Here is a 101,818-nt window from a genome sequence, read left to right as displayed (position 1 = left end):
TTACAAAATGCTTCAATTTGCTTGATCTATTTAAGTAAATTAATTTTAGAATTATAATAAATGATTGGAAAAAGTAATAAATAATAACAACATAATGGTGATAATAACAATAATAATAATAATAATAATAATTTAATATTATTATTATTGTTATTACCTTATGTAACCATAGGTTTATTTCTGAGGGTTTGTGAGGTGTGAAGTTGAGCAGCACTCCTGCAGCTCTAGGCCACTGTGACAGTAAGAAAAGGACCAACAAAAGACAAGCCTTTATATTTATTTATATATCATTATATTATATTATATTAGAATATTTAATATTATTATTTATATACATTTATACCATATTTCCCAGATGGTGGTGAAAGAGTGTTTCATTCTGCTACTCACCTCATGTCTGAAGCACGTTCACACACGTTTTTGTGTTCCAGCTTTTTCTGAGATGCACTAATTCATGTGGGTCTAAACTACTAACATTGGTGTTCATGCTCAGCTGAGTCCCACTGAAGGATGAGGGGGATGGAAAATTGATTGGCGACGAGAAAATTCAATTCTGTACTGTTTTAATTGCAAGGTTCAGGCTGGGTAGTTTTGTGACGGCGAGTTTCACAGAAGTTCCTACTAATACCACTATGAAGTCTTTCCAGACTGAAACTCCACATCAGCTTCACACAGGTGAAGGTGACTGAGGCCATGTCCACACGTATTTACAAAAACATGACTATGTTGTACTGTCAGGCCTATCATACACATGATAATGTGGTGGTTTTTAAAACGCTGGCTGGCCAAAGTTTTGAAAATCCGGTTATGCGTATGTGTGAGTTTTAGTGACATGTCTTGTCTGTGTGATGTCGTGTGTGTGACCTGTGTTTACATGTAGAAGCAGCACGTATGTCTTCTAACTATGTTGGCGGTAACAGTTATCCAGGCATTATTTTACTATCTTGTTTCTGCCAGCCCAAATGCCACTGCTTCACATTGAGCACAGACGAAGGTCGGCTATTTTCTGACAGATAAACGGTCCACATTTCAAACAAGTTTGAAACTTGAATATTTGATTGTTTTTTTCTTTATTAGCATCCTCAGGTTTATATATTGTATATTTTTCGTAATCGCCCCATCTGTTTTGTTGTTACTGTTGTTTTTCTTTTGCTACAAATGCACCTGGGGGAATAGTCCTCACCTTGTTGTTCATGGAACCCAGTTTTTATGTAGAATGACAATAAAAATCATTCATTCATTCATTCATTCATTCATGTTCCTCGCCAAAGGTACCGATGCCAGTTTTTGAGTCAAGTCGTGAGCCTCCTCATGTAAGGGTTAGGGTTGGTTTAGGTTTAGGGTTAGGGTTGGTTTAGGGTTAGGGTTGGGTTAGGGTTAGGGTTGGTTTAGGGTTGGGTTTGGGTTAGGGTTGGGTTAGGGTTGGGTTTGGGTTAGGGTTGGGTTAGGGTTAGGTTAGGGTTAGGGTTAGGGTTACGGTTGGGTTAGGGATAGGGTTGGGTTAGGGTTGGGTTAGGGTTGGGTTAGGGTTAGGGTTGGGTTAGGGTTAAGGTTAGGTTAGGGTTGGGTTAGGGTTACGGTTGGGTTAGGGATAGGGTTGGGTTAGGGTTGGGTTAGGGTTGGGTTTGGGTTAGGGTTGGGTTAGGGTTGGGTTTGGGTTACGGTTGGGTTAGGGTTAGGTTAGGGTTAGGGTTAGGGTTACGGTTGGGTTAGGGTTAGGGTTACGGTTGGGTTAGGGATAGGGTTGGGTTACGGTTGGGTTAGGGTTAGGGTTGGGTTAGGGATAGGGTTGGGTTAGGGTTGGGTTAGGGTTAGGGTTAGGGTTGGTTTAGGGTTAGGGTTGGGTTAGGGTTAAGGTTGGGTTAGGGTTGGGTTAGGGTTACGGTTGGGTTAGGGATAGGGTTGGGTTAGGGTTGGGTTAGGGTTTGCTCGATTGAGGACACTCGTGTCCAGGTTTTAGTCAGTTTTATCCAACTGGACAAATAACCTCTGAACAGGACACCATCTACCAACCACCTAAAATCCAGCATTAACCTCCACAGAAACCACAACCACCATTCATATCTGGGTGCAGATCACCATCACAGGTCCAGAGGGTGGAGAAAAGACTGGGCCCCTTATGAATGGTACCGTCTCCTAACAAGCCCTCTCAAAGGTCCAGTCAGGATATCCACAGGTTCTCAGTGCCCCTTTCAGGTGTTGCTGTTCTTTTAGCTGCTCTTGGATACTGACTGGCAGTTTGTTGGCCCTGTTCTGCAGAGTCCTGATGACGCCAAGGGCTCCAGTGGATGGTGCTCCAGGTACTGGCCCATGTGTGTTGGTTTCCTGTAAACCCCAACACTCAGACTTCTGTCATGTTTTGCGTAGACCAAAGGGTTTGTGAACACTTTGGACTGAACCAGAGCACTGTGATTGTACAATAACACATTAAATCCTCATAAATATAACTTCCCTAAAAATTGTGGACACAGTATATTTCAACCTTTTCTCACTGAAATTATGTTTATTGAGCTACACTGCTATAAAGGCACTTATTTGAGTTGAGGGTAACAATGTGCACAGCAGTCAACAGATCACACTTTTGAGGACACCAGAACTGGTGAATGTCACAGTATTCAGGGACTGGCACCCCTTTTTTTATATCCCAGACCTTCAAAATCAATATCAGTGTTATCTGTCGTTGTCAGGTACGGCATTTGTGCTGCTCTATAATTCTCACACATCAGATTAATCTGGCAGCACAGACGACGTGAGCAATGACATCAACAGCCTTCATGAGAAGAAACTGGAGAGATAAGAAATGCTTTCAGTTTGTTTGAAGCACTCTTCATAATTGTTTCTCCACACGTTTCTCCAAGGTAAAAATGTGCTTCAAGACACCATAACTAAACCCAATTTGTACTTGTCAGGGAAGCACTCAAATATCTGAAGGGCGGTTTTCATTTGCAGATCAGTCTCAACACTTTCATGCATTCACAAAGAGTCCTCAGTCTCCACAGGTCACCGGCAAACCTGACAGTATTGGACCTTCAGAGAAAAAATATTTTAAAAAATCCTTCACGATATGTATTTATCTTCTTGAAGACAAGACAGGTCGTGGGTCATGCAGGAGACTATTCACACTTACGATGCATGTTTTTGAGAAGCTGTAGAGAACTCAAGCAGACACGGGGGGAATTGAACCCAAGACCTTCTGTGGGGCAACAGTGCTACCCAAAGCACTAAAGCAATTCATTTATTAGAGGTAGAGACAGAAAAACCAAAGGGGGGGATTATACCCCATTCTTCCTCCACCCCCCCAACAAATCACACCTTGGCTATACCTACAGGTCCATTGGAGCAGTGGCTCATGCCCAGCAGCTTTGGGGCGGCAGTGGCTCAGCGGTCGAGCAGATGTCTTGAAGACGGATCTCCCAGCCATCGGTGGATCGATTCCCGCTCCCGCCATGACATCCCTTGGAGTGTGAGCTGACAGTGGGAGGTGTCAGCTCACCTCCCAGCCACTGCCAAGGCGCCCTTGAGCAGGGCGCCGTCCCCACCACAAGCTGCTCATTGGGGCGCGACCTCCGAGCGCGACCCGTCACTCTTCCTCCCCTGGACTGGACTAACTGCATGATTACAGGCCCCCAGTGTGCTGTGTTTCAGGGGCCTTGTTCACAACACTGTGTGTGATGAGCTGAAAAACTAACAGAAATGCATGCATGAGAGTGTAAAGAGAATTTACCCTCTGGGGATCAATAAAGGTTTGAATTATGATTATTATTTATTGTTCTTATTACCTGTGTGCCTAATGAATGCACTGCTCCTTAGTGCATTCATTAGGCACACAAGTATAACAACAACATAAAATGTAATATTTAATAAACGAAGGAAGACTGCAGGGCTGTAGAACGCCACCAGCAGAGAACTTCTCATTGCAGATCCAAACGGGGTATCGGGGTTTGAAAGTTGTTGTATTTGTGAAAACTAAAGAAACATAGTAATTAAAATTTTAAAGTTGTGACTTGCGTGTCGAGGCGTGTCCATGATGCACATGATCTTTGCTTGCATCCGTGTATCACTGCCACCTCCCTCTCATTGACCCCCTCATCATCCTGTGGTGTCAGGTCAGAGGATCTCATTCCCTCCTCGTATGTTGGGATCAGGAACCCAGGAAAAGCAGCTCATTAGGGACGGAGTCGTTAGAAAGAAAAGAGGACAAGGGCATGGAGCAGATGAGGATGACGACGTGGGATGGGCATGATAATGAGATTAATGCCATGAGATGTGGATGCAGTGGGTTTAATAGGATAATCAATGATCTAAAGGAAAAGGTCAATAATCGAATAAACAAACTGAGCAAATGCAATCTGACAGGAACAAAACCCTGCTGTTTCATTATGTTTTATTTCAAAAACACAGACGCACACACACACACACACACACACACACACACACACACACACACACACACACACACACACACACACACACACAGACACACACACACACACACACACACACACACACACACACACACACACACACACACACACACACACAGTTTAGAGTCCTTTACAGTGAGTCGGTGTAGTAAAGCACACTGCTGCTGACGACCCACTGGTTTCATGGCTGTAATGATCTTATTATTCAATTAGTCCTTCTGGGAACACAGTTCTGGGAAAGACCCACTCACAGTTAAATTATCAAGCTGTTAATTGGTGTTATCCTCACTACTCCACCAGTCTCATTTCCTAAAACAATTCAGGTTGTAAAAGCCAGACATAAAAATGAAATGGAAGAAGAGAACACATGAGAACAAGAGAGGAAATGAGGAAACATAAGACTGACTTCAGAAAACTTTTTTCAGAAAACAAAAATCCTGGCGGTATGGATCAGTGAGTCGGTTTTTTTTCATTCCTGCTGTACAGCTTCCATGTGGAACAGATCAGGCTTTAGCTCCACCTGAATCCGGCTAGGTGTAATTCCACTTTGAAGTTCTGTGTCATCCCATCACCCCGTGTTGACTCCCTGCTGAAGATGGCCGCGTCATTAAAACCTCACAGACTTCCGTGCTGTACAGCCTGGATGTGACGTGTTCAAGCTGCTATGATGTGACAATGATTGCTCCAGAGCACATGTGTCAAACGGTAGGCCCGGGGGCCTGATGTGGCCCGCCACATCATTTTATGTGGCCCTCAGAGCAAGTCAGAATGTTTGAAAAATATATAAGTTAAAAGTGTGCTTTGACCAAAACTACATTTCCCACAATGCAGTAGTTCAGCCCATTTTAACTCTGACTAAACGTGAACAAAGTTAATGTCCTAACTTGTGTCTGATGTTATTTTTCTTTATTGATTGATAGTTTGATCCTTGATTGATGGAGTTCTGTGGGTTTAATAACCTGACAAATGAAAAGGATTTATGTTAGAACAGAGAAACAAACAAACATGTTTTTTCTGTCTAACTGTAATGTTTGGAACTAGAATCAGTCAGAAATTCAGTTATTTAACATTAAGGAGTAGTTACATTTAGTTACATTACACTGAGTTACATTTAGTTACATTTATTAGTTACATTAAGGAGTAGTTACATTTAGTTACATTACACTGAGTTACATTTAGTTACATTTATTAGTTACATTAAGGAGTAGTTACATTTAGTTACATTACACTGAGTTACATTTAGTTACATTTATTAGTTACATTAAGGAGTAGTTACATTTAGTTACATTTATTAGTTACATTTGGCCTTTTGAGGGCAGCCGTGATGCAGATGTGACCCTCAGAGAAAATGACTTCGACCCCCCCGATAGAGGATGCATGTTCTGTGAAAAGGCTAAAACTGACACATAAGCTACTTTATAATTAGACACAAGCTTTTGAAATTAAGCTGTTGGGTCTTTGCCTACAGCTAACGTTGAAAAGTCGTAAGCTACTCATGAAGGTAATCCCCACCTATATATTTGAATAAGCTCACCTCAAAAAGTCTGTCATCAACTCCACCCACTATCTGTCGATCAAGCGCCCAACCAATCACGGCACATCTGCCAAAAGGAATCATGTAAACGAAATGGAGTAAGGCGTCTGCTGTGTCAGGAGCAGAAATACCTCTGATGGATCATCATCATCATCATCATCATCTAGAGTCAGAACTGTTAACAATGTTCATGTTCAGAGCAGAGAGTCCAAACAGAACCACACACAAAACAACCATTAGTGAGTGAAACTAGCTGCTAGCACCAACAGTCTGTCCAGCTATGGTTTCTGTTTGGAATGGGACAATCCATGTAGTACCCACAATGCTCCTGGGGGGCTGACAGAACGCTCTTTAGTAACTCCATACAGTTGTGTTCATGTAGTCACTAACAGAACTTCTCTAACATTTCTTTAACACCTGCTCTTTGGACAGGAGCCTTTTCCTTTAGCGTTAGCTCCTCTCCCAGTCTCACCAGTAGTTAGCTTTCTTTCTCCAGTTAGCCTGCTAGCATTCATCTACGGCTTCACAACGCCCACCCAGCGCCATCCATGATTGGCCGACACAAAGTCGTTACGTCACCTCGTTGATTTTTGCCTGCGTTGGTGCGTTTGGTTTATAAACCAAAACATTTGTTTTCACATGTTTGGTATAAAGTCTGATATTTTTGTTTTATCGTGGAATTTCCACGGGTTCCCGCTGGTTTAGTATAGTGTTCTAAACAAGTTCTTTCTCATTGGGTAATGTTTATGATTGTACTCGTCTGCTCTTCACATCCGTTGTGTGTTTCAGCACCAGGTCTACCTTAGCTTGTCCTCTCTGGCTCTGTTCTGCTTCTGTTTCATCTGGTGGCAGCCTCCTCACGGTTCTAGAGAGATTAGTCACCATAGCCTCTTTCAGTGCATTAAACCATATGCTTTCTCCTGAGGAGGGGTGTACCCCCTCCCTGTCTGCTTGTGTTGTCAGTGCTCCCAACAGATGGCCGGTGTCCTGATCCTGTTCTGACATTCTTCTCGCCCCTGAAGGACATCCAGCTGTCCTGTTACTGCTGCATCCTCCAGAGGCTCAGCAGGGGTCAAAGTGTCGAGACGCTGCCTGTTGGAAGCTTTGAACTGCAGAGGGGAGCCAGAAAAGTACGATAATGGACTAACGAAGCTGCTCTCACACCCACAAACGTGAATCTCCAACCGGACAAGAGTGCCAGCGACCACCAGACCGGCTCCTAACCACAGGAAGATGACTCAAAGGGGAACACGTCAGCAGCTCCACAGCAGGAAGAGCCTCACAGTCCTAACGCAGATGGAGGAAGAAGATGCTGAAGAAGAATACTCATGCAGTACCCATGATTCCTTGTACACACAGAGGGAGCAGAGATCGCAATGATGACACCTCCCATTGGACTGCCGATGGATGGATGGATGGATGAATGGATGGATGGATGGATGGATGGATGGATGGCTGGCTGGCTGGCTGTGTAGCTAATCCTCCCTGCTTACGCTCCAATGCTCTAACAATCAGTTAATGGAACGTGTCTACATGTGGACATGATGGCTTCACTGCCACCTACTGCAGCAGAGGTGTGATTACACTTTATAGTAGTACTGCAAAGATCAAGCAAAATTCGCTGGGGTCATACAATATTTGAGAATCAATGGGCTGAAATTTTCATTCATTTAGCCGCTAAATAAATAGAAATAAAAAACTCACCCAACTCCCAAAATCTGAATTTGATCCATGACAGAAGCATAGGAAACAGTCTCATCTCATTGAGGCAGCTCTAAGTGTATTACTCCTTCTATTAAGAAGATCCGCAACAAAACAGCCAAACCCTGAAGAAACCCACAGAGGTGTTCCACTGGACCTTCAGGTGTCACAATGAAGTACAATAGTGACATTTCATCTCAGTGAGGGAGTATCATTGAAAACAAATCAGTCTCTCTTCTATTTAGCTTTGTGTTGCCGTCCTCTGTACAGACTGATTGCTAAGCAACTACAAAATTACAGGGATCAAAACCCCCAGTCTATTCCACTGCTGTAATTATGATAGCATTTTAGTGTAGCTGTCTCCTGATGGCAGCTTAATGCCTCCATTATAATTAAAATGAGTGTGAGATCTGTCCCAACGCCACAAGGTCACCAGCTTGATGCCAGAAAGAGCCAACGTGTCTGTCACCACCGTGGTGTCATGACGCTAAACGCTGTCACACATTTACTGATTTGTAGATCACCTTCCAGCCTTCTGTCTCATGTTTGTTCCAGCTTGATGTATTTATTTTATGAAGACATGTTTTTTGTTTGCTAGAGTCTCACATTCTTTATTCCAGAAACGAGACAATTGTTGCATTGCTGATGACTAACGTCACATCAATACTCATGAAACACAGAAGAGAACCCAGAGCAGCCTTCAAACGTTGAAGCCACTTCAACAAAAAGCTTTCAGAAACTCACAGCGATCATGAATTCAACATTAGCCTCACTCTGGAGGCTGGATTTTATAGCTGCGGTGAAGCCGACTGTCTCCTCGTGTTAGTCCCTCACAAAGATATCCAACTTACACTCAGAGCAACGTAACGGGGGTATAGAAACCTTTCCTGGAGTATCTACACCTGATCTTCCCTTCTGCCCCTCGTGTGTGTGCTTGGCAGCTAGCGAGGCCATGTAGGTAAAGGGTTGAACATTGGCTGGGATAACGTAAAAAATTTATGCAAACTCATTGCCTTGAAAGAACTAAGGTAAGTCAACTAAAAATAAGTGAGTTACCTGAATTAGATTATTTAAATCAACAGGGCTTAAAATTTCTTAAATTGCATGAGCTTAAAGGTTTTAAGTATTGCTCACTCAGAATGATCAAGTTAAGGTTGCTCAACTATATTTAGTTGACTTATCTTAATTCATTTGAGGCAATGAGTTTGCATACATTTTTTAAGTTAAGTCAGCATATTTTACAGTGCAGGGGTTTAGTGCATTCAGACTCACCCCACCGCCTCTCAGACTGAGTCTGATGTGGGATTAGCTCTCATTCTGATGACATTTTAAACAAAGGCCTCCCTCCTGTACAGAGATGAATGGCGGGTCAGCGTTCCGAACCTCTTCAGACGGAGCTGTAAACCCAACATCGTGGCTGGAATCAGGGTTGTGGTGTTACAAAATATGTTGCATCTAAATTGAAGTTTGTGTGGGGTTAGAGTATCAGTGGTCATGGTTCGGTTTGAGGTTCACGCCTCACGTTTACCCTCTTGCTGCCCTGCCTGAGTTTTAGACGTACAGAACTTTGTCTCCTGTTAGCTTCTTCTGGTGTCCTCCTTCTCCCTGCCTGTATAAACCTGACCAGCTGCTCATCTCCTCTCTTCTCTTTCCTTTGTTTTTCAGCCTGGTTTTCTATTAAAGTTATTTGTTGGTTTTGCTCTCTCACATGCAAAGATGGGAACACGCGTGTTGTTGTTTTGACACAGTCAGAGCGTGAATTTAGACAAACCTGTAATATTACAAGCTTATCTTTGAAATCAGAGGTAAGACAAGGCAAAACATAACGTTGGCAACAAATATTTCCTGTGCTCTGAGTGTTTCTGTGTGTGTGTGTGTGTGTGTGTGTGTGCGTGTGTGTGTGTGTGTGTGTGTGTGTGTGTGTGTGTGTGTCTAAGTGTGTGCCGTTGTGCATACGACTAGTCAGAAACAGATAGAGCGATGATGAGAGTGAGGGAATATGAGTTGAAATGAGAGCTTGCTTCCATCACCAGGTGGAAACACGTTTCATGGACAATAAAACTTCTTTATTTATTTATCTGAGTCTGCCTTTTCATTCCATGTGTTTACCAGAGCATAACCTAACATTGTTAACGCATTGCAGCCTCAAATGTTGGCACACTCACCATCATTTATCTCTTCTTTAATAACTCTCCTCTCTTCCAGGGTGCTTCTATAAAGACAACTGATAACCTTCACTGGTCCAACGTGATGACACGTGATGACACGTGATGACACGTGATGACACGTGATGACACGTGATGACACGTGATGACACGTGATGACACTGTTCACAGTCAGAAACAGAATTCTATGTTGTCCCCCGCCATAGCCAGCTCTAGTTTAACAAATGTATTGGAGGAAGGAAGGAATTGTGTGTGTGCTCAAAGCGGGTCATGATGATGGAGGTGAGTACTACTGGGGGGTCGTCATTCAGGTGTTTTTGAAGCATGCGGGGACTACGAGTCGGAATACTAAATTTACTAAAACGTCTGTGAAGATGTCTGCCAGCTGATGGTACATTCCCTGGAAGCTTCGGTCCAGCTGTCTTTTGTGCCTTCCTCCTTTCTTTACATGACTGACTCTCTTCTACTGTCACAGAGAGCAGCGCCTCTCCCGGCCCATGTGAGCCGCCGTGCCAGAGGGTTTCTATCAGAGCGTGGACAGGGGTTGAGATCACTGGAGAGATGCAGACGTCCCCTCAGCACTGCTGCTCTCCCTTTTCTAGTCGGTGATGGTTTTTAACATTTTGAGTATTGTTTTTAATGAGCAACTGACACGCATCAGAAGAAATTTAAAAATTTGTTTTTTTTAAATTTTTTAATACTACTACTACTACTACTACTACTACTACTACTACTACTAATAATAATAATAATAATAATAATAATAATAATAATAATAATAACAATAATAATAATAACAATAATAATAATACTTATTATTAAAAAAATGTTTTTGGAGAATGACGATCTTAACAGCTCCGTCTCCTCTCCTCAGCCAGAGATGGGATTCTATCTGCAGGATTTACGATCGTTTCCTCTGTAAAGGAGACCAGTAGAACCCCCCTGCACTGATCAAACTGAAACGTAGAATGAAGTGGAGGTTTTCAGTCCCAGTCATATAACCAGTGGTCATTTATGGGGGTGGTTAGTGGCCCCTATCTTTAAATGAGAATGCCCTTCCTACAGACATCCAGTGACTCCTGTTCAGTGGTCTGGAACTGCTCCTGGTCTGGTGGCCTCAGATAACTGGTTCTGTTTGTTCCTGCCACAATAAAAGGGGACCACCGGCTGCAGCAGCGCCTCATGCTTCTCTTCTGATTGCAGAAACTTTTCAGTGAGCGTTGTGCAAATAACACACGGGGAAAACATTGCTGTGCTAAAGGCATATTCGACTTTCACCAATTTTCAGAGGGGAAGTTCATCTTACTCACTCATACTATAAGAATTGTGGGATCAAACTATTGACCCTCTGATGGGCAGATGTCTGTTCTTACCACCTGAGCTACCCTCTCTGGACTTCAACACCATCATTTTCATGAACTATCTTCAGATTACCCACATCATCCCCAACATCATCCTGAACATTCTCAGCATATCGTCCTCACACCCACTGGATTAAGACATGTGACCATTCAATTCCCAGAATTAAATCTTCCACCATAGAGGTCAGCATCAGTGGGCAGCCGTGTCATCAATCACCATTAGTGAAAGATCTATGTAAGGCTGAACTGCATCCAACCAAACATTTGTCCTGAACCCCAGACCTCTCTGTGACGGACTATGTGTGAAGTCATTTATAGCACCTCAGCTCAGCAGCACGGTCAGACACTTCTACCCATTCTTCTGTCGCCTACAACCTGAAACGTCACGAGACACCCTGACCCACCTCAAGCATCCTGGAATAAAGATGCTCAGTGTTTGCTTCCATCTCTTTGAGTCAAGGCAGACGAGTCCTAATCGCATCGGGAGAATATCAATCACATCTTCATGTTTTCTGTAAGGCAATATTTTCTTGACTTCATTAAGTCAGTGCATTGTTATGTATTAAGATTAAATGAGAGCCATAAACAGCTCAGCTCAAATGTTTGTCTTTTTGCAGCTAGTGAGATCATTGTGTCTGAATCGACCATAATGCTGTTTTAACAGTCTTATGTTCTTTGTAGCACAACTGTTACACATGTTCATAAGGAGAGAGAGACTAAACAGTGAATAGAGATAAAACATCAAGAATTAATGCCTGAAAGAAGGGATGATCACTGAAGCGATAAAACAAACAATATGTAACTAAAATAGAGAGAACAGAATAAATAAGCTGCTGGGAAAGAAAAAGAAGCCAGAAAGAAAGCAGCTCATGAAGGAAACACAATGAAAAGACAGGAAGAGCAACAGCAGAGAGATGGATGAAAGGGAGATTAGAAAAGAAATGGGAAGCTGAAGTGAAGTAGGTCAAACACCATTAGTAAAAGTTCTACATGGATGAGACAGAAGAACGAGGACCGGGCAAACACGAGAGAGACGATGATGAGAGGTGAAGTATTGAAGAGGAGAAGTTTCTGTCAAGGCGCATGGAGACGGAAAAATCATTCTGACACTACAGGGAGCCACAGGAACTTTTTTTACCTCAATTCTGATCATTTTTTTAAACATTCAGCCTGTATCACTATCTTCAGCCAGACCTTTGACTGAATGAAGGATGGCCACACTCATCCAGCTGAAGCCACCAGAATTTTCCTTCTTCGTTATCACCATTATCACCCCACCCCAGTAAAAACAAGGCAGTCAGAGACTGTAACATCCCACAGCACCCCTGAATTCAAATTTTTACCCTGACCTACTTTCATAATGTTCGCAGCCATGAACTCTATATTAAACTATCAAGTACTTGGCTTTTCATTTCATATTTGTAAGTTGATCACTGCTAGAGGAATACTGTAGCAGACAGACTCAGGACAAGGTCATCGTCACAGTTTTGTGCCTCTGGCTTCAGGAAAATGTTGCTTTTTGTTTTGTGATTATATCTCATTAGGTTTTAGAGATGTGTCCCTAAAAATGTATAAAAGTGAAAATTTGACCTTTATCTAGTTTTTCAAGGTCAATTTTGTGATCTAATTTTCATCCCCTCACCTCCCTGAATATAACGCCTTTTGTTTCGTCTTTCTATCTTATCCGTTTCCTGAGATATGTGCAAAAAAATGTACAAAAGTTGAAATTTGACCTTGACCTAGTTTTCTCAAGGTCAAGGTCATCATCCGTCGGTCCACCAAATGTCTTCACAAACGTTGCGGATAGAAAGATGAAACAAAAAGCACATGACTCAGGCAGCAAAGGGGATGAAGATGAGATGATGACCTTGACCTTTAGAAAACTAGGTCAAGGTCAAATTTCAACCCAGGAACCGGATGAGATAGAAAGATGAGGGAGAAGACCAGTGTAAGACCATAGATCAAAGTTAGTGCTTTGATCAATGACAGTTGGTCAGAGCACTAGCTTTGATCTTTGACCTATGCAAGTAGGTAAAGGTAAAATTTTTGGATTCAGGGGTGTGGCGGGATGTTGCAGTCTGTGACTGCATTGGTTCTAGTTCTATCTCCTGAAAAAGACTCAACTTATCTTAGTCTTGAAAAGTGTGTGTGTGTGTGTGTGTGTGTGTGTGTGTGTGTGTGTGCGTGCGTGCGTGCGTGTGTGTGTGTGTGTGTGTGTGTGTGTGTGTGTGTGTGTGTGTGTGAAGTTCATCCTGTTACATGAAGGTCGTTCTGGTGTGTGTCAGACTCTCATGAGACGTTACAGACTGACCACAGGTACGGTGGAGTGCTTCAGCTGAGACCAGCTCATCTTCTGGTGGCTGATAGATGAAAGATTAATCATCTGCTCCTTCTCTTTACTGAGGGATTAAATCAGTGTGATGGCCGTCCAGATCCAGTCACAGCTGGTTTTCTGCTACCTCCTCACACACTGACCTATCAAAATGAACGTGTCGATGACTCATCAGATAACCGTGGACATCATAGTGATAACACCAAGACAATGAATCAGCGCTGAGTTTCACAGCCCGTCCACCAAACACCACATTTCTCTCCTCCGTCATGATCTTCTCTCTCTTTTCACAAATCATACGTATTATCGCTTCTCCCTCGTCATCATTCTTCCTCCTTTCTCATCTTCACACTCTTCTTTGTGTCTTTCTCTTACCATCCCACTCTCTCTCACGCCTACTCTCCTCTCCTCCAGCACACTTTATTCACACCTGTGGTGTGTGAGGGGCTCCTCACCTCACTCAAAGAAAACTTTCTCTTTTCTTTTGTCTGTTCACAACTGAACGTTTCTCCCCTGCTGTTCACTGTAAATTTGGCAGTGTAGCGGCATTGGAGTCTGCTGGTGTGTGTGTGTGTGTGTGTGTGTGTGTGTGTGTGTGTGTGTGTGTGTGTGTGTGTGTGTGTGTGTGTGTGTGTGTGTGTGTGTGTGTGTGTGTGTGTGTGTGTGTGTGTGTGTGTGTGTGTGTACAAGACAGTCTTGTTGTATTTAATCTGTCTTCACACAGATAAAAACTGCTCTCTAAGCTCGAGGCACCGTTTCTCTTCTCTCCCGCCGTAAGTCTATCAGTTCCATCAGCATCATCATCATCATCACCATCATCATCATCACCATCACCATCACCATCACCATCATCATCATCATCACCATCACCATCATCATCATCATCATCATCATCATCATCATCATCACCATCATCATCATCATCATCATCATCATCATCACCATCATCATCATCATCATCATCATCATCATCATCATCATCATCATCATCATCATCATCATCATCAGTTCCAGTGATGGGAGCTGAAGATGTGGTTTGATAACTAAGTTAGCAGGCAAAGTTCCAAAGTTATGCTTAAATGCGATCCATCCTCTCGAAGGTTCTAGTGACAGGTGATCAAATTTATTTTCCGCACCTAAAAGCCTTTAATTTTCTGAAGAAACCGACAGTGCGCCTTATATATGAGAAAATCTTTAAAGACAGATTCCTCTTACAACATTGTTTCTTTATGATAAATAACACGATTAATTATTGACTTAATATACCGTACCATGTTTCTCAGTATATATTATGTTCCTGAATGTATGGATGCAGTAATGTGTGGTGTAAGAGTGAATTTACATTTTCCAATTTATTACCAGCTCTTAAGATGAACGGACCCTCATCCCTGACACATTATAGTTTTCATCTGAAGCAGTCTTCTGGAGGTCTGGATACATTTAGATGTTCAAGTTTTAGGAAATAATGTTTCATCATGTTCCAGTTAATTATATTATGGGATGTATAATGACTTGAATGCAAAACGCCGAAACGCTATCCTTTCTATTTCTCTTCCATTTATCTCCATTATCCTAAATTACAAGGACACATTTTGAATGTTATTGACCTCATTTGATTCAGTGATAACACAGATTTAATAATTTCCGTGCTTTGATACATCACACAGGAAACTCATCTATCCTCTGGGATTCATGTTATCAGTGACAAAACTATCTTTGACGTAATCAAATCACTGCTGTGAGTCTTTTTTCCTGCTGCAGACTTCACATAATCTCGTGTTTGTCTCAGTCTCAGTGAGTTTGGTGTGTTCAAACTTTAATTCATTCAAAGCCAGGATGCTTGACTGCTATCAGCTCATATAACTGCAAAACATGACCTTGTTACCTGGTCTTGTTACCTAGGTCAGGTGGTTGCCCTGGCAACCCACCAAGAACCCAATGATGATATGGACCATCAGGTCTATGATATTACCCAGTCTGACCTGTAGTGTTTTTAGCTGTGTGTACAGTATGTTTACAGTATTCAAGGGGTCCCCTGACCACAAGTTGTATATATGTTTTGTTTTACTAAATATTAGTATTTAATTTTTTTAAATCTTAAAAATATGAATATATAATATAATAATAATAAAATATAATAATAATAATAATAAAATTATAGAATATATAATAATATGATATATAATAATTATATAATATATAATTATATAATATTATCATTTGATGATATTAAAAAAAAATTACTATTTTTAGTTGTTTTTTTCTAGACAAAAAAGAAATGTGTAGCAAACAATTAAGGCTGTCTGATTTCATCTCAAGTGTTGTTTCTAATATTTATTTAAACATCAAATACATTTACAACATCAAATAGAAACTACATAGTCAGACTGGATTCTCTACCATACTGATAATAAAAAAATGTTTTCTGTTAGTAGATTATCAGGTATTTAAAATCTAAAAATCAGTAATTTCACGCCTTGAAAAGTGAATTCATTTCATATATAGTATTTTCCGCACTATAAGGCGCACTGGACTATAGGGCGCACCCTCAATAATTTGTTTGTTCTATAATTTATTTCATATATAAGGCGCCCCAGATTATAAGGCGCACACAATAAAAAAATAAATAACATGTATTTGATAAACTGCAGCGGCTGTAGTTGTGCGTCCGTCCACTAGATGGAGCCGCGCTGCTCAGACAGTCATGACTGCATTCATGACTTCCTGATTACCTTTGAATGGCCCCTGTTGTTATGTCAATAAGACATTCTGAGCCTCATCAAGAAAACCTGATCACTTGATCACTTTGCCATCTTAGAAAGAAGTCAACACGCATATTAAAAACCTGACATTAAAACTGTTAACTCATTACGAGTGCAGTCAGTGCGAACAGAGCGGATTATTTCCTGATCTGAAGGTCGAAGCAGATATTTAAGCTCCGACGTTCGTCTTCGTTTGTTTCGATCGATCGGTAGTCCAGTCGGAGGTGAGGTGCAGCTATTTGCTGCTGTGTGTCCTCAACAATTTTTAACTAGTTTTAATGTCAGGCTTATAATTTACTGTCAAACGTGACGCTGTTTTACTCCTAGAACTGACTTTAACGTCGGTGTCTCACCGCCGTGAATCTCACAGCACCTCGCTGCAGACAGAATACACAAGCCTGAATGCGCCCCCCCGCCCCCCCAGAGCTATCAACTACCTTTGTAAATCAATGCAGCACACCTGACACCTTTGTCTAGCAGTGACTGCTCTTTATATTTCAGAAAGGCTGTAAGTTCAGCTTTGAGGGTCTTTATTCACCTTTAGTCCAGTTTCTCCATGTGTTTCCACAGACTAACAGAATGGACCGTCACTAGATTCCAGATGACAGCACAATGGGGTTTTTAGACCAGTTCAGTTTAAAGTGGGTTATTTCTGACGCCAGATAGTTAGAAATACTGAGATCAGTCAGTCAGTCAGACTTTATTCATAGAATTGTTGAAAGTTCCTTATGTTTTTTTACGTAACCACCGGTGCTCCTACAGTCTGCTCTACCGTCTGAGAGCAGCTCAGTCAGGACTTCGGTGAAGCCCCTTGACTACCGTTGTTAGGGGGCGTGGGCCCGAGTGCCTTGTGAGGGGGCCCCCTGGTGGCGGAGTGCGGCATGACTGGCGGCCAGACTGCCGGCTTTTTTTCAGCGATCATGTTTTTAACCAATATTAATATGAATATTAATCCATATATAAAACACACCGGATTATAAGGCGCACTACGGGATTATGAGAACATTTTAGGCTTCTAGGTGCGCCTTATAGTGCGGAAAATACGGTACATACAAATTTATTAAAACATTTTTTGACAATTTTGGGAGATGGTTCCATTAAGACCTTATGTTTCAAAAATGTGTTTTTCCAGGAATTACTTAATAGTTCAGGCTTTAAAGCATTAATCAGCTTTGAGAGCACATCCTTAGCTTCTCAGTAACAACCTCCTGTTTGATGGTGGCTATCAGCCATCGCTGAACAGCCGTGGGACAGAAAATCAAAGTCTTCACAGGGATGCTTTATCAAGATCACAGTGGTGTAGAGTTTGATAGTAGCATTGGAAATTCCCATGTTTACCACATCTTGTCCCAACCAGTCTTTGCTATTAAGAAATGTTCAGGAAGAAAAGACATGAAATGTGAACTTTGGTGCAGATTGGACCACAGGATGGACAGCAGGGTTTCTGCTTCAAGGGGAAACAACAACAACATTTGTAGAACCGTCACACCCATTTCTTTGCATGACAATTCCCAAGCTGCAAAAAGGAAAAATATGAAAGCCAAACTTTATAAATCTTTATGATGATTTTAGTGCAGGACTCTCAAGAAACATGTGAAATTTGGTACATATTGCAGTAAATCAACTGGATGTACAATGACTTCCTGTTTAATGGCAAAACATTAATGTTTGACACGCAGGCACACACACACACACACACACACACACACACACACACACACACACACACACACACACACAGGGTTACAATATTGACCAAATTTCAGGTGAGTTGAGTGAAATCACAAAGATCAATTTGTTCAAATACAAATTGTGCATTCTTCAAAATTGGCCTATGGGCTGCATTTGGCCACTAAAGACCCAGATTTCCACGCCCATTTCTGTTTGTGATGTTGTATTTAATTTTCCTCTCCTATCATGATTTTTTGAGTATTTCCAAAAACAGAAGCCATTGCAGGAAAAAATGTCCTTGCAACAAAATGGTCTGCACTGCTTAGTGTCCGGGCCCCAATAGACCAATGGGAAAGCTGATATCAAAGGAGGATTGACCAATGAATTGTTTCCTACAAAGAAAAGGTCACAACTTCAGTTAAATGCACATTTTGGAACATTCAGAGCATATTGATAATGACCAGAAAAGATTTTCCTTATTTCTTCCTAGGTAGAAACAACATGAAAAATGTTCACAAGAAACTATTCTGATGTTTGAAGTGAAGTTTCTCCCAGTGATTATTACTGTCTGTTGAGTTTTTATAAAAATGTGCTGAGACATTTGTGTTTGTATTACTGTCCACTGCAGGAAAATCAGCTTTGAAGAAGTGAAAAACAGTGTGATAGCAATAGTGATGGTCACTCGGTGTTTTCACTACAGCGGACAAATGAACTCCTTGAACTTCATTTTTGCCTGTAAGGAGAAGTCGGATCAAACGGAAAATAAGACAATTGAAGCCAAGAACTTCCATCCTTTGGAAGAAGATGCATGCATCTCTTCCAGCCTTTGTGTTGGTTTTCTGTACAGTAGATGGTTCATCAGGCTAGCAGCTTCTTTCCACTTCATTAAGAACAAACTATAACTGCTACTATTGGTGGACTTCACCATGGAGGCAAAGAACATTCAGCAGGAAGCAGTCAGTGTTCAGACAGTACGTATTCATCATCAGCGTCTTAAACTTTACCTCCAACATCTTCTGTCCTCTCTTCTGTTTATCAGCTTTTCCCAACTCAGAAACCTTCGTAGAAACAGAGAAATAACCAGACCCCTTACCGCAGCCTGTTCGTAGGTCATTTCAGCCTACACTTTCACACATCAGTATCTGGCTTCTCCACCAGTTTCAGAGCCTCGTGCATGCCGGCCGCCGACAGCTTCCGATTGATGTTCCTGTAGCGGCACCGCAGAAGGTTACTGTAAGTCGTCCTCAGATCGCGGTTAAAAAAGGCATAAATGAAGGGGTTGATGAGGGAGTTGGCGTACCCGAGCCACAGGAGAGTCCTCTCCAGCCAGAGGGGCACGCAGCTGCACTCCACCCCGCAGATGAACGGCCTGGCGGTGGACACCAGGAAGAAGGGCAGCCAGCAGAAGGTGAAGGCGCCGACCACGATGCCCAGAGTGGCCGCGGCCTTCTGCTCCCGCTTGAAGATGGACTGGTTTTTCCTCTTCCGGCGTTGGTAGTGCTCACCGGTCTTCAGGAGGTGGGAGACGCGGGTGCTGCACTCCTCCTCCACCTCACGCTGCAGCTTCAGCGCCGCCGCCACGCAATCCAAGCTCTCCTCTTCTTCAGCTTCCTCCTCCAGATCGGCTTCTGTCCCCTGTGCACTTCCTGTTTCCTCCGATACAGCTGGCTTTCCAGACTTATTCCCCCCTCGTCTACCTCGGGGGGCCATCCCTGCACTGTGCTCCCCTTCCCTGGGGAAGCCTGTGATGGTGTGCTTGGCAGCGCTGAGTTTGGCGGCCCGGTAAATCCGGTAGTACATGATCAACATGACAGACATGGGTATGTAGAACGCCACGGCCGTGGAGTAGACGGTGTAGCCAAAGTCCTGGCTGATGAGGCAGACTCTGCCGTCGTTGACGTTCTGCGCCCAGCCAAACAGAGGGGGGAGCGTGATGGAGGCGGAGAGGAGCCACACCGACAGGATCATCTTGGCCATGCAGCAGCCGTTCTGGCGGACTGGATACGTTAGCGGTTTGGTGATACCCAAGTATCTACAGAGGAAAACAAGATGGGTTGTGTCATTAAGAGACGACAATTACTGCTGAAAATCAATCAATCAATCAATCAATCAGTCAGTCAATCAATCAATCAATCAATCAATCAATCAATCAATCAATCAATCAGTCAGTCAGTCAGTCAATCAATCAATCAATCAATCAATCAATCAAGTTTTATTCACATAGCGTTTAATCACGTCATCAGACATTTCAAAGTGCTTAAACAGACAGAGAAACCCAACAGAACCCTCCAGACCATAAACGACAGTGGAGGGGAAAAACTCCCTCAATGAGGAAGAAACTCCGTGCAGGACCAAGGCTCTGGAGGGGGGTCATCCACTTTGACCGGTTGGGTGGAAAATAAATAATTGAAGATCAGGACAGGGTCAGAGACAGAGTCAGATAGTCCAGATAGAGTCAGGGTCTTCATGGTTACAGTCAGACGATTGGGGTTGTTGTCTTCACACATGTTCACCATCAGGGAGTTGGTGAATTCAAGGCACAATTAGCTGCATGGACGACTGTATGGAGGAAGGAGGAAGAAAGGAAGCAGGTCCTGCCCGGAGTTTCTTCCTCAATGAGGGAGTTTTTCCCGCCACTGTCTCTGATGCTCTGGAGGGTTCAGTTGGGTTTCTGTCTGTTAAAGCGCTTTGAAATGTCTGCTGCCATGATTAAGAGATACATAAATAAAACTTGATTGATTGATTGACCCCAGCTGATGGATAGATGAGGGGTGGTACTGGTGGGATGGGGGAGCAGGTCCACAAAATGATTGTCTTACCATACCCTGAGTAAAAAGGGGCTTAAAAAAGAATGTGTGTTTAAAGCGTCTCGTGTTTGTCTTGTCCTGTCCTCATGTGGGGAACTGGGTAATTTAACATGAGATAAAGTTCAATAACTCCAGAGGAACCACAGAACTCACTCCGCAATTTATATTCACACTCTAAATCACATTAGTGCAGGAGTTAAATGATATAAATGTGTAAAAGGATTGAAATCAGTTGCTACTACAGTTCTAATTTCTGTTTAGATTCATTTGAGAGAAACTTCCACACTTTTCACTCCGCACTACTTCCCTAATCCTGTTATTTGTCTTAAACCGGATCTTTACTTGGATGTGAATTTGATGCCCTGTGAACAAACACCGGGTCTGATCCCTGCGCCAGACGGAGTCCGCGTTCTAATCCCGCGTCTCAGTGCCAAAGGAGACTGAGCCACATCCACACCAAACCGAGATGGAAACTGGTGTCCTGAGGGAGAGGTGGGATCGAAGGTAAAACACGGATAAAATGTTTCTGACGCGTCTTTTTCCACTGATGCGATGCGTAAAACCAGACGGGGTGATGTCCTCGGGTGACTCTTCCTGCTTATCTAAAGAATGATGTCAATACTTCACATGATGTAATCATTCAACATGCTTTTGTTGAGTGTAAGATGCAAAAGAAGTCTTCAATTAGTGCGTAAAATAAATGACTCTCACCTGTCGATACTAATTACGCACAGACTCATGATGGACGCGGTGCAACACATCACATCCATGGCGATAAAAACGTTACAGAAGAATTGTCCGAAAATCCACTGACCACCAATCAGGTCGGTGATGCTGACGAACGGCATGACGGCCAGAGCCACCGACAGGTCGGCCATGGCCAGACAAACGATCAGATAGTTGGAGGGCCGACGCAGCTTCTTCACGAAGCAGACGGAGATGACCACCAGCAAGTTCCCGCAGATGGTGGACAGGGTGAGCATGGTGAGGACGCCCCCGATCAGGACCTTCTCCACCCGCCCGTAGCTCAGGATCTGCTCCCCGCATCGCGTCCCGTTCGTCTCCATGACCTGCGGATGACTGGAGGCGGACGGGGAGGTCGTCGCTACCGTGGCTGCTGCCTCCGCGGCGCCCTGCGCAATCAGCAGCACCCGGGACGCAAGAGCCTCCGAGATCATGATGTTGGTGGAGCCCCCGGGATCCTCACCGCCGACACCGGGTCTCATGCTACTACCGCCGGCGGTGCCGTTAGTTTCTCCCACAACAACCATTTTGCTGTCTGAAGGTCCCTTTCATCCATGGACACCGCTCCGGTGGCGACATTACGTGCGCACAGATGTGGCGACGAGTTGAACGTTTCCTCAGCCCCCCCTCCGGATCAACTTCTCACATAGTCGTTTTCCTTTCATAGAGATCGACACCTAAACCTTCACATTTAGAGGGACACTCGTCATTACGCACACTCCGTTGCGCGCTGCGGGCATAATCCGAAAATACCTGACCTATAAAAACCCGGCATCGCTTCATGTCGTCTGTGGGGGTCCTGGCGGCTGTCCCACCCCCCAGTTTGATGCGCACAAGGCAGAACATGAGAGTCATGTGGTGTGAAAACACGTTTGAACCGATGACCAACTGAACACCCCATGAAAACATACGGACTGGAACACACCAGTCACCCACGGGGGGGGGGGGGGTACATGAAGTTAAAGAGAAAATGTTGGTGTTGCCCCCACCAGGACCACTCGTTCATTCAGGGGGACGACAGGATGGAGGTCATTTCTATTCACTGCTCATTTTACCGCCACTGAGGAAGTTATGTAAACAGGCCTGTCTGTTTGTTCAATGAGCAGCATCGTGTTACAGTCATCTGTAGCGCAGGGGGGGGGGGGGGGGGGTGGAGGGTGGAGGGTGGAGGGGGGGGGGTGGAGGGTGGAGGGGGGGTGGAGGGTGGAGGGTGGAGGGGGGGTAATGTAATGTAATGTAACTAAATGTAACTACTCCTTAATGTAACTAATAAATGTAACTAAATGTAACTCAGTGTAATGTAACTAAATGTAACTACTCCTTAATGTAACTAATAAATGTAACTAAATGTAAGTCAGTGTAATGTAACTAAATGTAACTACTCCTTAATGTAACTAATAAATGTAACTAAATGTAACTCAGTGTAATGTAACTAAATATAACTACTCCTTAATGTAACTAATAAATGTAACTAACTGTAACTCAGTGTAATGTAACTAAATGTAACTACTCCTTAATGTAACTAATAAATGTAACTAAATGTAACTTAGTGTAATGTAACTAAATGTAACTACTCCTTAATGTAACTAATAAATGTAACTAACTGTAACTCAGTGTAATATAACTAAATGTAACTACTCCTTAATGTAACTAATAAATGTAACTAAATGTAACTCAGTGTAATGTAACTAAATGTAACTACTCCTTAATGTAACTAATAAATGTAACTAAATGTAACTCAGTGTAATGTAACTAAATGTAACTACTCCTTAATGTAACTAATAAATGTAACTAAATGTAACTACTCCTTAATGTAACTAATAAATGTAACTAAATGTAACTCAGTGTAATGTAACTAAATGTAACTACTCCTTAATGTAACTAATAAATGTAACTAAATGTAACTCAGTGTAATGTAACTAAATGTAACTACTCCTTAATGTAACTAATAAATGTAACTAAATGTAACTCAGTGTAATGTAACTAAATGTAACTACTCCTTAATGTAACTAATAAATGTAACTAAATGTAACTCAGTGTAATGTAACTAAATGTAACTACTCCTTAATGTAACTAATAAATGTAACTAAATGTAACTCAGTGTAATGTAACTAAATGTAACTACTCCTTAATGTAACTAATAAATGTAACTAAATGTAACTCAGTGTAATGTAACTAAATGTAACTACTCCTTAATGTAACTAATAAATGTAACTAAATGTAACTCAGTGTAATGTAACTAAATGTAACTACTCCTTAATGTAACTAATAAATGTAACTAAATGTAACTCAGTGTAATGTAACTAAATGTAACTACTCCTTAATGTAACTAATAAATGTAACTAAATGTAACTCAGTGTAATGTAACTAAATGTAACTACTCCTTAATGTTAAATAACTGAATTTCTGACTGATTCTAGTTCCAAACATTACAGTTAGACAGAAAAAACATGTTTGTTTGTTTCTCTGTTCTAACATAAATCCTTTTCATTTGTCAGGTTGTTACTCAGACACAAGTGAGGACATTAACTGTTTAAAAAACATTTATTTATTAACACTCTGACCTTTTTTGCTCTCGTGGGCTACATAAAATGATGTAGGGGCCACATTTGGGCCCCGGGCCATGAGTTTGACTCAGACTATAACTTTTATCTGTAACTCATCACACGGCAGACGTTATATATTTTATGATCGATGTACCATTTATATTAACAGTCTGCTCCTCCATTCTTTTATATCTTTATTCTAACACCCAGACAGACATGGGGGGCACTGATCGCTCTTCAGAGAGCCATTCTCATTTTCAGGCCATTTAAAAGGAGCTGGAGCCCCAGGGGGCCCCCATCCATCATCTTAAGGCATTGATGAGTGTGTGGACCAGACATCCGGTCAGCTCCTCTCTAATGTGAGGCTGTAGCTGGAGGCGAGAGCATCCTGCCCCCCCAGCAGCAGGAACCAGACGGGTTCTGCTGTACAGGTAAACATCTCTGATGACACCTGTGTGGAACACAGCCTTGTGTTTTAGACTAGCGCCCCCATGTGGCCACAGGTCCACACTGTATGATTTATACTGGTGTCTCAGAAGTGATTATTGGTGTTCTTTGTGTATATTTATGGATAATTTTAGCTTTATTTTGGGAAATAAACTCATAAGAGATAATAAAATAAAGAGACAGTCGTTGGAAAAGAAATCAAACCGGACACTGAGGACATTGTTTCTTGATACTTTATGTATCCTGGGGGGAACCTTCTCTGTATTTGACTCATCCCGGGGAATTCATTATCATATTACTCCATTCAATGACCGCCGTTTTTTAATTTGGGGCTTAATTTTATCTTTTGAGAAATTATTTTATTACATTTGTAGCAAAAATGTAAACTTCCCGAAGTTCCATTATCTTCCGTTCATCTCCACCTCTGTTGCATCTGCTCAGAAACCTGTAACTAAGTGAACTTTAGGCCTCAATCACATATGAATGCTGTGAAACTCACATTGTTAAGCAGATACAAAAAGAACAATTGAGCATTCAGTATGCCAACTGCTGTAGTTACTCCCTGACTGCTTCATCCGTATCCGGGGGGACAAACATGTCAGTCAATCAATACGGCTCAGGTTACGTCAATCACTCTGTCAATCACTCTCGTTGTTACGTCAAGATGGGAGCTGTGATGAAACGGATCGTCATCAGGGTGTCCAGCAAAAATATCCATTTATTTATTGATACAGGAAGTGTTTGTTTTCCAGTTTGTGGGAGTTGGTCGGGTTAGGAAGGAGCACTATGTTTATGTAGAGACCTGACAAAATGTGTTTTTTATAATAGGGCACTTTAAAACAAGTCAAAGCTTCACGATTTCCCATCAGGGTTCGGGCTAACCCCGTAACCCATTATAGACAAACCAGCCAGCAAAATGAAAAAAGAAAAAATCTCGTCTTTCTTCCAGTGAGACCATGTTGAGGTGTGTAAAAAAAATTATATTAAATTTTGTGATGATGTTTTATTAATTAGATAGTTTAGCTCATATTATCAAACATGTTAACTTCGTGCTACTTTTAGACACTCTAATTTCTGCTCTCAATCTCACTATTTTGTTCTCTTTCATGTTTTTTATCATCTCTATTTAAATATCAGGGACACAAATCTGTGAGGGATCAGAGTTGTGTCTCTGGCCAATGAAATATTGATAGAATAAGAAGGAATTAGAAAATAATTTGGAATGTTTTGTAATCATCCTCTTAATTTCTATTCTAAATGTCATATTTCTTTGAGTGTATTTGTTTGCTTCATTTTCAAAGCCCTCCAAATTTTCCTGAATAGTCAGTCCATATACCTCCTTTGATTGGTCTTGATTCCTCATTATGATGGATGGATAGATGGATGGATGGATGGATGGATGGGTGTTTTTTGTTTTTCTCCTGAATTTTGAATGTTATCATTAAAATTAAAAATATTAATGTCAATAATAAAATACAGTCATTTAAGAAGACCCTGTCCCAGTTTCCCCTTCTTGGCATACAGTAATGTTGTGATCTTATATTAGTGTGGATGTCCAGACCTTCGTGAGAATCTATTAGATCACGTGTCAAACTCAAGGCGCGGGAGCCAGATGTGGTCCGCCACGACGTTTCATTTGGCCCACGGGAGCATAAAAGGTCAGTGTCTAAAAAAAAATAGGTCAAAAGTGTGCTTTGACCAAAAACTACATTTCCCACAATGCAGTCATTTAACCCATTTTAACTCTGACAAAACGTAGTGAACAAAGTTAATGTCCTAACTTGTGTCTGATGTTATTTTTCTTTATTGATTGATAGTTTGATCCTTGATTGATGGAGTTCTGTGGGTTTAATAACCTGACAAATGAAAAGGATTTATGTTAGAAAAGAGAAACAAACAAACATGTTTTTTCTGTCTAACTGTAATGTTTGGAACTAGAATCAGTCAGAAATTCAGTTATTTAACATTAAGGAGTAGTTACATTTAGTTACATTACACTGAGTTACATTTAGTTACATTTATTAGTTACATTAGGAGTAGTTACATTTAGTTACATTACACTGAGTTACATTTAGTTACATTTATTAGTTACATTAAGGAGTAGTTACATTTAGTTACATTACACTGAGTTACATTTAGTTACATTTATTAGTTACATTAAGGAGTAGTTACATTTAGTTACATTACACTGAGTTACATTTAGTTACATTTATTAGTTACATTAAGGAGTAGTTACATTTAGTTACATTACACTGAGTTACATTTAGTTACATTTATTAGTTACATTAAGGAGTAGTTACATTTAGTTACATTACACTGAGTTACATTTAGTTACATTTATTAGTTACATTAAGGAGTAGTTACATTTAGTTACATTACACTGAGTTACATTTAGTTACATTTATTAGTTACATTAAGGAGTAGTTACATTTAGTTACATTACACTGAGTTACATTTAGTTACATTTATTAGTTACATTAAGGAGTAGTTACATTTAGTTACATTACACTGAGTTACATTTAGTTACATTATTAGTTACATTAAGGAGTAGTTACATTTAGTTACATTACACTGAGTTACATTTAGTTACATTTATTAGTTACATTAGGAGTAGTTACATTTAGTTACATTTATTAGTTACATTAAGGAGTAGTTACATTTAGTTACATTACACTGGGTTACATTTAGTTACATTTATCAGTTACATTAAGGAGTAGTTACATTTAGTTACATTACACTGAGTTACATTTAGTTACATTTATCAGTTACATTAAGGAGTAGTTACATTTAGTTACATTACCCTGAGTTACATTTAGTTACATTTATTAGTTACATTAAGGAGTAGTTACATTTAGTTACATTTATTAGTTACATTAAGCAGTAGTTACATTTAGTTACATTACACTGAGTTACATTTAGTTACATTTATTAGTTACATTAAGGAGTAGTTACATTTAGTTACATTTATTAGTTACATTAAGCAGTAGTTACATTTAGTTACATTACACTGAGTTACATTTAGTTACATTTATTAGTTAACATTAAGGAGTAGTTACATTTAGTTACATTTATTAGTTACATTAAGGAGTAGTTACATTTAGTTACATTACACTGAGTTACATTTAGTTACATTTATTAGTTACATTAAGGAGTAGTTACATTTAGTTACATTACACTGAGTTACATTTAGTTACATTTATTAGTTACATTAAGGAGTAGTTACATTTAGTTACATTACACTGAGTTACATTTAGTTACATTTATTAGTTACATTAAGGAGTAGTTACATTTAGTTACATTACACTGAGTTACATTTAGTTACATTTATTAGTTACATTAAGGAGTAGTTACATTTAGTTACATTACACTGAGTTACATTTAGTTACATTTATTAGTTACATTAAGGAGTAGTTACATTTAGTTACATTACACTGAGTTACATTTAGTTACATTTATTAGTTACATTAAGGAGTAGTTACATTTAGTTACATTACACTGAGTTACATTTAGTTACATTTATTAGTTACATTAAGGAGTAGTTACATTTAGTTACATTACACTGAGTTACATTTAGTTACATTATTAGTTACATTAAGGAGTAGTTACATTTAGTTACATTACACTGAGTTACATTTAGTTACATTTATTAGTTACATTAGGAGTAGTTACATTTAGTTACATTACACTGGGTTACATTTAGTTACATTTATCAGTTACATTAAGGAGTAGTTACATTTAGTTACATTACACTGAGTTACATTTAGTTACATTTATCAGTTACATTAAGGAGTAGTTACATTTAGTTACATTACCCTGAGTTACATTTAGTTACATTTATTAGTTACATTAAGGAGTAGTTACATTTAGTTACATTTATTAGTTACATTAAGGAGTAGTTACATTTAGTTACATTACACTGAGTTACATTTAGTTACATTTATTAGTTACATTAAGGAGTAGTTACATTTAGTTACATTACACTGGGTTACATTTAGTTACATTTATCAGTTACATTAAGGAGTAGTTACATTTAGTTACATTACCCTGAGTTACATTTAGTTACATTTATTAGTTACATTAAGGAGTAGTTACATTTAGTTACATTACCCTGAGTTACATTTAGTTACATTTATTAGTTACATTAAGGAGTAGTTACATTTAGTTACATTACACTGAGTTACATTTAGTTACATTTATTAGTTACATTAAGGAGTAGTTACATTTAGTTACATTACACTGAGTTACATTTAGTTACATTTATTAGTTACATTAAGGAGTAGTTACATTTAGTTACATTACACTGAGTTACATTTAGTTACATTTATTAGTTACATTAAGGAGTAGTTACATTTAGTTACATTACACTGAGTTACATTTAGTTACATTATTAGTTACATTAAGGAGTAGTTACATTTAGTTACATTACACTGAGTTACATTTAGTTACATTTATTAGTTACATTAAGGAGTAGTTACATTTAGTTACATTACACTGGGTTACATTTAGTTACATTTATCAGTTACATTAAGGAGTAGTTACATTTAGTTACATTACACTGAGTTACATTTAGTTACATTTATCAGTTACATTAAGGAGTAGTTACATTTAGTTACATTACACTGAGTTACATTTAGTTACATTTATTAGTTACATTAAGGAGTAGTTACATTTAGTTACATTACACTGAGTTACATTTAGTTACATTATTAGTTACATTAAGGAGTAGTTACATTTAGTTACATTACACTGAGTTACATTTAGTTACATTTATTAGTTACATTAGGAGTAGTTACATTTAGTTACATTACACTGGGTTACATTTAGTTACATTTATCAGTTACATTAAGGAGTAGTTACATTTAGTTACATTACACTGAGTTACATTTAGTTACATTTATCAGTTACATTAAGGAGTAGTTACATTTAGTTACATTACCCTGAGTTACATTTAGTTACATTTATTAGTTACATTAAGGAGTAGTTACATTTAGTTACATTTATTAGTTACATTAAGGAGTAGTTACATTTAGTTACATTACACTGAGTTACATTTAGTTACATTTATTAGTTACATTAAGGAGTAGTTACATTTAGTTACATTACACTGGGTTACATTTAGTTACATTTATCAGTTACATTAAGGAGTAGTTACATTTAGTTACATTACCCTGAGTTACATTTAGTTACATTTATTAGTTACATTAAGGAGTAGTTACATTTAGTTACATTACCCTGAGTTACATTTAGTTACATTTATTAGTTACATTAAGGAGTAGTTACATTTAGTTACATTACACTGAGTTACATTTAGTTACATTTATTAGTTACATTAAGGAGTAGTTACATTTAGTTACATTACACTGAGTTACATTTAGTTACATTTATTAGTTACATTAAGGAGTAGTTACATTTAGTTACATTACACTGAGTTACATTTAGTTACATTTATTAGTTACATTAAGGAGTAGTTACATTTAGTTACATTACACTGAGTTACATTTAGTTACATTATTAGTTACATTAAGGAGTAGTTACATTTAGTTACATTACACTGAGTTACATTTAGTTACATTTATTAGTTACATTAAGGAGTAGTTACATTTAGTTACATTACACTGGGTTACATTTAGTTACATTTATCAGTTACATTAAGGAGTAGTTACATTTAGTTACATTACACTGAGTTACATTTAGTTACATTTATTAGTTACATTAAGGAGTAGTTACATTTAGTTACATTACCCTGAGTTACATTTAGTTACATTTATTAGTTACATTAAGGAGTAGTTACATTTAGTTACATCACATGTAGTTACATTTATTATGTACATCCGGCCCTGTGAGGACAGGTGTGGCCCTCAGTGAGGATGACTTTGACCCCCCCTGTATTATATTGATGATAAACTCCTGAGCAGACAGCAGGTCCTTTATTTTGAAGGTAAAATCACGTGACTGCAGGAAATCCCATTCTCACTCCTTCACTGCTTCCGTTTGTTCCAGCCCCCCCCCCCGCAGGTCCACGGGTCTGCTCTGTGTTTACACTGCGTTCCTGTGTAAATACCGCGTAAGAGCAGTGTAAACACCGCGGTACCGGAGGGCTGGGCGGAGGGCTCTGATTGGAGGGTTGGGAGGAACCGGATCTGGAGCCAACAATCAGCTGGAACGCGTTCGGATCCCTGGGAATGAAGACTGACGGGCCGGCGGAGCGGCGGGGACTCCGGTATTAACGGGTGTCTGTCCGGTGACCCCCCCGGTGGAGCCGCTGGAGCCCGACGCGCAGCCGCTTCCTCCTCCACCGGACCGGGCTGACATCATCCGCTGGATGAATCATCGTCCTCACTGGGGGGGCTCAGGGATGCTGGCAGACCGCTCCCAGCGGTGAACGGCTGCACGTCTGACCGGAGGAACCGGAGGAACCGGAGGAACCGGAGGAACCGGGATGGAGGCCCTCCTCCGCCAGCTGCAGCGGGACGCGTCCGGACACCGGCACCGGGCGCTGCGGGACGCCTGCGCGTCCGCCTGCGGTGAGTTCCTCCGCGGCCTCCCGGGCCCCTCCTGCGGGAGAGGGCCACCTGGAGGTGGGGGGGCTGTAGGAAACAACAGCATCGGACCGGCCTGACGTGTCGAGGCTCCGCCACACACACACCTGCTGTTTCCGGCAGGTGTGATGACGTCACTCCGACGCCGACGGGCTTCAGCCTGAGCTGTCAGAGAAACTACGTCACTGATACAGGATTGTTTATTGGATTCATCATTGGTGACGTCATCAATAATGACTAGAGCACCCGCTCCTGTAGAGTCACCTGTAGAAACGACTGCAGGTGTTCTCATGACGGGTTCTAGACCTGTAGAGTCACCTGTAGAAACGACTGCAGGTGTTCTCATGACGGGTTCTAGACCTGTAGAGTCACCTGTAGAAACGACTGCAGGTGTTCTCATGACGGGTTCTAGACCTGTAGAGTCACCTGTAGAAACGACTGCAGGTGTTCTCATGACGGGTTCTAGACCTGTAGAGTCACCTGTAGAAACGACTGCAGGTGTTCTCATGACGGGTTCTAGAGACGTGAATAAACAGTCAGCTGACAGGTTACCAGAAACACTCTACAGTACTGCAGTAGTACTACAGACCCCACAGGTTTCTGTCCGAAGAGTTGATGTAGTCAAACAGCTGTAGGAAACATTACACCGGAAGTCACGTGATTATGTTGTGTGTAATATGTGTGTAATATGTGTGTAATATGTGCTTTATAAAGGAGAGCTACAGCGGGATATTCTAATAGAAGATGTGAGACTATCCGCTACAGCAGTCATCATCACTGACTGACTAGATTAGAACCTACAGTATATACTAGTTTAAAATCTATACACTAGATTGTAACCTATAGATTTAATTGTAACCTATAGACGAGATTATAACCTATAGAGTAGATTATAACCTATCGACTAGTTTATAACCTATAGACTAGACTATAACCTATAGACTAGATTATAACCTATAGACTGTTTTATAATCTATAGACTAGATTGTAACCTATAGACTAAATTATAACCTATAAACGAGATTGGAACCTATAGAGTAGATTATAATTTATAGACTAGATTATAACCTTTAGACTATATTATAACCTACAGACTAGATTAGAACCTATAGACTAGTTTAGAATCTATAGACTAAATTATAACCTATATACTAGTTAATGACCTATAGACTAGATTGTAACCTATCGACTGTTTTATAACCAATAGACTAGATTATAACCTATAGACGAGATTATAACCTATAGAGAAGATTATAACCTATAGACTGGATTATAACCTATAGAGAAGATTATAACCTATAGACTGGATTATAACCTATAGACTGGATTATAACCTATAGACTAGATTATAACCTATAGACTAGATTATAACCTATAGACTAGATTATAACCTATAGACGAGATTATAACCTATAGAGAAGATTATAACCTATAGACTGGATTATAACCTATAGAGAAGATTATAACCTATAGACTGGATTATAACCTATAGACTGGATTATAACCTATAGACTCGATTATAACCGATAGTGTAAAAATAAACATGTCAGTCTGTTCAGTCATCTTTTTGGGCTGATTTATTCTACGTTAATAATAATTAAATGTTGCATCTTTGTGTTTCATCTGTTGATCAGAAGCTCTTCAGTTTCAGAATGGATCAAACAGGATTTCTGCTTCACAGCTTCGGTGAGTGAGACATGAAACACTAGTGAACACTGAACCTCCATCGTACAGCGTGTTAACAAATAGACAAGAATCAGCCAAGAGTGGGTTCCTCTAATCTGAGGTGGCCGTAGACTTTTATTCTGTTTCCTCTGTAGTAATTGAAGGTATGATGGTGGAACATGAATATTTTTGCCTTGTTGCCATGGAGATACTCCTGTCTGGGTTAGGATGTCTCTGGCTGAAGTCTGACGTGAACTGCTTGCTGGATTTGATAGTATTTCCATATAATCCCAGTTGTGTTGGAGCGCAGTAGTACCGGATTAGTTCAGTGTTTCTGGGGCTGAACTGGATTCATTACTGACGATGATTTAGACGACAGTCTGATGTTCTGAGCGTTTATTCATGTTTGTTATTTATATCTCCTGAACAGCTGATGCGTGGGACATAGAGGGATGTTTTTTCTTGAATTTTAGATCATGTTGCCGTCGTTAATCATCTTCTTTTCATTCCCATTTATTTGGCTCTTGTGAGGTTAGATCCTGTGTGTGTTATGGTCTTTGTGCCCTTTTATTTACTGCTCTCTGTGTGCTGATGACGTTTTAGCTCGGCTTGTCTGAGCCAATCAGGTTACCCGCTGAGGCTCCTTCCAGCCCAGTTAAACCAGTGGGGACGTGACGGCTCAGACATGAAGGCCTGTCGTCTGCGTTCAGCAGCAAAGCGTGGCGCTCGCCCAGCCACAGATAATGAGGACAGCCACAAGAATAAGGAAATAGTTTGTGTCCCTGAGCCGGAGCCTGTCCAATGCTAAACCATCTGTATAATCTGTATATCACAGATCCAGCTTTTGTGTTTCTCAGATTATCACAGATTGATATGAAATGCTGTTGGCTGTTTATTCCAGGTTGATTGATGTGTAGACAGGAGAGCACTAGTGATTTGCACCCCATGTGGGTGAAGGTCAAATGTCAGCCGAAAATGTGCCGTGATTCCACACAAACATAAGACTAACATGATCACTGGTAATTCTTTTTAAGTTTCATTTTAATAGGATTAACCACAAACTCTTTTTTATTATAAAATATAATATAACAATGAAAACACAGCAGAAAAGTTACGTTTCGTGGACTTCAGTGAACCATTCTGTCTCGTGATGAACTGAAGGACATCTGTGATGAAGACATGATGACAACGTGGACGGAGGTGTGTGTGTGTGTAAAGTGTGTGTGTTGTTGTGCATCCAGAGAACGATGTCTGCTGCCTCTACAGATGGCTCTGGAGACCAAAAACACCAAACTGGGACACACAGCGCTGACAGGAATGCAGGTGAGATCGCTCCTCTGTTCCACCTGAGCTGTGTGTTTAGATCCATTTAACAAAGTCAACATTAACGCCTACCGGATTGTCTGGATTATATACTTTTTTCAGAGGTTTTGAACCATGTGGTCTATACAAAGGTGCGTCTAATCTGTTGGCTAAATTGTCTAAACTGCATTACAACAAAGAGAGGGTCTACAGTATTATATATCTATACAGTATACTGTATATAGTAGTATACAGTATTTTCCGGACTATGAGGCACATCTTCAATGAATGTCTTTCCATATATAAGGCACACTGGATTATAAGGCGCATTGTTGGTTTTTGAGAAAAGTAAAAGCTTTTAGGTGCGTCTTATAGTGCGGAAAATAGTATAACTGTAAAGAACAGAGATAGAAATACTGCTGGGTGTGGTGTGTAGCAGTGAAATAAGTACGATACTATTTTATAATTTGGCTCAAATGGATTAAATAACAGCATTAATAAAGAACGGAGCGTCTGATGCTGTTTAGACGACTTCATGGGTTTCAGTGAAGATACTAAAGAGACCTGTGGGTTCAAACGCAGGAGAAATGAAGGTAAATAAATGCTGGATAGAAGTTTCTGCCGTGTGAAAAGACACTGTTCAGGAAAGAATCTGTTCAGGTACATACGTGTACATTTACAGTACAAAATCCTTCTGTACATGCAGTAAATTCTACTTTATTAACATAGATTTGTGCGGCTTATAGCCCAGCGTGTCTTGCATATCTTTTTAAACAAAACAAAACAAAACACTAGAGCGGATGTGGTTCATATACAGGTGCGCTCTATAGTCCAGAAAATACGGTATATTGAGTGACATGCAGCCTTTGATCTGGGTCAGATCATGGTTTCTGTGCTGCAAAGCCTGCTGGGAAGTCTGGTTTTCAACACTTAAAACAGTGAAACAGAATAGAAATCATGGTGCGTCAGCCTAAAGGAAAATTGTTTTGCTAGCACAGAATTGTGAGAAGAAGACAACACTTTGTGAGCTCAGCTGCTGCGTTGCTGAGGAGGCGGTGGTCTGATGAAACATCACGTCCCCCTTTGTCTTTCTGCGAGCAGAGGCTCCTCTGTGAGGACCGGTTTGTGGCTGAAGCTGCTGTGGAGGTCCAGGAGAAGCAGCTGCTCAGCCAGATGTTGGAGGCCATCAGAGTCACTCCATCCCTCCATGAAGACCTGCAGGTGGAGGTGATGAAGGTGAGGCCTGTGAGATGTTTCTCCAGCGTGTCCTCCATGTCTTCCTGTAGACTCTGAGCTGATCACTCAGCTCAGACCTGAGATGCTGCAAATGTAGTTCAAAAAGTAAAAATACAGTTTAAAGATCTGAACTTGCAGCGAGCCGAGCGTTGGGTTCCTGATTGGTGATTGGTTGTTCAGATTGTCTCCATACTTTATTGAATAGTTGGGATTTTCCCATTGGTTGTTTTGTTGACAGTAGGCTCTGTCTGCAGGTCCTGCTGTGCATCACCTACTCACCAAACTTTGACATTAATGGAGACTCCATCCTCAGGATCGCTGAGGTAGGACCGCCTGCTGGTTGGTGTGAGGCTGGAGTGTCTTCATGTGAACGTACCGTCGGTTCCTTCTGCTGCCAGCGACAGGAGAACACTGAGTGTCACCGCTCGTTGGATGAAGAAATGTGTTGATTTGTTATTGATTAGTTCACCTGTGTGTGTGTGTGTGTGTGTGTGTAGGTGTGTATCGACACCTACGTGTCCAGCTGTCACCAGCGCAGCATCAACACGGCGGTCCGAGCCACGCTGAGTCAGATCCTGGGAGACCTGACGCTGCAGCTCCGACACAGACAAGAGGTCCACACACACACCTGAGTGACGTCATCGGGTCACTCACACCTTTGTGTATTTGGGGTGCTCTTAGAGACAAACAGTCTTTTCTGAGACCCTCAAATGAAATGATTTGCTCCTTGGTGCTAAAAAAAAATAATCTGTGTAACTTCAGGGTTCTTTGGGTTCACAGGGTGCAGATGGAGACGAGGTGACTGCACTACCACTACACACTAAAGGTTGGTATGATCACCCCCCCACAGCATGTAGAGGTTCATATGATAATAACATAATCATGATAAAGATGAAGGAGGTGTGTGGATGAAGCTTGTTAGCGTGTTTGCAGATGTGTCTCCCACCAGCCAGGCTCTGTGTGAGGACGTGGTGACGGTCCAGTCGCTGCTCTGTGAGAAGCTGGAGGCAGTGGACAGGTAACGTCACATGGTCCCGTCCTGTCCAGGTTCACAATGTGAAACAGTTTGGAGTGAACTAATAAATCATGAGGTCACCTCAGTTCTCTATAAAGGTGAAGGAAAACGTTCAGAGAAAAGTCATTAGTTGAAATAGAACTAATGTTCCTGTGGTTCCAGATGATGACGATGAAGATGATGATGATGATGGCTGATGCATGCATTATAAATGAGCAGCAGAGTGTGTGTGGTGTGAAGCCACTGATGTAGACGCGGTTAACTGAGGAACAGGCCTTTTAACGCTTTAAAGTCTGAGCCATGGAGACTTTAAAGGGTTATAAATTGATTTATTTTCCAAAAATAAATCTATTTTTGAAAAATAAATTAAATTTATGTTCTTAAAATTAGATTTCCAAAAATCTAGTTTTTGGAAAATTAAGATGTCATGGAACCTTTGGGAAAAAAATACAAAAATTAGTTACATGAGCTTTAATTTGTATAATTGTGTCTGAATCCTGGAAAAAAATGTGAAATTTATGACGTAGACGTATCAAAATCCTGAAATGCCAAATGTACCAAATATTCTGCATTTGGCGGTGAAGTGTTTAAAGCGCTGAAACACTAGAGAGGTTTTCTGGCGGTCAGTGGTTCCGTCGCGTCCTGCTGCTGACCACACCTCAGTGAACGGTGTGTTGGGTGTGGCGTTCACGGTTCAGATCCACCAGTTTGTACAGTGCAGCTCACAGACACACTCAGGTTTTGTATAAATCTGTTCTTTTAATGTTGTGAAACTTTGAAAACAACAAAGTGATGACAGAAACTTTTGCTGCGGTCATCGTGACACTGGACGTTACCAGAGGCTCTCTGACCTCTGTTTCCTCCTGTCGTGTTCCAGCGGTAACCAGCTGCTGCAGCTCCTCTACTTAGAGTGCATCCTCGCTATGCTCAGCAGCTGTCCACCCACAATGCACCTGTCAAGAGGCTTCACTGATTTTGTCTGGTAAGATACAGTTAGCATCAGAAATGTAGTGACGGGCTCAGACTGAGACAGAGGGAGGGGCCAGAGAAGGACAGGCGACACAGACAATAATGGTACTCTGTTCTAAAATGCATAGAGGTGCGTGATCCTCTCAGGTCTGTGGATTAATACATTATCTATACATTATCTATAACTAAGTGTTTCCTGTTCTTCCAGCAGGAAGTTAATGTTTTAATTTGATAGTATAACTGGTAGTTTTTATCGTGTATCATGTTAATTATGCTGCATTTTGTTAAGTGTAAGACCTCAGACACGGGTCAGTTCTTCCTCCTGCTCACCGATAATAACTGAGTAAACTGATGTAAACGTGGTCCTCAAACCAGCATGTGTCCACCAGGAAGCAGCTGTGTCCAGCCCTGGTGGCCATCATGGGAAACCCTGTGAATGACAGAACTATCGCGTCCCACCACGGCTACATGGGGGCGCTAGAGCGCCTCACGGACAGACCCGGTCAGGGTAAGTGTTCCAGACAGAAACCTAACCCTGACAACATTGGTTCCTACATCATTTAGTTCCTACTGGAGGACAACATTGGTTCCTACATCATTTAGTTCCTACAGGAGGACAACATTGGTTCCTACATCATTTAGTTCCTACAGGAGGACAACATTGGTTCCTACATCATTTAGTTCCTACAGGAGGACAACATTGGTACCTACATCATTTAGTTCCTACTGGAGGACAACATTGGTTCCTACATCATTTAGTTCCTACTGGAGGACAACATTGGTTCCTACATCATTTAGTTCCTACAGGAGGACAACATTGGTTCCTACATCATTTAGTTCCTACAGGAGGACAACATTGGTTCCTACATCATTTAGTTCCTACTGGAGGACAACATTGGTTCCTCCATCATTTAGTTCCTACAGGAGGACAACATTGGTTCCTACATCATTTAGTTCCTACTGGAGGACAACATTGGTTCCTCCATCATTTAGTTCCTACTGGAGGACAACATTGGTTCCTACATCATTTAGTTCCTACAGGAGGACAACATTGGTTCCTACATCTTTTAGTTCCTACAGGAGGACAACATTGGTTCCTCCATCATTTAGTTCCTACTGGAGGACAACATTGGTTCCTACATCATTTAGTTCCTACTGGAGGACAACATTGGTTCCTACATCATTTAGTTCCTACAGGAGGACAACATTGGTTCCTACATCATTTAGTTCCTACAGGAGGACAACATTGGTTCCTACATCATTTAGTTCCTACAGGAGGACAACATTGGTTCCTACATCATTTAGTTCCTACTGGAGGACAACATTGGTTCCTACATCTTTTAGTTCCTACAGGAGGACAACATTGGTTCCTACATCATTTAGTTCCTACTGGAGGACAACATTGGTTCCTACATCATTTAGTTCCTACTGGAGGACAACATTGGTTCCTACATCTTTTAGTTCCTACAGGAGGACAACATTGGTTCCTACATCATTTAGTTCCTACAGGAGGACAACATTGGTTCCTACATCTTTTAGTTCCTACAGGAGGACAACATTGGTTCCTACATCATTTAGTTCCTACAGGACAACATTGGTTCCTCCATCATTTAGTTCCTACTGGAGGACAACATTGGTTCCTACATCATTTAGTTCCTACAGGAGGACAACATTGGTTCCTATATCATTTAGTTCCTACAGGAGGACAACATTGGTTCCTACATCATTTAGTTCCTACAGGAGGACAACATTGGTTCCTACATCATTTAGTTCCTACAGGAGGACAACATTGGTTCCTACATCATTTAGTTCCTACTGGAGGACAACATTGGTTCCTACATCATTTAGTTCCTACAGGAGGACAACATTGGTTCCTACATCATTTAGTTCCTACTGGAGGACAACATTGGTTCCTACATCATTTAGTTCCTACTGGAGGACAACATTGGTTCCTACATCATTTAGTTCCTACAGGAGGACAACATTGGTTCCTACATCATTTAGTTCCTACAGGAGGACAACATTGGTTCCTACATCATTTAGTTCCTACAGGAGGACAACATTGGTTCCTACATCATTTAGTTCCTACTGGAGGACAACATTGGTTCCTCCATCATTTAGTTCCTACTGGAGGACAACATTGGTTCCTACATCATTTAGTTCCTACAGGAGGACAACATTGGTTCCTACATCATTTAGTTCCTACAGGAGGACAACATTGGTTCCTACATCTTTTAGTTCCTACAGGAGGACAACATTGGTTCCTACATCATTTAGTTCCTACAGGAGGACAACATTGGTTCCTACATCATTTAGTTCCTACAGGAGGACAACATTGGTTCCTACATCATTTAGTTCCTACTGGAGGACAACATTGGTTCCTACATCATTTAGTTCCTACAGGAGGACAACATTGGTTCCTACATCATTTAGTTCCTACTGGAGGACAACATTGGTTCCTACATCTTTTAGTTCCTACAGGAGGACAACATTGGTTCCTACATCATTTAGTTCCTACTGGAGGACAACATTGGTTCCTACATCATTTAGTTCCTACTGGAGGACAACATTGGTTCCTACATCATTTAGTTCCTACAGGAGGACAACATTGGTTCCTACATCATTTAGTTCCTACAGGAGGACAACATTGGTTCCTACATCATTTAGTTCCTACTGGAGGACAACATTGGTTCCTACATATTTTAGTTCCTACTGGAGGACAACATTGGTTCCTCCATCATTTAGTTCCTACAGGAGGACAACATTGGTTCCTACATCATTTAGTTCCTACAGGAGGACAACATTGGTTCCTACATCATTTAGTTCCTACTGGAGGACAACATTGGTTCCTACATATTTTAGTTCCTACTGGAGGACAACATTGGTTCCTCCATCATTTAGTTCCTACTGGAGGACAACATTGGTTCCTACATCATTTAGTTCCTACAGGAGGACAACATTGGTTCCTACATCATTTAGTTCCTACTGGAGGACAACATTGGTTCCTACATATTTTAGTTCCTACTGGAGGACAACATTGGTTCCTCCATCATTTAGTTCCTACTGGAGGACAACATTGGTTCCTACATCATTTAGTTCCTACAGGAGGACAACATTGGTTCCTACATCATTTAGTTCCTACAGGAGGACAACATTGGTTCCTACATCATTTAGTTCCTACTGGAGGACAACATTGGTTCCTACATATTTTAGTTCCTACTGGAGGACAACATTGGTTCCTCCATCATTTAGTTCCTACAGGAGGACAACATTGGTTCCTACATCATGTAGTTCCTAACATTCTCATCTATGAATGTTCATAAGTTGAACGTTCTGATCTTGAGGACTTCTTGTAATCAAAGGTTTCATACTCGTGTCTATGGACAAACAAAAATGTTTCAAAATGTCTAAACACCCCTCGTTTGTGTCCCCCAGCGATCTGTCAGGAGGTGACCTCTCCCAGTCGGGGGGTGTCAGACCAGGGCCGGGGGTCCGGCTGCTCTTCCAGCCCCCCCGTCAGGATCGCCCCGGTGGTCCGGACCGTGTGCTACATCGCGGCTGAACTCGTGCGTCTGGTGAGCTGCGTGGAGTCGATGAAGCCGGTGCTGCAGTCGCTGTACCACAGGATCCTGCTGTACCCCCCCCCACAGCACCGCACCGAGGCCATCAACACCATGAAGGAGGTGGGGGGAGAACGCGTCACTGCAGTGTGTCCCACAAACATGGAACAGAGATGAGATGCATCGTGTCTCATAGTTGGCCGTGTGTGTGTGTGTGTGTGTGTGTGTGTGTGTGTGTGTGTGTGTGTGTGTGTGTGTGTGTGTGTGTGTGTGTGTGTGTGTGTTAGGTCCTGGGCAGCCCCCAGCGGCTGTATGACCTCGCCGGTCCGTGTGTGGCTGAGCCTGAAACCAGGAAGCGCTCCTTCTCTAAGAGGAAGTCCCACCTGGACCTGCTCAAACTGTCAGGGCGGTTCCTCTGCTCTCTGTTGACGTTTGTGTAAAGTTGAACTGACTGTGTGTGTTTGGGTTTTCTGACTGAACTGTGGGTTAACATCATTGTGTCATCGGCGTATTATTGTTATATTTAAAAGGGCTCACATACCGTATTTTCTGCACTATAAAGCGAACCTAAAAGCCTTTATTTTCTCAAAAACCGACAGTACGCCTTATAAATGAAACAGTTTTAGAGTAGGCCATTCATTAAAGGTGCGCCTCATAGTCCAGTGAGCCTTATAGTGCAGAAAATACTGTAAATCATTTCATTGTGTTGCAACAGGAAGTCAGCCTTTGAGGATTTTTTTGTTTCAGAGTTATGAATAGATGTTTTTAAATTAATTAAATTAAATTTAAGAAATTTAGTTTAATTTAATTAATGTTTTTTAATTAATTAAATTAATTTATAAGAATGAATGTTTTTTCTCTCATGATTGTTTGGTAATGTGAAAATAGTGAACGTGTGTCTGTTCAGGGTCATTAAGTGTTAAATCATTAGAATCAATCCTTCACAGGTCTGAAGCTGTTTGCTGGTAGAGGATGTTAACACAGACATAACACTGCCGTGTTAAACGTGATTTAATGTCACAGAGGGTTGAATAATTCATGTTTACAGCAGGCTGGAGGGTTGAACCTGTGTGTTCTTGTTTCCTTCTGGAGGGTGATGGATGGAATGACGGAGGCGTGTTTGAAGGGAGGCATCGAGGCCTGTTACTCCTCAGTCTCCTGTTCCTGTGCTCTCCTGGGGGCGCTGGATGAGCTGTCACAGGGCCGCGGTCTCCAACCTGAGCAGGTACACCCTGAGACCGCCTCACACTGAAGATGTATACAGGAAACCTTTACATGAAGCAGGTCAGATAACACAGGGTGTGTTTCTCAGGCTCGACTCATCCTGCGGCGGCTGGACGACCTGAAGGACGGGACCGAGTCCACACGGGAGTCCATGGAGATCAACGAGGCAGATTTCAGGTGGCAGAGACACATCCTCTCCTCAGAGCAGACTCCTTACGATCCCAGCTCCAACGTGGCCCCCACCGGGGCCCCCACCACCGAACGCAGCCCCGACATCAGCATCAGCATCACCACAGAAACAGGTCAGACCACCTCCGACCTGGAGATGGGCGAACTCGGCCTGGAGCGCTCCACTTCTCTGGTGGGTGAGAAGAACGCCCGCCTCCTCTCGCCTTCGTCCTGCGGTGGTCAGGAAGGGGTCAAAGGTGAGCAGAGCCTGGAGGTGGGAGGCGCAGCGCCGTTTGAGGGGAGAGGAGACAGAAGAGCGCCGGCGTGTGAGGGCGGAGACTCAGAGAGAGGAAGTGTGGTTCCTCCAGACGTGGTTCAGAGAAGTCACGCCCTCGTCTACCCAGACATCACCAACTTCCTGTCTGTGGAGTCCAGAGCCAGGTCGTACCACGGGGGGTCCAGGTACAGCGAGAGCAACTTCAGGTACCGGTGTTCTGGTCTGGGTGCGTCCTTCTGTCTCTGATGCACATTTTGTGACGGACAACCGATCGTCAGACAGCGTGTGTCCCTGGGAAACAAGCTTTAGATGCACTTCATTCAACACAAGTATTCACAATTCACCCATTTCTCCACTTAAATTCCCCATTTTGTTTTGATCTCACACGACTTTCTCCTTATAAGACTCACCTTCGTGATTGTCTCTCATTAAAATCGACCAAACGCGACACAACGTCTGCTGATTTAAACGCTGCAGTGAGAGAGGAGTTAGTTCGACCCCCCAGAGCAATGAGAACAGTCCTGTTGGGTTTGTCTGTCTGGTAAAGCGCTTTGGAACGTCTGCTGGTGGGATTAAACACCACAAATAAAGGGTGATTGATTGATTGATTGATTATCACCATGCTGCTGAAAAAGATGCAAAAGTTGGACAAAAACCAAATGACAATGAGTGTTTTCTTAAGAAAAACAATCAAAAGTTAATGAAGATAAAGAGACAGATGTTACTACAGATATTACTACAGGTATGACTACAGATATTACTACAGGTATTACTACAGATATTACTAAATGTGTGTGAAGGTTGTCAGCTTGGTTCAGTGTCCACAGGAGAATAAATGAATTAAAGACAAAGAAAACTATTGAGTGAAAAGCAAAAGTGAAAACAAATGTATTATATCTTCCTTTATTTCTAGAACTATTTATTTTAACATTTTGATAAAACTAATATATAATTTTACTCTTTTTTTCCTTCATACTTAAACAGTTATGACATCGTTATTAATAAAATCATTTCAATTAACAGTTTGTTTAGTTTTAATATTCTATTGGCTAAACTCAATCTACCGTATATTCTGTTATTACTTTTGGGACGCATAAACGTCGTGTTGGGATGCACACATTTTTCTTGAAGCGTATCCCAGGATACACTAGTTTTTGGAGGTAACATGAACTCTGCAGGTACGTCTGAGATAAATGCAGTCTTATAACAATTTCTGCGTAGCCTTTTATGGTTTGTATGTATTTTAATGACATTAGCGTCAACTGGTGAATTGTCCAAACAAAACAGTGTAGCAGGAAAGGAAAATCCTGATGGTTTACAACTCCTGTTAAATTGTAAACCTTACAATAGATTCACTACCTCAGCTGCTGGAGAGCTGGAAATCTCATTTTGTACAATCTCATTTCTTACAGTCTCATTCCTTATAGTCTCACTTCTTATAGTTTCATTTCTTACAGTCTCATTTTTTTATAGTCTCATCACTTTTTATAGTTTCATTTCTCACAGTCTCATTTCTTATATTTTCATTTTTACAGTGACTTTTCTTAGTCTCATTTTTTATAGAGAAATTATTACATTGCAATTTCAATTCCACACAACAATGTAAGGAAGGCACGATAAACCAACAATGGTAATGTACAATATACCAACAATGGTAATGGACAAATGCCAACAACAGTAATTAACAAATACCAATGATGATCAAGAAAACACTGAGCACATGTTAACAAACAGAACAGCAGTTTGAGTTATAGTCTCATTTCTTATAGTCTCTTTTCTTACAGTCTCATTTCATACAGTCTCATTTCATACAGTCTCATTTATTACAGTCTCATTTCTTATAGTCTCTTTTCTTACAGTCTCATTTCATACAGTCTCATTTCATACAGTCTCATTTCTTACAGTCTCATTTCTTATAGTCTCTTTTCTTACAGTCTCATTTCATACAGTCTAATTTCTTATAGTCTCATCTTATACAGTCTCAATTATTACAGTCTCATTTTTTATAGTCTCATTTCTTATAGTCTCTTTTCTTACAGTCTCGTTTCTTACAGTCTCATTTCTTATAGTCTCATTTCATACAGTCTCATTTCTTACAGTCTCATTTCTTATAGTCTCTTTTCTTACAGTCTCATTTCTTACAGTCTCATTTTCTTATAGTCTCATTTCTTACAGTCTCATTTCTTACAGTCTCATTTTCTTATAGTCTCATTTCTTACAGTCTCATTTCTTACAGTCTCATTTCTTATAGTCTCATTTCATACAGTCTCAATTCTTAAAGTCTCATTTTTTATAGTCTCATTTCTTATAGTCTCTTTTCTTACAGTCTCATTTCTTACAGTCTCATTTTCTTATAGTCTCATTTCTTATAGTCTCTCTTCTTACAGTCTCTTTTCTTACAGTCTCGTTTCTTACAGTCTCATTTCTTATAGTCTCATTTCTTACAGTCTCATTTCTTATAGTCTCATTTTCTTATAGTCTCATTTCTTACAGTCTCATTTCTTACAGTCTCATTTCTTATAGTCTCTTTTCTTACAGTCTCGTTTCTTACAGTCTCATTTCTTATAGTCTCATTACGTACAGTCTCATTTCTTATAGTCTCATTTCTTACAGTCTCTTTTCTTACAGTCTCATTTCTTATATTCTCATTTCTTACAGCCTCATTCCTTATAGTCTCATTTCTTATAGTCTCTCTTCTTACAGTCTCATTTATTACAGTCTCATTTCTTACAGTCTCAATTCTTATAGTCTCATTTTTTTATAGTCTAATTTCTTATAGTCTCTTTTCTTACAGTCTCATTTCTTACAGTCTCATTTCTTATAGTCTCATTTCTTATAGTCTCTTTTCTTACAGTCTCATTTCATACAGTCTCAATTCTTACAGTCTCATTTTTTATAGTCTCATTTCTTATAGTCTCTTTTCTTACAGTCTCGTTTCTTACAGTCTCATTTCTTATAGTCTCATTTCTTACAGTCTCATTTCATACAGTCTCAATTCTTAAAGTCTCATTTTTTATAGTCTCATTTCTTATAGTCTCTTTTCTTACAGTCTCGTTTCTTACAGTCTCATTTTCTTATAGTCTCATTTCTTACAGTCTAATTTCTTACAGTTTCATTTCTTATAGTCTCTTTTCTTACAGTCTCGTTTCTTACAGTCTCATTTCTTATAGTCTCATTTTTTACAGTCTCATTTCTTATAGTCTCATTTCTTATAGTCTCTTTTCTTACAGTCTCATTTCGTACAGTCTCATTACGTACAGTCTCATTTCTTATAGTCTCATTTCTTACAGTCTCTTTTCTTACAGTCTCATTTCTTATATTCTCATTTCTTACAGCCTCATTCCTTATAGTCTCATTTCTTATAGTCTCTCTTCTTACAGTCTCATTTATTACAGTCTCATTTCTTACAGTCTCAATTCTTATAGTCTCATTTTTTATAGTCTCATTTCTTATAGTCTCTTTTCTTACAGTCTTGTTTCTTCCAGTCTCATTTCTTATAGTCTCATTTCTTACAGTCTCATTTCTTACAGTCTCGTTTCTTATAGTCTCTTTTCTTACAGTCTCATTTCTTATAGTCTCATTTCATACAGTCTCATTTCTTATAGTCTCATTTCATACAGTCTCTTTTCTTACAGTCTCATTTCTTATAGTCTCATTTCATACAGTCTCTTTTCTTACAGTCTCATTTCGTACAGTCTATTTTCTTAAAGTCTCATTTCTTACAGTTTCATTTTTTATAGTCTCTTTTCTTATAGTCTCATTTCTTATATTCTCATTTCTTACAGTCTCATTTTTATAGTCTCATTTCTCATTGTGTCTTTTCTTACAGTCTCATTTCTTACAGTCTCATTTTTATAGTGCCATTTCTTATCGTGTCTTTTCTTACAGTCTCATTTCTTACAGTCTCATTTTTATAGTCTCATTTCTTATAGTCTCTTTTCTTACAGTCTCATTTCGTACAGTCTCATTTCTTATATTCTCATTTCATAGTCTCATTTCTTACAGTTAGTTATTCTTTTATTTCAGGCAAGGCAAGGAAAAACAAAACAAAAAACAACAACAAATAAAATATTTAAATAAGCAAATAATAAGCAAGATCATAACCCAACAATACAATTCTGCCTGAAAGGGAGTGGGAAGAAGAAAACTTATGTAATCCCACCCCAGTTCCTGATTCAGAGATCAACACACTGAGCTTCACTGCTACTTCGAAGATTCAAGGATAACCACACAATAATTGCATCATGATGGCGTCACCATGGGCAACAATGACATTATCACATTGCAATTTCAATTCCACACAACAATGTAAGGAAGGCACGATATACCAACAATTGTAATGTACAATATACCAACAATGGTAATGGACAAATGCCAACAACAGTAATTAACAAATACCAATGATGATCAATCAATCAATCAATCAATCAAGTTTTATTGATATATCTCTTAATCATGGCAGCAGACATTTCAAAGCGCTTTAACAGACAGAGAAACCCAACTGAACCCTCCAGAGCATCAGAGACAGTGGAGGGAAAAACTCCCTCATTGAGGAAGAAACTCCGGGCAGGACTCAGACTCTTTTGGGCGGCCATCCGCCTCGACCGGTTGGGTGGAAAAGAAATCAAAGGAAGATAAGAACAGCATCAGAGAGAGACAGAGAGAGAGTGAGACAGAGAGAGAGACAGAGAGAGAGTGAGACAGGCCAGATAGAGGCAGTATCAATATGGTTAAGGTTGATAAAGTCAAGGCACAATTACAGCTGTGTGGATGACTGTATGGAGGAAGGAGGAAGAAAGGAACCAGGACCCCAGCTGATGGATAGTTGAGGGGTGGTACTGGTGGGCTTGGAGGATAAGGTCCACAGCACATGGAGAGATGGGGGTGATACTGGTGGGCTCGGAGGTGCAGGTCCACAGAGGAAGGTCCACGGCGGCTGGGTGGATGAGGGGTGGAACAGTAAGATGACACCAAGAAAGAGAGGCAGCAGGACCCCAGTCGATGGTTAGGTGAGGGGTGATACTGGTGGATGGGAGGTGTAGGTCCACAGCAGATGGTCCACAGCGGATGGGTGGATGAGGGGTGGAACAGTATGGTGGCGCGGAGGAGAAGGGAAGCCGGACCCCAGCTGATAATTAGGTTAGGGGTGGTACTGGTGGGATGGGAAGAGCAGGTCCATAGCAGATGGGTGGATGAGGGGTGAACCTGAGAAAAACCTGTGAGGACATAGAGCACAGAGACTCCAGGGAAGAAGTTTAGTTAGTACGGTGTGATTGGAGACTTGAAGAGTGAGGTCAGAGAGGAGGAGGAGTAACAGAGATGGTTGGAGAGAAGGGGGAGGAGAGAGGAACTCAGTGAGTCTGGATGTTGAGTCTCCACCAGTGTAGGTCTATATGAAAATAAACGTAGTAACCTGAGTTACCATTAATTGTAAAATTTATGAAAAAGAAAAGTTTTAAGTCTAGTCTTAAATAGTGAGAGGGTGTCTGCCCCCCGAACTGAGGGAGGGAGGTGGTTCCACAATAGAGGGGCTTGATAGCTAAAGGCTCTAGCCCCCGTCCTACTTTTATAAATTCTAGGAACCACCAGTAGGCCAGTATGCTGAGAGCGTAATGCTCTAGATGGATTATAAGGAACTAAAGTTCCTTCAGGTAGGTCGGTGCCACCAAGGGCTTTGGGAGTGAGGAGGAGTATTTTAACATCTATCCTAGCTTTCACAGGAAGCCAGTGCAGAGAAGCAACACAGGAGAAATATGGTCTCTGGTACTGGTCCTGGTCAGAACCTGGTCTCTGGTACTGGTCCTGGTCAGGGCCTGCTCTCTGGTACTGGTCCTAGTCAGAACCTGGTCTCTAGTACTGGTCCTGGTCAGAACCTGGTCTCTGGTACTGGTCATGGTCAGAACCTGGTCTCTAGTACTGGTCCTGGTCAGAACATGGTCTCTGGTACTGGTCCTGGTCAGAACCCGGTCTCTGGTACTGGTCCTGGTCAGAACACGGGCAGCAGCATTCTGAATTAGTTGAAGAGTCTTCAGCGAATTTTTGGGGCAGCCTGAAAAAAGTGCGTTACAGTAATCTAGTCTGGAAGTGATGAAAGCGTGGATTAATTTCTCTGAATCACTCCGTTTTAAAATATGTCTGATTTTAGCAATGTTTGAGATGGAAAAAGGCCGTTCTAGAAACCTGCTTAATGTGTGTGTTAAATGAGAGATCCTGATCAAAGATGACACCAAGGTTCCTCGCAGTGGTTCTGGCCTCAAACGTGATGCCATCCAAGGTTATTACATCACTTGGCACCACATCCCTAACAGTTTTTTGGCCGAGCACAACAACCTCAGTTTTATCAGAGTGTGATCAAGAAAACACTGAGCACATGTTAACAAACAGAACAGCAGTTTGAGTTATAGTCTCATTTCATACAGTCTCATTTCTTATAGTCTCATTTCATACAGTCTCATTTATTACAGTCTCATTTCTTATAGTCTCATTTCTTACAGTCTCATTTCTTATAGTCTCATTTCATACAGTCTCATTTCTTACAGTCTCATTTCATACAGTCTCATTTCCTACAGTCTCATTTCATACAGTCTCATTTCATATAGTCTCATTTCTTACAGTCTCATTTCATACAGTCTCATTCTTATAGTCTCATTTCTTACAGTCTCATTTCATACAGTCTCATTTCTTACAGTCTCATTTCATACAGTCTCATTTCTTATAGTCTCATTTCTTACAGTCTAATTTCTTATAGTCTAATTTCCTACAGTCTCATTTCCTACAGTCTCATTTCATACAGTCTCATTTCTTACAGTCTCATTTCATACAGTCAAATTTCTTACAGTCTCATTTCATACAGTCTCATTTCATACAGTCTCATTTCTTACAGTCTCATTTCCTACAGTCTCATTTCTTACAGTCTCATTTCTTACAGTCTCATTTCCTACAGTCTCATTTCATACAGTTTCATTTCTTACAGTCTCATTTCTTACAGTCTCATTTCCTACAGTCTCATTTCATACAGTCTCATTTCTTACAGTCTCATTTCTTTCGCTGTGCTTTAACATCAGAGTGATGTCACTGCTCTTCCTCTGATCTTCATCAGTATGGAGGAGCAGGACTTCTCCCGGACGGAGTTCGACTCGTGTGACCAGTACTCGATGGCGGCTGAGAAGGACTCCGGCCGCTCTGACGTCTCTGACATCGGCTCTGACAACGTCTCGTTAGCCGAGGAGGAGCAGCAGACCCCCCGGGACTGCCTAGGCCCCCGCTCCCTGCGCACCGCCGCCCTGTCCCTCAAACTGCTCCGCAACCAGGAGGCCGACCAGCAGGGGGCCAGGCTCTTCATCCAATCACTGTCCACTCTGCTGCCCCGGCTGCTGGGATTGGCCAGCGCCACGGAGGTGGACGCGTCCCTCCAGAACTTCTCCTCCAACTTCTGCTCCGGACTGCAGGCTGGTGAGTGAGGGTGGGTCTCATGGGGAGGGGGGGGTCTCATGGGGGGGTATCACTGTGATGATGGTTGTTCTGGTTTGATGAAGAGCCCCATGCTACAGACTTTCATGTTTTGTCTGGTCCATCCCACCCTGGCCCCCCTGACCGGTCACATGCACCTAAAGGATAAACAGGATGTAGCCCCCCCACCTGTCTGTCTGTTCTTCTGTCCTTCTTTTGCAGTGCATGCTGGGAGAGAGTGGTAGGAAGTGAGTGGAGAGTGTGATGCCTTTGTTTTATTTTTGTTGTTTTTTTTGCATGTCCAATCACATTTCAGTTTACAATACATTTTGATTACAGTCATGTTTGGTACTTTTTGGTTGGTTATGGTGGGTTTGAGCTCCTTCATGGTGCGCACAATGAGCAGCTTGTATAAGGGGGCAGTGCCTTGCTCAAGGGCACCTCAGCAGTGCTCAGGAGGTGAACTGGCAACTCTCCACTGGCAGAAAAACGAGGAAGATATAATGATGGAGGAAGAATTATGAAAAATAGCTTCTAAAAGAAAAAAACACTGAAACAATAGTGAAAAGTGACAAAATAAAGACACACGTTGAGACACGAGGCTCTGAGACTGAAGCTGAACTGAAACGAGTCATCAAGGGAAAATAAGAACTAGAAAGTTGTTTTTTTTAAATTTGCAAGACGCAAATGGTTGAAGGGACAAGGAGGAGAAATTCTCCCCCGATCTCACTGTGTTACGAACCCTTCACTGGTGAAGTCCACCTGGACAGGCTGACTCTGTTCTCAGAGTCTTTTTGTCTGTTGGTCACAGTTTTGACAAAGAAGCCGTTATTATTGGTTTTAAATGCAGGAAAAGAAGTGGTAGATTTTAGATTTCCTTCTGGGTCAGATAAAGATGATAAGATTCCTCAGGATTAAAAATGATGCTGAAGGCTCATTAGACTGTAATGTGGAAGTTTTTTTAAAAAAAAGGGTTAAAACTAGAATCACAATTGACTGATAATACAAAACCATGAAAGATATAGAAATGCCTCTGTATAATGCCTCATTTTAACGTGGGGAGGGATAAAGCTGCAGTTATTGTGTGTATCTGTATATACAGTATGTTAATATGTAATTCTATCTATTTATTCCTTATTTATTTCCTTTGCTCTGTATTTCTGAATTTTAAATTTCCCTCTTGGGATAAATGAAGGATTCTGATTCTGAAACTTTGAAGAACTTGTGAAGTGTGAAAAATGAGATGTTTTCTGTGTTCAGTCATTGGTTAGTTTAATGATGCGTGTTCACTGTGTGTATGTACAGCTGCTTAGCATGTTCATCAAGTCCTCTGTTGTTCCTGTTCCTGTGGATCCGTCTGTGTTTGGTTGTGTGAGTGTGATTCTGAGCTGCTGTAGATGTTTCTAGCTGTTTATAATGGTTTGATTAAATGCATGGAGTGAGATGCTCGTCCCCCCCCCCCAGGTGGGATCCACTCTCCAGGCTTCGAGGGGGGCGACGCCCTCAGCTGTCAGTCTCTGATGAACGCAGACGGCCTCTACCTGCTGTCCTACTACACTCTGCTGCTCAACCTCAAGCTGTGCTGCTGCGACTACTACAGGCGGCGGACGCTGACCCCCGTCCTGAGCCTGGTGAGCAGGGCGGGGTCAGACACAAAGCGCTCTGGGAGGGGGTTAATGGAGGGGGTACATTATGGGTCAGTCCAGATGTCAGAAGTGCTTTCTTTGACACACATTTTTGACAGGGACGCACAATCATCAAATTAAGATTGACTGATTGATTGATTGATTGGTTGATTGATTGATTTATTGATTGATTGGTTGATTGATTGATTCATTGATTGATTCATTGATTGATTCATTGATTGATTCATTGATTGATTCATTGATTGATTCATTGATTATCACCATGCCTCCGAAAAAAATGCAAAAGTTGGAGAAAAAGCAAGTGATGATGAAAAACAATCAAAAGTTAATGTAGAAAAAGAGACAGATATTACTACACATATTACTACACATATTACTACACATATTACTACACATATTACTACAAATATTACTACACATATTACTACACATATTACTACACATATTACTACAAATATTACTACACATATTACTACAAATATTACTACACATATTACTAAACATATTACTACAAATATTACTACACATATTACTACACATATTACTACAAATATTACTACACATATTACTACAAATATTACTACACATATTACTACACATATTACTACACATATTACTACACATATTACTACAAATATTACTACACATATTACTACACATATTACTACACATATTACTACAAATATTACTACACATATTACTACAAATATTACTACACATATTACTAAACATATTACTACAAATATTACTACACATATTACTACACATATTACTACAAATATTACTACACATATTACTACACATATTACTACAAATATTACTACACATATTACTACACATATTACTACACATATTACTACAAATATTACTACACATATTACTACAAATATTACTACACATATTACTAAACATATTACTACAAATATTACTACACATATTACTACACATATTACTACAAATATTACTACACATATTACTACACATATTACTACAAATATTACTACACATATTATTACACATATTACTACAAATATTACTACACATATTACTACACATATTACTACAAATATTACTACACATATTACTACACATATTACTACACATATTACTACACATATTACTACAAATATTACTACACATATTACTACACATATTACTACAAATATTACTACACATATTACTACACATATTACTACAGATATTACTAAATGCGTGTGAAGATTCTGTCAGCTTGGTTCAGTGTCCACAGGAGAAAATATGAATTAAAGGCAAAGAAAACTCTTGAGTGAAAATTAAAAGTAAAAGTGAAAAAGAAAAGTTTTACATCTTTCTTTATTTCTTAAACTTTTTTTTAAATGACTACCAGGTTTAACATTTTGATAAAAATAATACAGTGGTACCTCTACTTACCAAATTAATTGGTTCTGGAGGAAATTACGTAAGTATAGACACATTTTCCATGCAAACACCCTAATCCGTTCTAAGCCCCCCAAAATTCAGACATAAATGTTTTCTAAAGCATAAAAATGCATCAAAACATGTAAAACATACATGTTACCATTAGATTATTACACAATAAATGAGAGTTGTGTATAATGTCAAAAACAAAGAATAGAGTAAAGAATAAAAATGATGGTCATTTACCTTTTAACTGCTGTCCTCATTGTTTTTTGCCCTCTTTGGTTCATGCCCTCTTGCCCCACCATGAACAACAGAGTGAATTCCAGTCCTCCTTCTGAACTTCTCCAACCACCCACGCAACGCCTTAAACTCCTTAAACTTCCTCTTGTTTTAATAACGTGGTGATTGTAGATGCATTACGGCCATATTCTTTGGTGAGATCAACCAAACGCATCCCTTTTTCAGGCTTTTCTATCATCTCTTGATTTGTTTGTACGGACAAAAAACTCTTTTCTTCATCTTTTCTTTTCCTCTTTTCTCCGTCACTTTCTTGGGGTCCATAGTGAATACTCTAAAAGTTAATATATTTACGTAAAACTATCAGAACATCACGGGTCGAGGGCCGAATGACGAGGACGCTGCATAGACACCTATCTAGCTCCACACAGAGGTCCCTCTTAGCCAATGGGGTGCCAGGATGCTAGGTAATAGCCAATGGCAGAGCAGCTATGAGAATGTTGAGTTCAGGAACCTGTGGGAGCTGCGAGGATCAGCCCATACTGGATTTTTACATTATGTAAGTTGAAATTTCTACCTAATGTGTAACTAGAGGAAATATTTTCCTGCTGAGAAATTTCGTTAGTAGAAAATTTTGTAAGTAGAGATTCGTAAGTAGAGGAACCGCTGTGTATAATTTGACTCTTTTTACTTTGTATTTAAACAGTTATGATGTTATTAATAAAAACATTAAAATTAAGTTTGTTACTTTTTATATTGTACTGTTGTGATGCATAAACGTCATGTTGGGATGCACACATTTTTCTTGAAGTGCATCCCAGGATGCACTACTTCCTGTAGGTCACATGACCTCTGTATCAGTGTGTGTGCTGGTGGACTTAGAGGGTCCTGGGGGGGTGTGTTCACTGCAGAAGGAGTTTGTGCGTCTGGTCCAGAGCAGCGGGGTCCTGGTGGTTCTGTCTCAGGCCTGGATTGAGGAGCTCTACCACCAGGTGTTGGACCGTAACCTCCTGGCTGAGGCTGGGTACTGGGGCTCCCCAGAAGACCTCACCCCGCCCCTCATCACCATGCTGACAGGTAGGCACAACAAACAGACTGTTAAGATGTCATTTCACTGAGCTTCAAACACCCTGAAAACACCTGATGAGGTTTTTCTGGGCTTTCCTTACTGTTTGCCCCCCCCCCCTCGGTTTCTTTCTGTCCTCATCGCCCCGCTGCTCCACATCCATCAGATATCGACGGTCTGGGTGTGATTGGAGGCCAGCTGTCCAATAGGACGTCCAGCAGGTCCACCCTGACCAATGAGAAGGCCAGCAGTGACACAGTGATGGCAGGTCAGACGTGTGGGGGGTGATTTGGGGGGTTTGGTCCGACACTAAGACGATGAAATATCTTTTTTGTGTTGTCCTGAAAACTAGAGGACACTAATGTTTCATTAAAGGTGAGGGGGTGACTGCTGCGTGTCCCACTGCCCCCAGGTGTAAATACCCCTTTACGTCATGGAGCCTAACCTGAATTCCAATGCTGACATAAGTTTTTATGCACTGATTCCTTCATTCCTTTTGTGTTTAAATTGTATGATAGAATGCATCAGCTCATAAATTATCTTTCTGTTTTTATCAATAACCTTTCAAAGCAATTTGGTGGAAACTACAGATTAAATTGCGAGATAAAGCCTTTGTAATATTTTCCTCTACTGCATTCAAAAATGCTGGACATTGAGTGTGGTCCTGGTTTCACTCACACCAGTCCTCCACTGACGGGAGATGAGCTGCTGCTGCTGTTCAGTCTGGGGCCCACTTCCTTCTGTACTACATAAACCTGTATACACATATAATAATACAGTTGTGTTTATATAAATTGTATATTAAATATAAATTAACTCTTGCATTAAAATTATAACAGCTGATCAGTCACAGGGAAGCATATCTTCTGGTTTTGTGCAGATTTTTGTCATGTGAGAAATGCAGCTTTTAAACCATGTTAAAAAGGGATTAATTACTGCATTGTGGGAAATGTAGTTTTTTGGTCAAAGTAAACTTTTTTATCAATATATTTTTAGACACTGACTTTTTATGCTCTCACGGGCCACACAAAATGGATGTGGAGGGCCACATTTGGCCCCCAGGCCTTGAGTTTGACACATATGTTTTAAATGATGACTTCCTTTATTAAGGGAAGAAAGCTATCCGTACTTATCAGGGCACTAGTAATTTCTCACCCATTAAATAATAAAATAAACCGTCTAACAACATGTTGAGCTCATTTCCATTACTGCCAGTCCTGTTTAATGAAGAAACCAGCAGCTCACAGCTCTCAAGCAGCAGACGGGTCGGGGTTATAAGGTCAAAAATAACATCCATGACTTAAATTAAAGGTAAAAACCAATTATAGATGGAGCTCATTTGCATTTAAAGGTACAGACACAGAAACAAGCTGTTACCAGTAGAGACTTACACAGCTGATGTTCTGGACCACGGATCAGTTTGAGGTAAAACATTTCAAACACACTCCAGCCAGATGTCTGACAGCTGTGTGTGTGTGTGTGTGTGTGTGTGTGTGTGTGTGTGTGTGTGTGTGTGTGTGTGTGTGTGTGTGTGTGTGTTTCAGGAGTCATCTTCTCTCGCTTCATCCTCACTGGCGTGTGGAAGAACCTGATGGACGTGATGTCGACGCCCCTGACCGGCCGGATGGCCGGCAGCCCCAAGGGCCTGGCCTTCATCCTGGGGGCCGATGGGGTGAAGGAGGAGAGCCAGAGGGAGAGGGACACCATCTGTTTGAGTTTAGACGGTCTGCGTAAGGCTGCTGCGCTCAGCAGCACTCTGGGTGGGTGGAACACGACCCCATGTGTGTGTGCTGCGGGGGCAGAATGAGATCCATCAGTCACCCCCTCATTCTCACACCCAGCTGAGACCACTTCTTGTTCATTCCACATGTTTCCTGCTGAATAAAGAAGACATTGGTGAGTTTGTTCTTGACTTCGTTGTTTCAGGAGTGGCTGCTAACTGCGCCTCCGCTTTAGCTCAGATGGCTGCAGCCTCCTGTGTGCAGGAGGAGAAGGAGGAGAGAGAGATGGGAGAAACAGGAGACGCCATCACACAAGGTAGTGACATCAGCACACACCTCACACACACACCTGGCTGGTTTCACTTGTAATTTTGTTTTTAATTTTTTATTTTAAAAGAGCACTTTCAAATGATAATGTCATATTCTATTACTTTTAGCCTCAATCACAAATCATAAAAATAATCACAGGTCTCCTGATTAAGTTGTTGTGTTGCTCTTTTAAGTTTTTTAACGCTTTATGTGTGTATTAGTGTGAAGTATTTACAAAAAAACAAAATAGGAAGCTATATCTATCTATCTATCTGTCTGTCTGTCTGTCTGTCTGTCTGTCTGTCTGTCTGTCTGTCTGTCTGTCTGTCTGTCTGTCTGTCTGTCTGTCTGTCTGTCTGTCTGTCTGTCTGTCTGTCTGTCTAAAAAAATAAATGTCCCTCTCACCCTTGTGGGGTGGTATCTGTGTGTCATCCTCAAGCTCGGGTCCTCTACCAGAGGCCTGGGAGTCTGAGGGTTCTGTCAGTATCTTAGCTGTTCCTAGGACTGCGCTCTTCTGGACTGAGGCTTCAGATGTTGTTCCAGGAATCTGCTGGAGCCACTCTTCCAGTTTGGGGGTCACTGCCCCAAGTGCTCCTACTACCACGGGGACCACATTAACCTTGACCTTCCATATCTGTTCCAGCTGTTCTTTCAACCCTTGATATTTCTCAATCTTTTCGTGTTCCTTCTTCCTGATGTTGGCGTCAGCTGGAATCGCCACATCTATCACCACTGCTCTCTTCTGCTCTTTGTCCATCACCACTATGTCCGGTTTGTTAGCCATCAGCTGTTTGTCGGTCTGGAAGCTGAAGTCCCACAGGATCTTAGCCTTGCCGTTCTCAACCACCTTCGGTGGTATGTCCCATTGGGATTTGGGTACTTCTAGTCCATACCGGGTACAGATGTTCCTGTACACTATCACAGCTACTTGGTTGTGCCTTTCCATGTATGCTGAGCTGGCGAGCATCTTACACCCTGCTACCACATGCTGGACTGACTCTGGGGCTTCTTTACATAGCCTGCACCTTGGGTCAGATCTACTGTGGTAGATATTGGCCTCTATTGCCCTTGTACTTAGGGCCTGTTCTTGTGCTGCCATGATCAGTGCCTCTGTGCTGTCTGTCAGTCCAGCTTTATTCAGCCATTGGTAGGTCTTCTTGATATCAGCCACTTCCTCTATCTAACGGTGGTACATGCCGTGTAGGGGCTTGTCCCTCCATGTTGTCTCCTCCTCTTCCTCCTCAGGTTTCTGCTGTCTAAGGCATTCACTGAGCAGTTCATCTGTTGGGGCCATCTTCCTGATGTACTCTTGGATTTTTGATGTCTCATCCTGGACAGTGGCCCTGATGCTCACTAGTCCTCGGCCTCCCTCTTTCCGCTTAGTGTACAGCCTCAGGATGCTGGACTTGGGGTGAAACCCTCCATGCATGGTGAGGAGCTTTCTAGTCTTGATATCTGTGGCTTCTATCTCCTCCTTTGGCCAGCTTATGATCCCAACGGGGTATCTGATGACAGGCAGTGCATACATGTTGATGGCTCGGACCTTGTTCTTGCCATTCAGCTGACTTCTCAGGACTTGCCTTACTCTCTGGAGGTATTTGGCTGTGGATGACTTCCTTGCGGCCTCCTTATGGTTGCCATTAGCCTGTGGGATTCCAAGGTATTTGTAGTTGTCCTTCATGTCTTCTATCCTGCCCCCTGGTATATTGACCCCTTCAGTTCTGATCATCTTGCCTCTTCTTGATACCATCCGGCCACATTTGTCTAATCCGAATGACATCCCTGTGTCGTCGCTGTAGATCCTGGTGGTGTGGATCAGTGAGTCAATTTCTCGCTCATTCCTGGCATACAGCTTGATGTCATCCATGTAGAGGAGATGGCTGATTGTTGTACCGCTTCGGAATTGGTATCCGTAGCCACTCTTTGTGATGATGTGACTGAGGGGGTTCAGGCCTATGCAGAACAGCAGTGGTGATAGTGCATCCCCTTGGTATATGCCGCATTTGATGTTAACTTGGGCAATTGGCTTGGAGTTAGTCTCCAGGGTTGTCTTCCACTTCCCCATTGAGTTCTTGATGAAGGCTCTTAGTGTCCTGTTGATCTTGTACAGTTCCAGACATTCCAGTATCCACGTGTGTGGCATTGAGTCGTAGGCTTTCTGGTAGTCAATCCAGGCGGTGCACAAGTTGGTCTGCCTATTCTTACAGTCTCTGTGTACTGCTCTGTCCCCCAGTAGCTGGTGCTTGGCTCCCCTGGTGTTACTACCAACTCCTTTCTGTGTCCCACTCATGTATTGATCCATGTGCCTACTCATCTTAGCGGCCATGATGCCTGACAGGAGCTTCCATGTTGTACTGAGACAGGTTATTGGCCAGTAGTTGGATGGGGTAGATTCCTTCTGTGGGTCTTTCATGATCAGGACTGTCCTGCCTTCAGTCAACCATTCTGGGTGCGTCCCATCCCTTAGCAGCTGGTTCATCTGTGCTGCTAGACGCTCGTGGAGTGCTGTCAGCTTCTTTAGCCAGTACGTATGGATCATGTATGGTCAGTCCGGTGCTGACCAACTCTTCATCTTTGACACTCTTTCTTGGATGTCTGCCATTGAGATGGTTACTGGTTCTTGTTCTGGGAGGCAGCTGTGGTCAGTCCTTAGGTCCACTAGCCACTGGGCATCGGTGTTGTGTGATGCTTCTCTTTCCCATATGCCCTTCCAGTATTTCTCCACCTCTGCTCTTGGTGGGTCTGGCCGGATGCTATTTCCCTGCCACTGAGAGTACACCTTTGCTGGTTGAGTAGAGAAGGTCTTGTTTATTCTCCTGGCCTCAATCTCCTTGGTGTATCGCTTCAGTCGGGTAGCCAGAGCTGTTAGTCTCTGTTTGGCAGTTTCGAGTGCTTCAGGTATGGAGAGCTTGCTGTATTTCCTGGGTACCCCTTTATTCACCATGTTCCCCTTCTGTAGCTCGGCTAGCTGGCTGACTTCTCTTCGTGTCGCCTTTATCTTGGCCTCTAACCGTCTCTTCCATGGAGGGTATTGTTTGTTATGCCCTGTGTTGATCTTGTATCCCAGCATCTCGAGGATTACCGTTGCTGTACTGTGGATCAGCTTGTTGGTCTCAGTTATGTTCCCTGTGGGGATGGTTCTTATTGCAGCATTCACATCTTCTAGCAGGTCTTCTGAAGGTACTTGATTTTTTGATTTTTGCAAAATAACTTTAATCACATTCAAACATTTTGCAATATTACATTAGATGAAGCACTAAAGTGCTTCAGAAGAAGATTTTTTGCAATCACATTCAGAACATTTAGAACATTTTACAATTTTTCATTAGATGAAACTTCAAAAACACTAAACACTCAAAAACACTAAACACCAATAAACAAGGGGAAATACAATATAAAAATCAGTGCATTATATCAGTAAGTTTGCAAAAGTGAGGTGGTCATCAACCAAAGTGCATAGGACATTTTTGTGACAGCAGATGTTCCTAAAGTTATTCAGGTCTTTTGTCAATTTACAGAAACCAAATTCTAGTTTTAAGCGACATCTGATGTTACAGCAGAAAACAGTAGCTGCTTCTGGAACAGTATTGTTTTCAGTTCTCCTCTTCCTGGTCACAGAAATTGCAAGTTTTGCCTCCCCAGAAATAAAATCTAAAAGCTGCCACTTTCTCTGATTCCATCTATTGTATCCAGCACCGTAGATGGATTTCCTGATACTAAAATTTTCACTGAACAAATTAAAAACATTGGTTAGAAGAGTGAAGAGCACTGCAAGTCTCCCACACTCACTGAAAGCATGAAAGACTGTCTCCTGAAGGGGACAGAAGGGACACTGGCTGGACACCGCAGGGTTAAAAACAGAGATAAAGCATTGGAACCGATGGCACCATGTAAAATCCTCCACTGGAGGTCGGCTGTTTTTTTCTTGAGGGGGGGTTTGTACAGAAGTCTCCACTGTGGGTCAGGTCCATTTCCCGTCATCTTGTTGGCCCAGGTAGTAGGTGCTCTGTTACACAGGTTTTTCTTGTTGATCACTTTTACACATTGTCTGTACAGTATTTTTTTGTTGGCCGTGTGCAGGCTGATCTGTCGTTCATCTCCGAGGAGAGGACCCTCCAGTTCTCCAAACAGGGGACTGATGTGGACCTCAGGGAAAGGGTCTTTGCTGTCCGGTACAGTCCCTGTACTATAGTCCAGGAGGAGGCTTCTCTCCTTCCCGGAGAGTCTTTGCCTCCACAGTCCTAGCACCCTCTGAGCCCCCCTGGTGGACTGGATGTTCAGCAGGGAGCTCACAGCCTGGGCATCTGCCAACGCAGGCCCGGCGTTGTCCACCAGCTGCTGGAGGGTCCTGGTCCTGGTTCTGCAAAGCGCTGCAGACAGACCAGGTGTGGCTCCATTGCAGACATCCAGCCAGGCCCCATGCACTAGTGGTTCCTTCAGGAACCAGAACAGAGTCAGAGCTTTTTCCTGAGCTGCTTTTAAATAGGGCCCATGACTTAAAAGCACCACGATAAAACGGAGGCAAACCATTTAACTTTAGAAGCTTAGAGTCCATTAAAAACAGAGCAGCATCCAGGTCCAAGTTCTCACACGTCTGAATATGCAGCTGGACACCTCTCTCCACGTCAGATCCGCTGGTCCGGTCAGAAACCGCTGGATGAACTGTAATCTGAACGTGGCTGTTCTACTAGCCAGGTGGATGAGGCCCTGTCCCCCCTCCTCTCTTGATAAAAACAACACTCCTTGAGGCACCCAATGCAGCCTATCCCAGAAAAAGTTGACAAGTTTGGTCTGGATTTGGGCTAGAAACCCTGATGGGGGGTTCATACAGGCCAAGCGGTGCCACAGCTGTGAGGCCACCAGGTTGTTTAACACTAAAACTCGACCTCTGTACGACATTCTGGGGAGCAACCATTTCCAATTTTTAAGTTTCCCTTCTATTCTTTCAATGACGCCCTCCCAGTTCTTCCTGGTTGTTGTCTCATTTCCCAGGTACACACCGGGATATTTGAGACCATCACTCTTCCAACACAAGTTTTGAGGAAGAACCGGGAGGTTGCCATGCCACTCACCAACAGCAAGGGCTTCACTTTGGCTCCAGTTTACTTTTGCAGCAGTTAAAACATTGAATGAGTTTGTCAAACCCACCAGAACATCAACATCCCTTTGGTTGTTGATAAGAGCAACAACATCATCAGCATAGGCAGATAAAAGAATGCTCTCTCTGACACCAGGTAAAATCAAACCGTCGATGCTTTTGTGGATTCTACAGAGGAGGGGTTCCAGAGAGAGTGCATAGAGCATCCCAGACAGGGCACAGCCCTGCCGGATGCCCGGATGCACCCTGAAGGGGGCACAAAAACTGCTGTTAAACTTCAGAATACTCTCAACGTCACTGTACAACACCTTGATCTTGGCAATGAACTCGGTGCTGAACCCAAACCTCTCCATAGTTGTCCAGAGGAAGCTGTGCTCAACACGGTCAAATGCCTTTTCCTGATCTAATGAAATGAGACCAGCGTTTATACCCAATGATCTGGAAACCTCCAAAACATCTTGAATTAGGTAGACATTGTCTGCCATGGACCTGCCGGGCACACAGTAGGTCTGATCCCGGTGGATGACCTGCTCCATAGCTTCCCTCAGCCTGGTAGCCAAAGCCTTGGACAGAATCTTGTAATCGGTGCAGAGCAGTGACACAGGGCGCCAGTTCTTGGTGTCCTGCAGATTGCCTTTTTTAGGCAGGAGGGCAACGACTGCCCTCCGGCAGGACAGTGGCAAAGAGCCTGAGGCCAGACTATTGGTAAACACTTCTAGCATATCAGGTGCTAGAATGTCCCAGAAGGCTTTATAGAATTAGACCGTCAGACCATCGATGCCCGGAGATCGTCGTCCCTGCATGTTCTGCAGGGCAGTGTGGAGTTCCTCTAACTCCAGTAGCCGGTCGAGTTGTGAATTTGTCTCCGTGGAGACCTGAGGTAGCTCTGACAGAACTCCTCCAACAGTGGCTGGTTTCCTGTTCCTGTTCACTGTCATACAAAGATGAATAAAAACTCACAGCTCACCTTCTGATCTGTCCAGGCTCTGTCAGCTCCTGTCCTGTGTCAGACAGCAGGGAGTGGATCACGTTGGTCTGTCCATGCTTCTTCTCTAGGCCGAAGAAGAAGCTAGAGGGAGCATCCATCTCAGTGATGTTTTGTACCCTGGATCGGACCAGTGCACCCTGTACTTTAGTATCCAACAGGTGGGCTAAAGCCATTCTTTTAGACTTGAGGATTTCAGTACACCTCTGATTTCCTGTGGAAGTGCTTGTTTCTAACTCCACGATCTCAGCCTCCAGGTGTTTCATAGACCGGCAGGTGTCACATGTGATGTTCAGAGTATACTGCTGGCACAGGAGTTTTATCTCTGTTTTGCCATAGTCCCACCACTGGCTAAGAGAGGTAAAATCAGCTTTTTTAAGTCTAACAACTTAGCTTAAGTATTTGTCGGAGGCTCCAGGTGTCTATTTGGGTCACGATGTTCCTTCGCAGGTCAGCAGCTCTTGTATTGAGACTGTGTATGTCTCTTGGGGCTTGGTACCCAATCTCGGATTGTGGGGGGGGTGATATCCCCCCGCTGACCTGGCGTCCTGGCTCCCCCTTGCCGTAGCTTTGTTGTAGTATTTCATCGATCTCTAGTTGTGACAGCAGTTTTCGGTTACGGATGTTGGAACACTGGGCTAACAGCTGTTTCTTTGTTAGCCTTGATTGTGGGTTTCGAAGCATCCATTGGTCCCACATCCGCCCCATATATCCCCTCTCTCTGGGATTACCTGTGCAGTAGCAACCAACAACTCCGTATTCTCCGCCCTTGTCCATGTGTGTCTTGTTCCAGTAGCCCATTTCTCATCAGATTGCCCTGGTTCCCTAGCATCTGACGCGGACCTTGTTAACCCGGGCGACGTCCGAGCCGGTATGACTCTGTCATTATTGTGTTCACTCATGTCTGAGGTAAGCTGGTATAGCATTACGGGTCTTGCCTAAGGATCCTCACTGGATAGTGTCCGCCATGTCTGGGGTTCGAAACCACGCCCTCCTGCATTCCAGACCACGCCCCTTTCTGCATTTGTGTAAATTGACCGGATAGTGTTTGTCCCCACTGGGATTCGAAAAAAATTTAAAAAAATACATATATATGTGTGTGTGTGTGTGTGTGTGTGTGTGTGTGTGTGTGTGTGTGTGTGTGTGTGTGTGTGTGTATGTATATATATATATATATATATATATATATATATATATATATATATATATATAAATAAAATAAAAGTTACTCATCTACAAGACATCACTTATATCAGAGCTTTGGTGACATCTAGTGGCAGGAGTGGGGAACTACGTGTGTTTTGCTGAATGCTTTTCTCATGTGTTAGTCATATGTATGTGTGTGTGTTTGTGTGTTTGTGTGTGTGTCCAGTGAAGCAGCGTGTTGAGCAGCGTCTGGAGCAGATCACGCGTGCTCCAGGTGTTCGTCTCCACACGGCTCACGTGTTGTGTATGGACGCCATCCTGAATGTGGGACTGGAGATGGGCGGTCACAACCACGACTGTTGGCCCCATGTGTTCAGGTACACACACACACACACACACACACACACACACACACACACACACACACACACACACACACACACGATGTTTTTTGCCTCCTCCCCTCAGGGTGACGGAGTACATCAGTTCTTTGGAGCACACCCACTTCAGCGACGGCTCCTCCCAGCAGTCCTCCCTGACCCCCATCACCCAGCAGGGCCAGCAGGGCGGGGGCCCGGAGCTGGGGCTGGAGCTGAGCTGCGAGCCCGGCCCGGAGGCGTCGGAGCTGGGCCTGAGTCGGCCCGTGATCCAGCCCGTGTCCATCCAGGACCTGTTGAGGGAGGGCAACCGGGGGGGCCGGGGTCTGGACCTGAAGAGCGGCAGCCTGATGAACGGGACCAGCGCTGCTAAAGCTGTGTGCACATTGTCCACACAGGCCGACAGGTAGGACGACCCCCCCCCCAGCCTCACTGAGGAAGCCTTTTTGATTCATTAATGGAAAGTTACATTCTGTGTTTAATTATCAACAGGGAAATAAAGGATATTATTAAACAGGATGTGATAAAGGAGGACTGTCGGGGTTCAGGGGAATGTCAGGTCATACAAAAAATTGCATTTTGTGGCCAGTTTCAGGAAATTCTTGGCAAACTGTAGCCGGAGGGACCACTGAACGTGTGTTTGCATGTATGTGTGCATACGTGTGTGTGTGTGTGTGTGTGTGTGTGTGTGTGTGTGTGTGTGTGTGTGTGTGTGTGTGTGTGTGTGTGTGTTTTCCAGGCTGTTTGAAGACGCAGCTTCTAAACTGAACCTGGTTGGTCTGGTCGGTTTCCTGCAGCAGCTCAGGAAAGCGTCCCAGTGTCAGCTGTTTGACTCCGTCACCGAGACCGGAGACTACTCCCTGGCTATGCCAGGTACACACACACACACACGCACGCACCAACGCACACACACACACACACACACACACACACACACACACACACACACACACACACACACACACACATTAACTTGTTTGCAAGGTCACCATTGTATGAATTTGAATATAATATATTTTGATTGATGACATGATTGGTCATGAATATAAAAAATCTTTATCTTCATCAGCAGCTTGTAAAACTTAAATCCTGAATTAAACTTAAATCCTGAATTAAACTTAAATCCTGAATTAAACTTAAATCCTGAATTAAACTTAAATCCTGAATTAAACTTAAATCCTGAATTAAACTTAAATCCTGAATTAAACTTAAATCCTGAATTAAACTTAAATCCTGAATTAAACTTAAATCTTGAATTAAACTTAAATCCTGAATTAAAATTAACTCCTCATGAGAACATTTCCTTCGTCCTTGTGTGTCTGCAGGGGGGGCCCGCTCCACGCTGGAGCGACGCAGCGCCCTCCATCTCTTCCGCCTGGGGGAGGCGATGCTGAGGATCGTCAGGAACAGGGAGCGACCCCTCCTCCACATGATGAGGGCCTGGAGCGTGGTGGCCCCCCACCTGGTGGAGGTAGAGAACACCTGAATATATTAAAAGACTGCAGACTGTCGTCATTTAGAAGCTTCTGTGTGGAGCTGGATTATTATGGGTTTTTATGTGTTTTGTGTGTACAAACCTACGTAAGAGAACCTTTATCTCTCTAAATAACTTTATGTCCCTAAATGCTCTTAATGGCCCTAATCATTTATCTGATTGGCCTCTGACATATACACCCCCGTGGAGACCTCCTTCACCACTGCGGCCCCCGTTTGTGGAACAGTTTGATGGAGGACCTGAGCAAAACAGAGAATGTGGACATTTTTAAAGTCAAACTCCAGACCCACGGTTTTAGCTTGGTTTTAACAGAAAATGTATTTATCTATTTATTTGTTTATTTCATTTTTTCTTAACATTCCTTTGAGCCTCTTGTCCTGGCTCTTAATTCAATATTATATATTTTATGAATCACAGATTTATTTATTTACTTTGTTAGACCTTTTTTTAAATGGAATTTAATTAATTTGAATATTTTTACCTCTTTGGTCCGGCCTCTGACCTTATTTTATCTGTTTTATTACTTTTAATTATCCGCGGTGCCCTGGCGTTGTGCCCGGAGTGTCCCCCGCCTCACGCCCCATAACGCCGGGATAGACTCCGGCTCCCCGTGACCCGCTGCGGCGGATACAGCGGTGGTGATCTGAGGATGACTGACTTTTAATTATTGAATTTTAAATCTCTTCAATCATCTTTGATCTCCATATCGATTAACTTCTGTCTGATGTTTCCTAACTTCAAACTGGCGAGTGCAGGATAGCGTGTGTGTGTGTGTGTGTGTGTGTGTGTGTGTGTGTGTGTGTGTGTGTGTGTGTGTGTGTTTGTATTATTTTTATGTAAAGTACTTTGAGCTTTGAAAGTTTTATTGATTGATCGATTGATTGGCCAAATTCTATCTGTGGTGAAGGAAATAATCCCGTTCCATGTACTCTGGGAGGAGAACCCTGGAGATCCTCTCAGCAGTCTGAACCTGTTACGTGTTGTGAAGACTGTGACACTTAAAGGCTGGTTGGTTCTTCTTCTCCGAGGCGGCGTGTCACAAAGAGCGCCACGTTTCCCAGAAGGCCGTCTCCTTCCTCCACGACGTGCTGACGGAGGTCCTGACCAGCTGGACGGAGCCGCCTCACTTCCACTTCAACGAGGCTCTGTTCAGGCCGCTGGAGCACATCATGCAGCTGGAGCTGTGTGACGAGGACGTGCAGGACCAGGTCGACCCCCAGGACACACGGTTTTCACTCCCCCAGTCTTCAGTACGCAGGAATCCACACGGAAACACCTGTCTGCTTGCAGGTGGTGACGTCCATCGGTGAGCTGGTGGAGATGTGTTCTCCTCACATCCTGTCCGGGTGGAGGCCTCTGTTCAGCGCCCTGAGGACCGTCCACAGCAGCAAGATGGACAGCAAGGACTACCTGCTGGGGGAGTACTCCATGGGTACCAGACAGACCAGCTCACACCTAGCGTCTCATCGCTGAAACCTGTAGATGTGGCCGTCCAGCCTCCTGTGTGGTGATATTGATCCAGTCTCCTCCCCTCCCCCAGGGACGTCCCAGGCGCCGGTGTTCGACGTGTTCGAGGCGTTCATCAACACCAACAACATCCAGGTTTTCGCCAACGCTGCCACCGACTACATCCTGTGTCTCATGAAGTTCGTCAAAGGTTTAGGTGCGTCTCTCGCCGCAAGCAACACACGAGCTGTGGTGTAGTCGTCACGGCGTGTTCGTAGCGTGTATCGGTTTAGTCGTCACGGCGTGTTCGTAGCGTGTATCGGTTTAGTCCTCACGGCGTGTTCGTAGCGTGTATCGGTTTAGTCGTCACGGCGTGTTCGTAGCGTGTATCGGTTTAGTCGTCACGGCGTGTTCGTAGCGTTGATCGGTTTAGTCCTCACGGCGTGTTCGTAGCGTGTATCGGTTTAGTCCTCACGGCGTGTTCGTAGCGTGTATCGGTTTAGTCCTCACGGCGTGTTCGTAGCGTGTATCGGTTTAGTCCTCACGGCGTGTTTGTAGCGTGTATCGGTTTAGTCGTCACGGCGTGTTCGTAGCGTGTATCGGTTTAGTCCTCACGGCGTGTTCGTAGCGTTGATCGGTTTAGTCCTCACGGCGTGTTTGTAGCGTGTATCGGTTTAGTCCTCACGGCGTGTTCGTAGCGTGTATCGGTTTAGTCCTCACGGCGTGTTCGTATCGTGTATCGGTTTAGTGTCACGGCGTGTTCGTAGCGTGTATCGGTTTAGTCCTCACGGCGTGTTCGTAGCGTTGATCAGTTTAGTCCTCACGGCGTGTTCGTAGCGTGTATCGGTTTAGTCCTCACGGCATGTTCGTAGCGTGTATCGGTTTAGTCGTCACGGCGTGTTCGTAGCGTGTATCGGTTTAGTCCTCACGGCGTGTTCGTAGCGTGTATCGGTTTAGTCCTCACGGCGTGTTTGTAGCGTGTATCGGTTTAGTCGTCACGGCGTGTTCGTAGCGTTGATCGGTTTAGTCCTCACGGCGTGTTCGTAGCGTGTATCGGTTTAGTCCTCACGGCGTGTTCGTAGCGTGTATCGGTTTAGTCCTCACGGCATGTTCGTAGCGTGTATCGGTTTAGTCCTCACGGCGTGTTCGTAGCGTGTATCGGTTTAGTCCTCACGGCATGTTCGTAGCGTGTATCGGTTTAGTCCTCACGGCGTGTTCGTAGCGTGTATCGGTTTAGTCCTCACGGCATGTTCGTAGCGTGTATCGGTTTAGTCCTCACGGCATGTTCGTAGCGTGTATCGGTTTAGTCGTCACGGCGTGTTCGTAGCGTGTATCGGTTTAGTCCTCACGGCCTGTTCGTAGCGTGTATCGGTTTAGTCGTCACGGCGTGTTCGTAGCGTGTATCGGTTTAGTCCTCACGGCGTGTTCGTAGCGTGTATCTGTTTAGTCCTCACGGCGTGTTTGTAGCGTGTATCGGTTTAGTCCTCACGGCGTGTTCGTAGCGTGTATCGGTTTAGTCCTCACGGCGTGTTTGTAGCGTGTATCGGTTTAGTCCTCACGGCGTGTTCGTAGCGTGTATCGGTTTAGTTCTCACGGCGTGTTCGTAGCGTGTATCGGTTTAGTGTCACGGCGTGTTCGTAGCGTGTATCGGTTTAGTTGTCACGGCGTGTTCGTAGCGTGTATCGGTTTAGTCCTCACGGCGTGTTCGTAGCGTTGATCAGACGCGTCTCTAAGGACGACGTGTGTCCGTTTGTTCATCCTCTAATTTAAAGCTTTACTTAAATGTGTGGAAGAGATTAAAAATGAGGCTGAAAGGTTTTTTTTAATCCCGGCCGCTCACCTGTGGGATTATTTAGTAGTTATATCTTTACCTTGTAGAGCAGGGGGGGTGAAACTCGTTTCCTCTGGGGGCCACATCAGCGTCACGGCTGTCCGTGATGCTGATGCGGCCATTAACTTATGTTACAATGGGCTGAACTACTGCATTGTGGGAAATGTAGTTTTTGCTTAAAGCACACTTTTGACCTACTTATGACCTTTCATGCTCTCGGGGGCCACATAAAATGATGTGGAGGGCCACATGTGGCCCCCGGGCCTCGAGTTTGACACATGTTTTGTAGAGCATGTCTAAAAAACTGACGTTTTACACCAGTGCAACTCAACAAAGTGGTGCACCGTTTCCATAGCGATGAGTCCTCACCGCTGGCGGTCCTTCCAGTTTAACCCTTTCATTCCGTCTGATTTTCCTGCCTGTAGGGGAGGTGGACGACAAGGAGATCGGCGACCACGTGTCGGGGGTCAGCTCCACTGACCTCTGCCTCCCCGCTCTGGATTACCTGCGCAGGTGTTCTCAGGTAGGAGCCGTCGTGTTCACACTGGAGTTTAGACCGGAATCCCTTCTGAAGACGGAGATCTGGTCATTAATGAACCGTTTGTTTCCTTTAATGACATGATTATTATAATAACACACACACACACACACACACACACACACTCACTCACACACTCACACACACACACACACACTCACACACACACCAATGGACCCGTGTCGTGTGTGTTCCCCAGCTGCTGGCTAAGATCTACAAGATGCCGTCCAAACCGTTGTTCCTGGGGGCGCGGCTCGCCAGCCTGCCAATGAGATCGCAGGAACAGTCCGTCAGCGCCGAGGACCGGGTGGACAGCATCCTGCAGGAGTTTGATGACGACACAGGTGTGTGTCTCCACCAGCTGTTTGCCCCCGCGCCCCCCCGGTGGTGACGGTGCTCCTGTGTTTCTGCCCTGCAGGTCTGATCCAGGTCTGGATTCTGCTACTGGAGCAGCTCACAGCAGCGGTGTCCACCTGCCCCCGCCAACACCAGCCCCCCACCCTGGAGCTGCTCTTCAGTCTCCTCCGAGAGGTCATCACCACCCCAGGTGACGTGCCGACACCCAAACCAGTCACATGACCTCACACCGACACCCAAACCAGTCACATGACCTCAGTCTAAACGGGGGGGGTGTTTAAAGCTTTTTTTCCCACGTCTCCCCCCTGTAGGTCCGGGTTTTGCCATCTTCTCCGTCATCCAGCTTCTACTTCCTGTGATGTCACTGTGGCTGCAGCGTAGCCACGGCGACCACTCCTACTGGGACGCGGCGGCCGCCAACTTCAAACACGCCATCGGGCTGTGCTGCGAGCTGGTGGTGGAGCACGTGACCAGCTTCACACACTCAGGTGGGGGGGCTGGGTGTGTGACCTCTGATTCTGTGACACCGTGGGGTTAACAGGCAGCGCTGTCACGTCGGATTGTCTTTGAATGCACCTCCGTGGTGGATCAGGAGCTCCTCAGTACCGTATACTCCGCACTATAAGGAGCAACTTTATAATCCAGTGCGCTTCATAATCCAGTGATCTTTATAATCCAGTGCGCTTTATAATCCAGTGTGCTTTATAATCCAGTGCGCTTCATAATCCAGTGTGCTTTATAATCCAGTGCGCTTTATAATCCAGTGTGCTTTATAATCCAGTGCGCTTCATAATCCAGTGCGCTTTATAATCCAGTGATCTTTATAATCCAGTGCGCTTTATAATCCAGTGTGCTTTATAATCCAGTGCACTTAATAATCCAGAGCACTTTATAATCCAGATAGATAGATAGATAGATACTTTATTAATCCCGGAGGAAATTGGAGCACTTTATAATCCAGTGCACTTTATAATCCAGTGCACTTTATAATCCAGTGCACTTTATAATCCAGTGCACTTTATACAGGCAAACCTCGGTTTCCGACCATAATTCGTTCCTGAAGGCTGTTCGAATAGCGATTTGTTTGAATTCCAAATACATTTTTCCCATTACAAATAATGTAAATGTTCTTAATCCGTTCCAAGACGCTATAAAATTTCATAATGTCATTTATATATTAAATTGTATAGTACTGAAACACATCGAAGAAATGTAAAAGAAAGAAGCAAATACGAGAAAGAAAGAAAAAAAATATGAATGTAATCAGGTCAGCCTAAGGTACGAGTTACCGTCGTCTTTTGGACAGAAGTTTACGGTACCGTAACTCGTACCTTAGGCAATGGAACAGAGATTAAGTGAAAAATTATAGAATACAGTAAACTAAGATAAAAAGCACATTATCGTCACGTTTTCTCTCACCTTTTCTCACGCTTGGCAGCGAGAAAAAGGCGTTTGTTTCCGTTCGACTTCCAAATTTTGTTCGACTTCTTCTTCTTTTCCTTTCAGCTTTTCCCTTCAGGGTCTCCACAGCCAATCAGTGTCCTCCATCTAACCCTGTCTTCTCATCCTCTTCTCTCACACCAACTACCTTCATGTCCTCTTTCACTACATCCATAAACCTCCTCTTTGGTCTTCCTCTAGGCCTCCTGCCTGGCAGTTCAGAACTCAGCATCCTTCTACCAATATATTCACTATCTCTCCTCTGGACATGTCCAAACCATCTCAGTCTGGCCTCTCTGACTTTATCTCCAGAACCTCTAACATGTGCTGTCCCTCTGATGTACTGACAAATGTAATTTCCCCTAGGGGATCAATAAAGTGTATCTTCTTCTTCTTCTTCTTCTTCTTCTTCTACTCATTCCTGATCCTATCCATCCTGGTCACTCCCAGAGAGAACCTCAGCATCTTCATCTCTGCTACCTCCAGCTCTGTCTCCTGTCTTTTCCTCAGTGACACTGTCTCTAGACCAAACAACATCGCTGGTCTCACCACAGTTTTGTACACCTTTCCTTTCATTTTAGCTGAAACTCTTCTATCACACATCACACCTGACACTTTCCTCCACCCGTTCCATCCTGCCTGGACACGCTTCTTCACCTCTTTTCCACACTCTCCATTGCTCTGGACTGTTGACCCTAAGTACTTCAAATCCTCCACCTTCTTGATCTCTTCTCCCTGTAACCTCACTCTTCCACTTGGGTCCCTCTCATTCACACACATGTACTCTGTCTTACTGCGGCTAACCTTCATTCCTCTCCTTTCCAGGACAAACCTCCACCTCTCTAGCTTCTCCTCCACCTGTTCCCTGCTCTCACTGCAGATCACAATGTCATCTGCAAACATCATAGTCCATGGACATTCCTGTCTAACCTCGTCTGTCAGCCTGTCCATCACCATAGCAACAAGAAGGGGCTCAGAGCTGATCCCTGATGCAGTCCCACCTCCACCTTGAACTCCTCTGTCACACCTACACACACCTCACCACTGTCTTACAGTCCTCATACATGTCCTGCACCGCTCTAACATACTTCTCTGACACTCCAGACTTCCTCATACAATACCACAGTTCCTCTCTGGACACCCTGTCATCAGGTTTCTCCAGATCTACAAAAACACAATGCAGCTCCCTCTGGCCTTCTCTCTACTTCTCTATCAACATCCTCAAAGCAAATACTGCATCTGTAGTTTTGTTCGACTTCTAAAATAAAAAAAATTCGGAATTTTTTGGTCGAATTCCGATTTGTTCGATGTCCAAAGTGTTTGAAAACCAAGGTTTGCTTGTATATGAGAAAAGTTTTGAAATGTGCCATTCATCGAAGGTGCTCTTTATAATCCATAATCCGGTGCGCTTTATAATCCATAATCCGGTGCGCTTTATAATCCGGTGCGCTTTATGGTGTGGAAAACACACATAATCTAAAAATCCTACACAAAACTCACTCTTTATCATCACAGATCAATGACTTCTTCTCTTGTTGAAATTGATTTTGAATCAGAGTGTCGTGAACCTGTTCCACTGTCCTTTCCTCCTGAATCTCCTGAGCTGACCAGGTGCATTATGGGTGTTTTTCTGCAGATATGGGTTATGAGTCTCTGGTCAACCTGATGCTGAAGGACCTGTTCAAGCTGCTGGTGGCCTGTGTGTCTGAACCTGCAGAGACCATCTCCAGGGTGGCCTGCTCCTGCATCAGGTGACCCCCTGATTCCTTCCAGAACACATGTTTGTGATGAAGATTGGTGAAGATGATGATAATTATAACATTTAATTATGTCAGCCCACCAGTAACCAAACTGGGAAATCAAACTGCTTTTGTGTTGTTAGTATGTTCTGTGGTAACAGGCAGAGGTTTGGTCTACAGAGAAGAAATAATCCAGAGTCATTAAAATTGATTTTGATTTAAATTCCATTGGAATTTAAATTGATGATGTTTTTAAAAACACATTTAGCCATAAATTTTAATATATCCAACTTGGAAAGGCTTTCTTTATGAAATGCGTATCAGAAGGAATCAGTATTGTTTCACCGACTGGGAATTAATCCGTCACTGAAAACAGCCCCTGTTGCGTTTGGCTCACGCCTCAAGATCACTATTTTCACTATTTTGATTGTGAGCCAATGGGCTTCCAGCCGCAGACAGAACAAACTTGTTCTTGATTTGTTAGAATAAATTACAAAAGCAAACATTTACAGTAATATGACCCTCATGTTTAAAGCTGGGTGTCCAGACCGTTCCTTACTGGTGTGACTGGTGTCCCCTCAGGTATGTGCTGGTCACCGTGGGCCCCGTGTTCACAGAGGAAATGTGGAGGTTGGCCTGCTGCGCTCTGCAGGACGCGTTCTCTGCTACACTAGAACCTGTCAAGGTACACACACACACACACACACACACACACACACACACACACACACACACACACACACACACACACACACACATACACACACACACACACACACACTGTATACACCTATGAACAGAGGCTAAGGCCCCCATCACACAGTTCTCCACCAGGGGGCAGTGCATCCCGATCTGACACAGAACTGCCGTCAGGATATCTGCGTTGCCGTGGGGAAAAGTTCCGGACGGGGGCCTCAGATTAGATAAGATAAACCTTTAATAGTCCCACAATGGGGATATTTGTACGACTGCGGGAGTTAAATATGTAACATGTGAAATGTACATTTTAAATATACATATGAACATATGGTATACGTGACAATTTACAATTTACTGCTACAACTACTGACACACACGTGACAGACTTCACACACTCACAGAGATTACATGTTGATAGAGATCACAACAAGCTGCCAGAGGACACACACACACACACACACACACACACACACACACACACACGGTTCCGTGTCATGGTTCGAGGCATCATAATTCATGATGATGTGATTTCTCCCCCTGGTTTGGACTTGAAGGTCCTCCACCCACCAAAGGTGACATTAAGTGACCACCGACTGGTGTGTTCAGTAAATGCGGCGTCGCCATGTTGCATGTTGTGTCCGTGTTGCGTGTTGTGTGTGCGTGTTGTCTGCGTGACGGACTGCTGCTAAGCAGCTTTAGAGCTTAGAGCCACGTCTCTGAGCAGCAGCTTCCTGCCTCTGACTGATTCTGTTTCTGCTGGATTCCAGAATTATTGACTGTAGAAAAGAAGAAATGAGCCGTCCTCAAAGTGTCAAAAGAAAAAATAACACTTGTGTTTCATTTGTTCCTTTGAGTGAAGGGGATTAGAGAAAGGCATGATGGGAGCTGTAGTCTTCATTCATCAGGAGTTATATGGCTTAAAGCTTTAACATGAATGATGTGAACATACAGCTGAACTGATGTGAACATGCAGCTGAACTGGGTGGTAACTATGGTAACAGACATCACAGTCATTAGTTTATGGAATATTTTGGTGATGTATTTTGGGGCCATGGTTTTATTTCATGGGTTCAATCATGACACGCCTCTACAACATCACGTGGACTTCGGGGACAGTGCCTCTGGATTGGCAGACTGGGGTGGTAGTCCCCCTTTTAAGAAGGGGGACTGGGGGGTGTGCTCCAACTACAGGGGGATCACACTCCTCAGCCTCCCCGGCAAGGTCTATTCAGGGGTTCTGGAGAGGAGGGTCCGTCGGGAAGTCGAATCTCAGGAGGAGCAGTGTGGTTTTGGTCCTGGCCGTGGAACAGTGGACCAGCTCTACACCCTCCACAGGGTCCTTGAGGGGGCATGGGAGTTCGCCCAACCAGTCGACATGTGTTTTGTGGACTTGGAGAAGGCGTTCGACCGTGTTCCTCGGGGGGTTCTGTGGGGGGTGCTTCGGGAGTATGGGGTACCGGACCCCTTGATAAGGGCTGTTCGGTCCCTGTACGACCGATGTCAGAGTTTGGTCCGCATTGCCGGCGGTAAGTCGGATTCGTTTCCAGTGAGGGTTGGACTCCCCCAAGGCTGCCCTTTGTCACCGATTCTGTTCATAACTTTTATGGACAGAATTTCTAGGCGCAGCCAAGGCGCTGAGGGTGTCCGGTTTGGTGGCCTCAGTATCGCGTCTCTGCTTTGTCCAGATGACGTGTTGCTGTTGGCTTCATCAAGCCGTGATCTCCAACTCTCACTGGAGCGGTTCGTAGCCATGTGTGAAGCGGTTGGGATGAGAATCAGCACCTCCAAATCTGAGACCATGGTCCTCAGTCGGAAAAGGGTGGAGTGCCCTCTCCAGGTTGGGGATGAGATCCTGCCCCAAATGGAGGAGTTCAAGTATCTCGGGGTCTCGTTCACGAGTGAGGGTACGATGGAACGGGAGATCGACAGGCGGATCGGTGCAGCGTCTGCAGTGATGCGGACTCTGTATCGGTCCGTCGTGGTAAAGAGGGAGCTGAGCCGAAAGACAAAGCTCTCCATTTACCGGTCGATCTACGTTCCTGCCCTCACCTATGGTCACGAGCTGTGGGTCCTGACCCAAAGAACGAGATCCTGGAAAAGAAGCGGCCGAAATGAGTTTCCTCCTCAGGGTGTCCGGGCTCTCCCTTACAGATAGGGTGAGAAGTTCGGTCATCCGGGAGGGACTCAGAGTCGAGCCGCTGCTCCTCCACATCGAGAGGAGCCAGATGAGGTGGATCGGGTATCTGGTCAGGATGCCTCCTGGACGCCTCCCTGGTGAGGTGTTCCGGGCACGTCCTACCAGGAGGAGGCCCCGGGGACGACCCAGGACACGCTGGAGAGACGATGTCTCCCGGCTGGCCTGGGAACGCCTTGGGATTCTCCCAGAGGAGCTGGATGAAGTGGCCAGGGGGAGGGAAGTCTGGGCTTCCTGCTTAAGCTGCTGCCCCCGCGACCCGACCCCGGATAAGAGGAGGAAGATGGATGGATGGATGGATGGATGGATGGATGGATGGATGGATGGATGGATGGATGGATGGATGGGTTCCATCATGTGGATTCAGGTCTCATGATGTTTAGAGTAATTCTGCTGCCAGACAGACACGCCCAGACCACCATCATCATCACCTCCATGGTGGAGATGTTGACTGTTCCGCGGAGCACTGGCGTCGTGCCCGGAGTGTCCCCCGCCTCACGCCCTGTGCCGCCGAGATAGGCTCCGGCTCCCCGTGACCCACAGCGGTGGTGATCTGAAGATGACTGACTGACTGACTGACTGACTGACTGACTGACTGACTGTTCCTGTGTTGATGGTTCAGTGATGACCTCACCAGCACCTCCCGTGGAGCTTCTTTGTTCATCTTGTTCAGTTTCCATTTGTTTTTATATATATAATCAGGAACTGTATTCATCATGAATCCACTGCAGACATGAGCGCTGATGAATTAATAGAATAACACCAAATTTGTGACCTACGTAGTTTGAAAATGGTATTTCCTTTTGTCAGGTTCAAAAAACATTGAAAACACACTCACAGAGGAGAAGACAACAGTTAAGGAGAACGGACAGAGATCTGCTCGGTTACAGATCTCCAACCCGCTTCACCTGTAGTAATATTTTCACGGACTGGTCTTCATTTGCTCGGTTATCGTTAATGACGCCAGGACAGCTGTAGTCTAATAATAAATCAGTGGTTTTATGTAAAATACAGACATTAACAGACAATAAAAAAGTTTTTTCATAAATTGATAATCAACATCTCTGTAAACGAAATAATTGTAAGAAATAATTGTATTATAAACTCGGTTGAAGTGACGGCACTGATGAGGTTTATTTTAAAATATAGCGACTTACAATCAGTTCGTTCAGTGTAGGAGAAATACTGATCATTTCAATCAAACAATCAATAATAATAATTACAATAATGAGTTAGTGGTGGGGGACCTCTGATCTAGGGGTAACGGAGACAATGACACCTGAAGTGTGTTCAGACGTCCGGTCGACTCCAGTTTGGTTTTCTTTAGTCACTGCAGAAAATCCCACTTCACAGAGACAGGAGGTGGAAATGGAAGCAGGGATTAAGACACTTTTAGGGTCTCAGGATAATCTGGTTTGACTTTAATCCAGAACACTGGAGCAGTTGTGGGCGCTTAATTTAGGGGTAATGGCTGGTAACCTGTCACGTGACCCAGACCTGTCAAGAGGCACAGGTGCACGCATTCACCTGTGTGTCATTCAGCACAGACGTCACTTTAACAATAAAACATCTTTAGACTCTGAAATAAATAAAACAGAAGTAATGTTGATTATTTTTTCTTTCTGTGCGGCCTGGTACCAAACGACCCCCAGACCGGTGCCGGGCCGCGGCCCGGGGGTTGGGGACCACTGTCCTAAAGGATTGGGGATAAAAATATCAGCAATCCACCATTTATGGTATGATGTCACAACAGAGTAACGACTCCTTCCTGTTACGGTATTCTCTCCTTCAGCAGGTCAAAGTTCACATCTTGATCGAGTCGCCTGCTGCAACCTTTCCGACCCCTGCCTAAACACAACTCAGTGCATAGCAAGACACACACACACACACACACACACACACACACACACACACACACACACACACACACTGCAACAGGATTCTAAGACAGTAATTTAGGGGTTAAAGAGAGATGGAGGTATCCTAATACCAGATAAACAATGGACGACACTTTGGACACACTGAGGGGTTTGACTGGAGGTTCAAATGTGATATTTTAATACTCCAGTGGTGAAGGCAAAATATAGTAACGCATCAGAACGATATTCAGGAGGACATTAAACCAGTTTTGGGCATAAATATTATTTAAATCCAGCATTGGTCCTTTTGGGGATACCCCCAACAAACATGATAGACAAAGATATGACTTCTTTACTCAGAGTGTTACTCCTGGTCACACAGAAGTGTGTGATGGCAGCTCTGCTGGACCAACACCCCCCCAGAGTAACACAATGGAGAGAGAGAATAAAAAATGTACATTATGGAGAAAATCAGTGCAGGATTACAGCTGGAAACAGAGACATTTCTGTCCAATGGACACCAGTTATACAAGTCCATGTGTGAACGTACATGAATATACTGTATATACGTACTTAAGAAGAGAAGGAAGGTAAATCTATATATAGATATAAACACATTTTTTAATGATTATTTTTATGCAATTTATTGTATAACATAATGGTAACTGATATTTTAGCTCGTATTATCGTTCGTGTGAACACCTCCCTGTCGTCGGTCTAGTGGCTGAATCAGAAAAGTTCCCCGATTAATGCCTAAAATTGTCTCTCTCTCTGATTGTCTGTCTGTCTGTCTGTTAACCTGTCTGTCTGTCTGTCTGTCTGTCTGTCTGTCTGTCTGTCTGTCTGTCTGTCTGTCTGTCTGTCTGTCTGTCTGTCTGTCTGTCTGTCTGTCTGTCTGCCTGCCTGCCTGCCTGCCTGTCTGTCTGTCTGTCTGTCTGTCTGTCTGTCTGTCTGTCTGTCTGTCTGTCTGTCTGTCTGTCTGTCTGTCTGTCTGTCTGTCTGCCTCCTGTCTGTCTCCAGAACCTCCTGGCCTGTTTCCACAGCGGTTCAGACAGTTTTTCTGGAGACGCCTGTGAGGTGAAGGTTGCGGCTCCGTCTCACTCTCCATCTGCTGAGGCCGAGTACTGGAGGATCAGGGCGATGGCTCAGCAGGTCACACACACACACACACACACACACACACACACACACACACACACACACACACACACACACACAGATTCAGTAACATGAAGGAAACCGGCAGCAGTCGCTCCATCAGGCAGACTTCAGCTCCACGTGATGAACAGAACAGTAGCGCTACACGTATGACCTGAGGTCCTGTTGGCGTGTTCTCTGTGTGTCTCAGGTCTTCATGCTGGACAACCAGTGCTCTCCCAAGACGCCCAGTAACAAGGAGGGCTTTGAGCACGCTCAGTCCTGCGTGCTGATCATCGAGCCGCCGTCGGACCAGCAGTCCAACGGACACGCCCACAAGAGGTGGACAGCACACGCCATGCACACGCCATGCACACCCCATGCACACGCCATGCACACGCCATGCACACGCCATGCACACCCCATGCACACGCCATGCACACGCCATGCACACGCCATGCACACTCAAACATGTGGGGCTCTCATGCAATATTTAAGTCACATGTTTTCATGATATCATCAATGCAGCTAGAATGTGTGAATAACATTTAATTATTTATTCAATAATTCTTATTTAGACATACAGTAAAGTGACTGAAACAAGTTTAAATGTGTATCCAATAATAATTATTGAGACATCCTGGACATTGAATCTGATGTCCATCTGTCTTCTCTAGCTTGGGGTGCAGCTTTTGATCATCATCATCATTAAAACACTTTTCTAAGCTTTGATGTTTCTCATGAAGCTGTTTTCTGAGCTCCACGGATCAAATGAAGTCTGACCGCTTCTCTCTCTTTGCTTTTTTGCTGCTGCTCTTGTTTCAGGAAAATTGGGTAAGCATTCTGGGAAATGGTGTTCTGTCACACTGAACGGTGTGAAATCTAAATGGTTTCCCTGGAGACATGCATGTATACCTATGATGGGATGTTTGATAAGTTTCACGCAGCTCTGTGTAGTGATGTGAAAATGATCATTTTAACGACTGAAAGATCAGAAATAACTATTAATATTACTGTTAATACTGCGTCTAATAAGTATCAGTAATACCAACATTTCTGTTCACAGATGTGGTGATTTTAGTAAAACGCCATAATTTAAGCGTTTTATACATGTTTAAAGAGAATCCGTCAAAATGGCTGAATTAAAAAATCAAGTTATCAATCTTATCAATTAAACTCTGATCAGATTTTCATTAAGATTAAGATGGTGGTCCAGAGAACAATCCATTCGTTTGTTTGGTGATCCGCATCATCATCTTGATTCTTTAACATTGTGGGAGAAAAACGAGATTCAGCTTCGTGAATAAAGTCCACAAAGACTTCCGCCGGACAGGATCGGGTTGTCTGACTGCTCTGAACATTACCGTTGTCCCTGTGGCTCGGTCCTCCAGAATCCCCTTCCGGACCATCGTGGTGAGCCTCCTGTCACATCAGGTCCTGCTCCAGAACCTCCATGACATTCTGCTGGATGAGTTTGTCAAGCAGCATGAAGGTCATGAAAGGGTCACGCCTGAGACCTCTGACCCCGGCAGGAACACGGCAGGCTTCCTGCGCTACATCTCCATGACCAATCTAGCCATAATCCTGGACCTGCTGCTGGACTCCTACAGGTCATCATCACCAGGGTGGGTGTGTGTGGTGGATGACGGTCGTCTTTACGTTGAACCCGCGATCCCTGTCCCTGCAGGACGTCTCGTGACTTCGACAACAGGCCGGGTCTGAAGTACCTTCTGATGAAGGTGTCGGGTGTTTGTGGCGCCGCTAACCTCTACCGTCAGTCCGTCATGAGCTTCAGCCTGTACTTCCAGGCGCTGCTGTGTGCCACCCTGAGCCAGACGGACAGCATCAACGCGCAGCAGGTGGGAGTTGGTCTGACCTGGAGATTCTTACAGTGACCTGCTCACAGAACCAGAACCACCTGATTGGCTGTCAGCTGCTTGTTGGTGGGATCGCAGCACTTTTTTTAACGCGTCTGGCGTCGAACGCGATGAGCTCACGTTGGGGCGGCGGTGGCTCAGTGGTAGAGCGGGTCGTCCCATGATTCAAGATCGGCGGTTCGATTCCCGCTCCCGCCCAAAAAAAAACCCGGAGGTGAGCTGACAGTGGGGGGTGTCAGCTCACCTCCGGAGCACTGCCGAGGCGCCCTTGAGCAAGGCGCCGTCCCCTTAACAAGTTGCTCATTGAAAGCGCACCAAGAAAGAGCTGCCTGCCTCCCTACCTCCCTGCACACCTACAGGCCCCCCTGTGGGTGGTGTGTGTATTACAGGGGTCTGTACTCACTAATGTGCACGCGTGTGATTTGATTTGATTGACTAACAAACTAGAGTGTGTGTTCTTAATTTCCCTTCAGGGATTATAACAGTGTGTTAAATTAAATTAAAACTTTATGTTCATCTTAGTACGAAAACATTACAGCCAAGAGTGGTGGAAGAAAAATTCTTTCAAAATGTGAAATTTATTCAAGTTTAGTACATAAAGTTAATTCATTTCTCTCAGCTCTGATACCTTTTCATTTAGTTTGCTCGTGTTTTTAAGTTCGCAAAATATTTTTCATATATATATGTATACAGTACATACTTTATATATTCCACATGTGTACTTCTGAGCTGTTACTGTCAGTCAGTGCCGTAGTGACTCCACTGTTTGCTGTTTAATTCACTTTGCAGGTGAAACGGATTCTGCATGAGGAAGAGGAGAGCGGCTCTGACTCTTCTCAGCCCGGCTCTGCTTCCTCTGAGGATGAAGACATCTTTGAGGAGACGGCGCAGGTGATACAGACCCAGACTGTTTGTCTCCATGACGACTCGGGCTGCAGTACGCCCGGCCCGCCCGTACCCGTCAGTGTAGTTTCAAAACTAAATCTTGTTCCTTCCTCTAGGTCAGCCCCCCCCGTGGCCGGGATAAACGGCATAACTGGCAAGCCCCCGTCCCTTCCCTGAGCGTGCAGCCGCTGGGGGGCACAGACTGGGCCTGGCTGGTGAAGCGCCTGTACAAACTGTGTATGGATCTGTGCAGCAGCTACATCCAGATGCACCGCGACCTGGAGAGTCTGCTGGAGGAGACGGTGCTGCTGAGGGGAGCAGCAGGGGGGGGGGAGCACGTCTTCTTCCTGCCTCTCTTCCAGTCTGAAACTTGCACCCCAACGTCGCTAGAAGGGCTGTCGGCCAGGGGGACGCCATCGGAAGAGGGGGGGTACAGGTGTCACGCAGCAGATGTGGTCGTAGCGTCACCAGGAGACGTGCCCACCCCCAGCCCAGGATTCAGGTCTGAGTGTTTAACGATCAGATGGAATCATAATGTTGATCTCACACCCCCCCACTGGCACATGACCAGAGTTAGGAATAATAATAACTCTTTACAAACGGCTGCCCTCCAACCCGGGGGTGAACGACCCTTTTGACAGGTGGAACAGCTAAAAAGCGTGTCGGTAGCCTCAGGTAAACGGTCTTTAGCGTTACGTTTACAACAAGACTGGTAAAAATTATTTTACCGCTGCATTCATTTCATAAAAATATACTTTAAACAAGTTTGGCAGAACGTATTCCAAAGCCCAACAGGCCGTCCGTGGCCCGCGGGCCGTAGTTTGCCCCAGCCTGGTCTGACCTCACGCCCTCATCATCTAACCTGTGTCGATGGAATCTTTTATTAGAATAGTATATTTTTCTCAGAACTACCCATCTAACTCCATATGTAGCGTCTCCTAAACTAACTAACTATGATTGGTTCAGTAGATACATCACGTGATCCTTGTAAAAGATAATAAGCGGGTACTTCTCCCCTGGAGAAGCTGGAGAAAGCATCTGCATCCTTTTGTTTGCTGCTACAGCCTCTGTCCATGTCATAAAACAATTCATGTGAAATACAGTCCACCAATCACGAGTGTTATTTTATTACATGAGCACACATGACCCTTCACCTGGCATCCTAGTCGTCTTGTAGCCTGACAGCACCGAAAGCCTTTCATTTCCTCAAAAACAGACGAGCGCGCATTATATGCAGAGATGGACAGGGTACTTCACCCCAGTACTTGAGTAAGAGTACAAATACTTCTGGTCAAAATTTACTCCGCTACAAGTAAGAGTAGCCCAGTCAATACATTACTTGAGTAAGAGTAAAAAAGTACTTGTTTTTAAATGTACTTAAGTATTCAAGAGTAAATGCTTTTAAATGTACTTAAAGTAAAAGTAAGAGTAAATTCCTATTTTTTTTATCTTTGATGAGAATGGACCTGACTGAATTACTGTCATCTTACAGTTTTATATATAGTACCTTGTATCTCTTGTTTCAGAGAAACTCTTTGAAACCACCTGCACTGATGTTCTTGCCTGTAGAACCATCATGTTATACTGAACCAAGCCCTCCCCAACATCTATAACAATGGAAATAAAATTAATGGAATCATCAAAGAGGACAATTATGTCCTTTTCACATTTTATTAAACAACCCCCCCCCCCCTCCATACACACACAAGACCAAATGGAGCCATACAGGCCCAACCAACTGGTTTAACTGGGGACCAACTGGAACCCCTGAAGGACACCCTGGTGGACCACTGGTTGAGAACCACTGCTTTCAACAACTCAATGTTTACAGGAAGGACATATCCCAGTACCACAATATTGTCTCCCCCAGGCTGTATGTCTCCCCCCACCTGTCTGTCTGTCTGCCCCCCCCCCTGCCCCCCAGTCTGTGTGGCCCTGTGTCCGCCAGTCTCTGTCAGTCTGTAGTACTGTAAAATTTAGTGACAAGAGTTTTCTTTGGCGAACACAATAAGTATTTGAAAATGTACGTTTTCTTGTCTGAGTCTCCGTTGTCCTTTTTCACTTCTACAAACTCGAACATAATTTTAAGATGAGGCCGTGGGTTTTCTTCCTCCGCCTCATAAAACCCCGGCTCATCATGTTCATCAGATTCAACGGAGGCTTCTTCGGCAGTCGCCACTGCGGTCTTGTTTTGAGCTGATTGTGTAGGGGATGACATATTTCCGGTTTTATGTAAATCCCAGTTGAGAACGTGTACTGTGATAGGTTTCCTTCTTTGACGAACACTGCGTGTGGCCAATTGCATTTTAGGGGGGCGGGGGACAAAAAACAACAACAGGCAAACCTAAAGTAACAAGTATTCATGAGCCTTCTCAGACATTAACTCGAGTAAAAGTAAAAATATTTGCCTTGGAAATGTATTCGAGTAAGAGTAATAAGTATGACAGAATTCTAGTGTTTGAGTAAAGTAAAAATCCTCAGAATCTGTACTTAAGTGCAGTACTTAAGTACATTTACTCCGTTACTGTCCACCCCTGCTTATATGTGAAAAACGTTGAGTGAATGTGTCATTCATTGAAGGTGCGCCTTATGGTGCTGAAAATACTGTACTTATCCACTTCCTGTCCCACCTTATCCACTTCCTGCCCCACCTTATCCACTTCCTGCCCCACCTTATCCACTTCCTGCCCCACCTTATCCACTTCCTGCCCCACCTTATCCACTTCCTGCCCCACCTTATCCACTTCCTGTCCCACCTTATCCACTTCCTGCCCCACCTTATCCACTTCCTGTCCCACCTTATCCACTTCCTGCCCCACCTTATCCACTTCCTGCCCCACCTTATCCACTTCCTGCCCCACCTTATCCACTTCCTGTCCCACCTTATCCACTTCCTGCCCCACCTTATCCACTTCCTGTCCCACCTTATCCACTTCCTGCCCCACCTTATCCACTTCCTGCCCCACCTTATCCACTTCCTGTCCCACCTTATCCACTTCCTGCCCCACCTTATCCACTTCCTGTCCCACCTTATCCACTTCCTGCCCCACCTTATCCACTTCCTGCCCCACCTTATCCACTTCCTGCCCCACCTTATCCACTTCCTGCCCCACCTTACTTCTTCACCCACTCATCATGTGTTAACATTTAGCCTGAATGTCTTGAGAAGCTCCTCTGTGTGGTCACCTGACCAGGTGATTAACGTTCCTCCGTTCACAGCTGCGCCTGCAGGCTGCCACACATCCGGACCGAAGGTGAGAGGAGACAATCGTGCACCACGGGAAGTTCAGGAGGAGGAGCTGTTGGAAGTTCTGGACCAGGAAGGAGGAAGGAGTGGTGGGAAAGTGCCGGGAACAAACTGTACACCATCGCCACCGACAAAACCATCAGCAAGCTGATGATGGAGTACAAGCGGCGGAAACAGCAGCAGCACCCGTCACAGCAGAGCCACGTCAACCTGTTCATGAAGGAGCAGGGCCGTGCTTCAACAGCAGGAGGAGGAGGAGGAGGAGGTGCAGGGGAGAAGAGGACCCCCGTAGAGCCGCAAAGACCCCTGCAGAGGCCACAGCATCTCCTGGACCAGCAGGGCCCCCCCTTGAGGCACTCTGTCAGTGCAGGAGCTGAGGTCCTCAGGCAGGAGAAGAGACCTCGGTCAGGATCCACCATCAGCTCTCACAGCATCCCCCTGAGGGACTCCGAGGCTCAGCTGCAGGTACAGTCTGCAGGAGGGGGGGCCCACATCTAACCAAAACACGTTTAATGGTGTCAGCCTGTGTAAATGACCTCAGTGTTCATATTAGGATATATTAACACATTTTAAAATGACAAAAGTTCATTAGTTTGACACTTCAGGGATATTTTTATGGGATCAATGTATCAGAAGATTTGAGGACATCTAAAATCTCTGTCTGTATTGAACCATCAGGGACCTAAAGGGCCGTCTCATAAAAGTGTAAAATAAATGTAATACCAAAATATTTTTATTTTCTTTCGATGCATCAGATCTTTTCCATTACTTCAGACCTGTCCATAGATATAAAGTTTATTAATTTTTTTAAAATTATTATATATGTTTGTATGGAATTTGACATTAGAACCCTGTTTTTATTCCAATGGGAAATATGAAAAATATGGAATATTTCAAAGTTGCTGCACAGTTTAATACTTCTGATAAAGATATTACAACCAGTGGATGAATGGAAAAACATGTTTTTACAGGTGTGTGAACAGACAGTGGGTCTGTGTTGGGGTTGTGGGGTGATTGTGGGGTTATTGTGGGGCAGTGTCTTGCTAAGACAATGAAGATCACGTTTCATTATAACATGTCAGCATTATTGTATATGGTAATATATATCATATACTTAAATTATATATATATATATATATATATATGTAATCATCGAAGAGCGTCCATTGGCTTGTTGTAGGCTTTTTAATCGTGGGTTTAGTTCGGGGCTGCTGGTAGCTCAGGCGTTGGGGAGAAAAAACAAAAACTCTGATCGAAGAGAGATTTATTGAAACCAGCTCCCTTTGCTCATCAGCTACTGCTAATGAGCAGTAGCTGATTGGGAGTCAATTAGACCATTTCTGACCATTGTAGATATTGTGTGTACACAGTGAAAATCTGCTATTCTCTACACTTCCAATGACAGGCATTAAGGAATTTAGAAAATAAAGATGAAAGAAAATTACAAGCGAAATGTCATATATTTAGCCTTTAATTGACTGATTTATTGGGAAAGAAACACATAAAAACAACAAAAAGGTCACTTTTGGGCCCAAACAGTTCCAAAGGGTTAAGGACGTCTGTAGGAAACAAGAGTTTACAAAGACAGCAGAACGATCCTGTGTGTCTGACAAGCTGCTGCAATGATGAAACTGTTTTCTGTTTCCAGGCTTGGACCAACATGGTCTTGACTCTCCTCAATCAGGTCCTCCTCTTGCAGGATTCTTCCTTCCTGGCGCTCCAGCCGGCGCTCTACCCGTGCCTCAGCCAGCTCAGCTGCCACGTCACCGACAGCCGCGTCCGCCAGGCTCTGCGTGAGTGGCTGAGCCGGGTGGGCAGACTCTATGACATCATTCTGTGACGCTGACATTGATGATGACACTGTATCACTAGATGATGAAGGACCTGATTGGCTGATGATGAAATGTAGTCACAATGTCACATACTGATGGATCGGTGAAGAGGAAACTGATGATGCTGTCCTATGGATTTGTGGCACATTTGAAGACCATTGGTGAACATGATTTAATCTGATTGGCTGATGAAAGACATATTTGGATGTTTTCTTGTTTGTAAATGGTAATTTGTTGGTATGCCACTGTCCTCAAGCAGATTATTGTTTCCTATGTGTGATATTTAATTTGTTCAACACATTATCAGTTGTTGAAAACACATTCTCTCCTCTACTGAATGTATAACGTCATCCTAGTGGCTTTAAAAATGTACGGAGTCTTTCCAGCAGTTTGATCTCTTCTTCTCTGATGCTGTATCGTTTCTCAATAACTGTTTTCATTGATTTTTTTTCTAACATGTATTTCATCACAGCCCCAATAGTTAAACATGCAAGGACCAGATGATGACACCAAAATCAGCACCGCACCAGCCTATCAATCGATCAATCAACTTGTATTTATTAGGCGCTTGATCACATCTGAGGATACTTTAGAAAGCCAACAGAACCCTCCAGAGCATAAGAGACAGCGGCGGGGAGAACTCCCTCATTGAGGAAGAAACTCCGGGCAGGACCCAGACTCTGGAGGGGGGTCATCCGCCTTGACCAGTTGGTTGTGGAAAAGAAACACACTGGAGAGAGACTGGGAGATCGTTCCAGAGTAGAGGGGCAGATAGCTGAAGCTTCTGCCCCCTGTTCTACTCCAAAAACCCGACGGGTCACCAGAAATCCTGCATCCACTGATCGAAGGGCCATGGGGGGTGGGGGGGTGATAGACTTCAATCAGATCTCCATGTCAGACGCAGCCTTACAGTGGAGAGCTTTACATGTGATCATGAGGAGTTTGAATTGTATTCTATGATGAATCAGGAGCCGATGAAGTGACGCTAGGACAGGAGAGATGTGTTCTCTCCTCCAGCTGCATTCTGAACTGACTGTAGAGTCCTAATAGAGGAGCTAGAACAGCCCATAATAAGGAATTGCAGTAATCCAATCTAGAAGTAACAAAGGCATGAATGTTTTTCTCCTCGCCTACAGGTTTCCCTGAGGAGGGGGTCATCATCATGTCTGTCTGCCAGTGACCTCAGCAGATATACACATAAAGCTCCGATCACAGTTTGAAGATCCAGAGGGAGTCAGAAGTCACATGACAGCTAGGATGTTTGATCTGATTGGATGAGGATAATCACCACGTCTTTTTTCTATTTACTTGTGCAAAATCAATTATTTATTTAATCCTAGATATTTCATGCAGTGTGTGTGTTTTCATGTGTAATACCTGTGACATACGTGTGTATAAACATGTATTTATTTGAACACTTCAAATCCAAACTTTATGTGTCACAGCATTTTGTTTCTTTGGGGGTTTCCACTCAAATGAGTGTGTGTGTACCAACACTGTCAAAGTACTATTTGTGTACTGTCTGGTTTATTTTATTCTTATATTCTTATTCTTCTTGTCATATAGCCCAGATAGATAATACTATCTGGTATTACATCATGCTGTGCTGTTGCTGCTCATGCTTTGTTAAAGGAACGTTTTCGGTTTGTTCTACTGTCAGACTGGAGGCTGCTGATAATCAATATATATGTAGATGTAGGCTTTACAGTTCCATTGGCCTGTTCGGTTACAGCTATTCCTCACACCCATCTAAAAGTGAGCTCAGACAACTATTTGTAATTGTCCTCACCTGATTTTTTTAAAGTATTGAATCAAACTTCAAGTAAAAAAAATCTGCTTCTTGTTTTTACTGATTTTTTTTTCTCCTGTAAAAGAAGTTAAACATTCATGTTTCAGAAATAAACCATATGCTTTCTCCAAATCCACAAAGACACAGTCCAACTTCTTCTGGTCTTTATCAGGATTTTCAAAGCATTAATAACATCTTTAATGTTCTCTCTTGGCTTCAAACCATCCTGCTCAGCTCTCTTCCTAAACTTCTCTCTCTCATCTCTATACTTCATCCCCCTAACCTGCTGTACATTTCTTTCACTCTGGTCTCTTTAACTAGTTAATCTGTCCAAGTCCTTTTCTCCCTCCTTACTGTCCAGCCTTTCATAAAACTCATCATATGGTTTTGTCTTAGCTTATTCCACCACTCATTTTATTTTGTAACACATCTGCATGAACTCCTATTAATGTCTTCATCTCTGTCAATCACACTTGTTTTTGCCCTCCTCTTTTGTGCAGGGCCCCCATGCACTTCCTTGTTCCACCACCAGAGCTCCTTCTCCTTGCTCTTCCCTGAAGAAACACCAAGAACCTTCCTAGCTGTCTGCCTCACAACTTTGGTTCTCTAATCTTCTGGTAACTCCCAGTCCACCAGGTGTCTGCTTTATAGCGTTCCATAAAACCAGAAGAATAACCAATCTTTATTAAAAAGTCACTGTGAATGAAGTTAATACTGGTAATAAAGTGAATTATCCTAATGGACACCTCACTGTCCATTCACAGAAGTCCATGCACTTGAACATGCACTTGGTCCTGATATAAACTGTGTCCTCAGTAATTAACCCTTCAATGCACTCATCGTAGAAATCCTGGGCTGTTTGTGGGGAGTCAAGATAGGAGTTCTCATTTTGGAATGAAACCTGAAATCTGGACTGGATGCAGCAGACAAAATTTAAGCTACTGCATAGCTTTGACCATAGATCAAAGCTAGTGCATAGCTTTAATCTACCCTGAAAAGTCAAAGCTATGCAGTAGTCAGGTACTACTTTCAGGGTACCCTGACCTACCCTTCATGGGATGTTGCAGTCTCTGACTGCCTTGGTTCTAGTTTTGTCTTGAAGTCTACATTACAAGCTAATTATGAACACATCACACATTTGCAACAGTAACAATGTTATGTTTAGACTGAAAGAAGCTTTAATTTTATTACTTGCTCCACAACAGAGAGCAGCTATCCAGTCATGGTCATGGGTCTGCTGGAGCCTCTTCCAGCTTGCTGGGCGAGAGACGGGGTACACCTCCACCATACACCACATGACAATTTAGAGTGATCAGTTCACCTATGTGGCATGTTTCAGAGGTAGGAGGAAGACAGAGAAGCTGGAGATATGCACGGTCCCTGATAATGGGCCCTGTTTCAGGAAGCAGGGTTAACATACCCAGGGTTTCCACTAAACCTGCTTTGTGAAACGGGCCCAATGTCTACCATGTTGTCAAACGTGGCTGTCCAGCCTCTCCTCGTCTGTCTACATGTGACTCCTCAGACCAAAGTGACCAAAATCCCCAAAGGTCAAATAATCTGGGGCAGTCTGCGGCTGAAACTTGGCCCCCAATCCTCGATGGAAGTCTGAGTTGTCGGTTTTTTTTCCTGCAGCATGTACGACTGTCCAGAAAATGGCACAAATGATTATTGTATTTACCCTGTCAGCCCTGTCTGCTGGCCCCTCCCGTGGCCCCTGACCTGTCCCCATTCGTCCCCATTCCCTCTGAGGTGGAGCAGCGTCGACAGATGTTGTTGGCCATCGGTGTGATCAGCAGCAGGGAACAGAAGGATTTAGCTGACATCATGACGGAGCTGCCATTAAGAAGCAGGAGATGATCTTTTCAGTCATATTCATTTGTCTTCTTTTCATTAATTTACCAGCTTTCATTCTCCAATTGATTAGTTTGATAATTATGTATGAATAGTTATGAATGTCAAGCTTCCCTGAAGATCATCTATGGGTTGTAACTCAGTGAGAAGAAGTTCCACAATTTTGTCCTCTATTCTGTCAGGACAAGATTTATAGATTTATGAGAGGAGCCTCCCTAAGTCCCATCTCCAGCAGAGTGTAGTGTGTTACTGAACAGATGAGGGATTACATGAGCTACAAACAAATTCAAGACTGAGGAGACTTAGCCCAGATAATCCTACAGAAACCCTCACAAAGTGGAAAAAAATAATAAAATAAAGACTTGAAAAGTAAGTGGACAAGTGTCTGTCTGGCTGTCTGGTTGTCTGGCTGTCTGTCTAGCTGTCTGGTACTGATGTTGATCTGATCTGAACCCTTTTGCCTTCACAACTGCCTGAAAGCCTCAAAGCATTGATTCAATGAGATGCTGGAAACCCTGAGCACAGATTTTTATCCGTAGTCACACGATCGCATCACACAGTCGCACCACATCCAAATGTCTCTTTTGAACTGAAATCTGGTGACTGTGGAGACCATTTGAGTCCAGTGAACTCATTGTGATGTTCAACAGACCAGTTTGAGATGATTCAAGCTCTGAAATATGATGTGTTGTCCTGCTGGAAGAAGCAATCAGAAGATGACTACAATCAGAATGTAAAGGATGTAGAGGAGCTCAAAGTATACCGAGAAAATATCCCCACACCACAACTTCCCCACGGATACAGGATGAGTCCATGCTCTCATGATGGCAGACATTGAAGCTGATACCAGTGCTGAAAAGGCCATCTGTTCAACGACAGTCAGAATGCTCCTACTTCCACACAGATGTTTCATCCTGTGACTCTGCAGGTCTTTTCCTAATCCTGAACACATCTTGGGTTTAGTGAGTTTATCACTGACAGACTGTGTTTCTATCTGTGGGCGTGAAGTTTGACAGATTTAAACATCATATTTGGGGCAGCTCTGACTCAGGAAGTAGAGCAGTCATCCACCGACTGGAGGTCAGAGTTGCTCTCCTCTGCAGTCCAGATTAATGCTCCAGATGGCTTCTCCACTGGTGTGTGTTCTGTGGCTAGTGTGTGGATGTGGATTGTGTGCTTTCTGCTGATTCAGTGTCGATATTGATGCTCCTCTGTTCAATATTATTCAGTTCAGTTTTATTTGTGTGGCAGTGATCATGACAAAAAGTTATCTCGAGGCACTTTCTAGAGCTGCTCTTATAGAATCCAACTTGTCCCACATGTGAAAACACTTTGGTGATGGAGGTAATTGTTGACTGGGATCAACAGTAACTACTGTGAACATCTGCAGAACACCTTGTGTGATGGTGGAGTAGGGTTGGGGTGCCTACAAAGCTGCAGGATCAAGCTGGGTTTGTGTCCACACAGCTCATGGTCCAAGATGACGATGATAGTAGAAGTGGGTGTCCAGCAAGAGCGCAGCAGCATGGGTTAATGGCAATGTAGTCATTGTAGAGTAGGACTGCAGCAAAAGGAGCAAAGACTCTGGAGCTACTGGTGGTGACAACCGCAGGAGTTTATATCCAGAAGGACTACAGGCTGACACTGACAAACAAGATAACAGAGATGTGCAAAGACTCCAGGAAGGGGCAAAGCTAACTAATATGTATTGCTGGGATATCAATGTATAAAGGTGAAAAAAGAGAGGACAAAGAGAGGACCCTTTACTGTCTCTTGGCACACTAAGTGACGAAATAAAGTTCTGGGCTAAAGCAGGCCTCGGTCAGCCCAAACCGGCGTTAGAACATGAGAAATATAAAGTCTGGACAAATGGCAGCATTTTAACTGATTTATTGGAGGATTCTGACAGGAAGGAGTTGCAATAATCTAAACTTGAAGTAACAAAAAGCTTGTGTGTGGTAGCACAGTGGCAGCACTATCGCCTCACAGCAAGACGGTTCCAAGGTCCGAGTCCTTTTTGTTCCTGCATGGGTTCTGTGACGAAAAAATTTCATGTACCGTCTCCACAGAAGAAAACTGTCTTTCACGTTTGTATCTCATTTATAAAAACTGCCCACTTCTTCCATGTTTTTATCATACTTATTAAAACGCACATTCCAGAATTAGTCTCCAAGGCCAGAACCCATGAGAAGCCTTTCCCACCGGATGTCTCTGATAAATTATTGGTTCTTTCATAGGGAGTGTTTTCAAGTTTCAAGTTTATTTATTGTTATATAGCCCAGATCCACAAACAATGTCTCAAAGGGCTTTATAATCTGCACATGGGCGATATCCCTCTGACCTTTGTGCACTGCGAGCAGTGCGACCCTCACATCGGATGAGGAACAACTCCCCCCAAAACCCTTTTAACAGGGGAAAGAAAGGATGGGAGAAACCTCAGGAAGACTGCAGAGAAGGGACCCCTCTTCCAGGAGTGGACAGATTGAAGCAATAGATATCGCATGAACAGATTAACAACACAATGTTAATAACAATGACAATAATAAATGTATGACAAAGGAACGCTGATCCATCCAGTAGAGAGTCACCACCAGCCGATGAAGCACACAGAGGTCACCAATCATAGGATCCACCACACAAAGGCCTGAGAGAGAGAACAGGGAAGGGAGAGAGATAGAGAGAACAGGGGCAATAGTGGCGCTAGAAGGACCAGAATGGCAGAGGATTAATGGGAGGCAGGGGCCTAACTAAGAAATCCTACGGCTCATCGGCAGGACTAAGCTAAACCTAAACACTGAGACCGCCCCTCCCGATATTACTTGTATGTTAGGTAGAACTGATACGTTTTAAGTCTAGATTTAAATACATCTATGGATTCAGACTGTCTAATACCTATAGGGAGGTTATTCCATAGTAAAGGGGCACGATAGGAGAAGGTCCTCTGGCCAGCTGACTTCTTTTAACTCTAGGAACACACAACAGACCTGTATTCTGAGAGCGGAGAGCCCTAATCGGAGTGTAAGGTTTAACCAGATCCGATAAGTAGGTTGGAGCAAGCCTGTTAATGGTTTTATACATCAATAAAAGTACCTTAAAATCGGATCTAACATGAATCGGGAGCCAGTATAATGCAGCTAATACTGGGGGGATATGGTCAAATTTCCTAGTTTTAGTTAATATTCTTGCTGCTGTGTTCTGAACCATCTGAAGGCCCCTAGTACTAGACCGAGGCAACCCCGATAACAGAACATTACAATAGTCAAGTCTAGAGGACACAAAGGCATGAATTAAAATTTCTGCATCAGCCATAGACAGAGAGGACCTAATTTTGGAGATATTACGCAGATGAAAGACGGCGATCTTTGTCACCTCTTTAATATCCTGGTCAAAGGAGAGAGTTGAATCTAACGTTACTCCAAGATTCTTGACTGTTGAACTTTGGGTTATTGAACAGTTATCTACAGATATTGTTAGTTGTTGAAATTGGTTTCTATGTCGGGCAGGGCCAATGATTAACATCTCTGTTTTGTCTGGGTTTAGGAGCAAGAAATTACTGGACATCCAAATATTCACGGCAGAAAGACAGGCCTCTAGTTTAATTAATTCAGATCGATCATCTGCTTTTATGGGCATATAAAGTTGTGTGTCATCATCATAACAATGGAAACTTATTCCAAAGCTGCGTATAATTTGACCAAGAGGTGCAACATACAGGGAGAATAACAGAGGACCAAGGACAGACCCCTGAGGTACGCCATATTTGACGTCGGAGAAGGCAGAAGTTTTATTATTGTAGGAGACACATTGTGTCCTATCAGATAGATAAGATTTTAACCAAGCCAGAGCTAACTCACAGACACCAAACTGTCTCTCCAGTCGGTCAAGGAGTATACAGTGATCTATAGTGTCAAACGCTGCACTAAGATCCAAAAGAAGGAGAACAGAAGTGGCATCAGAGTCCAGATTTAATAGGCGATCATTCACAACTTTGGTAAGTGCTGTTTCAGTGGAATGGCGGGCCCGAAAAGCTGATTGGAATGGTTCGAAAAGACAGCTTAATGATAAATAATCTAAGAGCTGTTGAGATACTACCCTTTCTAGTACTTTAGATATCCTTCTTCTATATGAAAATGATCTCTCACTGAATTATGATCAGTGAGAGATGTAACCCAGCTACATGTTTACTCGCATCCCTCGTCCACTTTCTTCTGGGTAAACCTAACCCTAACCCTAACTCTAACCCAAGGCCAGAGCCAATGAGAAGCCTTTCCACTGTATGTATCTGATTAAGTATTCTTTCTTTCATAGGGAGTGTTTTGTTTTACATATCCTTCTCCTGTATTAAAATGATCTCTCACTGAATTATGATTGAGACATGTAACCCAGCTACATGTTGACTCTCATCTCTTATCCACTTTCTGCTGGGTAACCCTAACCCTAATTGCAACCTTAACCCTAACCCTAAGTGTACTTATAACCTTAGCCCTAACCCTAAAAGCCACCAAGAAGAAGCTATAGCTCAATGCTTTAAACACAAGCTTTGCAATCAGGCAAGAAGGGTTCAAGTCCCACTCCTTACTTTCCCCATCACCCTCCCCAAACATTTGTAGTGTGCTTTTATTGTGGACCTGATCAACTATTATTATATTCAAATATTTGATTCAGCTCTTTACTTCTCCGTTTTCTTTTTACAAGAGTGCTTTTTAAATTTTGACATCCATATTATCTCACTTCCCCCAGGTTTTCCACATTCCCCTAACTTTTTTTCCCCATTGCCCTAATTTTAATTGATTTTAATTGATTTAAATCCTTTTAAACTCCTGATTTTATCCATGGTATTTCAAGGTGACCCCACTCCCATGTGCCAGTGCACTTCGTAGTTCCTTTCAAGGAACTGCATATTTTACTGTACCTAACCCTAACGCTAACTCTAACCCTCACTTTGACCCTAACCCTATCCCTAAACCTAACCTTAACCCTAGCCCTAACCTTAACGCTAACCCACATGCTAACTCTAACCCTAATCCCAAACCTGATCCTAACCCTAACCCTAGCCCTTACCCTAATCCAAGCGTAACCCTAACCCTAATCCTAAATTGACTTTAACCCCAACCCTAACCTTAACCCTAACATTAACCCCAACCAAAAACTAAACTTAACCCTAGCTTTAATCCTTCAGCTAAACCTTACTCTGACCTTAACTCTTACCTTAACTTTAACCCTAACCCTAATGCTAACCCTAAACCTAACCCAACCCTTACCTTAACCCAACCCGAACATTAACCCTAACATTGACCCTAACCCTAACTTTAACCCTAACCCTATCATTAACCTTAACCCTAACCCTAAACCAAAACGTAACTCTAACCCACACTCTAACCGTAATTCTAACCATAACCTTAACCCAAACCGAACCCTAACTTTAATTCTAACCCTAACCCTGATTCTAAACCTAACCTTAACCTTAACCATAACCTTAACCCTAACCCTACATGTAACTCTAACCCTAATTCTAACCCTAACTTTAACCCTAACCCACACCCTAACCCTAATATTGACTGTAACCCTAACCCCAACTCTAACCCTAACCCTAAATCTTAACCTAACCCTAACTCTAACCCTATCCCTATCTATCACCCTAACTTTAACTCTAACCCTTACTTTAACCCTAACCCTAAATCTAACTCTAACCCTAACTCTAACCCTAACCCTAACTCTAACTCTAACTCTAACCCTAACTCTAACTCTAACCCTAACTCTAACTCTAACCCTAACTTTAACTCTAACTCTAACTCTAACTCTAACCCTAACTCTAAGTCTAACCCTAACTTTAACCCTAACCCTAAATCTAACTCTAACCCTAACTCTAACCCTAACCCTAACCCTAACTCTAACTCTAACTCTAACTCTAACCCTAACTCTAACCCTAACCCTAACCCTAACTCTAACTCTAACCCTAACTTTAACCCTAACCCTAAATCTAACTCTAAATCTAACTCTAATTCTCACCCTAACCCTAACCTTAACTCTAACCTTAACTTTAACCCTAACCGTAACTCTAATATAACTCTACCTCTATCCCTTATCCTCACCCTAACCCTAACCCTAACCTTAACTCTAACCCTAACTCTAACCCTAACTCTAACCCTAACCTGGGTTAGGCCCCCACACCCGGCACCTCGAATGCCGTGTATGCCATCAGATGTCGGGCCTGCCAGAGATTATACATTGGGGAAACAAAAAATTCCATATTTTTACGAATCAAGCAGCATTTTTATATTATGAATAGCGGAGCAGGAAACAACACTTTGTACAACCATTTTAAAACCCATGGACCTCACAACGTCCAGAGCCTGGGGTTAGAAAGTGACAGCCGTTGGTCCACCATGCAACGACGGGCAGCAGAAAGACGGTGGATCCTGAAACTGCACACAATGGAACCCCACGGCTTAAATGAAAAATTTAATTAAACACTTACTTTTACTCCATTTTATCTCTCTTTTTCTAGGTTCCACAATATTGTAAACAAACCCCGAAACACCCCCCCCCTTCTTTTTTGTTTTTTAGTTTCCATTTCCAGTCCATATTTATCCTATTTTAATCTCAAATATTTATTATATACCTATGAACTCAATTGTCAATTTTATGAATCTATTTTAATTTATTGTATTTATATTGTATTATTTATTTGTATTTAAGCCTAACAGAAATATAAAGAATAAATTTACGAATATTTAGAATTTTGATATTTTAGATATTTTATTATTATTTATTAAAAATACTAACATGTGTTGGGGAGGACCTCTTCTTGCTTTTATAAGGTGTCTCCCTTGTTATTTATTAAAGGTTTGGACAATAAACAATCAAACTAACACCAAATTTATATTTTATTCAACTTATATTTCTGTCAATGGCACCTTCGCTTCATTTTACCAAAAACTTATTTATTCGACTTTTGAAGCCAATATTTAAGAGCTTTCTATTTATTCCTCACTTAATCCTATATTTGCGGAAAATATGGACTATTTTTTTCTTTCTTTTATCCTTTTAACAATTCTGGGTCTCTTTAGATAGGTTAACAAGAATAAACAATAAATTAAATAGGAATATAAATAATTTTATAAAACAATTTTAGCTTTATGAATTGAGTAAAATCTTGAATGCTAATTGCCCTTCTGATTTAAAGTAACCAACGAGCTTATTATGAAGTTGACCCTTGCTGGGAGAACCTTTTATTTTACTAATACACATTCCTTTCGTTTAACTTTTATTACATGTTTTATTTAATGTAATTTATTTATTGTATATAATTTTAACTACGTGGCACTCAACTAAAGTTTTATCATTATTATTCAGCTTCTACTCTATATGGTTCTTTTACCAGAAGGGACCCTAAACCAAATTTTATTATAGCACTAATTTATTGTTTATTATTTATTATGACCATTTCATCCATCAATTAATTGATCTTTTATTTATTTAAACATCTACGTTTTTCATATAAAAATTCATAAATACATTTCTCTTGTTTTTCTCTCCACCTTCTTTTTCCTTAAACCTCAAACACCCATCCCCTAACCCCTAACCCTAACCCTAACCCCTAACCCTAACCCTAACCCTAACCTTAACCCCAAACCCCCCCCCCCTTTCCCCCCCCCCCAAACCTTCTAATCCCTAAACCTTTCATTTTTCTTCCCCCTACCACAACCCTTCTGATTTAGGTGAATTGTCCTCACATATTTTTGTGTACCCCCAGGATGGTGTAGAGGTAACATCGATGCCTACCAACTGGAGATTGAGGGTTCAAACCCCAACAGGGCCACATCTCTTTTAAACAGTGTTTTAATCACAATAAACTCAAATTTGTGTCATCCTACAGCCACAACCCAGGGGCTGTAGCTCAACGCTGTAAACCCAACTTTCACAATCAATCAAGCAGGGTTCGGGTCCCGCTCTGGGCATGCCCCATTACCTCCATCATCCCTCCAAAGTATCAGTGGAGTGTTTTTATTGTGGTCCTAGTTTTTTATTATTATTTTATCTCATCCCCCCTTTTTTTAGCTCTTTCCTGCTCCCTCTTCTTTTTATGAGAATGCTTTTTAAATTTTAACATCCAGTTTATCCCACTCCCCCAGGTTTTCCTGATTCCCCTAACTTTTATCTCCCCTTCCCCTAATTTTAATTGATTTTAATGGATTTTAATCCTTTTAAACTCTTGATTCTTTGTGTGGCATTTTAAGGTGACCCCACTCCCGGGCCCCATGCGCCAGTGCACTTCGTAGTTCCTTTCAAGGAACTACGTACTTTACTGTACCTAACCCTAACTTTAACCCTAACCCTAAATCTAACTCTAAATCTAACTCTAACCCTAACCCTTACTTTAACCCTAACTCTAACCCTAACTCTAACCCTAACTCTAACCCTAACTCTAACTCTAACCCTAACTTTAAATCTAACTCTAACTCTAACTCTAACTCTAACCCTAACTCTATCCCTAACACTAACTTTAACTCTAACCCTAACCCTAACCCTAACTTTAACCCTAACTCTAACCCTAACTCTAACTCTAACTCTAACCCTTACTTTAACCCTAACCCTAAATGTAACTCTAACCCTAACTCTAACCCTAACCCTAACGCTAACTCTAACTCTAACCCTAACTCTAACTCTAACCCTAACTCTAACTCTAACCCTAACTTTAACTCTAACTCTAACTCTAACCCTAACTCTAACTCTAACCCTAACTTTAACCCTAACCCTAACCCTAACCCTAACTCTAACTCTAACTCTAACTCTAACTCTAACCCTAACTCTAACTCTAACCCTAACTTTAACTCTAACTCTAACTCTAACCCTAACCCTAACTCTAACTCTAACTCTAACTCTAACCCTAACCCTAACTTTAACCCTAACTCTAACTCTAACCCTAACTTTAACTCGAACTCTAACTCTAACTCTAACCCTAACTCTAACCCTAACACTAACTTTAACTCTAACCCTAACACTAACTTTAACTCTAACCCTAACCCTAACCCTAACTTTAACCCTAAGTCCAACCCTAACTCTAACTCTAACTCTAACCCTAACTCTAACCCTAACCCTAACTCTAACTCTAACCCTTACGTTAACCCTAACCCTACATCTAACTCTAACCCTAACTCTAACCCTAACTCTAACTCTAACTCTAACCCTAACTCCAACCCTAACTCTAACTCTAACTCTAACTCTAACCCTTACTTTAACCCTAACCCTAAATCTAACTGTAACCCTAACTCTAACCCTAACCCTAACTCTAACTCTAACTCTAACCCTAACCCTAACTTTAACCCTAACTCTAACCCTACTTCTAACTCTAACTCTAACCCTAACTCTAACTCTAACCCTAACTTTAAATTGAACTCTAACTCTAACTCTAACCCTAACTCTAACCCTAACACTAACTTTAACTCTAACTCTAACTCTAACCCTAACTTTAACCCTAACTCTATCCCTAACACTAACTTTAGCTCTAACCCTAACCCTAACCCTAACTTTAACCCTAACTCTAACCCTAACTCTAACTCTAGCTCTAACCCTAATTCTAACCCTAACCCTAACTCTAACTCTAACCCTTACTTTAACCCTAACTCTAACCCTAACCCTAACCCTAACTCTAACTCTAACCCTAACTCTAACCCTAACCCTAACTCTAACTCTAACCCTAACTTTAACCCTAACCCTAAATCTAACTCTAAATCTAACTCTAACCCTAACCCTAACTTTAACCCTAACTCTAACCCTAACTCTAACCCTAACTCTAACCCTAACTCTAACTCTAACCCTAACTTTAAATCTAACTCTAACTCTAACTCTAACCCTAACTCTATCCCTAACACTAACTTTAACTCTAACCCTAACCCTAACCCTAACTTTAACCCTAACTCTAACCCTAACTCTAACTCTAACTCTAACTCTAACCCTTACTTTAACCCTAACCCTAAATGTAACTCTAACCCTAACTCTAACCCTAACCCTAACGCTAACTCTAACTCTAACTCTAACTCTAACTCTAACTCTAACCCTAACTTTAACTCTAACTCTAACTCTAACCCTAACTCTAACTCTAACCCTAACTTTAACCCTAACCCTAACCCTAACTCTAACTCTAACCCTAACTCTAACTCTAACTCTAACTCTAACTCTAACCCTAACTCTAACTCTAACCCTAACTTTAACTCTAACTCTAACTCTAACCCTAACTCTAACTCTAACTCTAACCCTAACTTTAACCCTAACCCTAAATCTAACTCTAACCTTAACTCTAACCCTAACCCTAACTCTAACTCTAACTCTAACCCTAACCCTAACTTTAACCCTAACTCTAACTCTAACCCTAACTTTAACTCGAACTCTAACTCTAACTCTAACCCTAACTCTAACCCTAACACTAACTTTAACTCTAACCCTAACCCTAACCCTAACCCTAACTTTAACCCTAAGTCCAACCCTAACTCTAACTCTAACTCTAACCCTAACTCTAACCCTAACCCTAACTCTAACTCTAACCCTAACTTTAACCCTAACTCTAACCCTAACACTAACTTTAACTCTAACCCTAACCCTAACTTTAACCCTAAGTCCAACCCTAACTCTAACTCTAACTCTAACCCTAACTCTAACCCTAACCCTAACTCTAACTCTAACCCTTACTTTAACCCTAACTCTAACCCTAACACTAACTTTAACTCTAACCCTAACCCTCACCCTAACTTTAACCCTAACTCCAACCCTAACTCTAACTCTAACTCTAACTCTAACTCTAACTCTAACCCTAACTCTAACCCTAACCCTAACTCTAACTCTAACCCTTACTTTAACCCTAACCCTAAATCTAACTTTAACCCTAACCCTAACCCTAACTCTAACTCTAACCCTAACTCTAACTCTAACCCTAACTCTAACCCTAACTTTAACTCTAACTCTAACCCTAACCCTAACCCTAAAACTAACTTTAACTCTAACCCTAACCCTAACCCTAACCCTAACTCTAACCCTAACTCTAACCCTAAAACTAACTTTAACTCTAACCCTAACCCTAACCCTAACCCTAACCTTAACCCTAACTCTAACCCTAACTCTAACTGTAACTCTAACCCTAACTCTAACCCTAACCCTAACTCTAACTCTAACTCTAACCTTAACTCTAACCCTAACTTTAACTCTAACCCTAACTCTAACCCTAACCCTAACCCTAACTTTAACCCTAACCCTAACCCTAACCCTAACCCCTAACTCTAACCCTAACTCTAACTGTAACTCTAACCCTAACTCTAACTGTAACTCTAACCCTAACTCTAACCCTAACCCTAACTCTAACTCTAACCTTAACTCTAACCCTAACCCTAACTCTAACTGTAACTTTAACCCTAACTCTAACTCTAACTCTAACCCTAACTTTTACCCTAACTTTAACCCTAACCCTAACCCTAACCCTAACTCTAACTCTAACCTTAACTCTAACCCTAACTTTAACTCTAACCCTAACTCTAACCCTAACCCTAACTTTAACCCTAACCCTAACCCTAACCCCTAACTCTAACCCTAACTCTAACTGTAACTCTAACCCTAACTCTAACTCTAACTCTAACCTTAACTCTAACCCTAACCCTAACCCTAACTCTAACTTTAACCCTAACTCTAACTCTAACCCTAACTTTAACCCTAACCCTAACCCTA

At 42.7% G+C, this 101,818-nt stretch overlaps 2 protein-coding genes across 2 annotated transcripts; one reads left to right on the top strand and one right to left on the bottom strand.

The window, feature by feature from the left end:
- Nucleotides 1-19,078: 19,078 nt before the first annotated feature.
- LOC137603961 (5-hydroxytryptamine receptor 7-like) lies at nt 19,079-21,824 on the bottom strand. The gene is made up of 3 exons (XM_068327847.1): nt 21,469-21,824; nt 19,684-19,982; nt 19,079-19,560 (listed from the first exon to the last, which is right to left on the bottom strand). The coding sequence occupies exons 1-3, from the start codon at nt 21,822-21,824 to the stop codon at nt 19,079-19,081; spliced, it is 1,137 nt and encodes a 378-aa protein (XP_068183948.1).
- Nucleotides 21,825-30,460: 8,636 nt separating this feature from the next.
- On the top strand, nt 30,461-88,389 carry arfgef3 (ARFGEF family member 3). The gene is made up of 41 exons (XM_068327487.1): nt 30,461-31,018; nt 32,668-32,719; nt 33,940-34,021; nt 35,102-35,236; nt 35,491-35,559; nt 35,734-35,850; nt 36,017-36,062; nt 36,170-36,254; nt 37,129-37,233; nt 37,610-37,728; nt 40,656-40,903; nt 41,068-41,180; nt 41,873-42,005; nt 42,093-42,655; nt 49,549-49,901; nt 51,363-51,529; nt 54,094-54,259; nt 54,415-54,516; nt 55,793-56,008; nt 56,175-56,285; nt 63,734-63,884; nt 63,976-64,290; nt 64,624-64,757; nt 65,210-65,355; nt 66,408-66,587; nt 66,670-66,811; nt 66,920-67,042; nt 69,082-69,179; nt 69,394-69,538; nt 69,613-69,741; nt 69,863-70,039; nt 72,628-72,742; nt 73,313-73,415; nt 78,503-78,634; nt 78,831-78,961; nt 80,011-80,229; nt 80,307-80,478; nt 81,286-81,387; nt 81,498-81,883; nt 84,601-85,093; nt 86,277-88,389. The coding sequence occupies exons 1-41, from the start codon at nt 30,934-30,936 to the stop codon at nt 86,466-86,468; spliced, it is 6,852 nt and encodes a 2,283-aa protein (XP_068183588.1). The 5' UTR covers nt 30,461-30,933; the 3' UTR covers nt 86,469-88,389.
- The last annotated feature ends 13,429 nt before the right edge of the window (nt 88,390-101,818 follow it).

The sequence above is a fragment of the Antennarius striatus genome, chromosome 11, assembly GCF_040054535.1.
Source record: "Antennarius striatus isolate MH-2024 chromosome 11, ASM4005453v1, whole genome shotgun sequence".
NCBI classification, from domain to species: domain Eukaryota; kingdom Metazoa; phylum Chordata; class Actinopteri; order Lophiiformes; family Antennariidae; genus Antennarius; species Antennarius striatus.
The sequence above is the reverse complement of the archived record's forward strand: the minus strand, read 5'-3'. Positions and strand labels throughout refer to the sequence as shown.

Bases quoted from the DNA above. Each gene is read 5' to 3' on its own strand.
- LOC137603961 (XM_068327847.1), bottom strand. From the start codon at position 21,824: ATGGAGACGAACGGGACGCGATGCGGGGAGCAGATCCTGAGCTACGGG. The intron at 19,983-21,468 runs GTGAGAGTCATT...TTTCCTCTGTAG, and splicing joins TGCGTAATTAGTATCGACAG to ATACTTGGGTATCACCAAAC. The intron at 19,561-19,683 runs GGGAAGGGGAGC...ATCTGGAGGAGG, and splicing joins CACCATCACAGGCTTCCCCA to AAGCTGAAGAAGAGGAGAGC.
- arfgef3 (XM_068327487.1), top strand. From the start codon at position 30,934: ATGGAGGCCCTCCTCCGCCAGCTGCAGCGGGACGCGTCCGGACACCGG. The intron at 35,237-35,490 runs GTGAGGCCTGTG...CTCTGTCTGCAG, and splicing joins TGCAGGTGGAGGTGATGAAG to GTCCTGCTGTGCATCACCTA. The intron at 66,588-66,669 runs GTCGACCCCCAG...GTCTGCTTGCAG, and splicing joins ACGAGGACGTGCAGGACCAG to GTGGTGACGTCCATCGGTGA.